This window comes from Adelges cooleyi, unplaced genomic scaffold (genome assembly GCF_023614345.1).
Source record: "Adelges cooleyi isolate 19-005CV unplaced genomic scaffold, UGA_ACOO_1.1 ACOO_flye_CR_arks_rails_tigmint_CR_PRNA_574, whole genome shotgun sequence".
In the NCBI taxonomy this organism is placed as follows: Eukaryota; Metazoa; Arthropoda; class Insecta; order Hemiptera; family Adelgidae; genus Adelges; species Adelges cooleyi.
The window spans coordinates 8,577,930-8,706,255 of record NW_026096268.1 but is presented as its reverse complement, the minus strand read 5'-3'; the positions used below and the strand labels follow the sequence as shown (position 1 = coordinate 8,706,255).

Sequence of the window (128,326 nt, the reverse complement as noted above, 5' to 3'; positions counted from 1 at the left end):
ATTTAAGTATCGTATTCCAGACACTTTTAAGTGACTGTAGGTGTTATGTTCGTAATAACGCAATAAAATGGTTGATTTCATTTCAAGTCTATTTATTTTCTAAAATAACATTATTATGATGTAGTGTGAGGTATTACAATGACTTCTTTATCTATTGTAGATCCTTTACCGAAAAACACTACATATCCTTTCTCATCAGTTAATTCTTCAGACATCGTTGGATTATCAGAAGCAAACACGATTACTGCTTCTTCATACTGATAATATCTTACAAACGGAAGACGTCTACAGTTTAATTTGTCCAAATAAATCTGATTATCTTTCCTTTTTGGCACGTTCGCGAGTCCAGGGGGCCAGCTGTTTTCATCCAATTTGTTAACAAGTTCATCCACAAATTCAGGTGGCCAATTAACCAATCCACCCCGTACGGAATTCTTTAAAATATGAAAACAACGGTTTAGTTTTCATTGTTTTGATTAATACAATTTATGTTAAAATTACCTGATACTTAAGAATAGTTACGTCAAGCTGGGATAGCATTCCACCCCAGAACACAACTGTTGCTGGTTTCAGGGTCTTTGCCAAATCTGATAGATCTGTCATTTTAGACACATCTGTTCCCGATGTATCTATTTCCAACCCGTCTAATTCCGGTGAATTTGTTTCTTGGACGGCCTAAAAATAATGATAGGCTAATTAATTTGAAAAACGATTACAATATAAGTAAGTACTAAATAAGCAAACGGAAAAAAAATACTAGGCAACCTGCCTGTTTTTTGAACGCTAATAACCTAGATACATATAGAAGATATAATCTGGACAGTTTTTCCTTGAAATGTTATAATAACTTATACAAAATACACTTTTTAATCACTATAACATAAAAACTTCGTACAATTAATCCTCCAAACTCGAAAACCATGATAAATGCTGGAACAGCAGTCATATCTTCAGGTATCAGCTTTTCATTTTCTGATGCCAACACGATTACTAACTGTCTTGATTGTATTTTTCGCGGAATAAGTCTACACCTATAATTGTCTATATGTTCCTTATTAATGTCTCGTAATTCCTTCGTTGATATACCTTTAGGCCAGTTACTTTCACTGGAGTGTTCAACTAGCTCATTCTTAATTTCAAGTGTCATTTCCGGATAAGTAATTGCCAATGATGCCTTTATAGAATTCTTTAAATGAAAAAAAACGGTTAATTTTTATATTTTTGACTAGCGATTTATGCAAAAATTACCTTATAGTATTCGGGATGTACAGTTACCAACAGACTCGAATCCAAAATTCTTGCTGGTTTTAAGGTCTCTGACCATTTTTTAAGTTTTTTTATTTCCTATGGATAATGATACATTAATAAATTAACCTAACCAAGGAAGTCAGAGAGGGGCACTTGCCCCCCCCCCTTATTTTAGTTTGGTGGGTGGTCGGTTAGGTCAGGAAAATTAGTATAATCTATTTATTTTTAAGAGAGGACATCAGCTTTTTCATTTTTACAACAATGATAATATCTTTGTATGAGCACAATTTAAAAAAAAAAATGTTGACATTTTTTTCCATAAAATCACATTGCATTGATTTCGCAAATAGTAACCGGTTAGTTAAATAGTTATACTTTTAACTAATATTTAAAAATGACTTAACTTTAATAATATAAAAAATAATTATAACGATTTAGAACTGATCGTAGGTCATTGTCGAACAAATTATAATTACCCCAGCATCCATAGAATTGACTGTTGTAATGTAAAACACAAAAAACAATAAAATTAAATGTTTGGTATAGTTCATTTTGTATTTGTGCGGTATCGCAGCAATAACGATTTACAACGCTTAAGACTTTTGTCGAAATGAAATCTACCACAAAAGTATTTTTTATGCTCAATGTTAGCCAGGTGTTTTAGTAAATCGTTTGAGAATAATATTTATTTTCCCATTTCATTTTGCCAAATAAATAGTCGTTGTATTTTACTGCACAAACTAAGGCATGTTTGTAAAAGAAATGTGCCATTTGTTTATTATGATATTATACGGTATTCATTTTGATAAAAACAATTTTTTGCTGAAAATTTGGTCCAACGTTTTATCATAGCATATTACTAGGATTATACACAATGTACTACACTTTTTATTTATGTAAACATTGGGAACTACATAGCACACTATACAGAAAACCATACTTTTTAACATTTGAAAACAAAAAAAACAGGTTTCAAAAATACACGTGTCCCCTCATGTCAATATAAAGTAAAACAAATCTGCTTTACTATGGTTTATTATTTTGCAATTGTATTAATTCAAAAATGTAATGATTGAAAAACTGATTGACCTGTTTGTTTTAATATTTCACTGAAAGCCGATTTAAATTCACATTCTGTAAAATAATTTCAAAACCCATCAGCTATTTTTTGTCTACTTACATTCACCTCATTTTTTTTTCTAATCTACTTTGGGCGCATTATATTTCAAGTTGGTTTAAATTGAGTTTGTTTAAGACATTTTCAAAATATTAGTGGTCTCATCCCACGGATTGCGTATACAGGGTGCTTCACAAACAATAAGACAATGCAAACATGTATATGAGTTATTTGAATTGTTAGAAAGTGAGTTTTTCTGTGGGATTTCGTGCATCGACGCATGTGTTTTAATATGTGAGTTCAAAAGTAAACAAAACTATGATTTTTTGTTTAACTGTTGTTTAACGAATTCTTGCCTCACCGGAACCACTACTTATTTTTTTACCTTAAAAAAACACTTGTGTGTTTGTTGATGTGCGTTTCCATTTGCACCGTTTACATAAATGAAAATATAGTAGTCGCTTATGTAAATGTTTTTTACACGTTCAAAAGACTGTAAACGTTTAGAATTTCATGGCCACCTGACTTGTTATCGATTTTGTGAATAATTTTGGGTTTTTATCATACAATGATATTTAAGGTCATTGTAATTTTTTCTCTCTTCGGTAAAAGGATTTAGGGAGTAGTGATTTTGGAACCCCTGTATATTATATTTAGATATACATGCTAAGCTATTTTTTTTTAAGCTAGTTTTTTAAGCTAACTAGTTTTAAACATTGTTATTATATATTTCATTTTTTTTTTCTATTGAAATAAGTTACCCTTACCATACCTCTTCCAGTTCATCTTGACGCTTCGTGACGTCACACGCCTGAACAGATTAGTGGTTCGAAACTTATGGTCGGACGTCAGTGTTACCAGTATAAGGGAAATAAGAAGCCACGGTCCATTGTTTAGTGACTCTGACTAACATTCGGCATTGTTACGAGTTAATCAAATATCAATAGCATTTGTTTTAATTTTTTTTATAAACATTGCGCTACTCAATTGTTAATACAACTTCTAAAATAAATGTGTTGGCAGCACTAGTATAGTATCATCATCCAGACACTTTTAAGTGACTGTAGGTGTTATGTCCATAACAATGCAAAAATTAAAATAAAACTTTTGTTTTTTTAAATTAAACTTTTTAAAATGGATGATTACTTTCCAGTCTGTTTATTTTCTGAGATAACATTATTCGTAAAAATTGAAAAAGTAGAGACAATTGATTACATATTATATTATATGAAAGCTGGCAGTAGAAGGGCGAGGTATTACAATAACTTCTTTATCTACTGTAGATCCTTTAGAGAAAAACATTACAAATGCTTTCTTATCAATAAATTCTTCAGACATCGTTGGATTATCAGAAGCGAACACGATTACTGCTTCTTCATACTGATAATATCTTACAAACGGAAGACGTCTACAGTTTAATTTGTCCAAATAAATCTGATTATCTTTCCTTGTTAGCCCGTCCGCGAGTCCAGGAGGCCAGCTTTTTTCATCCAATTTTTTAACAAGTTCATCCACAAATTCAGGTGGCCAATTAACCAATCCACCCCGTACGGAATTCTTTAAAATATGAAAACAACGGTTTAGTTTTCATTGTTTTGATTAATACAATTTAAGCGAAAATTACTTGATATTCAACAAGAGGCCCGTACAGCGGAGATCGCACTCCACCCCAAAACACAACTGTTGCTGGTTTCAGGGTCTTCGCCAGATCTGACAGATCTGTCATTTGAGACACATCTGTTCCCGATGTATCTATTTCCAACCCGTCTAATGCCGGTGAATATGTTTCTTGGACGGCCTAAAAATAGTGATAGGCTAATTAATTTTGAAAAACAAATACTAAGCAAGTACTACTTATAGAACAACTTATATATATATATAATACACTTTTTAGTCATTGTAACATAAAAACTTCGTACAATTAATCCTCCAAACTCGAACACCATGATAAATGCTGGAACAGCAGTCATATCTTCAGGTATCAGCTTTTCATTTTCTGATGCCAACACGATTACTAACTGTCTTGATTGTATTTTTCGCGGACTAAGTCTACACTTATACTTGTCCATATGTTCCTTATTAATGTCTCGTAATTCCTTCGTCGATATACCATTAGGCCAGTTACTTTCATTGGCGTGTTTAACAAGGTGATTCGTAATTTCATCTGACAATTTCGGGTTACTAACTTCCAATAATTCCTTTATATAAATCTTTAAATTAAAACAACGGTTAATGTTTATATTTTTGATTATTGCGATTTATACAAAAATTACCTTATAGGATTCGGGAGGTATTGGTACCAATAGACTCGAATTCAATATTCTTGCTGATTTGAGGGTCTGTGTCCATTTTTTAAGTTCATTTATATCCTTTGGACATTGATAAGTTAATTCATTTGAAAAACAATGATAATATTTTTGTATGAGCACATTTTTTTAAAATAAATATTAACATTTTTTCAATAAAATCACATTGCATTGATTTCGCAAATAGTAACCGGTTAGTTAAATAGTTAAACTATTAACTAATATTTAAAAATTACTGAACTCTAATAATATAAAAAATAATTATAATGATTTAGAACTAATCGTAAGTTATTGTTGCAAAAAATATAATTACCCCAGCATCCATAGAATAGACTGCTGCAATGTTATACATAAAAAACAATAAAATAACATTTTTTGTACTATTCATTTGTGCGGTTTCGTTAAAGGTTAACATCGCTTAAAGACTTTTGACGAAATGAAATCACCTAATGATTCTAATGCTCAATGCTAGCCAGGTTTTTTAGAAAATCGTTTCGAAATAATATTCGTTTTGTCTAAGAAATAGACGTTGTATTTTACTGCACAAACAAAGACGTATTAAAAAAAAAAAAAAAACTGCGCTACCACACTTTGTATTTATGTAAACATTGGAAACTACATAGCACATTATTCAGAAAACCATACTTTTTAACATTACTACTTATATTCACCTCATTTATTTTAAAATCTACTTTTGGCACATTATATTTTAGTAGCAACCGAGAATTTGTCCTTTACAAGCCTAGGACATTTCTTGCTGTACAAAATGGTGGCAAACGCAATTTAGGTTAAATCAGGTTAGGTGTGTATTGAACTCCCACGTTTAACACTTAAATTATTGTAAAATTCGGATGTATTGCAATAATAATAATAATAATAATAATACATTTTACAATTTCAATTATGCAAAGAGATTTAAGTTTTGGTTTATTCTACGTATGCAAGGCAAACCAAGTGTAACGTTTAAATTTGATTTTGTGACCCAAAAAAATATGTTATTGGAAAAGTTGTGTTTGTTCGAAAGTTGTGCTGTCCATTAGGACTTGTGTGTGTGCTCGTGTCTAAAAAGCTGACACGTAGCGCCGAGTATAAAGTATTAAAAAAAGTATAAAGTGTTTATTATTGTATGAAACGGCGATTGTCAGGAATTACAACATTATTATTACTGTAAGTGGTGGGACCTTGACACGAAAAGATAAAATACATATTTTGCGATAGGTGCAAAAAATATATTGAAAATTCACTTAAATAAAAAATCATCATCGACGAAAATTGTATGACAATATGTATCTATATACTAACAGCTTACTCTTTACATAAACAGTATACCTACTTTTACAACAAGAAAGTACGTCAACATTATTTTCCAACAATTATATAAATCTTATTCGATTTAATCGATTCGGTATTTAGGTCGGAAATTAATTACTTTTACTAAAAATTAAAATGGAATTGAAACATTTAATGTACTAATAGAAAAAAAGAGAAGCATCAGATGTGACTATGAAGAAGCTAAGGTAAAGCACTATATAGATCAACGATTGTAGGGTAGTCAGAGGTTTTTTATTTGATCAAAATTGGACTTAAAGAGTTACACTTGTGGAATAAAAAAAAACCATTCACAAAATTATTCAATTCGAGTCTCTTTGTGGATAAGGTGTTTATTTAATTGTGTGTACAAAAGTACCTATGCATAGAAGTAAATCTACAATACTCGCTCATAAAAAATAAAAAGATCCCGAAGCTCTAAATTGCATTCACAGTTACTACTCAAAAGAAGAATGTAGAAAGTTTCAAAACATATTTTATACCTTTGGGATCAGCTCCGTAAACAAAGAAAGGAAAATTTGATATCATGGAAATTAATAATAAACATATATATATTTTTAAAAAATTATTACAACTTTTCAATTACAAATCTAGCGGATTAATATTGTTTTCGAAACAAAATGAATAATATAAATTTACTTTTGCATAATATTTAATAATCGTGTAGTATTATTTATTTTTAAAGTTATATCACAATTATCTTAATATGTATATAATCTGACTAATTTAAATCGACACAACAAGGAAATTCTTCTAAAGAATAGTATTGATGTGTCAAGTTATTTTCATAAACTTTTACCAGTCTCAAACCGGGCGGGTCAGGGTTTTCTCCGAGCGGATTACCAATGGCATTAGTAGTGATCATGTCCATGCCTTTATAGGACGTTTCGTGGTTTCTATGAATGTGTCCATAAAATATATGAGTGACGCCTGAAAACAAAAAAAAAATCACATGTTTGCAAAAAAACACAGTTGAACAGTTATCGATTTGAACATTCACACACGTTTATGACTTTCTAGCAAAGTTACAAAAAATTGTTTTAAAAATAAAACCCCTCTTTACCTACCAGCTTTGGCGAATTTTTCGAGCATCTCCATTCTTAATTGTTTACCAAGATTATAATCTGTCTCGTCTTCGTCGATTTTCAGTGCGAACCACGCTATATGTTGGAATACAACAATTCGTTGTCCTTTGTGTTTGGCCAGCTGTCCTTCCAGCCATTGTTGTTGTTCCTTTGCCTTTTCCTGTACTGTGTTCTTTTTGTAATACTGAGTGTTCAGCACTAAAAACCGTACACCACCACACCAATACGAAAAATAATCTTGGCCAAATTCGTCACGATACCTATACCCGAACAGTAAAACATATTGGGTTTTTTTTCTTCAAATATATGTCGTTTTGTTTGATAATAAATACTTGCATATCAATAGATTGTTCGTCTGCTTCATTGCCTACATCGTGATTGCCGCAAACGCACACAAGAGATATAGACCGGTGTAACTTATCGTACACCTTTTTAAAATCTTGCACTTGTAATTTATTCGTTTTTTCGTCTTTACCTGTATAATAATATGTATCAACAACAATATGGATTTAGGTAGTTTTAATAAATATTTGTCCTATTCTGTTTTATCTATCCTACTATTGTGGCTATGGTAGTTTTAAATGTGTTGCAAACACTAGGACTAAAGTCAGTGTGCCAACATAGAAGAAAATAATTATCGTTCAATGTATCGTGGTGATAAGATAATATCAATGATAACAGTGTTTCGAAAAAAATTTTGTTTTTTAAATTCGATAAAATATATATTAAATGTATTATTATTAATTTGTACAATATAAGTTTTAGCTATTAATTTGTATTAGTTAACGACAATGCCCAGTTGTTTTATTTGTTCGACAATAAAGCATTTTTTTCCCTCCATGTGGTCATACTGGTTACTGGTCCTACTTTTTACTTGGCTCTTGCATACAAGCTAGTATACTATTATTATGTTTGTTCATCTCTTTATATTATTACAACATATTGTTGTATTCATAAAAAATATAGAGTAACACTCACTGGGCATGGCGTGCACCAGATCACCGCAAATCACTACAAACTGAGGCCTGGGCCTTAAAGCGTTGATTTTCTCCACAGCCTTCATGGATCTATTCATTTCTTGGTGCCAGCACGTGGGAGGCCGAGGTTTGCAGTCGGTGCAATAACCAAACTGAGGATCAGAGCCGACCACAAAACAATAACTGCTCGACCAGTTTTGGTTGTCTCTTACTAGAAAAAAAAAAAAAAAAGGATAAATAATTTACGATACAGGTACACTAGCATTTGACGCTGATCCCTTAATTGCAAATTTTAAACTCCAACACCGCCACAATCTACTAGAAAAAAATGGTTTACCAAGTGGAAAATAAAATTTAATACACAAGCAAATCAAATATCACATCACCTCTTCTCTTCGGCCAGACAACTGTCAAACTCCACAACACTGTACTCTCCCAAACTAACCGAGTAAAATACTTAGGCCTCATTTTTGACAAACGCCTAACTTGGAAAGATCATATAACTGAAAAATAAGAAAACAATTAAACACCAGACTTAATCTACTTCGTCCTCTCTCTTACGTTCCAAACTTAATCAATATTAAAAAAGAAATGGCGTAGAGACCTCCTATAAATTAAAACAATTATTAGATAAACTAACGCAAAATTCAAAGTAGGTGAGCCCATCAGGTGCCCCCCTACTGCATGTTATTCAAGATATATTATTATTATTTTTTTTTTTACTGTTTACCCATTTACTGTTGTGCATAATGTATTTTGTATAGATGCAAATATACATTATAATAAAGACATTTTTCTAGGGGGAAAAAAGTGGAAAACATTACAGACGGCCACTGAATTTCTAATTTTTTTTTGCTATTGAAATCTCTTATCTCATACTACTACTTTTATTGTTCGTCACACACCAGGGGGGCAATATTGTTGGGATTTTATAAATCCACATTTCCGGTCGTCTTTCAGAGTTTCTATGAAAAATCGCGGTCCCTTAGTTCAAAAAAAAAAAAACGGTTATACTTAAACCGAAAAATGAAGCTATACTTACATTTGCCGTAGCCAATACTTTCCGAAATAGTATGCGTTTTCCACGGTTGAACTTTGTTGTCTGTCATTTTATCCGCTAAATACACACCGAAAATTAGAAGACATTAAAATTACAAACGGTCTGTGTAAATTCGATAGTAGGTATGTACATTTAATTGTAAAAACCGCCTAGTAAAATATAGACTTTACAGAGTACAGCGAGAATATAGTTTCATAGCTATATATTTTATAAATCTAAAAATGTACCTGATTTGGCACGTGGACTGTTTTTAAGAAGACTTCTATAGGTAGGGGCAATATTTAAGAACAAAAAAAAGAGGTGGATCCAAAAGCGTGGATCGACTTACAAATAGACACTGACTATTCGAAGGTCTTTGTAAAAATGTTGTACTTGTTGGTAAAAATAATTCCATACAATATTCTTGTGTTCAGCGACGGTTCGATTGCTGCGAGTTGTACTCAATAATATACAGTAGGTATTACAATTATTTTAGATAAGATAATAACTAGTTGACAAGTGACCATCGTCGGTTTTATTACCCAGTATTATGCTATTTCTTTGCCCTATAATGGTCTGTAAATACCTCTTGTGACAGTGTACGGTATTTACTATGGTGCCCATATTCCTTGTTTATTTTAGTACAGGCGTTTCAGATCTTACTTGACATTAACACCGGTAAATTAACATGGCATGGTCGAAATGCGGATCAAAACCGCAATATTGCCTATACCAAACTCCTTAAAAACAGACAGCACGCAGCAATCCTCTCTGAATATTAGATAATATTTTTATTACAATACAATAGCTGTAAAACTGAAAAATGTGTGGAAATATTTTCTTAAGATATAAATTTTAACAATAAAAACATATGCTCATTACTTACAATTCTTATTCAAAGTAGTGGTTTCTGTCCTCGAGTAAAAAAAAAAAAAAACAATCTGTTAAAATAATTTATATTGGATTATAAAAATATTTAATAAAATTTAAATAAACAAATGTCGCCCTTAAACCTAAGCGTTGTATTTAATAGTAAATAATTACAAAAATCGTTTGCAATTGGTTTTTCTTTGTTGTCGTCGTTCCAAGTCAAAGTAATACTCACATGTAGAAAATAGTAAAAAAATGTTAGTATAATTAAAAAAAAATTAATAAATTGACATAATATTCACTGTTGTTTACAATATAAACTAAAAACTTACTACTGCAGTACATTCCCCATAGGAGAGTACTGCAAAAAAAAACATATGGTTACAACGGTAAACTCGATAACGTTTACACGACTTTAAGATTTTATATTATTATTTATAAATAATAAATTTAAATTTAAACACAAATAAAAAGTAAAAAAAGTAAAACATTAAGTAAGTGTAAACAGTAAATAAAATAAACAATACTGTCGGTGGTTTTATTTTTTAGTATACTTATGAATCTTTCCGCCGTATCTAACTATAAAAGCGTTGATATCGAATTTCCTCTTACACCCTTCGTAGTTCATGTATCTAATCTTGCCGAAGATCTCTCGTTCCTTCCAGCCTTGATCGTGAATGCCGCACACGGACCACATGCAGCCGACGAAACCGCTCGGATCCCGGCCGTCCATGCTGTACTTGTCGTTCAGGTAAATCGAGTCCGCCAACGCCCTTTCCGGAGTGTCGGTCCACTCCAGTATTTTTTTCGCCCAGTACATACGCAGGAAACCGTGCATTTTGCCTTGGTTCACCAATTGTAGCTGAGCGGAATTCCACAAGTCGTCGTGAGTGCGAGACTTTTCGAGTTCTTCTCGGGTGTAAACGTATTTACGTTTGTCTTTCCTGGATAAAAAAAAAAAAAAAAGACATAATAATAGTTGGACTTATCAGTTATGATCAATACACAGCAGCGATAAGACTTTACTTGTGATCGTTAAGAGTAGTTCGGGCCCAATTCGGCGCGCCCTCGATAGAATCGTATTTCGGATTGTAAAAACAAAAGTTGTCCGACAGTTCGCGTCTCACGATCGCTTCCTCCCTGTAAGCCGCAACGCTGTCTTTGTATTTGCCGGAAAACTTGCTTACTTCCAAAATACACCTTTGAGCCGATATCTGACCTGAAAAAATATTAGAAATTTGTTAATATATCACAGCATAATATAATTGATAAAACAAAATCGGTTTTAGCCATTCACCGAAATGCAGCCACGGCGAAAGCTTGCTAAGACCGTCTTTTACAGGATTGTTACGAGCGGTCGCATAATTCGGTAGCCTTTTTTTCAAAAACATTTCCAACTCGTTCATTCCCGCTTTGTAACCGGCTTTCAGCCCGGCGACGGGTCCGACTGAACGGTCGACTTCGAGCGTTTTGTCGGCTTCATTCCAGTCGGTTGGCTAACACGAGACAATTACAAGTATAATTTATCATTACGTAAGTTTGTTTATTTCGAAAACCACAGTACTTTTGCCTTGAGTTTACCGCCGTACGGATGCTTTATTACGGGCGGGAATTCCGTTAGAAATTCCGACAGCTTGCTGTTGATCTTATTGCGTATCGTCCTCGCGGCGTATTCCTGTTTGTCGGACGCCACCCAACAGGGTACAATGTTGTGAGCGTCGACTTGCACGACCGGCACTTCTGATCCGAGACGTTGTGCCAGTTGTTTCGTCCACAACATGTGTTCTCTGACGGGCATGAAATCGACTACAACAGCTCCCAACTTGTGTTTCCTGACAAAGTCTGGCAGTACGTCGGCCGCACAACCGATTAAGAAATGAAACTGTACGTTCAACGAATTGCATTCAGTCTCCAATTCCTCTAAGCCTGTTAAAGTGCAAAACATTAGCTAACGGAATATTTTATACTTTTTTTAATTTATATTAATTTCATACCTTCAAAGATATGTTTGTAATGCCGAAGACTACAGTCTAAAAACTTTTGTAATCTACAAAATGTGATGTGCAACGATACTTTATTTTTCAAAGCTAATTTTTGTGCGTACAGGAATGCCCAGTTATCTGAAAAAAAAAAAAAAATTTCAACACTGTACACTTCAACAATGTATAAAAAATGTAATTTACGGTATTAACACAATGTTAACACATTAAGAATACAATTGCATTAATATGATGTTTTATTTGAATTACTCTGCACACACCATCATAAAATTGAAAAAAAAAATTAATCATTACCATGGATTCGTTCGTCTCGGAAAGTCCAATAAATTATTCCATCAGCCCATTCAGGTACTTCTTTTACGTCGGACAAAACTCGTACACGTTTTTTATTGAAATTGAATTCCATTACCGAAGGAGCCGTCTAAACACACGTCCGTTTTAGTTGTACACTTGGGTTTACATTAATAAGAAAGAAAAAAACCAAATCTAACTTACTTTTTTCCTTTGAGCAGACACAGTACTTAAAAAATTGCTCTGTGCTGACGAACCGGCATCTGAAGTAGATAATTTCGATTTTTTGATTGGTGGTGATTCGTCAGCCATGTCTTGAACTAAACAGAATACATTTTTAATCAAGTTCGATATCCACACAATTCAAAATGGAAATAGTTTGCTCCCGACGTACACGAAATGGACTTATTTAGAATTGTTTGAGTTAAAATTAAACTGTGAGATAATTACGTCGATAGCTTACGAGCGATTGGTTGTGTTCGAGTAATTAATACGGAAGTTATGCATTGATAAAAAAAAAAAAAGGGCCAAAAATAATAATAATATAAGAAAATACGCAATTCAGCAAAACATTATGTTGAATGTCTATTGAGTTTAAGAAATTCAAAAAAAAAATTTCAAAGTATTTGAATATAATATATCGACTAAAATGTGGTCTCCTGAACAGTTGAATGGATAAAGGTGAACTTTTATCCATTCGATTTTTTAATAAAAACTACATCAATCATTTTTATCCAATGGTATGGCATTGAAACATTATTTATGTTTTTATTGTATTGTCTGTCGATTCTCAGCTGGGGTTTCCAATAATTTAAAATATTAGAATACCGGATTCCGGTAATCATCTATTAATGGGGAAAAAAAATCTATAAACAGTTTACTTACAATCGAGTCAAGGCGTAGGATAAATGATAATTATGTCTTTCAAGGTAAAACTATTTATAATAAAAAACCCACAACAATATAGCACTCTTTTTTTTTTTTTTTAGTTAAAGAATTGTAATTACTTGTATTGACTTTTTAAAGAACGCTGAAACGACTGAACCGGGTAACGGACGTTGTCTGCCAATTTTCAGATAACACAATCACAATAACGAGAAGCTGACAGGTACCTATATCCAAACACACAGGGAATCTTCACTATGCGAACTGCGGACCGTAAGGTGTACCAACAGACAAACAGAGTAATGTGTGTAATTCGTTGTGAAACCGCAGAATAAAAAATATATATTATTTAATTTGCTCGTTTAGATTGATTTTTTTTTTAAATATAAAGTATATATTATATTAGTTTTTTTTAAACGGTATTCTCGCTTCAATAATTTAAGAACCCTTTGAACGTTTCCATAATACCATAATATTATTCAGGCAGTGCACCGCCGTCGCAGCGACCGCGGTGTATGCACCGCACGCACCGCTCTACCTGCTCTGTAGCCGATCTGTCATAATCGCCCCCACTTAAGCGGCCGTGTGGAATGTGAACCTGCATCCTGCCAGTGTATTGGACAGGCTGCCACAACAACCCACAAAGGATCCTGGACCATACACCACCCTCGCGCAAGCCTTACGAACGCCATTTTGTGTTCGCCTCATTGTAAGGCTTGGTTATTGCTCGATACTTGGAAATCTCGGTTGTCGCGCTTTATCAAGGAATGTGCCGCACTTGAAAACTTTCCACCAGCAATAATCGTTTTGTGATCGGTTCGCCGCCGCCGTTGCAGCAATTTCGGTGAGTTACAACAATATTTTTAACATTTTTTTTTATTAGGACTTGTTTTCAACATTAAATGCAATATTAAAATATTGTGCAAGTTTTTAACAATAATTGTTCATTCGCTTCGTTGTCAAACGTTACAGGTCATTGATCGAATCGACACTGTCGACCATGAGCTATCAGTCTCGAGGAAGTATGTTTAACACCGGATTTTGATATATTTATTTCAATACACATACTTACTTGAGTTTTAACGTTTAATCGTATTACTCGTTACTTTTATTCACAGTGGCAGCAAACATGGTGAATTCCATTAACGAGCCTCTGGATATTAAGGATCCGTCCTTAGTATGGCAACAAGGAAGCCAGTATTTGCCCGATTCCGGCATACAGTCCGGAGGTAGCACTCAAACGCATTCCATCACCACCAAAGAAGACGATATGGAGAGAGACCGACTTCTGTTTGATCTCGATCAAGGATTTCCACAGACGTTTCCGCACGAGCAAGTCGACGGTAATAATACACGATTACACTATTTTAATTTTTTTATATAATACTATCGATGCGTTTTACTAGTGTAACTTATATTGTAAAACGTCGCTTAGGTATGAACCAACATTTAAATCAAAACTGTAATGACAATTTGGAGGACGATGTTGAAATGCCAGCTCAGTTCAATGTAAACAGTGCGGCTAATGTGCAAAACATGACGGGCCCGAGTCAAATGTTGAAATACGCCGTTGTGAATCTAATCAATTATCAAGATAACGCTGAACTAGCTACATGGGCCATTCCAGAATTAATAAAATTGCTTAACGACGAAGATCAAGTTGTGGTTTCCCAAGCGGCCGTCATGGTTTATCAACTGTCCAACAGAGAAGCCGCCTTACACGCTATCATTAATAGTCCACAGGTAAATGAAATTTTAATTTTAATATCCATTTCTAATTGGTAGTCGTCGAGTTCAACTATTTGAGAAATTAAAAAATGTTCTTCCGTAGATGATCGCTACGTTAGTTAAATCCGTCGCCAATAGCAGTGATTTAGAAACAACGATCGGTGCAGTTGGAACGTTGCGCAACTTATCGAATCATCGACAAGGTTTGTTGGCCATATTCAAAAGCGGAGGAATCCCAGCGCTAGTTAAACTAATGAGGTAATTTTTTATTAGTGTACTTAGAGGAATGACAATTAATGTTGTTTTTTTTCTTATTCATTTAGTTCACCTGTTGTATCAATTCTACGAGATGCCGTAATAACTCTTCATAATTTGTTACTACACCAAGACGGTTCGAAAATGGCTGTGCGCGTTGCCGGCGGATTACAGAAGATGGTGTCTCTCTTGACTTTCAAATCGAACAGTCACTCAATCACTGTAAAATTTTTGACCATCATTACCGACTGTCTGCATATATTGGCATGCGGAAATCAAGAAAGTAAACTGATAATATTGGCGGCTCAGGGACATGTCGAACTTGTGCGTATAATGCGCTCTTATAACTATGAGAAACTGTTATGGCTGACTTGCAGAGTACTGAAGGGTATACGACTAAACAATTATTAACGATAACAAAAATTAATGTGAATTGGTTTGTTATTTACTTATGTACTCACTATTTTTAGTTTTGTCAGTTTGTTCACGAAACAAACCGGCCATCGTAGAAGCCGGTGGAATGCAAGCATTGGCCATGCATCTTCAGCATGACAGCCAACAGTTAGTGTATAATGTTTTATGGACTTTGAGAAACTTATCCGATGCGGGAACTAAAGTAAGTCGACTAATCGATTATGTTTAGTGTATTTAAAATTTTAATCTAATTACTTTTTGTAAATTTTAGATTGACGGACTCGAACAACTGTTACAATCTTTAGTTGCGGCGCTAGGTCATTCGAACATGAACATTGTAACGTGTGCCGCCGGAATATTATCAAACTTAACATGTAATAATCAAAGAAATAAATTGACTGTATGTCAATTCGGTGGTGTCGATGCTCTAGTCCGTGCCATCATGAGTGCCGGAGACAACGAGGAAATAACAAAACCCGCTGTAAGTTATATAAAATAAATTAAAATGTCTTCATAGTTTTTTTTGTTTAATTGGCGATATTTATAAATATTCAAGGTTTGTGCTTTACGACACATTACGTCCGGTCATGCCGAAGTCGAAAACGCACACAACGCTTTTTGCCGAGCTGGCGGCGTTCAGATAGTGGCCAAATTATTACAGCCTGCGTCTCATTGGCCTCTCATCAAAGCGGTAATCGGATTGATAAAGAACGTCGCCCAATGCAAAGCGTCACACGGACTACTTTGTGAACACAACGCCATGCATAATTTAGTCGGACTTTTAATGCGCGCTTTCCAAGATTTCCAAAATGTAATGTGATTTATTTACGACTAAAAATGTAAATTCTCGTTTCGACTTCTTCGCATACCTAACTGTTGTTGTCTATAGCATTCGAATACTAGCGTCAAACAAGACGGAGTTCGAATGGAGGAAGTGATCGAGTGTGTTGCCGGAACGTTGCAAATCCTAGCCAAGGAACCGCAAAGCCGATCGATCATACGTTCTCAACAAGGGTTTATGTCTGTGTTGATACAGCTGTTGTTCAATAACTTTGAAAACATACAACGTTTGGCGGCAGACACGCTCAACGAATTGGCTGCGGACAAAGAAGGTGCCGATATGATTGAAGCCGAAGGCGGAACCGCTTCGTTGACTGATCTGTTGCACTGTGGAAATGAAGCACTGGGTAAGTATTGTCAATCAAACATTGTCGACATAATACTACCGTGATATCATTATGTTATAAACATGTGTGCGCTGTCGTTTTTTAGCTACATGTGCTGCGGCCGTCCTGTCCAGGGTCTCGGAACATAAGTTGCAAAAATGCCTTTCCATGGAACTGACAAATTCTCTGTTTAGCGAAGAACAAAACTTATGGCCTTCCAGTGACCTCGGTATAGCTCCCGATCTCCAGGTATGCGTTTGTGTGAACTTAATTTTTAAAGAACAAATTTAGTAATTTTATATATATAAAAAAAAAATATATATATATATATACGTACATATTATTTCGAGTAATATCTTCTAAATGGTAAGTAGAGTAAAATGATACAATTGAAATTTGTGTGCTGCATTATTTTTTTTTACATATTTAGATTTAGATTTGTTTTCACTTTGTAATGTACGTACGTAGAGTATTAGAAATCGTTATGTACAATAGATATTATGTATATCATCACTCTATACTTAGAATGGTTAGTTTTAAAAAAATTGGAACATTTCTCACCTTTGTATGTTTGATTTGTTTCCCGTTTGTCCACACTACTTACACAGTTACGTTCTTTCTGAAATTATGTACCCGTCGAGAAATTTTTTTCTACAACGATTGATTTGAGTAAAATTTCCTCGATTTGTGCGTTTTCTGATTCGAATCGATGTCTAAGACGAGTAAAATTCCATGTTCTGTCCTATTCGGTAAAAAAAAAAAAACGCAAAGCGGTTTGTCGATTCCGTACACAATCCGTTCAGGCTTCTCTACATGATATTTAGTTTTAATTAGCGCTTTACTTTGTATGGTTATTTACAAATTATTTTATTTTTCATTACACACCCTGGTAGTTGTAATTTATTTAGTTTTTTAATGAATATGAACTTAGATAATATTTTGTTTTACCTGTAAATTGATGTTTGAGCTTTTGTGTGTTTCCACAACAGGACATGATAGGGGCGAACGAGTATGATATTTATGGTCAAGGATTAAGCACTGTCTACAGTGGTGTAGGGTCGCCCAAACACAGTGCTTCAGGTACACAAATAAAAAATAAAGTATACATTTGCTTGAATTTAGTGGGTTTTTTTTTAATTGGATTAGCTTTTGCTTTAACTTGCTAACTCACAGCTACGCTAGTCGCTATATTAGGTAAGTCTACTAATCGGTGATAACGGTAATACTATATAACATTATTATTATTATTAGATCAAAATATTATTGGCTAAAAACAGTAAAATAACCATATATCGCAGTTTCATAATGTACTATATTGAAATAGTGACATATACACAAGTACATATTAACAAATTTTTATTACCATAAACCGATTTTTTGTAACCCCCCTTTGATACTGTTTGGCCGACAATATACTGTATCGTCTACTTTAACAACATTGACTAACATATAAAATAGTTATTTATTTACATTGTTAACATTAATAATTTTGTGATTGTTGAAAAAAAATTATAAAAACCATTTCTAAACTAAAAATTAACAAGTAAAATATAATTTTTGTAAGTCGATATATTTAGTTATTGCATTTCAAAATTTAGAATAATCGGTTTCGGATTATATTGTTATAATGAATTTTGTTTTTTGGTTATGAATAAAGCCTTTTTCTAACAATAAAACGCCTCTTAACTTAATTAGCATTCAATCGCTGTACTTTAACTACGATAATAATTATTTTATTATTGTTAATCTAAAAAATTAATTTGATTTTTTAAAAAAATTTTATGTTATGATAATTTAAATTCTTAAATTCACAGTTAAATATTTTTATGTGATAGAGACATTTGAAATAGTAATTTTATCAGTCTTAATTTAGTAATTTAATGATAATTAATTTCTTTACTAAATTTATGAATGTTTGTACGCAAATTGTTAATTACAAGAACAGTCATGTGCTACTATTGTCTAATAATACAACAATACACTTATAGTTAAATCAAGTTAAATATACTCTAAAATATAGATAACAATATAATAAATAGTTTGTTGTATAATTTTTTTTTTTTTTATGAATAATAAATAATTTTATAACTATTCAAACAAAGAACGAATAGCAAATAGTTTTATCATAATGTAATAAGAATTCATTAAAAGCTAAAAAAAATGTTTATTGCTTCATCTGTATAGATAAAAAAATTATTCGAATACTAAAAAAGATATTATCCATTCAATGTACTCTATCTATTTAATATTTCTATATTTTATTGTATATATTTTAATCTATGGTTGTACTAACATTAAATGTCGTGTACAATTTTCTAATAACTTTTTATTTTTTCATTGAATGTACAGGGTATGGCGCGTTACCCTTAGATTCAATGGAAGGGTTGGAAATATGTCCACCGCAAGATTCCAGCTACGGATCGATGGACGTAGATTTTGGTCTACAAAGTGATCTGACATCCATGCCACTCTGATCATGAGACGAACCTCGTTGGTGTGAACTAATTTCGGAAATTATAATATTTTAACGTTGTTAAGTGATTATTTCGATGAACAATAATAATTTTATATTATGAAAATGTAATTAACATTTTGCATTACTTGTTGTATGCCATAAATCGAAAACATTAAGGTGTGTTTGTTTTCATACCATAAAATATATAACAATTTACCCCTATGGCTGTTAATTGTTATTTTAACTTTTTTTTTTTAAGTTCAAATCAACAATACTTTTTGACTGCTTAAACTATAATATTATACATTGATATTCTAGCAATATTAAGATAAAATTAAGTTAACAAGATATACACGTGTGTGTGTGCGTGTATCTTGAAATTAGTGTTTTATTTATCAATTGAGACTTATTTAAAATAATTTTTTTTTTATTAATTTTTTGTCCTGTGTATTAGTAACTAAATATTATTATTATTATTATTGTAATTTTTACTATAATTTTGATCGATTAAGATGAATATAATTGCTTTGATAGTTGTAATCTTATACTGTTTTATTCTTATTATTTACTATTTTATTTTACCTACTGTTATCTAAAAATATATTGCTACTTATTGGATGCAAGTCATTGGGTAAAGTGTGTACATAATATGAACATATTACCAGTACATGAGTTCTTTACCTGTTGACATCTTCATCGAACAAATTTAGTTACTTGAAAACTTGTACATTTTTGAAAATATGGTAAAAACCATTTAATACACTAGCATGCTATTATATTTTTTAAGCTTGGTCCACCCTTTCTCCTGCTATGTTATTCAAAGTCGGTGCTTTTGTAACTTCTACGTTAATGTTTTCCCAACGGTAGTTAGCAACTCGACAAATCACTCGAATGTGATACTGAAAATTCACCGACACGGGTCTCTTTCCAGAGATCAATATAATTTATTTTTATTGATTCAATCTCGGATGATTTTTTCAGGTGCATTCACCAAAATATGTGTAAATCAGACCCGACATATCCGTCTATCATCTTGTTTTTTGGGTAAAATTAAAAGTTAATATCGTACAAGTGGCTACACTGTAAGCGACTACGGCCGAAAATCACGTATCGACCGTAGTGTTCTTGTACGTTCACCCCGTTGTCGCCCCCACCACACACACCTACCAATAATTCCATAACTCATTGTTGTGACATATTTTCCCATTTCAGACATATTTGAGCTGCTCCTTGGCGTTGCACAGGGAATGGCCGCCTCGTAATCTTGATAGTGCACTCCGAACGGTAGCTGCTGTTTGTAATCTTATTGATAATTAAATATTGTTTGTGTTTGTGTTGATTTGTTTTTCTTCCACTTCCGTTTACGAATTATCGGATAGTTTGACAGCGTTCTTGAACAGGTAATTGTTTTATTTAATAAATAATATCGAATCGTTACCGTAATAACAACAACATTGGATCTTGGCAATTAATTACACCAATAAACAACGCAACAATCGTTTCCAGACCAATTAGTAAATACTTAAACTGATTAGAAAATCAATCTGTAAATACCTAATTGGTAAATTAGTCTTAACTCTTTTACATTTTAAAATCAGTATTGTAAAAACAGGCACCTATATGCAAAGAAACTAGGTGTATGATAATGAGTCATAAATTCTTGTAAATGATGTAATTGAGTCATTATTTCCTCTTTCAATAAATGTTATTGTTTTTTTTTTTTTTTAGAATCCAACATGTATCAAACCAGAGTGTGTAAGTATTATCATATACATTTTTTTAAAAATATCCAAATCTTAATATTGTACCTAATTTGCTTTGCTTATTTTACCTAATCTAGTGCCTAGCAACACGGGTTATTCTAAGGACTCGGCAATGATGTGGCAACAAGGTGGACAATACCTACCGGAGTCCGGAATCCATTCCGGGGGTACTACCCAGGCACATTCCATTACCGATAAAGAAGACGATTTGGAAAGAGATCAATTAATCTATGAACTCAATCAAGGGTTTTCGCACGGTTTCACTCAAGATCAAGTCGATGGTAAATGTTTTCAATATTTTGTTTTGGCATTTTAGTGATTTAAACATTTAATGTTTTTATCGATTAACATTATTTATTATTAAATTAGATATGAACCAACAACTTAGTCAATCTCGAACGCAACGAGTGCGAGCTGCAATGTTTCCGGAAACGCTGGAAGAAGGTATTGAAATACCATCCACACAATTTAATCAAGGACAACTGACAGCTGTCCAACGATTAGCCGAACCAAGTCAAATGCTTAAGCACGCTGTGGTTAACCTAATTAATTATCAGGTAACAATGTCTATTAAATTCATAGCCAATCAATATATATCTAAATATAAACAATATGTTAGGACGATGCCGATTTAGCTACTAGAGCTATTCCAGAATTAATAAAATTATTAAACGACGAAGACCAAGTTGTTGTATCGCAAGCTGCTATGATGGTTCATCAATTATCAAAAAAAGAAGCGTCACGGCATGCGATAATGAACAGCCCTCAGGTAATTAAAAATTGTTTTTCCTAATAGTATATGTATTGAAAAATTATTTATACTATGGATTTATATTCTTAGATGGTTGCTGCGTTAGTGAAAGCCTTAACAAACAGTAATGATTTGGAAATGACAAAAGGGGCTGTCGGTACTTTACATAATTTATCGCATCATCGTCAAGGACTTTTAGCCATATTTAAAAGTGGCGGAATTCCAGCTCTTGTTAAATTACTCAGGTAAACATTTTTGATGGTGTGCTAACCTTCGATACCACATCATCATTAGTAGGGACTTATATTATATTTTATAACATTTTTTTTTCAATTAGTTCCCCCGTCGAATCGATTTTGTACTATGCGATAACGACTTTGCACAACCTTCTGCTTCATCAAGAGGGGTCAAAAATGGCTGTACGTCTCGCCGGAGGCTTACAGAAAATGGTTGCCCTTTTGCAGCGTAACAATGTTAAATTTTTAACAATCATAACTGACTGCCTACAAATATTGGCCTACGGAAATCAAGAGAGCAAATTAATCATTCTAGCGTCTCAAGGGCCTATCGAACTTGTTCGTATTATGCGTTCTTATGACTACGAGAAGCTCTTATGGACGACGTCTAGAGTTCTGAAAGGTTTGAAAGCATAATTTACATCTATTTTTACATTTTCTATTGCCTTAATAGTCATTTCTTGAAAAAATTAACTGCAATATATCTCGTTGTCTTGTTCTTAATTTTAATTTGTTTTTTACAGTATTATCCGTATGTTCAAGTAACAAACCTGCTATCGTCGAAGCTGGTGGTATGCAAGCTTTAGCAATGCACTTACAACACGGTAGTCAGCGGCTGGTACAAAACGCTTTGTGGACGTTGCGTAATTTATCCGATGCTGGAACTAAGGTAGTTAAATACAATTGAAGAAACAAGTACACGTCCAATATTGTTATCTACTTTGTTTGTAAATTTGGACCGTTATATATTCTATATTAGGTTGATGGTTTGGAACAACTATTGCAATCATTGGTAATCGCTTTGAATCATTCTGATGTCAACGTAGTCACTTGTGCCGCCGGAATATTGTCAAACCTGACTTGTAACAACCAGCGAAATAAAGTCACTGTCGTTCAAGTGGGCGGTGTTGAAGCGTTAGTTCAAACGATAATGAATGCTGGAGATCGTGAAGAAATTACCGAGCCAGCAGTTAGTATTAATTTTAAACAGTTAATTTATGTTTAAAAATTATAAACTTCTTTATTTTATGAAGGTTTGCGCTCTAAGACACTTGACGTCCAGACACGTTGAATCGGACAGTGCTCAAAATGCTATTCGCCATATCGGTGGCATTCAGGTCATAGTAAAACTATTGCAACAACCCCCGTCTCGTTGGCCACTCGTCAAAGCAGCTATAGGGCTCATTAGGAACATAGCTCAGTGTCAGGGTAACCATGTGCCACTCAGAGACCATGGAGCCATTCATCACCTAATTCGCTTGTTAATGAGAGCATTCCAAGACATCCAAAGAGTATGTATCTCAACACACAAGTTGCATGAATGAGATGAGTATTTTAGAAAAATGTTTGTTTAGACATCTACGACAAGCAGTGTCGCCGGATCAGGTCGATCTCAGTCCGGTGGTGTATACGCCGACGGTGTCCGCATGGAAGAAATTGTCGAAGGTACTACGGGAGCACTACATATTCTCGCACGAGAGTCGCACAACAGAGTACTAATGCGCTCTCAACAAGGGCTAATCGCTGTACTCGTACAATTGCTCTTCAACGACATTGAAAACGTCCAAAGAGTTGCCGCGGGAGCTTTATGCGAGTTAGCTATAGATAAAGAAGGTGCTGACATGATAGAAGCCGAAGGCGCCACTGCACCGTTAACAGAATTATTACATTCCCGTAATGAAGGAGTTGGTAAGTAAATTAATTTTGATTTTTTTTTTTTTTGAAACGTGTCCAAAAACGTCTAAATGTAACAAGTGCATTTTTAATTATATAGCGACGTATGCAGCAGCAGTTCTGTTTAGAATGTCTGAAGATAAACCCAATGATTATAAAAAAAGGTTATCGGCCGAATTAAGTAATTCTCTGTGCCGAGAAGATCAAAATACGTGGCCACCCAACGACCTTGGTATGGGACCCGATCTTCAGGTAATTAAAAACCATTAAGAAAAGTAACTAATAGTTTTCAGGAAAAATGACCGCCCTTTGAGGTATGTTTTAGTGGAATGTTTACTTAGTTAATATTTTTGTGCATGGTGTTTAGCACACCTATTCGAGTATTAGCATGATGTTTTGTTACGATACGACATTTTAAATTAATTTTATACACAGTTTGCAGCACCCGGGTTGGGTAAGCCCAATAAATCCTTAATGGTTTGGGCTTTTTTTTTGCCAACTCTGGTTTTATTTTGTATTATACTTTATTTTCCACTCCATTTTTTTTTTTTGTTTCAATTTAGAATTGAGACTTATTTGTGTTCAGTAGTTAGACTGTTTTGTGTTTAAAATAGGATGCATATGACTTATACGGTCATGGACTTGGTAGCATACATAATGGAGTTGGACCTACAAGACATAACAACTACCATCAACAGTCAGGTACGCTTATATTTTACGTATTGATACGCTTGATTTTTTTAAATTCTATTAACCCAGTGTTTGTTTTGCATGCAAAAACTACTAACAGTAAGTACTTAAATACATTTTTATCACACTATCTTTTACCCAAGTGTATAATTAATCAACAAACCTGAAACCTGTTTATGTAATAGACTTTGTTAAGTATGGCTAAGCAGTATCCTAATTATTAGGGAACGATAAAATTAAATACAGTAAAATAGTCTTTACTAATTCTCAACTTTTAGCCCTGATTTACATCTGTCCGTGGCATATAAAAAACTTGTGTACTATACGCGTCCGGTGTAGAACGATCTTTAAACTCTTTAAAGCATAAAGGTTAATAACTTCTTTACATGTATATAGTACTGTAAATGCCACAATTTTTATATTATCCTGCTTAGGTGTATAACCTGAAACTGGAAATGTTAGTATAATATCACTAACAATTAATAACACACTCTAGGCTATTTCTCATCTAAACGTACAAGAAAAAATCTGAATTGGAGTAAAAGAGAACACAATTATAGTACAACGTTTTATGTTTTGTACTGAAATATTCATATTTTGTTTTGTTCAGGGTATGACACGTTACCAATAGACTCTATGCAAGGCTTAGAAATATGTTCCCAACAAGAATCCAACTGCAGTCCAATGGATGTTGGAAATCCTAACGATATCGATTTTGGACGTTTGGGCGATTTACCCGAACCTCCTCACGACAACAACCAAGTGGCAGCTTGGTACGACACCGACCTATAATTTTTCTCTTAAGTTATCATATTCTTTTAATTTAATAATGTGAGTATTAAGTGCGAGTTTAATGTGATTGGATATCAAATTTTTATAATCTAAATTTAAACACAACAAAAACATTTTACTCGTACGTAGTATACCAACAACTGTATAGTGAATAGAGATTAGATTAATTAATTGTGACGATTATAGCTTTATAACTATTATTATAGCATTATTTGTAGTTAACGTTTATATTAACTATATTGATAAAAAATGATGTACATACCATAACAGTTTACGTTACAGTAACGACTTGATTTCATTTGAATTCTTTATAAATTATAATAATGCATTATAATACATTTTTGTAATATTCCTAGCTTTATAAATTGTTTCAAAACATTTACAGCAAGTTAAATTTACTGTTTTATTTATTGACTCTAAGTCTCATTATTGTTATTATTGTGAAATAAATTAATAATAATACTCATAATTTCCTTTTCTGAAGATTTTAAAGGTATTCTGAAAAGGTAAATATTATATGGATGTTTTTTAATTGGCTATTTGTAACCAAAAACATTATAACTTACGCAACATGTATTTAATGTACACACGTATTTACTAATACTAATTGTGTCTAGTGTTATAGTAAATTATTCTAATTCATTACGTACCAATATTATTATTATTTATTTAAAATTTCATATTTTTTTTTTATATTATATATTTTATACAATTATTATTATATTTTTATTTTATAAAGCGTGTGCTCTTTAATGACGGGCGTCTAGAAATAATTGAATAATAATAAATATTAACATTAGAATACAAAATTTTAATTACCGGAAGTATTCATGTTTAGTGTGTGACAATTTTTCTCCGGTCCCCACATTTATTGTTATTTATAGATTTACAATTTATTAGCGATGTTTGTATTTGACGATAATATAAAAGTATATTACATAAATTATAACCAATAAAATTGTATATTCAACATTAACATAAAATTATCATTGGCTAGATAAACAAGTCTAAAGTAACAGATTGGTTTAACCTATGTTCTACGATAACCTCTGTCGAACGTTATGTCATTACCACATATTGTAAAATATGTCTAGTAATTCTATGTGCAAGGTAAGAGACTAATTTCACTGTGATGACTCTACAAGTTATTTATACACATCAACTTTTTCTCATATTTCATATTTTTTTTAACATGTTGAGACTAATTGTAATCATGAAACCTAAACAAAAAATGTATTAGTATACAATATTTAGTTATTAATTAATAAACTATAAAAAAAAAAAAATTATCATTACTTTTCTAAAAACACAAATGAAACAAATTATTCTAACAAAATAATTATGATTTTTTTTTCTTTTTAAACTGGTAATTTGAATTTAAGTTCTAAATATTTATTTTCCAAAAAAAAAATCTTCTTGTATTGTCATTAACTTGTTAGTATTTTTAGATGACCAAAATTTTAAATGTTTGTATGAAAAAAATTTAAATACGCAAAACATATTTTAGAATTTGGATTCTTTAATATGTAATTCATATATTTTTTAACTTGCCTAGCTATTTTTCAAACCATTCGGTAAAAATATGCAATATTGTAAATCACAATGATTAATAATTGTGTTTATAGTAGTATTCAATAAAATATGTTACATCTTATCTAGGGGCAGTATTATTTTCAATTGGGGATCTAAATTAATTTTTAATACAGAAAAACTTTCTCGAGCTATATGTATAATGTTAAGTTTTTTTTTTTAATTAAACTATACACCATTTTCCAAAATCATCACGCTACCGGGCTACAGATATTTTATGATATAACACAACAGCTCATCGTTTATTCCGTTATTTGTCAGATAATACTGTAGAAAAACCACAAATTGTCGATAGGCATAAGAAACGTTAATCAGTGGCCTGCAACTAGGTACATTTTTTTTTCTGTACGGTTTGTGGCTTGCAAACAAAGTTGTTTGTGGTTTGTTTGTCAATTATTAATACATTGTACATCGAAGGTATCTGTTACAAATGTAACTGATGTGTCAAACAAAATATATATATATATCAATAGTTGTAAAAGAAAGAAATGCAGGTAAATATAATACTTACAAGACCCGAGTTACATTATTATTTGATGTTCGAACGTTAAACCGCCGTTTTACTAAAGCGGAAAACAAACGTTTAAATCGTTGACTTAGGATATGAAGTACTTATGTAATTTTTTTTAAATTTAATAATGCTATAAGAAAAAAATCTTATAGTTTAAAAAATTTCAAAAGTCTCATCAGACCTAAAATAATTGTAAATTCTCAATGAGCATTGAGCCTATAGGTAACGTTACCAGAATACTGGTTACCGGTAAGCGGTAACCTATTTACCTATATATTATTATTATTAACATATATTTGGACAATACCAGTGTTCGCAATTCGCATAAATACTGCATCTTTTAAGTGTTTACTAAAGTCTAAATACAAATCTAATGGGTTGTAGTCAGAACTACAACCTCAGGTATTTTAATTGAATGCGTCTTAATACCTTAATACTTATTTTTTAGCTTCGTTGCAATGCTAAGAATAGGTATAAATTATTTTACTATAAGAAATCTGTATCGAGTGATTTATGTTTTATGAAACAAACGTTTTTTATGGTTTGTATTAATTGGGGTTTTTTTTATTCACTAATTGCTTTATGTTTCACTCAAAACATCTGTTAAGACTCTGTTCTTGAAAGTGGTATAATATGAACAACATCTCATGTTTCAATACATCAAATAAATAGTTTTGAACATCATTTTAGTATAAAAATTAACTGAATAAATATCATGTACAAAAATCGAATATTAGTTAAATTATTTTGTTGTATTTATTTTCCACAGTTTACTCGTACAAATTCCTATTTAATGTAAACAGTACATTATGATTTATAATATTGTCATCAGCACATTTTCTGCGTTTTTGGTTGAAGCCCAATAAACTATATTTTACAGTTATCGCGTGTTCGTTCGTGAATTTTAAATTGCGTTCAAAACGAGAATAAATAATAATAAAATCTCAAAAAATAATAATAATAATGATGCCGACGACAGCTGAAGTCTCATCTATCCAATATTCTTATTTTAAAGATGAATTCGAAGATTTAAATACTTAAAGAGTGTTACGGTTAGGTTCTTTGTTAAACGGTAATATTTTATTCTAATTACTGTTTTAAAAAATGATAAATTCGAGGTACAAAAAATTTGTGATATTTTGAGCTTAAGCTAGAAATGTAAAAGCATGTTAGTGTTTTTAGGATTTTATAAGGGAGGGGGATCAGTAAACAAATCTAGTAAGCCAGTAAATTAGTAATAGAAATGTTTTATAGTGAGAAACGTGGACTAAATATTAATTAGGCCGATCGATCTCATCAATTTCAAGTACCTATATTATAATATTAAATATAACATAATAATAGGTAGGTACTTTATTTAAAATAAATATTTTCAACGAAAAAAAAACGCAATACATGTTTAAATTACAATGAAAGAAAACTAATATATGCATTTATGGATATTATAGAGACCATAACAAAAAAATATACAGCCTACAAAATATGTCTAATATCTGTTTTCAAATAAAATCGGTTATTCAGGTATTTTTTTTTTTTTTATATGTGCCACTATTTAGTTTTTAATAGAGGATATTATTGTATGAATACATTAAAATTAATAACACTGACTTTACCTGTCTTGGTGACATGAAATCTTATACAATTTTAAGTTATGTAAAAGAGAGTAGGTATATAATAACAAAGTAGAGTTGTAAATTTTTAACCGCATAAAAATAATGAACAATTTTCTCGGGCTTCATAAAAATATGCACCTTTGTACAAGTATACCCATATAGGATATATTATATGTCTTGTATTATGTGTACACACTAATATAATTTTTATTATAATATTTAGAGTCCAACGTTTCTTTTATCTCTTTTCGTTTGAATTTTTAAGTTTACGACTCACGTACCAAATTTAAAAATTAAATGTTGACCTGCATATTTTTTCAACCACTCAAACAAGAATCCGGATTTTATTAAACTTAAACATATCTATTGAAATTCCAGGTCGTTGAAAAAATTATTAGGTATATTGATAGTATTTAAATCGAATCGGTAATTTTACACTTTAATTTCCATACATTTCCATTTTATTTTATCTTTCATTGGACTGTAATTATAAGTAACATACAAATTACATGTCAATGGATTTATGGAATATTCAAATTAGTCACCCACCTTGTTGGGTACCTACCTAGTACCTATACTTGTAATTTAAAATAAATCACTGTAAATCTTTATAAAAATATATAATTGGTATGTAAACTGCCATTTTTTTTTTGTAAAATATATGCTATCGCCTTACCAACTAGTCACTAGTGTCTTTTTTCCTAAAAAAAAAAAAAGGGAATTATACATAAATAATAATTAATTAATTTTATTGGGGATTCTGATAAGTTACCGCTCATGATTAGGAATTAAATTTGACTGTACAATTTGTACACACATTCCTGATTGTCTACATTAAGATAACATTACATAAACATTGTATCATTCGGTCTAAAAAAAATGTCTTTCGGATAATTGCCGTTATACCACGCAATTAGGTTTGGTTTTGTAAATATCGTTTTTGTTTACAAAACGTTGTTTATAAATAATTAATTTTTTTATAGTTTAGCGGACATTATAATATAATATATTACCTCTGTGCGTTTAACGCTAATCTATATAATACATTTCTTATAAACACTTAAAAAAATCGGATGTGACTTTGCTGGATTTTTTTTCTAACACATAAATAATGCAATTCCAAGACAAGTTATTTTGATTAATGGATTTCTAAAAATGCATATCCTTGTAATTCAGTGGCGGACTAGAAAGAAAAAAAAAACGGGAACGGAGGAACTGTTGTTGGAGAAAGTGATCTCCGCGACCACTCTTAACACAAACGGACACCGAGCCTGCTGCAAACAGACACACTTCTAGTACATGTGCAGACCGTCTATCCACTAAGACGTTTAATAAAAAAAACTTCCAGGTACACGTTAAACAATAAACTCAATAAACTGGATTAAAATTAAAAATTCAGTTCCGATATTATGTGATTTTTCTTTCTCGAATTATCTACTATTTTTGTTGTTGTTTATTACTTTGATAAAAGTGTCGATCGGTAGTGTTTTGGTAGTTAACCTATGTAGTCTCTTAAAGACTTTGAAATGCACTGATACCCGCGAATGAACAACAAAGATGAATGTATGGTTGGTGAAAAATACAAAACACCCCAATTAATATGACCGGAAAAAATCCTTGGGACACTAAGGTGAGTAAAAGAACAAACCTAGATATATATATGGCATATTATTGTTTTGCCGGTGTAAGTTTTCGAAACTTGTAGGCTATACTTACTGTATTTACTTTTAAACTAGAAGGTAGTATACTGTATATTTCAAAATGTATAGTCACACTTTTAAATTTGGTTGACTTTTTCCCAACTGTCATATCACATATACCTAGTTTACAATAATATTATTATTGGGATGAATTTCTTTGATTGAAAATTCTCATTTTTCCCACTTTTAAAATGGCGTTCCTAAAAACCACTAACGTGATAATTAATTTAAAATATGTATACACGTAGAAAAACCGAAAATTCCCAATCGAAACTTAAACTTGTTGCGTTTGAGAAATCTACCCAAACCACTATGACACTATTAACTGCAATTCCTCTAAAAAATAGCTATGATTTTCAATACAACTTAAGACTATCAGAAATTTATGGAAAATAATTACAAAAAAATAAATAAGGTCTTATTGATAAATAGTTTATCGTATGACCAAAATAGTGAAATTTAAAAAAAAAAACCCTTTATAACGTTTTTTATTTTTGGTTCTCATCAATACAATTATTATAAATTATAAAAGGATAATAATATCAAAATAAAATTAAAAAAAAAAAAAAATGTACAAAGACAAATGAAGTGAGTTATTGGAGTGAGTTCAAGAAAGTGAGATAGGTTTGGGAACAAAACCATTACCATCGTCTCATTGAGGTTTTTTTTACTTTATCTGATTTACTTCTGAAATTATACAACTTTAGACTTCATTTACTTAGTATGCAACAAAAAAAAAGAAGATATAGTTTTACATCCCATTTGTTACCATTTTAATATGCAACCCGCCTGACCCTTCACGTATTAATTTGGGTTAGGTCTTCAAAATGTATACCTATTATAACTTTGTTAAAACGATATAACTACTACATTTTCTTCATGATACTAAAAAAGCATTGATTTTATAACAGTCTATTATAAAGTTAGTAAAACTCACGGTGAAGTCAGAAGCCGAATAACATTTGTATTTTCAAGTTATTGGACAAAATCTCCATTTTCATTAAACTTTGACAAGGGCAATGATTGCATTCATTTACTTTTTCTTATTCATTTTTTTTAACTTGCTTGTTTTCTTATTCGAAAGTTTTTGGTGAAATTCGAATTCACATCTTCGAGGCTTTTTATCGAATCAAGTCAAGCAGATTTTGGCGCGTACAACCCGCTTATATATAAGTGTTTCATTTTGGTTTTATGCAAATTTTTTTTCAAAACGCGTTTCAAAGAGCTCGGCCTGTTACTTGGCATTTAATGATTCTAAACGGGAAATTTAATTATGGTGAAACAACAAACCAATTCCAAGTCATATCAATATTAATACATAAATATTATGATTAAATCATACTAATTAATTAAGTAGTTTAGCATATTACATTTATACAAACATTAAACGTGCATAATATTATATTATCGCAATTTAGAAAATGCAACAAAACGACCTGGTTTTAAACCACATCTCATTAATATTTATGTACCGATTTTATATATATATATATACTAGAGTACGAGAGAAGCTTGCTGTGAATCACTTGCACAACAATACAGTCAATTAACCGAACGTTTTACTTTATTCATAAAAACAGTTTACTTCTTACCTAGCCGGAATGCTAATTAAAAAGAAATTTTGTAATTTAAACAAAACGCACGTGTACCCGCCATCGTCTTAAACGCGTTCATTATTCCATTTATGGCGTTGATCAAATAAACGTTAATAAACTATTTTTTTTTATAAAGATTTTTGTCGTTGACATTAATAATTGTCGTGCCAAACAAACAAACAACAAGTCCACTACAAACTTTCGGTTTAAGACCGGTAATGTGATTGTACACGTCGTCATGCTTGGCTACGGTTTGTCTGCCTAGAAAAATCAAATCGCCAAGTTTATTAGTCATAAATTGCTACGGCTAGTAGTTAACGGTAAATTGAAAAAAAAAGAAAAAAATTAAAAACCGCGGTCACTCATAACGAATTGTATACTTACCTATTTGGCAAACGCACATATCAACCTGTAACACATACATTATTATAGGTAATATAATAATTACCGTTTGTTTCTATCTGCTTGATTTTTTTTTTTTACCAAAAAACTGACATGTTAGCCGAGAAGGTATTTTGCTTTTACAACGATGTGTTTTTATTATATATATATATATATATATTTATTTTCTATCTTGTCCCACGATAACAATATCTCTTAAACCGCCGAACCGATTTCTTCGTGTACCAAAAGTCTACCATTTACATCAGACCTCGTACTTAACCGGTACTTTACAGTGCCAACTGTTTGTAAGCCCTTTAGAAATGTGCATATTTTTCATTAACTGTTTTTTAAAATAGTCAAACTATTTCCAAATAAGTGAAACCTCAGCCTAAAAACATTAGCCTTTTCTGCAGAAACATTCCTATGATTTTAGTATTTCAATGGAATGAGATCTGAAAATTAGACTAAAGGTAGATCTGATGTGACCGCAAAACGTATGAAATGTTCTCAAAAATCAAATACTTAAAGTTTGGACCTTATAAAAACTCTGAATGCTCCCTCAGAACGTAGTGAGAATGTTCAACCTTACTCGGAGGTCGTGCCCGATTGGTTGCTGTCATTTGGACTTGCCCAGTCTCCCCTCTAGTTAAACCAACGCAGTAACAAGTATCAGACAAATAATATTTTCATTACTTATGTCGTTTTGTAATAGGACAGACAGACGACCAACCCTAATCGTATACCCCATGATACTTGAAAAAAATTCAGTTTTAACCGCATTTTGCCAGATTCGCGCCAAAGCGTTTTAGCCGATAGCGATTTTATCATTTCCTACTCTCGTCCGCTTTCGCTTTGATCTAAGAGTTTGAACTCGGGTCAGCTGCTGCCGGTCAGTCACTTTTTCAACCATGACCTACACCGCGGACATTTTTCTCTGTGGACTTTCCATCGCCAATCGTAGTGTGTGATTGGCGCCAGAACCTAAGGACATAAACAGCTGTCGACTGTTGAACATATAGATATTATTTCATTATTATGACACAAGTTTAGTGCAATTAATTACTAGCATATTATAATAATATAGTAATCGTTGAAATAAGAATCGAATGCAACGTCGCAATCAAAGTGGTCGTTATAACTTATTATATTATTATAAATTATAAAAACAAAAATACATTCACTCGTTTACAATTATTATTATTATTGTTAATAATAGTCCTTTCGAGTCAATTGGACGATTACCGGTGTCAAGTTACACACCATTGTTGTTTCCATTCGAAAATTATGATTCGTTAAAGTCTCCAAACATTACACTGCACAACATTGCGGTTTTATTTTCTTTCGCTCACCTTTGTCAGCGTTTACACCGTCTACGCTGGTAATATAATAATATTATACAGGTGAGGTATGTGTTTTTTCGGAGATAATCGCCATTAAACAACCGCTCGTAAAATACCATTTCTTTATATTGAAACTTTTATGTAACTCTGTCGTTCCTATATACACATATATTATATACATTGGGGATACTCGGAGAAAACAATAAAATCGTGACCATATTTTTTATAATAATAAAAAACCGTTTGGTGGTCCTGGCCGGCGCGGCGACCTGTTTTGCAGCTAGTGTGTTGTGTGTGCGCGCGCTTGCCCTTCAAGAAAATTTCACAAGTCCATTCCAGAGTTTAATATTATATTTTTTTATTATTTATTTTCTTACATTATGACCATTTGTTTACGATTCGGTGTGAAAGCAACGGCGGCGTCGCTTCCCAAGAGAGAAACCACATTCAACTTGGGCCGTACACACACAATATATATCATCTATACTATCTATACATACACTTGTGTATAGATATATATATATTATAGACGTGTCCGTGTGCTCAAACACTATATATATATTTTTTTTCTGTCATCTGGACACGAATATTTCTGGCAAAATAATATAGAATTAAAAATCCTCTCCGTACGTGTAAACGATATGGCCGCGCGCGGAGGGCGTTCACTCGGCAAAGCCCGAAAAACGTACAAATGTCAAAAAACCTACGACGACGGCCGCGTGATGTTTTCGTACGTGTGCGCACGACGCGACGTCATCGCGGTCACGCGACAGATAAAGAAAATAACACATTATCATGTCCGCGCGACGGCATTGTCCGTGCGCCGCGACGCCATGTGTGACCGCGCGGACGACGGTAAAAAAAACGTATTCCGTCGACAACGAGACCGGGATTCGTCAAGTGCGCCTATACGTTATCAATGGGTACATAGGTACCTAATATAATAATATAGTAAACGGTACGCCATGTGCGTTACTATATACATATATATAATCGACGGAACAGCGCGGTGCGTTATGGGTTATTTTTCATTTTCGCCGCAGTTCGGACACGGAACAAGAGTGTGGGTTATAAATGGCTCGCGGAACTGGGTCAACGGCGACTACTACTACTACTGATCCCCGGGTACACACGTGTGGACGCCCCAGAAACGTACCTATGCCCAACGTGCGATTGTTTTTCAGTACCTACGTATATATATACAGGGTGCTCCATCTGATGTAAGACATTAATTTTATCGGAAAACGTGAATATTTTGTAAATTAGGGTTTTCCAATGCTTGAAGGTGTATACATATTTTACTATTGTTTTCAAACATTTTTATCATCTTCATCCCTTGTATACAAGTGAACAAGTATGGACTTGGTGTTTCAAAATATTCATATTTTCCAAAAAAAAAAAAACGAGCGTCTTACATCAGATGGATCACCCTGTAAATACACATAGAGGCGGTAATGGATATGAATAATATTTTTTATATTTAAAAGAAAAAAAAACCTTTCGGTTCATCTACGGCGGCTCTTGTTATTATCCGTGTAAATGATATTATAGCGGTGTAGGTATATATTAAAATAAAATATGTATATTATATACTACACGGTAATATGCGTGAAGGTGATGAATAAACACTACTGTGTTAAAAAAATCCAAAAAAAAATCTGTACTCGCCACGCTTGTATATACATTACACGTGCATGTGATACTTGATAGGATACGGTTAAATTATACAATTTTTGCTCGTGGTCCATATTATTATAGCCATTATATTTTATATACACATTTTACCCGGCTTGGTCCGTGCTCGGTAGCGGAAAATAATAATAATCATTAACCGGTGCGGTGTATAAAATAATAATAATATATTATTTTGTACTAATACCTACCTTATATAGTTGTACGACCATTAACTGGTATTAGTTGGTATAATATGTCTGCATTTAGTGCGATATTACCAATTTTACTGACTTGAGTCAGTGTAAGTCAGTGAAGTTGAGTCAGTAAGTGTACACTCTTTTTATAGTTTTCTCCAAAGCGCCATCCACTCTTGAAACTTAAATAGAATCATATTATATACTTTGGCTTTTTTAAAATAAGAATAATTTGCCAAAAACGTTGACTGTTGATAGCGCTCTGGAAAATACAAAAAAAAAAATATTTGGTGATTTTATAGTGTTGTACAATATTTTTAGTAAACATTTTTTTCAAAATATAACATTTATAAAATAGTAACTGTTTTCCCAAGAAATGAGTGTCCTACCGTTGACTAACCGACGAAGTTAGTTAATTTTTCTGCACAGCCAGTAATTGCTAAGATTTCTGTAGTTTTCCACGGCATAAAATAACGTACGGACGTATTCTTTATTATTTAGGGGAAAACAAAAAGTAAATAGTTAATGATGAGAAAACATATATTTTACAGCAGTTAAATACGGACGAAACTGTTAATTAATGGACTTTCTTTGTAGCAAAGCGGCAATAAACAAATTCGCTGAAAATAAAATGCACGTCAAAGCATTTTGCTACTTTCGCTGTATAAATAAATAAATAACCTGTGAACTAGTGTTGTAAAAAGTTTTACTTTTCATTTTGTATTATTATCATTGTATCCGCCACCACTATTTGGCCGGCGTATTCCCATTAAAAAAATTACCCAAGATACCTAACTAGTTTAACGGCCAAGACAATGAGATATTTTTCTAAAAAAAAATTTTCTGACCCGTTTCGACGAGCAAATAGCAACTGGTGTAGAAATCAAATGAGAACGACAGTAATTTTCGTTGTAGGAGTTCCAACGACAGTAGCCATTTGAATACACACAAAAGATGCGAAAAACGATATTTTAACGATTGCCAACAATGGACGGGACGTCGTAAACGGTTTCCCGTTGACATTAGAATTACATTCACTTTTTTTTTCGATACAAATTGAATAATATACCGTCAAAATTGAACCGTTTAGTAACATCGATCATTTCACATCAAAATCTACATCTGTATAACATTATATTGTTATCAGCCGCATCTAATAGTTCCTGTCTGTATGCGCCCGTTGAACGTTAACAAAAACAATACATTTAAATCACCGTATATAGAACGCATTCGGTACAATAATATTATGCAAATTTTGTAAGGTTTTCACCTATTGCTGGTGGAAACGTAGAAGCACGATAGTGTTTTATGGGATTTATTAAAAATAAATAAGTCTACTTAGGTTAGGTTAGGTTAGGTTTCGAGTAAACGAAACTTGGTTAGCAGTTTAAAATATTATAACTTACATTATAAAATTACTTCAACGTTTAATTATTATAACGTTGAATTAGGAAACATAAATTAATTGAGCTTAATCGCTACTCGCTTATTATTATCATCAATATATAAATTATTAATTAAGCAACATAGGATAGTGTTTAATCATTAAATTGTGCACGGTCATTATTATTTTACAATGTAACATTTTAGCTACTCCCATCTCTGTATTTTATTTTTTCTACGGTTATTAATAATACAAATAATAAATGTATTTTATTTTACATACTCAAATTTAATATTAATAAACAGGTTAATACATTTTTTTTATGCAAAACTATTGCAGTGTCTGTTAAATGATCTCACACGACATTCCAATAAATCCTTTACCTGCTGTAAAGGTCTTGAAATTAGTCAGTAATAATAATTATCACAGTCAAGACATAATAGAATACCGATAAATGTGTAAAATTATTTTATTTTAGTCATGCTGGAGATCGGAGAAATTTCAGACGTTGAGAAATAGCAATTAGCAAATTAAAAGATTCCATAACTTATAAATGTTTTTAGAAAAATGCGCGTCTCACCTCGGAGAAATTTCGTTATTAAATATTTAATCGTTCAATTATATTATGGAAGCAGTTGACCCATTAAACCTACAAAAATGTGTTTTTCAGTAAAAAAAAACATCCACATTTTCATACACGTGTTCTCCTAATTTTCAAAAAATCACTTTGCGGTCGTTTTACTCATTTTTGTGATTTTTTTGTTTAAATACTTAAAATCAACGTATTAAATAGCATTTTTTATTTTTCTAATGAGTGTTCATTTTTTGGTTTTAGTTATTTTTCAATAAATGTATACTCGAATTGTATTTTAGCATTACATAATTTATTATTAATTATGATTTTAGATCAAAATATCAACAAATATCTTTTCTACGATAATCCTGTTTGCTGGCGGTTTACACCTAACCTTTTTTTTTTTACTTATACTATTCAAAAATTAGGGTTTGTCATTTGTCTTTAGATTTTCATCGAAGCGTTTCTCATTAACCGTCATTGTATTATTATTTATTCAGTTATTGTTCACTCATCACTGCCTCGTTGGTTGCATAATTATTATTATTATTACATCTTTTCCCTATACAATTTTGTTTATATCGTTATCGGTTATTATTAATAATTATATTTTACCAACGAATTGATATTAGAGAAAAACAATTATTATGATCCGAAACAGGTGCTTTGTTTTCTCACGGATAGATAAGCATGTAAACCGTGCTACACATTATTATTATTATTATAGCCATGTTATTATTGTCTACAGTTTAAACCGTGTACACGGATAGGACAGGTTAGTGTGTATTTTCACCGCGGTTGTAATTGGGCCATCTTGATGACTATATTTTTACTATTATAATATTATGATCGTGGTACGTGCACGTGGAAAAAGCGTCACACGACATTTGCTATATAAATAAATCTAAGAAATTTTATATTCTGTTACGATTCTGAAATATTTATGGTAGTCGAGAAAATAGATAATGAGATATGATCTCAACCTAGAATTAATGTAGAGGTAAGATATTGTTCTTAGGCTTTGTAAAATAAACTGAGTAAGAAAACAGTGAACAAATCTAGCAATTTATTTATTTCTGGCTCAATTAGAGTAACAAAATACAAATAATTCTAAAAATTAATAATTCCAAGCAAAAAAAAAAAATGTATTAATACTTTTGAAATTAAAGAACAGATACCTATAACGTAAGCTAATGATAAAATTAGCTTAACTTAAATTTAACCGTTTCAAAGTTGGCTGACTATTCATACTGAAGAAATCTAGGTAACAACAACACAAACCCCTCTCCTCGATATTTCAAAAAAAAAAAGTATATTTCTTAAAGACCTCAACCTTGATTTTACAAGGGAAGCATTTTTTTTTTGAAAAAGTCTACCTTAGCTGAAAAACTATACTCGGTGTTTACACGACCTTGTAAATATTTAATTTCACATACAAATCTGCGCAAAATCGAATACAGATTTTAAAAAATTAATTTAAAAAAATGTTTTTTTGTCCGTCTTGGGTTTCAAGGCGATAAGATAAATGTGAAATATCTAAAAACAAATTTATAATTATCAAACTTGAAAGGCGTCGAGAAGATGTCAACGACAGACTGGACGAGTAGCACTTAATTTAAAAGAGAAGTTCTAAAATAAAATACATAGTAGGAATGGAACAGTATAAATGTCTCTAATTCTAACTTATCCATTAGTTCCTGGACATCTTTGCATTTTTACGTTGTTGACATTTCTAACAGAGCAGGTACTAACTGTATTTTCAAATCTGCTTTAAAAAAAAAAAACTATACAAGGATTAATTCGCTTTTAAAACCACCAACCTGAAGTTAATGATGTATTTTAGGTTAAATTGCCGTTGTTTCATAACTGAGGAGGTTTTGAGAGGGGGTTAACCTGTTAAATTAAGTATATTATTTTAGTCATGGTTTATGTGTTATAAATTCAATCCATACACATGTATATGGACCATTTTGTATTAAATTTTCATTGTATATTTGATTTCAGGTATCAGTCGGGAGCGGAGCGGCCAGTTCGTATGCTTCGACAACCGACAGTGAACTTAAGTTCACTAGAAAATTTAGCCAAAGATATCGGTGGAAGTGTTGTATCATTGAAACGCTATTGTTGTTCTTGTTGATTTCGTCGATATCTCTGTATGCCGGATGTGAGTACATGAAAATAATAATATCAAAAATCAACTCTAAATAATTAAATACCATACGGACGTCTAAGTTATTAAAATATTGAATGTTAAGCGGTCTAAACAAACTACTATTTCTATTTGGTAAATGTTAAATGCATGTATGATGATAATCATTTTTGGCTTATTATAATATCTGAACGCAAATATTGTTGTCGGTAAAACGATCAGTAGCAATCATTTCATTAGAGGTTGTATTTATATAGAATATTATTTAATCCTTCTTGGGAATAATAGTGTTTTTTTTTTTTTAACGGAATCCTTGTTTTATTTTGTAATCGTGCGATTACTGTACATAATACCGATTACTGTTTAGTAAAAAATTAATTAAATTGTTTTTTCTAATCTATTTATAGTGGCAATCTTTAGTGTTTTAACGGCTAACGGTTCAGCGGGTTTTTTTTTCTCAAGACAGATTGGCAATTTCTCAAACACCGTAAAAAAAACACTATGTGATGCGCTGATAAATAATTTCATGGGAGATTTTCGTTTTGCTTAATTCCGATTACGTTCATTCGGTTCAGCGATTATATACCGTCACTACGGAGGTCTCTTTTATATACAGTAATATAGGTACCTAATTACAATAATTGTTCTTAAGTAGAAAAATATAAACGGTGGAATTTTAAACTATCATTATTTAATAGGAATGTTTATAGGCATCGGATTGATTAGTTGTACCTATTTTTAATTTTAACGCAACTATGTGCATTTTAATCCAGTAAGTATGATTTTTACCTCTTTCGGGTAGTGGGTTTTCCTTATTGAAAAATAAGAGTCAGACTACAGATTTTTAAGAAAATTGTACACGTTGTAGCCAGCCTCACTCTGCTGGATATACCCTCAGTCATATTACCAGACACTGAGTTCTAAACTTCTTCTTCTTCACTTGGCATAAATACTCTCTAAGTCTTTTACCCGCAATTAGAGTATCACGCCGCTTATCTCTATCCTGTACGGTTTCATTCCAACCGTCAGTGTCAATTTCTTATTAGATCCTCTGCAACCCCATTCATCCATCTCTTCCTGGGTCGACCACTTGATCGTTTACCTCGAGGTTACCGTTTGAAAACTGCTTTTAGTGGTTCGATTTCTTCTCTTTCGACCCTTGTGGAAACTAGACAAGCTTAAATAAAGAAAACATTTTCAACCCTTCTGGAGGAAAGGAAGGGTTTTGATGTATTATGTTTGGTCTCGTCAACTGAGCATGATAAATGGTAATTGAAAAACGTTAAATTTACTTTGTACTTTATTTGTAGCTACTTGGATTTTATGGTTCCCAAGACGTTTTTGGTCGCATATCATTATATGAGCTCTTCGAATGCAACAGAATTGCACACTTCACTCTGTTACCTGATACTGTATGAAGTAGTTGTACGGGTAAACAGAACGAAAGTGTAACAAAACGACGCTTCCTTTCACCCATGATCGGCCATATCCATTGTGTGTATTGTATTTTCATAGTCACACTGTATGTTATAGTAAATCGTTTTTAATTTACCGGGTCGAACGCAGTATGGGCATTTAATGGAGATAAAATAAGAATAAAAAAAAAAAATACAAAGGAAATTGTTTTCCATTTTAAGATAATTAAAATCTAATGATTCGTCGGAAAGTGCTATACATTAGAAAATTGTCAACACTTTGATACTTACACACGAAAACCCACACAGTTTGTGGAAAGGAGAACAGTTATATTGTATAAGGTGTATTTACATATGCGATTCGATACTTCCACTGGATGGAAGAACAAAAAAATGGAGGAGTACTTTAAAACTTAACATTAATCAGTTTCAATACTCTATATGAGCAACGGGTGGTTTAATTTCTAACGTAATCCTAAATAGAGAGACTCTATAGAGATTAAGCCGCCCGAGTTATTGCCAACTCTGACCATGTTACTACCATATTGGTTAAATCTGGAAAGGAATAAATATTGTTTTTTTTTTTAACAAGTTGTAAATAACTTTGTGAAAGCAGTTACTGTAATTTTATTGACATGTTGTACGACCACTCGTTGTTTACAGATGACTATTTACAAAGAACGTACAACGGCGAAGAAAGGGTGTTCAGAGGTGACTTGACGACGGTTGAAAAAGGAGTGGACTTAATTGATTTTGACAACCCGGCCAGCCAAGAATATCAGCGGTTTTCGTCCAACTACACACGGATCATAAAACACATAATAAATAACAGCCCGCTGGAAAACAAACTAATCGACGTCGAAGTCGTCGCCTTAGAACTGTATGCCCAATAATTTTCCATACATTACTGTAATTTCTGATGACTTTTGATTTCAACTATAAACTAATAACAGTATACAAGTTAATTAATCATTACAAAACTGTTGTTAAAAAATTAAACCGCACCTTGGTCGTTAGAAGTTTTGACACTAAAATGTTGACAAATTTGTTTTATAAGAGTTTATTTTAGTGTAAATAACACTTACCTTTAACTTCTTTTGCGCCGACTATACTCACGTGCTTGCCTTAACACGAGCTGATCAATAATAACACTTTATAACGGAATTTGTTTGATCTGACAGTGTAGCCAACCGAGAAAAACAAAATATCCCCATTTTTCCAATGTCACCCGAAATTACGGTATAAATAAATAAACAAAAACGTCGTTTAAAATATTACTATGTTTTCAGAGTCGAGGAGAGCAACTTAAAAGTACACTTCTGGCTGAGATTCGATCCAGCGAGATGGACTTCGTCCGTAACTGTAGAAGATATACTGTCGGCTTTCCGTCGCCTCTACTCTACGACAAACATCATACCTGGCAGCTTGCACATTAAGCAGATAACTAATAACGCTCTGCTATCCGTCAAACCTTCGACCGTGTCGCCTGAAACGACAGTCACGGACTTCTATCCGTCAACGCCACTGCCAAGAAAGTGCACTGCCGTCAAGCTGAACCTGTGCAAATCGGTCTTGGAGTACAACACGACCAGTTACCCCAACCATTTCGGGCACAACAGTTTGGACGAGATACACGATGATCTAATTGCGTTCAGGTATGCCGGACTATTAAATCCACGCAGGGATCGCATCAAGTCTAATACTATAAAGTTGGCGAAAAAGCGAGCTACAGTGTGACCAGAATGACGAAATTTCTTTGGTAGATACTTATTTTCAGTTTGAATCACTACTGCGACCATGTGATACAAAACATATGACTCATAATAACATTATCGTATGAAATTCGAATTTATCTATTGATCTGTATAGTCGATAAAGACTAAACGGCGCAATGTTTAACAACCTATCAAAAAAAAGTATTTATTTGTATTTAAAGCGCGGTCACGCAGTCTTTCGCCTTCTTGAACAACAACTTCGTTGCTGAGTACATAGAGCGTTATATGATTTTATAAGACAAACCAAATAGGTATTATCACGTCGAACCAATTGTTGATTAACTGGCGCAGAAGGGTGGGAGACTTCCGCCAAAACTACGGTCAAAATACCAAAGACCAATGAGAAGATGCGGAACTCTCCCACCACTTTCTCAGGTTAATCGTGGGTCGCGTTTATCACAAAGTTGTGATCATACCTGTTTACTTTGTCGTGTATTTTTACACTATGATTCAATGAATATTTTCAACGTTACTACTCATAATGACGGTTTAGAGATCTGGTCGACGCGGAATGCTACCAGAGGACGTTGGATCTTGTGTGTCAACTCCTTCAGCCGGCTTGCAGGTCCAACGACAAGACCATGCAAGACGAAATGCTGTTGCCGTGCAAACACAGCTGTCGGTTGTTCACCAACGGCTGCGGGCACAGGATACCTGCAAAGTTGCTGGACGGCTTTGACTGTTCTAAATTTCCAGAATACAGCAACATCGATTCGGCGTGTGCCTCGAAACCCGGGTGCGACTACAAGCTGCGAACCACAGGACTGGCCAATCGCCTTTGCGACGGCGTACTAGATTGTGCTGACATGTCCGACGAAATGACTTGCGGCTATTGTCCAGCCGGGTACCTTCATTGTGTCACCACCAGGACTTGTATCCCCGTGTCGGCTCGATGCGACGGTGTGCTGGATTGTCCCGGCGAAACGGACGAACGCAATTGTTGTGAGTGTGTGAATGTAGTCTTCTTCCTCTGGCATGTCTACTCTCTAAGAGTTTTTGTCGGCATTACTACACTTCTCCACCAATCTCTCTATCTTGGACTGCCTCTCTCCAATGTTCAACTCCAAGGGTTTTTAGATCTTCTTCCACCACGTCAATCCATCTTTTCCTAGATCTTTTCCCTTGTGGTTTCCATTAAAATGCTACTCTAACTGTTTCGTTCTCTCCTCATTTCATTATGTGACGGAACCATTGTTTCCTTTGTCCCTTAATAAAGCTTGTTACTGGTGCTAGTTCCAACATATCGTACAGCTCTTTGTTGTATCTCCTCCGACAGTACCCGTTGTTTCAACGATGATAGGTCCACATATTTTCTTCCATACTCTGTTCTCGAAAGTCCTCAGGTTTCACTTTTTTCAGTAAAACTAAGCCCTGCTTGTTTCGCTTGTTATTTCTGTCAGTGTCCACCCTACACTGTATAGGCAAGCTGTTTGAACAATCCGTCTTGCGTTGTGCAAACGATGACCCTTCATTCCTATGGAGATCATATTGTTGATTGTCGGTGTTAACAAATGGCTTTAGTTTCTTCTTTTTTTTCTTTTATGTAGTAATTATTTCACCAAACGCCAGATCCGTCGACCAGATTTTACCGTTGGCCACGGTCGATATGTATCATCCCGAGGGCTATGTGTTTTTCATCGAGAGAGGAATGACCGGCAAACTGTGCGCCGGTAACTTTCAAACGGATATACCAAACGAAAAAATGGATATAGCCCTTCACACGATAGCCACGTCTCTTTGCCGTACTCTCAACTATCAGTAAGTGTAACGAGTGTGCTGTGTACTCGGGTTTGCGTTACATAATGTTACTTTTGTACTTTAGGAACCTTTCAAACATTGAAATAGTCGACGACGAGGATCCGTCTTCTGCGACTCCACCGAGATACGTGCATGTCGTCGACCCGTTTGCCAGTGAAATCACATTCAACCTGGGGTCTTGTCCTAGTAAACAAGTGCTGCACGTCGCATGCAGTGATGCCGGTAAAAGTTTGCCCGTTTAAAATTATTATTATTATTATTGCGACGGTACGTTCCTGCGCTATACATGTAAAAGTATTGTTCTGATAACAGTGTGCGGCATCCAGACGAATAAAAAACCGAAATACGGTGTCGAAGGATTGAGCAAAATGGCGTCTCACGGAGACTGGCCTTGGCACGCTATACTTTTCAAAAGCGGAACTCACGTGTGCGATGCTAGTCTCATTTCTACCGAATGGTTGTTGACCAGTGCTTCGTGTTTTCAAGGGTAAATACATATGACCTCTTCTTAACGAGTGCTTCTCGATTCTTCTTAGCCTTACACTTCCAACTACATGGGGTCAACCTGTAGTCCTACACCTATCCTCGTATCACTCTCAATTCTAACAATTCCCGCTGTCTCGTCTCAACTCATAACAGTTGTTTGAAATCGTTCAGACAGAGCAAAGCAGAATGGGTAGCCCGACTAGGAGCTGTCCGGTTGAACGCCATGTCGCCGTGGCAGCAGGAAAGACACATTGTCGGTATGGTAAAATCGCCTGTCGAAGGAAGCACCCTGGTGTTGGTCAAGCTACATTCCCCGGTAACAGTTTCGGATCACATTCGACCGGTGTGCCTGACCGATGATCAAGGAGACGGGTCGTTCACGCATTGTCAGACATTGGGGTGGGCCAAAAATCGTAAGTACAAGCAACAAATGGCTATGATTGCGGTCAACCCGGGAATCGGCAATCCCTGTCCCCCCAGCCCGGTGACTTTTATTTTTCGCATGCTGAAGAAGTGTTGTTTGTTTGCTTTACAGGCGATACGCTTCAACGGATAGAAGTCAGAGAAACGTCCATGGACAGCTGTGCGAACATAAGCATCACCAGTGTGAACGGACTGTGCTTCGATTCGATTTACGACCATAACGATTGTACGGAAGAGGAATTCGCCGGAAGTCCAATGATGTGTTTGTCTTCGAGCAAAAAGAATTGGGTTCTTATTGGCGTGACGAATTGGCGTATAGCCTGTTCAGCCGACGGCATGATGCGTCCAAGACTCTACGACAAAGTCAAGTCGAATCTGAAATGGATAAACGCTGTTCTGAAGGAAGTTTAAACTTGTACAACTATTATTGGTGTACGATTATAATTTAAAAAAAAAATGTACACCAAGAATTTGTCATTGAAACTGACTGAACTGTCAGTGCTGTGTACTGTACAATGTGATTCGTTTTAATTTATTAACGTTATATTATATTATGAATACTATTTATACCTACATACCTGCAATAAGTAAATATATACTATACTATATTAATACAGTATACATATACTGCACTATACTATACTATAAAATGTTTTATAGTTGATTATTATTTTGTATTAAAAAAAAAAAAGTATATATCTCATTTGTATTCCATGAAACTTGTTTTTTTTTTTTAATACTTTACTATTGTTTTACATTTTAAACATACTATAATATTTTTTTATAATACATTTTTATGGAAAAGAAAGGTCAATTTATCCAAGTTTCGCGGATATATTTTTTATGGTATTTATATATTATATATATTTTTTAGTTTGTCTAGTTAGGATATTTATTTTTTATTGTTTTTCCAACAAAATACAACTGAATTATTTATAAATACCGTTTTTTATATTGTTATTTTTGTAAATTGTTAAAGCGATATTTATAACACCCACGAGTAGATTAATTGTACTACAAATCGGTAATGATTTTTTTTTTGTGCAATTAGTACTAGTTAGTCGTCACATAGAACATTCTATAAGACGTTAATTAGTAATTTGTGCCCATTGTTGTTTTTTAGGGCAACAGTCGCCTGAAATCCTCAGACCTAACCGTCTTGTCTTTATATAATGTGCGTTGATAACATATTTAAATTATTCAAGACTATGTGAAATATACTTGAAAACTGAACTTTCGATATTGCCTTAAAACTTCGAAAATTATACACTAATTATAAGTGCAAGATAAGTAGTTTGATAAATACAAAATATGTGTACACGTTAAATACCTATTATAAAGTAAAAATATATTATTATCATGTAGGTACCGAAAACATGTTAACATTGATCAAGGTGTAATTTAACTATGATTATATAATATTTTTTATGTGCACCAATAATTATAATTGAACTTTATACCGTCATAGTGGAAACTTGACTCGACAGAATTTGTTTTTATTATTCGCTTATTACCTAAACAGTGTATTAGGTATAGGTATAATCTACTTTTACTCAGGTATTTTACTGATATAAATTATTTTGCATTGCTGCCATGTAAATGATTACCCACAAGCCAAAACCTTATGTTTTTTAAATTCAGACATTGCTGCCATACATATTCAGACGGATTCAGATGTTTTTTTTTTAGTGGAAAGGTAGAAATAAGATTCGAAAATGTATTATAATAAATTAGTAAAAAGCAATTGCACTTCAACTGAAACGTGTTGACAAAATATTACAAGTACAGCACAATTATAGTTTACACATTTATGGAATTCGGTTAATTGCATAAAATAAAATATTAAGTGTACATTTATAATGAAATAAAGCGCATTATTAAAAACAAAACTTGTACAAAAGTACAATGCCCAAATCCGACATGGCGTACACCTAAATCTTTTTTTTTTGATAACTAAATATTAGTTTTAATCTGTAGAAAACGATTTAATCAAAATTTCCCACAATTTTTTACCGAGTTTACATACAAACGAACTTGTTACCTATACTAAATACATTGTATACAAATAGTGTAGTAATTAGGTAAAAAAAACAATATGGGAAACTGGAAAAAAAAGTTTAAGATAGTTTACTTATTAGCTGAGCCTTCAGTGAAAAGAGATTCCCAGTGGAAGACCTTTGACAGAGTTAATATCTAATATTAAAAAAAAAAAAAAAAATTTGCTTCCTTTTTTAATTTTCCAGTATAAGATTTACTATGTACTGAATATAATATAGGTAGGTACTATTAATATTGTTTTTTTTTTTCAAATAAATACATATTTGACGCGCTAAAAAAATGTACTTTACAAACACAGATTTTTAACGTGTATTTAGAAATACTCATAATTTAAAAATTGTTTTTACAATAATATATTTTCCATCTTTTGTGTAAACATTGTTCCATATTCACGTGGGAAACTTTTGATCTGATAACCTTAAATAAATTATTTACCTTAATTAAATTAGGTGTGATAAATAACAAACACAATGGCGATGGGAACGGTTGGGATGTATTAAGCAATTAAAAAATTTAAATGGGTACAATTTTTCAAGGAAATACGCTTTCCCATCAATTAAATGTGTCGAACAATGCAAAGCCGTTTTCGACTGTTCCCTCAGTCGCTTTGCATTAGGTTCTTAGTGTTTTTTTGATTGTCGAAAAGCCACATTTTTCTACAGATTTATCAGCCGAGTTCTTAAATCTGTAATTTTGTTTACTTCTTTTAAAAAAAATAAAAGTCATTGATAATTTAACGTTACCTATTTAATAGACAAATCACAACGTGATTCGTGCCTCTCCGCAATTGGTGAAATATGATAAAATATATCATAATCATGTTATTATTTTTGTTCATCATAATATTATATTTTCTTATTGATTTCTTATTGTTTTTACATTATTATCCGTTTTAAACACCATCACAATACCGTGCTACGCCTACACTGTAATTTAATTTCATTATCAAAGCGATCAAACGATAAGCCGACCGCCGATAACAACAGTTTTTCTTATCTAAACCCCAAAGTTTACAATTTATCAACAATATTATAAGAACTCTAAAAAATCAGCGGCGTTTGATTACTAAACGAAAACACCTATCCGTACCTACCTCAGTTTACGTTTCATCAAATGTTTCAATATGTTATTGTAATGTTTATACGAAAGACGTGCTAAATGAAATAATAATTAATGTAACTAAAAAAAAAAAAACAAATACAACACACACACAATTATGTATAATATATTCAAACTTTTGTTTTCAATTTTGTTGTTTATTGCACATTTTTTGTACGCTTTTTATTTGTGGCTTGTGAATCAAACAATATACTTTAAACAACTCGATGATCCTTGGCTGAATCGTTCGACCGCCGAAGATTACAAGTACAGTTTAAGAAAAACTCCCAGCCACTTGGTGGTGTCCGTTTGCCAAGAAGAAGTGTCTTACGACGACTTGTCTAAGCTCATAGCTTGGTCGTTGTTTCTAGAAATACCCATCATTAGTTTCTACCACAACAATAATGGTAAGAAAAAAAAAACAATTATTTTACATAATATATTATGCTGTGTTAGTTTTAAGACAACGTTAAGAAATGACTTGACGCACAAAACTATTCAACGTTTCGGGAGACAGATAAGATAGTATCGTAAGAAAAAAAAAATTGATATAAACGTCAATTTTACACGCGATCGATTTTTATCCACCAAGACGGTTTCTTCATATAGCCAGTCTATAAATTAGAAACTTACTACAAACTTTATTTATAATATTGACCTTTTTAAAAACTAATTATTTATTTATAAAAAATGAATCATTTGGTAAAAAACACTATTTCCAACCAAGAGTTTTTGGTTTAGACATTTTTTAGTATAATTTGTAATTTGATTTTTAATGTTTGCTCTATTAGTTGAGTTATATCCAATTTATACAGATGGTAGATATTAATAATATTATTCCTTTAATTCCTTAACTCACATTTGTTGTGTATTTCAGGTATAATACCTGAAAAAGTATTTCATGTGTTTAAGAAGAAATACCAAAATCTTCTTCCAAAATTAAAGTGGGGAATAGAATTCAACGACGACATTAAATTTGAGTCTAAAAACTCAATTAATGGTGAGTATTTTAACATTTTATTTAACTCTAAGTTTTGAGTCGATATTGAATAAACGTTTTTAGTTTCATTTTATGATCGTTTGTCCGACCATCTTTGTAATTATGGATTATTGGACAGTTCCATTTTAATATTAATATCTACGTTTATGTATAGAATTAAAAAAATATATAAATTCAATGATAAACTTTGTTCAGAGCTTACCAACAATATTTTAAGACTCATTTACAAACTCAAAAAAATAATTATCTACTTACAATTGGTGTTTCGTAAACTAGCTTTCAATAGAAATGCTAGTGTTTGTATGGAACAACTATAATCTATTAAACAATTGCCACGACAGGATTTTCGTAACTGAATAGTTGTTTTTATAACTATAATAATATGCGTACTACACTTTCAGGCTATAAATGGGAGCCAAGAATTGAAGTAAACGTACTAACGTCCAAACATTCCAAATTACAATTAGTAAATGTTTTACAAAATGTTTGCCATTCAAAAGAAGAATTTTCAGATAAACTGGTAGAATCCGTCATCGGAAATATATATCCCCTGATCGAACCAGATTTAGTAGTAATTTGTGGCGATTCATGTACGACGTTTGGCCTATTACCATGGCACACTCGCGTTACAGAATTTTTGTAAGTTATAATAATTTTTGTTAGATTACATTGTTTACAACGCATCAATTTTTAATTATGTGACAATTAAAAGAAGACGGTTTATTGTTGTTGTAGGATACTAAAAACTCACTATAACGTGAAATTTTGTAAATTTTTCAAATTGATGGAAACATTTAGCAGACATGAGCAAAGATATGGAAAGTGAACCATTTTTAGATTTTTTTAATTACAATATGTAAATATATGTAATTACTTTATATATTTTTGGAATCCTTGTTATGAAATGTTTTCTATGTTAATAAATTATTTATTTAACAGTCATTAAATGTATATATCGACTGAATGGATCTGAACACATGTTGTTGTGGCACATAACAGTCGACAACACTTCACAGGTAATAAACCGTACAACTATAAGAATAATGCAATTATATATTTTAACTTTTTTTAAATTTTATTAATACTGTAAATTTAATACCTTATTGGTTACATTAATAATACTGATTATAGTAAAATGCATACACACACTTTTAAGGTATTTGATCATAGATTCAATTTTTATGCATAAATTGTATGTATTTAAACTCAACTAATTAATTAAATTATATTTAATTAACAAAACTACTACTAACTCGAATCATTTTTATTTTATTACAAATGAAAATAACTATAGAAAATAATAAATCAAATACATTTTGTTTATTAGGAATTTTTTTTAAATAAGTTATTTAAAAAATAAAAATATATTTTTAATAAAATGTTTAAAGTTTCAAGCGATAAATTATTTCGAATAATGTATTATTCAAAAATAGTAATCAGTGATTTATTTCAATTAAAAAGTTATTCGAAATGCTCAAAACATAAATTTGTTTAAAATAATTTGCATTATTTAAAAATTGTAATTCTTAGTTTATATAAAGAATAGCGGACTTAAAAGTATGGCTTGGTGTTTTAAACCAAGTAAATTGTTAACATTACCTACTTAAGTATCACGGAAGCATGGAATTTATTATATTTTTGTTTAAGCGTGTCCACTATTTTTTTTTTGTGAAATTGCGCTTGTACTACATTTATCTTCAAAGAGGAAGAAAAAATATCAAAAGAAAAACTAAATGACTATTTTGTTCAAACTATTTAATGCTTGTTTAATCAGTCAATTATAAAATATAACAGTACAAGCCGATACATATTGAAATATTATTCTAGTTAAAGGTTTGTAATTATTTAACTATTTTACGATCAATTACAACACCCCCTCTAATGTTGTAGTTGTAGATAAATTTTAATAAAATTGAATTTGTTTTTAATTCTGTCATTAAAAAAAAAAAAAAATCAGCTAGTTATACATATAGAAATAAATTATTATTTTTAAAAAATCTTAATTTATAAAATACAAATGGATTGTTTAACAAAATCTTATCGCCTATACCGATGTCTAGTACTTCTTGATCCACTAGACGAGGATGAACTGTCGCGTTTACCTCTACGTTTTCTAGAGCTCCCATGCTTGGACACCGGTGTACGACTTCGCTTTGATCTATAACTACTTGTGGACTTTCTATCGTTGCGTCTCGACCGCGAGCTACTCCTCCGTCTTGAACGCGACCTACTACGCTTTGACCTTGTGTAAGACCTACTTCTAGAACGCGATCTCTTCCTAACAACCGCTTTACTTTTTGTATTTGAGGATCTCGATCTATATTTATCACTTTTCCTACTATATTTACTATCGGTGTCCTCACTTTCGCTACTTTCACTATTACTACTAGAATCACTCGAACTCGATTTTTTCGATTTCTTTTTTCTATTTCCATTTTTAACGCTTGTTTCACCTGACCATTCCGGTTTTGATTTGTCATTTCCTTTGTTGTTGACTTTCGGGTTCAACACTTCGCTATCGGAGCGTCCTGAAAAATGTATTTAAACAAGTTACAATGATGATGTTAACATAGTGATAATCCCTCTTCCATTTAAACCAAAATTGAAATCGGGAACAATTGTTGAAAAGTTCAAAAGAGCGGATGATAAAATATTGAGTTTATTTTTAAAGAAAAACTACCATTCTACGAGCCAAGATCCCTAATTTCATGGTTTAGAGTAAAAACCAACACTGGAAGTCTCGAGTTTATAGTTATATGTAAAAACTATGAATAAATAATTCTATAAATATATTATATTTACGGTTGAAAACCAATTAAAACTAAACATATTTTTTATTTTTGGATAAAATCATAAAATTTTAATTCTATAATATTAAAACTTAATCTACAAACTTGTTTTAAACAGACAACAAAAATATTCATTAATATATAAATGAATCATAATTTTACCTTTTGTCTGAACGTTTTCCACTACCTGACTACCAGTATCATTTACTTCTCCACTTAGTTTAACACTGCTATCAAATTTAGACCTGACTAGCTTTTCCCGGTCTTCAAGTTTGTCCAACTCCATAAGTATCCTCGCTTCAATATTACTAAATTCACGTTGGCGCTTCAACAGTCTTTCCTGAAAATTTACATTATTGTTTATTACAATTTGAAAAACGAGGAACTGAATAGGTATATTAAATCATACTTGAATAGCTTCATCTGAATCTTGTCTGTTTGATGGTTTACGACTTGATATAGTGTTTTCGTCGTCGCTTTCGCCAGAAGACTCCGAAGCCGATCCATAAACTCCAAGACCTAGAATGAAATAAGAGTATTAACAATGCGTGTATTGTTAAGGCGGTATATCTATATAGAAATAGCTACATAAAGAAATAAACACTGTAGCCGTAGTACTGTATAGAAAGTACATAATATGATTCCAATTGATTGGATCAAATAAGACACAAAACGATAGAGAATAATACTATGACCATCACAAACATAATTAATGATCATATTTAATAAATTTATGAAATAAATATATTAATACAATAATATAAATATTTATGAATAAATCTAATAATCTGAGGCTTTAGATGTATTTATCGAGATACATACAATATAAATGACTAATATTTGAGAAAACTTAATTAGAAATTAACTCACCCAGCTTACCAGCTAACGAGGTTTGATTTTGATTCCCGTGTGTATCTGTTACATTGGCATATGGTAAAATTGACAATAGAGTTAAGTTGAAAAAAAAAATCAAAAAATTATATACATTTGTTTTACCACTCGAAGTAATCAATTTCATATTTACTTACGATTAACTTTTTTAGGGCCAAATTTTAAAATACTATTTACTTTACCTGTATGAAGAGTAGTTTTTAACATTTCCTTTGCAGCGTTTAACATCATGTCATTAGTGACATCCATCAATAATTTTGTCAGGATTTGACGAAGACTCAGCATCTAAAAGAAATAATATTAACTAGAAACATTCGATTGAGAACAATACAAGAACATGGCAGCATAAATAACAATTCTGAAACTTTCAAAAAAATTAAATGTATAGTACAAATTAATATGAATTAATTTTATTACCGTATCTTCCCAAATCTGAGCTTTACTCTTACGTGGGATTAAAGATGGAGATTCACTTTTAATAAAATCGGTTTTCCGAAATTCTTCATCAGCGTTGACTTCTAAAGGATCTGGTTCAATTTCTTCATCGGCCATAACGGTCTCACTGTTATATTGATTGGATATCTAAAAAAAAAAAAAAAAACATATTATTTGCATGTTTCAAACCTCTAAAACTCATAACAAAAAATACATTGTGTAGTTCGATCGATGTGTTTTCATCGTGATAACTTTGAAATTCTGATTCGCTATTAGATTGCTCTTGTTCTATTTTCCTACGTTTTTCTCTTTCCATTTTCTCAAGGCCTTCCCGAATCCAAGCTGGAAGTTGTTTACGTTTGGCTGCATCTATAATTAAAATTAAAAATGTATATTTGAATAATAAATTATTACCTACATAACATTTAATAGCGCTACACTTTTTTTTTACCAAAAAAATGTACAAAAACTAGTTAAAAAAAATAAAAAATACTAACCAATATAAGAGGAATCTTGATTTTTATCATCTAAAGTCGTGACCAAACTTGGTTTATTCCATTGCTCCGATTCTGTTGAAGGAGGGACCCTAGTATTACTAGATCCAGCCCAATAACTCTAAAGTAAAATTTAAGTTTTACAATGTATTCATTTAATGTATATTTTTTACAAGAAATCTAAGTATAACTTTACGGAAAAAAACAGGCAATATACAACATCATAATGTAATCCCAATTGTTTTTATAATGAACTGAATTGTCTTCAATAATAACCGCATACACCAAAACTCGAGTTTCTAGTTACTCGATTAACGTCCCACCCTTATTACTTATTTATATATTATAGGCTTCATCAACACTAACGAGCCCAATACCAAACTTCAACTCCACCGTGTTACAGTTAAATGTTGCAGCAACATTCACATCAAACGTTTGTCAAAATACTGACATTAGGATCAATGTGCTTGTAGTTTGGATCTGGTTCGCTAGTGTGGACAACGCTTCAGTAAAACTTATTTTCCTAAGTTTAATGACTAACGTTTGTGTTGAAATTTCTGGTTGAATTATTGACAGCATAAGTTTCTGGTTTCGGCAGCACCGGGGGTGCAACATATGGAGGTCTGACTGAAGTCACTGTCTCCATAATAGGAGGTTTAAGTGGGAGCGGTGTTGTATTGGGATTCCAATTCCAATTCCATTGCTGCTGCTGTTGCCAAGTCAATGTATTCCAGGCACTCGGTTTTTCAATGTTATTCCCTTCACATCACAGACAATAAATAAATATTTGTATCGATGTTCGACTTGTGCTATAGACTACTAACCAGCAACAGAATTAACAGTTGTATTGCGATTGCTAATTGTTTTACTAGGACCTGAAGCATTCAAAGTGTTTTGAATATCTGTCGGTGGACGAGGTGCTTCTGTATTAGTTTCACATACTATAGGCCTCACATGTTGTCCCGGTTGAAGCGTGTGTGATGTTTCTTTCATCTTAATCCATTGTTGGGCTAAACTCGCCCAGTCCACTTGAAAATTAAATACAATTATAAGTTAGTTATCACGACAATAACAAACTGATTTATAGCCCTAAAGTATAAGTATAAGGTTATTTATTGCAAGTTTTTATAATAACCTTGTTCGTTGTTCATATGTTGATACAAAGCAGGATTCATCCACTGATTTCCAAAAGCCATATTTAATGATGGGTCTGACCACATTATGCAGCACAAAGTTTAAAAATAATCACACATTTATATACATTTAAACTTATTATCAATAAATTAAGTAAAAAGTGATTTCAGTTGCTACAATATAGTTTTAACATGTAACGCCTACCACATAATATTTTCTGCATAGTACTATACACAAACAACGATCGATTTCATTATATAAAATTAAAGCAACTTTTATTTTAATGAATATATATTAAATGATGATATATTAAAATAAGACACAATATTTTTGGTAACATAAATTGAAATAAAAAAAATCCAAGCTTTAAAATACTTAAATTGAAATTAAATAACACATTTTTTTCTCTACTGTATTATCATTCAAAATTTGTCGTTTTAATATATTTATAAAAGAAACTGTGTTTGACACAAAAACACTGTGATTAAAATACGTAAACTAGTTCCCAACGCTAAGTTTAATACACACTTTCCGACTTATCAATTATAATATGTAATGGTATACTTGAAACATGCGAAGCCTGAATTTAGATTTTAGGCACTACTGTCTTGTCACTATGGTTGTCGAAAATATATCGATAGTATAGTATGCGGTATCGATAGTAAAAAAAAAAAACGATAAACCAATATATTTTTTATAACAATTAAATTTTTGTAAAGAACAGAAAAATTATAGACTCATAAAATGTAAGATATTTTATTTTATATATATTTTAGATAGATACTATTGTTAGTTGTTAATTACAAAAAACAACAGCGTGTTCGATGTTTATAACGCTATGCAAATTGCACCATGTCGATATTTTTAATCTATATTTATATCGATATATTTAATGCCTCTTTCCATACAAATATACATCACTATCGAATTAACAATAAAGTAAACATCGATGTTCTTACAATTTTTGCATCCGTATGTTATGCGCAATCAATCAATAATAATGCAATGCGTTTGACAACAATATTATTAAGATGTATCAATTGTGCACAATCGATACAATGTATTGGTATGTGTACTGAGTTTTATCCATTCTTACATATTTTTTTATAAAATACCAGACAAATGTTACCACTTGGAACCGCGTGGTTAAGAAATACACGTCACAGTATTATTATTAATGTTGAATTTTATTATATGTGTAAAGTCGAAAGCGTATAAAATCTGTATTAAGGCTCTCGAATAACATTGTCATTTGTACTTTGTTTCCAGAACATTTGCGAAATTACTTTTCATACAGATAATAACACATTTTCGGCTTTGAATCAGTTAAAAACATAAAATTTTCGGTTTTTTTTTTTGTTTGCCTATTCTCACATGTTATTGGTTCCAGAGTCTATAAATTGCTAATACTTTTCTATAAACAGCTCAGTCGTTAAATAAATAACATCTGGTTATTTGATGTGAATATCAGCTAGAAGAAAGCCGTGAGCTCCAACCGTAGTGTTAAACATACACACGTAGACCACGACATTAACTTTTTGGCAAGCCAATTTTGGACGCAAACCATCCGTTGCGTCCATTTCGTTATCATAACGGTTGCCGTGGACTTTCCATGTAGAGATATATATTTTAATCTGTGGTTCAAACTTAAAACAAATTACACCTTGCTCTGAACTTAAAATGTCTAAACAAAAACACTTTTAGCACAGAACTGGACCGTAAATTCTTCCTGGAAAAATATTAGCTCTTAGGAATGGACCACCTTTTCAAAAGGCTGATGATGCAAATACAACAGAAAAAATGATGTGTAGATCCACACAAAATAAAATGTCCTACTGCGTTCCTACTAGTTTTAGGAATCCCTTCCTTTTAACATTTCAATATAAAAAATAATTTTTTTTTTTTACATCAGACAAGTAAAAAATCACCAATGCGCGACGCACAGTCCATTGATTATTTGTTCACTATCCATGTCACATTGCACCCAATAATAAACATAGGTTGAGTTGCTATGACAGCCCGAAAAAATGGGTTCTATGGTTATATTTTCCCTTATTGATAATAAGTGTACAGCGCAAAGTCATTTTTCGTGTATTGTTCAAATAGGCCAAATACTATAGACAACGGGCATTTATTAAAAGTTGAAACTGCCCATATTATTAAAATTTTAAATATAATAATTATTGGAAAACATTCGCAATGGAAATTGTGGATTTAAAAAGTAGAAATTTAAGTTCAATACCAGAATCGATTTTTCAAGACATTGGATACGGTGTTCGTGTAAGTTAAACTTGGATTGTACAAAAAAAAAATGCTTGAATAATTATTCATTAATTATTTCACTCTTAAAGACAATAATTTACTCTAACTGGATGCCGGGCTAAACAAGCCAGCACAAAATATTTGTTTTGTTTTTTAAGCTAACTGTTTGTGATGAAACTTTATTTGCATATATTTATATTTAAAAAAAGTTTCAATCAGTTGGTTTTTTGGGTAAAACCGAGCAAATGTATAGTATATTTTAACAAAAAATAAAGGGTTTTATTAAGTTTGCGCATAACAATACTTAACTGGGTTTCGTTGCATTAACAAAATACATGGTAAAAAAGTTAACAGTAAAAGCATTGAGCATTAATATTAACTTATTATTTCTCTAATAAAATACACTTTATATGTAGCTTTATTTCCAAAACTTTCTTCCATCGGATTTGATGGGAATTAATTTCCTAAGGTATGATTATGTATATGTTTATTTCCAAAATGTATTATATGCAGTAATAAACATATTATTTGTTAAATTAAAACTTAGTGTCTCCTTATTCAAATAACGGGTTTCAAATGAGTACTAATGGGTGATAAATCATTTTAATTTCATTAATGAAAATACTTAACTATTATTGTTATACTGAAAATGTAAGTTATAAATGTTTGTTACAAATAAAATAGCAATGATTTTTTTTCTCCAGAAATAACCAACTTTAATCCAAAACTAATAATTTACACATTTGAGTGGCTAAACTCAAGCTATTTTTCTTAAATATTTTTACTTTGCTTAAAGTTTTTGATTTTAAGTATAGAAGAATAATTTAAAATATGGAGCAACTATAAAAATGCATGTTATACATTGTGATCCCAGTTGGGACACTAATAATTGTTTTAGAAATTTCAAACAGTTATTATATAGTTTTGGAAATAGGCTACTCTTATAACTTATGAATTATTAACATAGCCAACCGTTACAATTAATAGTTTTTATATTTGAATAACAACAATATACGGACATTGCCAGACAAACTGTTCACCGGTCTTCCTAATCTTACATGGTTAGACTTACGGTGTAACAGGGTTCGTCGAATACCCGACAGCGTCGAAGGCCATCCCAATTTGCAAGTGTTTTTACTGGGAAAAAACAACTTAAAGGAATTACCTACAGTGCTTGGTGAGTATACGAGTTATGGTACAAAACTTTTTAGACTTAAACGTGCACAGAGCCTAAATAATACCCCTCCCCCTTCAAGAAAAACATCTACATAAAACCTTGGACTTGTTCATTAGGGAGCTATGCCAATTTGGTTGCTGACTTAGAAATCTTAAGGCATCCGGTGCGATTTTTTACGGTCACCGTAGAGTAGTTGGATTTTAATATACATTTTTTTTTTGTGGAAGATGAACACACACCTTGTACATTGTCCATTGGATTTAGTAGGTAGTAGTAGTAGGTAGGCCATTTATATGAGCCACGTCTTCGGCTCTTTTGCCAACGTCTATAAAGTGTGTAGAACTTTGCAAGTTGAATTTTTATAATGCACTTGACAATATTCGTTGTGTACAGTGTATAATATATATTATGATATCTAGGGTCAATACGCAAACTTCGGGAATTACAATTCGGCGGAAATCCTCTAGAGTTTCCAAGTAGAGACGTGTTAAGAAAAGGTTCGAAATACTTAATTAAATATCTACAACGTCAATGGCTTTGCGAAACGGATCAATCCGAAAACGACGAGAACCTTAAAAGAACAAAACCAGCGGCTGATTCGGTTTCTTCTATGCCCGTTGAAAAAAAACTACCTGTAAGTTCAATGTATTGTGTTTAAGTAATTAACCAGGCATTAGCGTTTAACAATGATTTTGAAAAATACAAATAAGTTTTTCCGTTACACCAGTCTCCGAGAAAATGAGTTTTAACTTTTGTAAACATATCATTTGAAGAGTAAAGAGTTGACTTGCTGCGGATCCAGAGCCAGATGTCGTTTAATAGGCCTCTACACTAGAATTTATTAAGGCGCATTGAATAGGCAATTTTTCACTAAAACTTAACATTAAGCTACAAGTTTTAAACGTACATAATACCTTAAGAAAGAAGGATGTATTTTAATATTTCATTTTGGTATTAATTGTTTATTAGAAAGTAGAGGTCATGCCATTCAGATTCATATAATATCAATATTTTTCATCAATACAATTCATTTCTGTTTAAAGATCTTTTCAAAAAAAAACTAGGTATGTATTTTAGATGAAAGACTTCACCTCGTTGTACAGGCGGACATTTGAATTGGGTTGGAGTGTTTACATTGGAGTCAACATTTTTCTTTTTTTATTAAGAAACACGTGGGGGGGAGGGGGGCAACATAGAAATTAAGAAATAACAATTGTCAATAATGTGTAGGTATACTGATGTTTTATGAATTTAGGACAGTACGTCGTCAAAAAGGAATCGACTGATGGAAAGATACAGTTGGCCAATGATATTCCTGACTAATTGGCAAGTGCTTTGATAAAACATTAAATAGCATAGGTATTAGTATGGGGCTGTATCAATCGGAAGACGATGTATTGATACAAACTCGGCTATTTATCCTAAATAATTTTGATTAATATTTAATATACACTTTTTGTTTGTTTGTACATTTTAGGAGCAGCGATCGTTTAGTAACCGATCGGGATATTAGGATGAAAGAACTAGAGCGACTTTATTTGGAAAAACAAAAGGCAATACTTGAAAAACAAGAAAGGAATCTCCAGTTATACAAGTAATTGCCTAGACATAGTATACCTATATAGGCTATAATATGGGGAGGGGAAAAAGAGGGGATAATGTAGCGCAATATTATCATTAGGAATCGGGGGAAAACCCAATTCCACATGAGCTGTAAATAAACACAAAATTAAAATGGTCAATCTGTACAATTTTTAACATGTATAGTATATTTAACTTTATTAAGTAGTTTGTGCACTGCGAAATTTAATTTATGTACCGAGTATACGTATATAAACTAATTTTATTTGGGGGGTCTTTCCCTTTATATACAATGCATTCGGTTATACTTTCCAAGTTTCTATTAAGAGGGTTCGATACAATTTTTTTATTTGCGTGTAAAACATGTCTTGCTGGGTGATGCAGTTTTCAGACGAATTGAGCAGTTTTAACTTGAAAATAAATATGTACAATAGTTCAAAACTTTTATCAGGTATTGAGGTGACCGATGGGCGATTTCTGATAGAACAATTATGGCCAAAGTCAGTAAACTTAAAAAAGTGAAAATTTCTACGTCTTATAACATTGTCAAAAACAGCCCATGTAGTAATCTAAAAAATGTCTCAAACTCTATTTTCTTAATAATGTACTTTTACCCTAAGAATCTGTTTACCTATTTATGTATATATTTATTTATATCGTCATTTAAAAGGTGGCAAATGGAAATATTATAATTATTAAAATAATTACCATGATCTGCGACTGTGGTTATTCCAGTATACAGAGTTGTCAATTTAACGTAAGACGCTCGTTTTTTCTTAAAATAATATCAATTTTGTAGTTATTCTTTTTGGAGACAAAGTTAAGTTTATGTTATTACTTATTTTAAAATAAAACAAATGTTTTCAAAAAGATAAATTACAAAATTAAGATTATTTCTCTAGAAAATGATTATCTTACATTCAATTTATCACCCTGTAAAAAATGTCTGTTTAAAAAACAATTAAATATTTCAAAAAAATTGTTTAGGAATAAAGAAACATTAAGAGCGTGGAGAAATAAAGCAAAACAGTTACAACGTATTGAAAGTACTTACAAATGTAATAACTGTAAGCACATTAATATTTAATCATTTTATTATTGAACAGTACAATGTAGTTTTTAAAATTATTATACTTGCTTATTTTACAGATAAAGGACTTGAAATGCCTTTTGGAATCGATAAAGATTTTTTCAAAATGGTATCTAGGCAAACCTATAATAAAGTAATTTTTTTTTTATTGGGATTAATACAGCTAAATTATATATGCATACATTTCTGTTTAACTTATACACTGGACAAGAAGCGCAGCTGTTTATGTTTGAAATGTAGTTTACATAACTGTCATAACATAATTTTTTTTTTCTTTAGAGTATCGAGCAAGTGTTGTTAACCCTTGGCATTGTATTTTTAGAAATACATACATTTTATACTCCACTTTCCATGACTATTATTTTAATTATTTTTGACATTTAAAAATTAGCACTTGCCAAGTAAAGGGTTAATCATCTGTCCAACTTTAATAATATTAATTTCTAAAGAAAACTGATTTTTCATCTAACAAACTTACAGTTTAATAGAAGTTGGTAATGTTATATATTATTTAACTTTAAACATCATTCCGCTGCACTTGTTTATTTTATACTCATACTTACCTTCTAACTAATTAATAATAATTAGTGTGTTGTAATTTATCGAAAATATTTATCCGCTTACATTTATGGATGTATTTTTTATGGCAGGAAATTAGTGAAAGTCTGAAACCTAAACGAACAACTATTACTATGTCTAAACCGTAAGTATCATTTATCGTAATGTAGACCGTACACTAACTATCATTTTTCAACTAACCCGATTTTATCGTAATAACATATTTTAGTGTCAGTATTCTATACTTGTTAAAATTTGCTTTTAGGTTTGACTTTGATTTAGAAATGTCAAATATTTATCAAATGCTTATTGATATATCATCAAAAGAGCCGGGCGAAGAACATATAGATGAGAAAAATGAGAGCTCTCAAACAACTACTAACGTCGAAAAAGAAATGCAAAAGGTTTTATTAATTAATTTTATACCGTAATTTTTTTTTTTTAGTCTACTTATGTAAAAGTATTATTGTATTGACAGACTTATATCATTTTTTCAGCTACACGCCATACAAAAACGCATCATTAATTTGAAAAGTCATATCACCAAAAAATGACATTTTTACAATCAACTATTGTAAATATTAGCGACATTGATTCCAATATTTTAACTCAAGTAAATTATTTATTGTTTTCGTATTCAAATTGAAATTATTATTTTTAAGTCAAATACATAATTAAACATGTTTATTAGGTATGCAAATTCGTATAAATACGTACACGCTACAAAATATATATATATATAAAAAAAAAAACCCAGAGCGGGCGATACAAATAATAATATACATATTGCAACATGAAATTATCAAATTAGAAATACCTATTAAGTGTATACATCAATATACATTATGAAATTATTGGAATACATTTCATTCTCCTTCTGTGTTTGAAGTTGTAATTTATTTTAAAGTATATAATATTTAAGTGTCCGATTTTTTAAATTAATTTTATTAATTATTAATGAATTGTAGTTACTATATAAAACATACATAAAAAAAGAAAGAAAAAAAGTGACCTGTGATGATTTATTTATTTTTGTAAATTATCCATAGATATATAAATAAAAAATAATAAATAAATATAATTGTATTTATTTTTAAGAGACCGGTAAATCTAGCGATTTAATTTGAACAAAAAATAGTCTTTACATGAAAAATGAAAAAAAAAAGCGTTCAAGAGATCGATTTCTTTTATTTGAATATATTTTAATAACTATTAGGTCGGTCCAGAATGTAGCTCTGGTATATCTAATGGTACACTTTTTGTTTCAGCTCTCATTTTGCTTTAGCCAATCTACAAACTCGTCCAACATAACAGGCCCTGCAAAACAATAGTAATTAAACCAACACAATAAAGATATGTCGTACACAACAGTATACATGTATTAAATTATGCTAAGCTTACACGCTCCGTCAATGTCGTAATTGGATAAATCTGCATTAATAGATCTGGAAAACTCTAATATATTGCACCATTGATCTTTATTGATAACTCTGTACTTGGATTGGTCTATAAATCTAGAAAACAACGGATAAAGTTTCCACTGTTTTCCAAGTAATAAATTTAACATCAGTTTGGCAGTTTCTATATCCATACTTCGTTGATCTTTATCCTAAAACGATGCAAGCGATATATTAATTAATACATTTTTTAAATTTTTATTATATATGCTTTAGGGATAATATATCGACATAAAATCAGTATTTTACAAGCAAATCTACATATTCAACATAGTTGAGCATTATTCGAATAGTATTATATTTAAATAAAGCAATATTCAAAAAAATTACCTATTATTTAATTATTCATTAAAATAATTCAGTATATTTATTTCTTATTTTTATTTAAATATATTTGTAATTATAAATTAAGTTTTAAATTATTTAAGATATAAAATAAAATGTGAAAGGGATTAAATTTGGTTAATGTTGTAACCTCCAAGGTCGAGGTTTCTAAACAAATTTATTAGCTATACAAAAAACATTAATTTTTAAAAGAAGTAGGAATAGCAAAAATTGTTAAATAACGATAGTCTTCTATACACGTTTTATCTGTTAATTAAATGATAAAAAAAAGTTCTACTAATTAAACGTCATAATGTTACTTTGATAATAATTGTACTTACTCTAGCAAAGTCATATGCATATCTATAAATACTTTTGAACATTAATGGATCGTTAAAGCATAATCGCAATGAATCTAGCTTGCTCTGTAATTTTTTTATGGAATCACACCTAGAAACAAAATAAATAAATAAATTAAAAATGTATTTTTAAATAACTGTATTCATAAAATATAATATTCAATAAATGAAAAAAAATTCTATTTGATTTTTTTAATAATCAGTTATAAAATATGTAAATTGAAAATAGCCAAGACCAAAACCATCGATTGCTATTTTATACATCATAATAATAGTCAAGGTATTTGATGTGTAGATAATTTTTCAAAAATATTAAATAAGCTATATTATATTTTAATTTGCTTACTGTAATTCTGTTAGTCCTTTTAACCATTCTGTACTCGTAAAATAGCCCATAGATTTGGCATTCATTTTCCATGCCAATACAAGCATAACTAAATCTTCTGGTTCCACTCCAATATCCAAGCAAAATTTTTCCATACCTTCAGGTCCTGTTCGAAACATTATGACATCAATTAAAAAAATATACATATAAAAAAATAACATTTTTACAATGATATTTACCTAAGGTATCACTCGAATCGTTGGTGTATTTGTGAAACCAACTTAAACATTTTTTATGATTAAAAGCCATCATTTCTTCAAGTCTACTTTGCGTTCTTTGTGCACTAAAATTAGTAAAATGATAAATCAATATTAAAATCAATGAATTGGTGATATTATTGTTACAAACATATGTTGTACTTATAACTTTTGACTATTTGAAAAAAAGAGAGAGAACTATCATATTTAATTTATAATACAATGGTATTGAGATACAGGAATTTTTAATGAAATTGATAGAAGACAGTTAAGTGGATAAGGTAGGAATGATTGTACATATAGTTATCACCCAGATATACCTCCATGGATGTAGTTTGTTTGGTTAACGCTAGATTGGAATCTAGCTATAATCAACACCCATAGGGTCAAAATTTCACTGGGTAAAAAAAAACGTTGACAAGAATGACAAACAAACATCATATAATTATCATAGAAAAAAAAATTATTATGCAATAATTTACTTGCATAAAAATTATTTTGAAACATATATCATAGAAAATAATTTTCTTTACAAACCTTGTAAAACGACGTTTGGGAACTGATGCATTTTCTGCTGTATTTATTTCTGTAGTGCTACGACGTTTTCTTGCCATCTTTAAATTACTTAAATAGAAAAAAACTATAAAACAAAACGAACAAGATTTCAATAATCACCAATTACAATAATGGTTAATGACTAGCGAACTAGTTTGAAAATTGTATTTTGTCAAGACACTTTGATAGAAAAAGTTTATTGATATTGTTGATGTGCAGTAACAAAATAGGTAAATTTGGATTTATAAAATATTGAAAAAAAAAAAAAATGATTACCTATTATATTGAAATAAACTTACAAAATAGAAAACCAGTTATCTGTACTGTTGTTGTTAATTAATATGTAAGGTAGGTAATCGAAGTATTCTATGTTGTACTTAAAGCTGCAGTTGTAGTCAGAAGACAGGAACTCTGATGGTTTAATTAAATATAATATTAAGTAATAAAAGGTGTTTGTTTTGCATTCACAGACTAGGTAGTAGTTATTATTGGTTAATATAATAATATTGTTTTCATTTTATTTTTTTTTTCTTAAGCTATTGACTATTGTTAAATGTTTTGATAATATGAAATTGGAATTTAGCTCGAAAGTTAAAATATGATTGTCCGATTAGTGATTATACCTTGGTGACAGCCGCAGTTGTCCGTGACCAAACTATTACCACACACCAAGGACGTTGTACAAAAACAATTCGATGGCCGATCCCCCCCTCACTGTAGCCTTGTTATCATTCAGTTCGGTACCACGGTTCAGGTATCGACCGTACCACCGGTGTCAAACCATTGTTGTTATCAAACCATTTCGGGGCTGTGAGGGAGCTCGGAGCACTAGTGGAAATATTTGTAATCTTGAAATTGCAGTATTTGGTGGCGTGAAAGCGTACAGCAGCTTGTATCAACCATTCTGATCAACGTTGTGATATATCCGATGTTTTTGAATCAAAAAGTCTGTTATTATTTGTCGTTTAATTTATTCAAATTTTATTCGTAGTGTTTAGTTAATTTAATTATTCAATAGTGACAGTGTTTGTTCGTCAATCAAGTATAAAAAAAATAATTGAAAATGTCCCAAATATTAAAGGTAAACGACCACTATAATAATATTCTGCATACGTTTGAAAATTAAAAAAGTTATTGAAATTGATTATTTTTCCTAAGCGTCCAATTTAAATAACTTATCTGTTTTAGTCGAAGTGTTAATGATGATTATTGTCTTCATATTGAAATACTTATTGCGTTTATTTAGTGTAAAATAGATAGGCTTACATACCTAATAGGTACTTTTTAAAGACTAGGTACCTCCTTAGATAACCTTGTACAAATATCACACCATATTAATTATTTATGTTCCGTTGAATAATATGTTTTATATAAAAACTAGTTTTTTTAAATTTTGTAGGTAATTGAAAAATAATTTTTGTACAAGTAATTTACAAATTTCAAAAATACAATTTTAAATCGATACCTATCATGTTATTATAATATTAATGTGTATTCTTATTTATTAAAATTGGTTTATGTTAATTTCTAAATTCATTTGTGACAATGGTATGAATTTTAAAAAATGTACCAAATTTTAATTAAAATTTTTCAATATTTGACTAGGAAAAGACTGTAGTACGTTTTGAAGAGAAATGGGTTAATATGCGACCAGTTGTACTTAAACTTTTACAACAAGAACCTGTTACACAAAATGAATGGCAAGACTTATTTTACGCTGTTCATTTGGTATGTTTATGGGACGAACAAGGACCTTTTAAGATGAGGCAAGCTTTGAAAACTGATATCATGGAGTTTATTAAAAAAGCTCAGCAAGTAAGTTCAACTGGTGATGTATAAAAATCAACAACTCAATTTCGTATAAATTTAATTTTAATGTTATTTATTTTATTATGATTGTTGGTTTTTTTTTATTCGAAGCGAGTGATGGCTCATCAAGAAGATCAAGCCTTACTAAAAGCATATATAACGGAATGGAGAAAATTTTTTACTCAATGCAACTATCTGCCAACACCTTTTAGGCAATTAGAAAACGCGCTGACTGGAAAACCTAATAGTAGTAAAAAATCAAATAATGATAATGACACTGTTGTTCGTAAGGTAAAGTAAAAGTATCATGACGTATTATATAACTTCAATTTCAATTTCACAAAATACCTATCTTACATAATTACTTTGCATTCGTTTTATATGTTTAGAAATATTTTAGATATCCAAGGCTTATACCAAAAATTTAATACAAATTTTTCTGTGTTTTATGATAAAATAATGTAATTATTATTATACAATGCAAAAGTATTGTTAAATAAGTATTAATAAATAATATTTTAATGTTTATAATTATTATTAAATTATATTTCATTACAATGTTTTTTTAACAGCTAATGTTGGATAGTTGGAATCAAAGTATATTCAATGATATTAAACAAAGACTTCAAGATTCTGCTATGAAACTTGTTTATTTAGAACGAAACGGAGAAGCTTTTGATTCTCAATTAGTCATCGGCGTAAGAGAATCGTATGGTAAGTTTTAATGAATTTTGCATTGCCAAGTTGAGTGGATAAAAAAAAATCAATTGCTTTCAGTTAACCTTTGCTCAAATCCCGAAGATAAACTTCAAATTTACCGTCAATATTTCGAGAAAGCGTATATTGATACAACAGAATCATTTTACAAAGCCAAAGCGCCTGAATATTTAGAACTTCACGGTGTTCAGAATTATATGAAATATGCCGATATAAAACTTCGTGAAGAAGAAGTCCGAGCTCAAAAGTATTTAGAGCCGAGCAGTGGATCAGTTCAAATGGTTTGTTAAACGCTTTACATATTTATAGTAGTTTTATAAAAGGGTCGAATATTAATAATAATAAAAATGTTTGTGTTTAGTTGACAGACTGTTGTGTTTCCGTTTTGGTTTCAAACTTCCGACATACTATTTTGGCTGAATGTACAGATATGATCAAGAAAAACGATACCAAAAGTATAGTATAAACGATTGTGAAAATACTGTTTTTCTGTATTAACCGAGTATTAATACATTATTTTAGAGTTGCAGCTTTTATTCAAACTTATGGATCGTGTACCTGATGGTATTTTAATAATGTTAAAAGATTTGGAAGAATATATTGTCAGTGCAGGTCTTGCTGATATGATGGCATCAGCAGACATAATAACACAGGTAATTTATAATTAAATAAAGTCAAGTTTATGTTGTTGGAATAAGAGCATATTAATTAAAAAGAAAAAAAGTCAAGTTACTTTTGAAATGTAATGAAATTACCTAACTCGTTACTGTACTGTTGTACATTGTTTGTCCAAAACAAATTTTTTTTTGATTATTAAACAAACATGATAAATTAAATGTATGCCCTTCCAAATACTCTCCATTTTTTGTAAAATTGGTCCAATCATTTTGTTAGAGTACAGTAGCTTTTCTCTGTGTTTAGACACTTCTCGAAAGTTACAATTTTTTCAACATTTTGCTTATGAAAATTTAGTTGGGAGGACAATTTTTGGAATTAAACCATACAAATTTTTTAGCAGGCTTTTTTTATTACATTTTGTAAGTTTTTAAGTTTTTCTTATACTGTTCTTTTTTTGTCTATACTGCTGTAATATTATATATTGTAAATGAAATTAATTCCGTAAATAAATAAATAAATTATCATTTTACAGGATTCTGAAAAATATGTCGAACAACTGCTCTTGCTCTTCCATAAATTCAGTAATTTAGTACAAGAAGCGTTCAACGACGATCCCAGGTTTTTAACCGCAAGAGATAAAGCGTACAAACAAGTAGTTAACGACACTACAGTTTTTCGATTAGAGCTACCCACAAAGCAGGTAAGTTGTTTTGTCGGACTGTAATATTTAGTTTTTTTTTCTCTCTTATTTTTTGTTCTAGTTAATTTGTATTTTTTACCTTTAAAATTAATTAATCTTTTATTTTCGTTTCACTAAACACTGAAAAAATCAAATTTTTATAATATTTTTTGAAATAATTAACTATTATAATATATAAAATTTGTATTTTTTTCGCAATAAATAATTTTTTAAGGATTTATAATGTGTACAAATGAGAAAGAAAAAAATATCTAATCTATTTTTTTTGTCTTGCCAATAAGTGATTAAACCCTTTTTTTTACAATTGTAATTTTAGAATTCGGCTGTTAAATCCCAGCCGGAATCAAAGTGTCCGGAATTATTGGCCAACTATTGTGACATGTTACTGCGAAAAACACCTCTGAGTAAACGATTGACTGCCGATGAAATTGAAAGTAAATTAAAAGACGTGGTATGTACAAAATAATACGACTCAATATGATAATTCAAATACATATTTATAAATGAAAAATATATCTTTTTTCTTCGGTTTCTAGCTACTTGTATTGAAATATGTACAAAACAAAGATGTATTTATGAGATTCCACAAAGCGCATTTAACCAGAAGATTAATATTAGACACCTCGGCCGATTCAGAAAAAGAAGAGAATATGGTCGAATGGTAATGCTGTATATTAGATAATTACAACTATTAAGAGTGTTATATTTATTTGCAAAAGTGATGTTGTTTAGGCTAAGGGAAGTCGGAATGCCGGCTGATTATGTAAACAAGTTAGCAAGAATGTTTCAAGACATAAAAGTCAGTGAAGACTTAAACCAAATGTTTAAAGAAACATATAGAAATCTCAAAGGGAGTATCGCAGGTATGCATCGAGTGTGTTGTTTTAATTGTAAAACAAAAGTTTAACGATTAAGAGCCGAAATTGACGCATAATTGCGCTTTACAACTTTTTGGGGATGCTTAAGGGAAAACAAATATTTACAATATTCATGCCAAATGATAAAGAACCGTTATATTTTTATTTTTACATAATAACTATATTAAACTTATATTTTTTTAATAAAGGCTATTTAAAAAAAAAAAAACTATATTTAACTTACAAAATTACAGTGTATATTATATTTTAGATTCCATAAATATAAAAATATTAAACGCTGGAGCGTGGTCCAGAGGAAGCGAACGCGTAACAGTTTCACTGCCGATGGAGCTGGAAGATTATATACCGGAAGTAGAAGACTTTTATCGAAAGAAACATAGTGGACGTAAACTCCAATGGTATCATCATATGTCCAACGGAACGGTGAGAACTGAATTTTGTCATGACGACAAAAATTTGCTATTTGCTTTGGAGTTTAAAAATTAACTAATTCATTTTGAATATTATTAGATAACGTTTACCAATGATGTCGGCCGATTCGATGTCGACGTCACAACGTTTCAAATGGCAGTGTTGTTTGCGTGGAATCAAAGACCAAAAGACAAAATAACTTACGAGAATCTCAGACTAGCCACGGAACTACCTGACCCAGAACTACGAAGGACGTTATGGGTATGACATTGTGTGTAATCCGTTTATAAACTTTAAAATTTAATTTATTTAATTTTATTTGTTTTAGTCTTTAGTAGCTTTTCCAAAGTTAAAAAAACAAGTCGTATTAGTATCACCCGAAGTGCCGTCTCCAAAAGAATTTAATGAAAATACTACCTTTTGGATAAACGAACAGTTTTCTATTGTGTGAGTAAAAAAAAAAGTCACTTTTGAATGAATGCTTTGATGCGAAACCAATTCACTAATATAAATCATTTTATAGACGATAAATGTGTTGATAATTATATTAGTAAAGATTTTGGTTTATTTTTTTTAACTTACTAAGTTTACTCCTCCAAAGAGGGATGAGAAGGTCAGTGATATTTTCTTAGCTTTTCACTGTACATTAGTAGTAACTATGTTTAAAAAATATCTCCTTAAGTTTTGAAGTAATTCCGACTATTATTTAATAAGTTATAGTGTAACATAATTTTAAGTTGAATAATTATGTACACATAATTAGGGTGATAAATTTGAAGGAAAAGGGGGTAAGGACCTTTTTTCCAATTTTGGTCTTATAAAGTACCTGTTGGTCCGATGTATAGACTTGCTACATGTAAAAATCGGTCAAGACATTTAAACGATTGTAGGTCTAGATACGAAAATAGAAAACAACATTGTAAAGACATTACCTTCTCCGCTTCGCATTGCAGGCTAAAACTAACCAAATTATATTATTTGTTTTTTTTATAAATTTTGAGCTATGATTTTACCATTTCTTATTTTATTAGAAAAAATGGTAAACTGCAAAAAAGAGGAAAAATCAATTTGATCGGTAGACTACAATTGTCGACCGAGCGCAGTAAAGATGAAGACAACGAGTGTATTGTTCAACTCAGGATATTAAGAGTACAAGTACGGGAGTTATTGACGATAAATTAAAAAATTTAGCAAAAAAACATTTTTTTTTTTTAAATTTAATTATTATATTTTTATTTACGCAGGAAGCAATAATTAAAATATTGAAAATGCGCAAAAAGATATCGAATTGGAAGCTTCAAACCGAATTAGTCGATATACTGAAAAATATGTTTTTACCGAGTAAAAAAATGATCAAAGAACAAATCGAATGGTTAATTGAACATAAATACATGAAACGCGATGAAGACGATATAAATAATTTTGTGTACATTGCATAACCGCCAATCAGTGTTTCATTCAGTACCATATTTTCTGTGATACTACATTAGGCTTTTGTGTAATTTTACATAATTGTTACGTGTTTATTTTCAGTATTTATTTATTATTTTTATTTTTACCTTAAAAGAACTTAAACCTGTGTCTAAATATTTTTTTTTTGGATGTATGTATGTATATATATTTTTTTTTTAATGTATAAGAGAGTCAACGCATAAGTTGCAGATGTAATTATTATTATAAAATACGATCAACTGATTTATTTATTTATCACAATGATTATTATAATAATTTTTGTTGATATAACGATAATAAAACGGACTCGTGCCATGATGTTCATGGAAATTGAAGTATATTATTGGTTATTATTTTTTTTAACTTAGTTTGTATTTTTAATATTAAAAACCTCGTACAAATAACATGAATATTTATTTATTAATAATGCTTGAAATAATTAAACGAATTTTGATTAATAATTAATTAATTTTATTATTTGAATTTCAAATTCAGTGTAAAATAAATACAATAATAGGTAAAAAAAAAAAGAATAGTGTTAATAGATTTTTCCATTTTTTTTTCTTTTTAAATTTATACTAAAGATTTGGTTTTTTTTTAACACTGCTAATTTTTTACACCCTGGTTATTCTGATTTATTCATCTCCTTGACTAATTTATATATTATTTTAAACATGTGTAAAACCAAACGTATTATTATTATTAAAATATCTAAAAATAACGTAAAACAATAGAATTAATCATTTCTAAAAAAAAAAATATATATATAACTAATTAACACTAAAATTTTAGCATTAAAATATGTATACACAATAGTTCTTTTATTTATAAGAGTTCATGATGACATATAATTTAGCAATTTCAGCTTATTACATAAGTAAGTATATTTATTGACAGTCTTAAAGAAGTAAGCACTAAGGTTGAAAAGAAATATTAGAATTTTAGTAGGAAAAAAAAGAGTAAGAACACAAACTTTTGTATAATTAATATTCACACTAACGTGGATAATATTAAATAAATTCTTGGTAATAATAATAATGATAAATGATACAACGTTAAATATAGAACAAACATTAAAATACTCGTGAAAAAAAATAATATAATAAAATTAATAGTACTTAATACATAGATTGAAATAACATTGACTAATTAATGTATATTTTCATTTGTCCGGTAGTCTAGTTGGAGGAATTTTAACTGATGATTTAGTACTTTCATATCCGTCTGCTACGTGTAAAACAATGGCTGGCAATGAGTCGGTAGATGCATGAATTTCATGAGGTTGGCCTGTAATTAATTAAATTTAAAAAGCATTATTTGATTTGGTGTTAATATATGTTGGCGAGTCGTCAGAAAGCCTACCTTTAGGTAAAAACATATATTTTACAAAAAAAAAAAATAGTTTTGGTCATAAATAAGTAAAAAAGAGTATAACTTTTTTTGATATATTTAATAGTTAAAGTAAGCAAATCTTGGTGTTTTTTATGTAACTTAATGTATGTGTATTATTTAAATAATTTTAGCTTCGATTCGATAGCTGAGAATTTTTATTTCCAAATTTAATTAAAATAATAAATGATTTAGACAATACTGGTAAAGTATTTAAATTAATTATTTTATTAAAGGCTCGGTCCAACAAACGTGCACGATAGCACGTTGCAGCATTGACAACTTTTCGGTTTTCGTTGTTTGTGCCGTGAACCGATCTACGCCAATTTTGTTGAGGGGGGCAATTTTTTATACTTAATATCAGTCATCAAATTTATAAACTTAACACGTCATATTTATTACAATTATTTTTATGGAGCTTTGATTATTATCAAGACATTGGATTTCAAGTGACGTATCAAAATAAGTAGTTTTCGAAGAAGTTTTGTAGTGCAACAATGTTACATTTTTAACAAAAATATGTACATCTAATATAATCCGTTTTACAGCTTAAATTTTAATAATTATAATTCTTTGTAAAATGTAATTAATATAAAAAGAATTATAATTTTGACATACCAGGAGTAAGACTGGCGATGGCCGCTATTAAATCGTAATTTATAAGCGGTTCTCCTTCTGCTCTTGGTACCCAACCTTCCGGGGGAGACGGCGGAGGAGAAATCAAAAACTGTTTGACCGGAGCTGGCAATTGCAAGTGTTGGTCGGCGGCGTCAATCGGTGTTACAGGCTACCATAAAAATAAAAAATGTAACATAATATAATATCATACATTGTGTATATTATGTATATATATTTTATACCTGTGCAAAATAACAGTTGATTGTTGTATCATAGAAACGTATTTGATGCATTTGAATTCTTGCGTTGGCTGCCGACGCTGGTGTACCATAGTTAACTCTTAGACGTTTGAAGCTTCGGAAATACTGAATGGAGATGACTTCACCAAATCGGCTAAATAGCACTTCTATTTCTTTCTATAAAAACAAAAAGGATTACTTACTCCAACTTTGAATAATATACCATGTTGACACGTGTGACTTGAACTGATTTAGTGTAAACTGAATTACTTAACTTAAGCCATACACGTAAACATAGTAGTAAATGGAAATGTATAAAACCTTAAGATCGTCATCCTTGAAAATAGCGGGATCCACATTAGTAACAATTAACGAAGTGGGCAGGTCTTCATCGTTTAAGTCTTCTAGTGACGACTGCTCTGAAGCCAAGGCTTTGTACAGGTCAAGTTTTTCATCATGTAAGCTGGGCAGACCGTCAATTTCATTAACAATGATTTCTTGATCTTGGATCTCTTTTGGTTCTTCTACCATTTTTTAAAAATTTTTTTTTTTAATATAAATTCTGAAATACAAGTTTCCGATAAATTGTCAAATTCGTTTAAACCGTTGTAAAAACACTCACAACAAAACGTGTTGGATTGCGTTAAATTCTTCTTCTCTTAAAAATATTTCATATTTTTCGTGTAACTCAAACAAATGTGATTATTAAACCGTTTCGAACTGACTGTAAACATTCAGTTTTCAGTCGGACAAACAAGTTGGGTACACTAAATAAGTACACTGTACACACAAGCAGCTTTCCACTTGGTCGAGATTTAAGAATAATTGTAGTCTGTGGAGAACTAACAAGACAAGACACAAGAATGTTCTTCCCTGATAAACACAACAAAAGTCCGCTGATAACAAAAAGAAAACAACCAGCTGATTATAGTCTCTTTTAAATCAGAATTTGGTCCATTGCCCACCATGTTTAAAAAAAAAAAAAATCCTCAAGACGATATTTTACAAAAATAATATGGTCAAGTGTAAACAAAAATTTACAATACTTGAAAGGAGTTTTGTGAGTTGTTGTAATTTTTGTAAACCAAACTACCGAGTACCGAAAAACATATTATTATTATTAATTGTAAAAACCATTTGACTATTGTAATGGTGAAAATTAATTTAAACGTTTACACACCCAAGACCACATTTCTCATTGGTAAATATGGTAAAATTATAGGCATTGATTAAATACAAATTTAGTATTATTTAATTTAAATGTTTCAATCACATAATAGACTAAATTATAGTTAATTTAATAATAGTTTTTTTTTTTACAGTTATATTATTTATAGTTATTTTAATTATTATTTAGTCTATTCTGTAGTTCAATATTCCTTTGGAAAAACGGTTCATCAATTTTTCACACGTTAAAAATAATGCAAATAAAATTATAATTTATATCCCACCGTGCTGGCTGTATGTACAAAAATACCTAATTTTTATCTGTAGGAAAAGTAGACATTGGTAATTTATTCAATTTGGGAAAAGTGGTAGCAACCCAACAATAGCAACTGGCTGTGATAGTGATTATGTTTACAGAACCGTGCCCGTTTATTTTATCATGTCTTATGATGATTGATGTACTTACAAGTTACTTGTTACTTACTTACTAAAAAAAATTTGTCAAATTTAAGTCAATAAATTATTTGTATTAATTTTCAAGTTGCAATACGCTTGTAAACATTAAATAGGTTTCGGAAAGAAATTAATCTAAAATGACTGAATATCAAAAGGTTCGAGTGTCAAAATTAATTTTGAAAAACGAAAAAGTAAAGTAAGTCGTTTTGGATTTAAAAAATATATTTTATTTATTACTCAGCTTAAGTAGATATAACGGTAGTTTGTCTTTAAAAATGTCATATCGTAATAGTAATTAACGTGTTACTAATTAAATTAATTTATGGAAAAAAAACAAATGTGTATCTGTTACAATCCAACACAGTTATATCGTGGATAAAAATATATACATTATTACAGGAAAAAGAAAAAGAAAGACAAGTCCAAAAAAATAGACCAAAAAGTCAATATGGAAGAAAATCAAGATAAAATTAACCACGGTGAGTACAAAAACATCGTAAAACTCGTAAGCTATCGTAATAATAATATAAAAGTTGTATTTCTAAATTAATTCTTTATTTATATGGTATTTTTCAATGGTAGGTAATTGGGCGGAAGCTAAATTAGTAAGTGAAATTTCTGGACCCGTAGCTCTTGAGTTTGGCTGTCAAACATATGTAACGGCAATGGATAACGGTTTATTTACGCTCGGTCCACCTCATAATGAAGGTGAGTCTTAGCAATCAATGTCAATAAATTGTACCTCCACATTTAGTTTTTTTTTTATAGTCATTATATAAAATAATTTAAACAATTATTTTTTCCATAAATACAAAGGTATGTTAACTGAATCTAATTCCAATATTAATAATTTTTAAGGAGACGGACCACTCCCTGAAGAAATATTGACTGCTATTTCTATAAGCGAAACCAAAATAGCTTTTAAATCTGGTTACGGAAAATATTTGGGAGTCGATAAGGACGGCACTATAGTCGGCAGATCCGACGCTATTGGACCATTAGAACAGTTTGAACCCATTTTCGAAGTAAGCTTATCTATAATAATTTCTTCTCTTTATTCGATGACTTCTGTTGAAGTTGATTTGCTTTTTGCTTTCTTCTCGTTGGTTAACTGATTTTGACTAATTGGTTATCCCCGTTATTGTCGTAGGCCTAATTCGTTGTTGTCCCGTATTTCGAGTTGTGAAAATATTGAAATTCAGGCCAACGATATCCATTTTATTCGAGTATCTACCAAACAATATAATTGTATCCTTCCTGTTTTAGGATAACAAATTGGCTATATTGGCTTCGACCGGATGTTTTATTAGAATCAGAGACGAAGATGACTCATTAGTTGCAATGAGTCGCACTGCTGGTACAAGCGAAATTGTCAAAGTTCGATTAAATGCTCCGGAGAGTGCCGAAGTTGAGGTTGATAAGTTGGATGAGAAAAAAGGCAACATTAAAGATATAGAAAAAAATTACGTGTAAGATTGATTGTAAACATTAAACATATTTACATTAAATTTTAATTCGCCAAGGACAATATTAATTTATTTTAATTTAAAAACATACGTTTATATAGACACATATTATTTTTTTATTTAGAAAAATGTTTCAAAAGTTTCAAGACAAAAAAATGCGCATGATTGAAGGTAAACAGAGTCAATTGAAAAAAGCACAAAAAGAAGGAAAATTACACGAATCGCTGTTAGATCGAAGAGCCAAAACTAAAGCTGACAGATATTGTAAATAACCAAATTTGTTAACTAAAAATACGACAACAGTGTTCAAGAAAATGTTCAAGAACATTTTTTTTTCGATTGTTTTTATACATTTAGTATGTAAATGAATGTTTTTTTCTTGTTTGTTGACAACTTGAATGACGTTTATAAAATTTGTATTTTTAAATTAATAGCAAATGTCGCATATTCAACTTTTTTTTTTTTTGAACATCGAGTAAAAATAGTTTATAGGAAGTGCTCGTACTTATGATTACTGTGAAAATTATAATTTTGATAAAAATCCCGAAAATGTTTGTTGTGTTGCATTTTAAAGACATTTTCTGGTCATCCTTTCATGTCCGATGTGTTGTTTGTCATCTGCAGTTTATATGAAAACAACTGGATATTGCACATTCTCGATAAGTATGACATAGCGGTTAGTTTTTCAAGGGAATTATCTACTAAAAAATTTCTTACATTTTAATGCAGTTATAAGAAGAAAAAAAAAAGGTATAAGTAATTGTTGTTAAATATTTAAAAATTGAATATCGAATAATGTCTCTTTATGGATGGTTTTGCTCTAAGTCAGCAAGTGATACTGTTGGAACTGCAATAAATGGTAACATATTTTAATGTTCTTTAACCTTGTTTTTCTTTTTTTCCAATTTCTTGTCTCAAAAAAGTGTTAATATATTTTTATAAGTTACACATACGATAGCTTTATTTTAAGACTTAAGGCTAGCTACTGTCTTCAAGTAACGTAACGTTTAACGATCCACTGTATTTTTTAAATCGCTGAACCGAATTCTGCGTGTAGTAAGTTTATATAAAAGTTTAAAATCGTACCTGACGGGTACTTTATTGAGTGAAATATTTTAGATGTTTACCCCTTGCCCTTTAAAATTGAAAAAAACTAACATATTTTTCAACTTACAATTATAGCGTGCTACAAGAAGCCTAATGGTAGATCTAGATTGGGACTATGACATAAACGCTTTTCTTAATAATCTTTCAAACTTTTTTCTTATAAAGGAAAAAACTGCACTTTGGACGTTGTAAATTTCTAAGTTGCTGTGTGCGAATAATGTACAGGGAATTTTTTGCAAAATTTTAATTTAAAGGTTAAACTGTGATGCGTAATAATTAAAAATATCAATAATATCAACCCAACACTGACAATTAATAATTTTATTCTAACATTCTTTTACTCTTTTAAGTGCTTGTATATAAGGTAAAATTTAAGTTTTCTAAAAAAACCCGACAAGAGTACCTAGCTAAATGTCTTGTCTTTTTAACGGTATCAAAATTTGTTTTCTACCATCACTGCGCATTGACCTACACACACTTTTCCATAAACACGTTTAAACGATTATTTTCGTTTAAAGCATTCTCTTAAGCACATTATAGCTTTTACAGATTTTTCCAGCATTGCTTCGCATCTAAGCGTTTTTTTTTTTTATTCAGTTAGAATAATTTTTTATGACCCGTAAGCCCCGCCGGGCTTAAATCCAACGAAATTTGCATTAAACGTTACATGTTTACATAGTGGCAACAGGCAGATAGCTGTTCGTCGGAGCAGAAGTTATTACTTTATAAAGTCTACAACTCATTTATCCGCTGTGTATATAGGAACGCATCGCTTATACGCATGAAGGCGCAGCACATAATATAATAAAAGTGCTGCTTGTATTTGGCAGTTTATAAGTATATTGAATAAATTATACGCCGGCTTTCAACGAAAATTCGATATTTTTTTTATTGTCGGACCACGTGAATCTCAGACTTCCTCTGCCACCGTGTAAGTAGGTATACATCTCAGGCGGGGTATTGCAACGGTCGTTGTGTACAAGGGTTTTACGGTTAAATATTTGATCGGAGATGAATGGTTATTATGTTGTAATAAATGTGCGTTACGGATCTGTCTGGAAAAGCAATAAAAACCAACAATGGGGATGCGCCGAGTCGATAAAAGTCTTGGCAAAGGTCCGCGAGGTCGCGCTCTCCACTATATGTTCTCTGCCGAGGGTGAAAACCCCAAAGAGGGAAAAATTATAGGGGTCGAACACCCTGTCTGTGCGCCAGTCGTGATACGGCGTTCGCGTGGGCTGTTATTTTAACTAGAAAATGTATATATATTTTTTTGTTGAAAACTTATAGTGCAATAGACACCGCGGTCGTTTTGTTATTGTTCATTATTGTTTTGTTTTTTTGATGATTATTGTTAAACAATTTAGTTCCATTAGACTACATTCGTACCTACCATGCAAAAATTAATTAGCCTGTTTTTTGTTTTCACTTTAAACCTTTATTCTAAATAAGCGTATTATTACACAACAATATATTACACTCGATATGAATCTAACGGCGACCGAAAACATCATCATTATATTCTGAGGTAACAACACTATAAATTATTATTATTTATATTTTATTATAATAAAGACCCTTATGGGGTTTTTAATACATTAGTAAAAGCAAACGCATAATACCACGATATAAAATGTAATGTTCTAAAAGTATAATTCGCACGCGTAGATCTCATATTATAATATCGTATGTATAAAATCGACACATCAATAAATGTTTTTCGTCTCGAGCTTTGGTGAACATTTTTAATATAATATAATAATACAATTTTTCCGAAGTTTTATGAAAGATTGTAATCATAGTATGGAAATATTTTTGAAACGTTTGTGTTATTTATTAATATTTGATGTCTTGCAAAAAACACGATATAAAAATTCCTTACAATATTATATTAAATATCGGTGTCAATTATAATTGTTCAATAAAATATATTATATTATACATATTTGCTATGTGGATTAACTTTTACATAAGTATCCGTTCTGATACAATAAATGTATTCTGGTATACTAGGAATCTAATATGCTATTTAATTTGATCTCATCTATTTTGTTTTCAATATTAATAGGTTGTACTTGACACTCAAAAACGATGAACGGATACCGTCCCGACAGAATACTCTTCAATCAGTATTTTGTCATATTGATATTGTTGGTCGGTAAGTATTTTTTATTTTTTTGTACCGATTTCAAATGCTTAGTATTATCTTGTTTTGTATAGTAAACTATACAAAACATTATGTTATGTTGTGTTTTCGGTGTTTAGTCGAAAGAGATAAGATAAGTCAAATACATAAACTTTTCAGGAAGAACATTTAAATGTTCATACATTTATTGTAAATCTATTTCTACAATATTTTTTTCGATTTTGCTATATTATTTTTTTCATCTAGAATATTAAAAAAACAATTTTATTTAAATTAACTGTCTTAAACTAGTTAAGAAAAGTAACTTTGTACAGTTTAAGCAGTGGATGTAATGGCTCTGCTTTGCCTGAATTTTTTGTGCTAGTATGGGTTTCAATTTGTATACTTAGGTACTAACTGGTGGAGGCAGACACTTGAATTTTAGCTTGCCACCCTTGTTTGATAAGTGGATACGGTACCAATTTATTTATTATTACAAACTATGTACACACCGTGTTATTATAAATTCTTTTGTTAATAGGGCTTATGTTTTAACAGAAAAAAAAATATATATTTGTAGAAAACTCGACTACTTTCTGTAAACAAAGGTACTTATGATGAATGAATAGGCACTTATTTCTTTCACAAAACTGTGTACACGAACAGAATGTATGCGATAAAAAACAAATGTCAGGAGATGTGTACTATAGGTACGTTTTCTTGGGGGTTTTTCTAGTTGCACATATGAATGTTATATATTATGCATAATATTATGCTATGCAATATTTATGAGAAGTATAATATATGTTATGAGATCCATTGAACGCAAGACAGTCAATGTCTCTAAAATAATTGCATTTTTTAGTTTTTCTTTTATACTTATGTTATTTTACAATATTATAAAAAACTACTAAATAATTTATTTTTTAGAATTTTCCAGAGCTCTATCAAATTTTTGGATATTGGTACATATTTAATTACATTTTTTTAATCTAGAATAATTTGTTGAAAATTTTGACTGGTTAACTTATATAAGTTATTATTTATTAAAGTCTAAAATTTAAGACAGGGGTGGAGTGTGGTCGGTATGCGCGTAGATAAATGTAATACTTCACTCCACCCTTCCCCTATCCTAAATTTTAAACTTTAATAACTAAATAATCATTAAAACTTGGATACCGATCAGTTAAAATGTCTTAGTAAATTATTAGGAATTAAAAAAATGAATAAAATGTATACGTTACCGTTTAAGTTTCAACAGTTGATAAAATTCAAGAATTTTCTAAAATAAGATATAAAATTTGAACATTGTAAAATGACATTGACTAAAATGTCTCCAAAAATAAAAACTACAAAACTGTAATTATTTATGTATAAGTTTAGTCGGTAAATGGTACATAGGTGTGTAGGTACATGTTTAATAGTTCATTCATCTCTAACCCGAGGGTATATAAGATACGATCAATATATTTATGTGTGTTCGTGTGACCTTAGTGGATTTGAGAAAAACTTGCAAAGGTGTTTAAACACGCGACGCCGTTATTACAGTAATCTAATGGACGAATATAATGTGCTTAATAATAAATAACAAAGTACCCTTCCCTAATTTTTTATTCGTAGGAGAAATACAAAATGTGGGGGCTTCTTAAAAACGATTATGTGCGTTTTTATTAGACTAATCAAATACGTATTTACTATATTATAGTTAAATATAGGAAATAACCAGCGGGTACACCGCACCAACCTCCAAAACCATTGCTTTCCATCTATCCCTTAAGTGTTAGGAGTAAATTTACAAAAGCTTATAACTTTTGTCAAAACATTTTTTTTAATCGAAAATCACCCGTGTCAAAATTTAGATAAAGGTTTGATAATTTAATTTTTTTATGTATGTACTTTTACGCTAAAATTGCTTAGTTTTTCCGAAAAGTGCATCTTGTGAGACATTTTTTACGTACAAAACATATGTTGTTTCACTAAGCTAAGTACAAAGTAACCAATTTTTAAAAAAAATTCAATAGTTACATACTTTTACCATAGTAGTGTAATTTTGTTACTTGGTAATTGATTGAAAATAAATTGAACCCTATTGTAATACCTATTGGGACTTTGGAGATAATATCATAAAATCAGGAACTACATTAACTATTGTCCACCAACATAATATCATTCTTACCGAATACAGTTTTAAGTTATTACATTGTAAAAAACAATTTTAACTTACCCGACAAGAATATATTGGTAAAAATAATTATCCTTAATATTTAGCATGTATTTTTAAACACACGAACGGCCAACGGGTGCAAATAGTTCGCCCTTGTGAAATATAATACTTATATTCAATATTATCTGTATATATACTTACTATAACTTACCAGACATAGTCACGTAACCTCTTATAGAATATATGATATTTTCTTATTTACTGTTATACCTATATGTTACCTAAGGCATTATGTAATGAATTATTTTGTGGCTTCATTTAGTCAATTTATAAATGTATATTTTATAATAATTATTAATTATAATATGCAGAACTTAATAAATACAGTCATTTTTTCTATGAATGTATAATTATTTTACAAGTTTCAGATAAAATTTGTATTATTTTTAATTATAAGTTTAAAATTTTAAGGGTAGTTTCATAGGGTAACATCCAAAATTCAAAGAGTGGCCTACATATTTTATTTATTTATTAAATACAGAATAGAAAATAATAATTAGTTTGATAACCATTTTTTAATAAAATTAAATGTTTTTTGGGTTGTAGAAAAGAGTACATTGTGCGTGGATGAAAATATAAATATTATACGCAATTTCTTCCTACTATTTTTATCTTCAAATAACTAAAAAAAAGTATTTATTCAAAATTGGTTATTCAATAGTCATTATTTTCATTATAATATTTTAGTTTTAATAAACAAATCAACTATGTAAATAACTATTTTCTTTTAAAGGTTGCCCTTTAAATCTACCCTTAAAACCCTTTTTTTTTTACCTGTTCTGCCCTGTCATAATAAAACATTTTGATAATATTGTTCCTGTAATTGATTATTTGATGCACTTGCAATCTACATGCGGTTTCGTCGGTTTTAGCGAGGTCGGTGACTCAAGATCAATGGCTAAACGTGACGTCGGATTACACTGCACTGAAAAGCGACCTGAGCATAGAGCTGATGGAACCAGGTTCTGTCGTACAGCTATACGAAGTGAAAAACGACAACAATTACACGTTGATGGGAACGATACCAGTCGACGAAAATTGGCCTTCCAACGTTACCATACACTGTGGCGTCATCACCAAAGGTGGACGCTACGCCCTTCAGTTGATATCCAACGGCTCGGCGACGGATGTCTCGAACACGGAGGAAGATTTGAACGAGGTAAGAATTACACTGAACAATATAATATTATGTCAAAGAATGTCTCGAGAGAACTGAGAGTAGTGTGCACGACGGTCATCTCAATTGGGGTTCGGCATTTCGACTCATTTCTGAAGCAGAAGAGTTTCTCGGCGCACTCTTTTCCATGCGCTCTGGTGTGGTGCAGTTGTCACTACTCTCAGTTCTTTTGGGATTAAATTAACATGTTTTGTTTAACGTTGTGTATTGTAAAACAGGACAATACCGTCGAACTCGATGTTCGGTGGCCGTCGGCTAGTCTGTCGTTTGAACCGAAACGCATTACAACGTATCCCGAACCCTGGCAACAAGTCGTGGTCGTGGTGAGGTTCGAAGAGCCACAATGTGAACCAGCCGTCGGTTCAGCAGTGCCCGTGCTGTGGTTGGACGTGATGTACTGTGGTTTGACGGCGGTTGCTTGCAATAACGTCTCTAGAGTCGCGTCTCCTCGCGATTCCGTCGAGCACTTGGTAAGTTCATAGTGCTATACGGCCTTTAGACCAAGGGCGTCCCTAGATCAATTCTAAGGTGGCAGGTGAAATGGTTTCAATGATGTTGGGAAAATTCTTGAAATCCTTTCTACTTTGCCTCTCCCCTTTGATGAATTTAGTAAACCTATTTTAGCGACGATGAATTTAAAGGTGGGCTTAAAAGGTGTTTTGATGATGTACATCTTATTGTTCTTGGATTCATTTTTGAACCTCTCGAGGGCACTCAATTTCGCGGCTCATTGGCGCAATTAGACTTAAATCTTGAAAAGGGAAAGGGTATTATTTCACTACATTTGGTGCAATTATAGGCCGATAAATGCCTATTGATTCGTTTAAGATTGAACTAACATTCACACAACCCATTCGAAAAGTAAATATGTTTTCGGCAAGTGACAACATTTTGAAGTCATATTTGTCGCCCTACTGTTGGTCCAGATCTGAATATAAATTTCTTTGAGTATACCGCTTTATCCGTGGTTAACTCACCGCTGGTGCTTGTAGATGGCGTCAATTGCGCCGTTTTAACATACTTTATTTTGTTGGCTTGCAGATAGTCCACTCAGAGCAAATTCGCGGATATTCTAAGTTCAGGAAAGTGTTGATAAATTGCGACTCTTTCGGTATCGCTGGTTTCTATTCGGCTGTACTTAGGCCGCCCGAGCGTCAAGCGGTCGCCGTGGCTTCCGCAGCCGCTCACGAACAATTGGAGGTAGTGTATAAATATTATACCATGCGGTCTCTAATATATTATTGAAGTTGTTCTGCTGCGTTGTTTTACCTACTGTATACTGTATGCTTATGTATAGGTGGTGGCAAACAATAAATTCACGCTGAACGTGCACGGTAAATCGATTTTCCCCTGCGACAACTACGGCGGAGGCGTCCCCATAGACTTCCACTATCCGTCGTGTATCTTACCCTCGGCCGACAAAGTAATTAATTTTACCTGACCCGAGACCTGACTCGTGTGTGCAGGTTGGAGAATGTTGTTGTTTTGAATGGGCCGAATCGTTTTTTCTTCGCAGGTGAGACTGTTCGGACGATTGCGGGATAACGTTTCCACCCTGTTGCCGCCTACCAAGTTGCACTACATTTCCGAACACCGAATAGACAAAGGCCGGCACAATGTGTACTTTGATTGCGAGCTGTTCTCCGAAAAGTACATAGAATACTGTTTCGTGTACGTAAACCAAGCGATAAACAAGGCGTATACAAACATAAAGACGCAATGCGTTCCCACGTTACCGATTACAGGTAAGACGGTATCCGCAAGCTGCGGTCTTGTAAACCACCGGGGCGGTAAACGAGACGGGAATAACATGATTCTACCTCGGGCTTAAGCAACACATTTGAAATCCAGGTTTACTGACAAAGCCCTCTAAATTGGCACGGTAGGAATCCCATTACGGGAGGAGATTACAGGACTTCAAAGCTTTATGCTTTTGTCCCAATTTGAACCCTCTTGGTAGCGTGCATTTGAATTGAAAAAGTAGTTTCATTAGACTTCATTTATAGTTATTTATAGCTGCATCCTTGGAGTTTGCGGGCTACTAGGATAGGTTAGGACTTAGGAATGGCAAAATCCAAAGGATCCAAATCGGGAGCTCCTCGGAATGTTTAATTAGGAAAACAAAGTTGAATTGAAATGTATCACGAAAACGTGTCATCAGGGTCTTGTAACCATCCGATGCGGGCTTTCAAAATGAGTGGATCCGTTGGTAAGCTGAGACTTCATGTATGACTAATTAAGTTAAAGGTTACAATTAATAATTTAAAAACTAGCCTAACTGTTGTGCTTCAACATATATTAATTATATTAGGTATAAATGTGGAAAAAATAAAACAACATCCTTTTTTCAGAATAAATTATATGCGTTGTAATTATTTCAGGGTAGGAAAGTGGGTGCTATTCAAAGCATTGTAATGCTTTCTCTACATCCCTAGTAAAGCTTTAGCGCTGGATCGCATAAAACTTTATTGGTTCCATAAACTCTTTATTATAGAGCATTGTGTTTGGTCCAAACACGGTTTATGGTACCAATTAAGTTTTGTGCATCTCAGCATTATATATATGTTATTATCTACTGGGTCTAAAAGGCCAGTACTCCAGACTTGCCAATTGCTAAGATTACATTTAGAGCCCTAAGACCTAAATACTATTCATTCTTAACGACTGAAATTCTTTAAAATATATCATGCGAATTTTGTCCTATGTTAGACAGCGATTCTGGACAATGGAGTAAATGGAGCGAATGGTCACCGTGTTCGACCACATGTTACGGCGGGACGAGAAATCGGTACAGGACTTGTGATTCGCCGCCACCGAAATATGGAGCTAAATTTTGTCAGGTACATTTGATTTACACAATAAAGTTTATAAACAGAAATTAGAAAAAAATGTCTGTGTGTTTGACAATTTGGTGCTTGAAAGTTGAAAGACCTGAATATTTGTTTAGGGTCCGTCTTTAGAAACGGAAAAATGCGGTGAAAAAGAATTGTATGGTAAAGAATGCGAAAAGGTCGAACAACAAATTACACCTTCTGGAAATCAGTCGGACACAGTCATTATGTATGGTGAAATTGGGAATGAAGATCTTCCTGAAGAATGCCGATGTGGTTGTGTAATTCATATGTCGAAAGAAATCCGAACGTTGCGGGCTTCAACGAAAACTTGTCCTGGGCGCTCACTGTGGTTGATAAAGGTTTGATTTGTTGTTTTTTTTTAACGTATCGTGCGCATTGTGCAGTATAATATGTGAATAAAATATTTTCCAGACTTATGACGATACAATTATTCGAATTAATTTCGCAAGACTATTTTTGTCATGTCCGGAACAATGGGTAAAACTTCGAGACGGTGACTCTACAGCTTCTGATCTTTTAGCCCATTACGAGGGCGCTTCGAGTTTGCTTAGATCAATCAGATCGACGAGTACAAATATGCTTTTGGAATTTTTTTCAAAGCCTGCTTTATCATCGAGTGATGAATGTTCAGGTGGATTTTTGGCCGTAATAAGCCGAACAGGTTAAAAAAAAAAAAATTACAAATGTAAAAATGTATTTTTAAATATCTATAAGTAATGTTTCTTTTTTTCATTTCAGAGGCGAATCATTTGAATTTGACGGATTTCAGTCACGTTCATTTCAAAGACAAAGTTCTAATCATAATATCACATATTGATACATTTCTAGCCACCATCTCGGCAGTTATATTGTTTTTGGTCTTTACTTGTGTGTGCTTCACTTTACAGTTTGCCGAACGCAAACATAAGTACCACAAAGCGACAACGGTGGACAAGCAATCGAGTAAGTAGCCACACGTTTTTATGACGAATTGCCAAACATGAAATGTTATTCGAGTTGTATGCATTTTCCAGTTGGTTCGGCGCAGAGCATGTTGATTGAAAACGATCACATGACATCCACGACATCGATACAGTCACAAGCACTGTCGAGGAATGAAGCTGTGAGCTTGAACAACAATCAAGACGAGATAGAAAGAGATAACGATTCCGTAGCCAAGTGTGTACCCGTACAACAAGCGTTTAGTTTCTTATACCTGTACCGTGCTGTCTTTGTTTAGGAGTGAAACGGAAAACATACCAGATCATTCGGTCACCCGTTCACCGGCCAAACGTTCTTGTGCACTTTTCGAGTCACAATCGTCGCTGTCGTCCCGTCAAACCGTTAGTATTTTTCAATAATTATTAACGTTAACCTAGTGGCGAAACACTGACGAAATCATCCGTTTGTGTGTCCGTTTATAGGACTTACTACTTTTGTTTTTTTTTTATTACCCGCAGATGGTGCAATCGACTTCGAGTTTGAACCGCAGACAAAGAGGTCGGAGGCTGCACAATCCGTTGAACAGCAGCACGGATTCGAGTATCCACGGCCATGACGTGTCCGACTTGGAAATGGACTACTACGATTACAACGTGCACAACACCAGCAGCGTGCCGGGATCTTACATAGGGATGGATCCGGCTTATTGTCTTTGGATACCGCCGTTGTCGGACCGGAGTCCCGGCGCGGAGCACCGCGAGACCATTGAGATGTCCGTGTTGGACAGTAGTAAAAGCGACAAGTGCAAAAGGAACTGCGAGATCAGCGGCAAGTCCGACAACAGGTTGTCGGCGGACAGCGAGTCCACGTTGGTCGGCGAAGACTGCGTATCGTTGAACACGCTCGAAGCGTCGCCGAACAGGGCCGGACCGTTTGGCAAAGAGAAACACAAGTCTGAGTATGCCAACGATTCGACTATTAGATTTGTCGACGAAGACGACGGTGTGGAAATTAAGGATACGGTTTCCGTTTATGTCGACAACAAAATTGTCTACAACAAAAGCTAAATAATTACATATATTACCTATATGTATTATTGCAGTAGTTGAACTTTGTTTTGAAAAATACCTAACGCTCGTTCTTGTTGTAACTATTTTCTTTTACATAAATCCTTCAAATGTCGATATTTTCCTAAGGGTACTGTTTTTAAACTCTACCTACCTCGAAAGCAGTACCTACTTACCTAACTATGGTTGTCAAGAGATGTTGCTTTCTATTTCGTAGAAATTACTGTGAACTAGACGATTAATAAACAAAAATCTTTGTGTTTTACTTTTGTTTTTAATTATTTTAGCTCTCTTTAGCAAAACAAGTGTGATCACAAACCTACCTCAAAGTTACAAAAAGTGAAATTGGCTTTTTCAGACCCAAAGTGTATAAATACTGTTTGGATCGAAATACCATTGACGTTTATCCGATAAAAAACGTTATTTTGGATTATGTAATTCCACGGGACGTTAATATTTTAAAATGGGTTTCCGAAATGCAATATAAATGTTCATTCACCAGAGACCAAAACGGATAGAATATTGTGATTAATTTAATTCAAACCGAGCTTTTTGGGGATTTATCAGCATCTAAGGGACCTATTTGATGACAAGTCGCCTTAACAAGATTTACTTTTGAGATATTTGCAATACGGCAAGTCTGTTAGACTTACGTATAGGACATATTACATTTTACTTTCTATAACGGTGTCATCCCAATTACATAAAGCCGCCATATAAAATGTTAAATGGATTGGCATAAGGAATCTTATAGAATTGAAAAATAATACAATGATGAAACTTGAAAGCAAAATATATCCAACTTACAAATTTAGCTATTAATTCGGCAAAAAATAAATTATTAAATCGTAAAGAAACGCCTAGTCAAAAAAAAATATACATATATAAGAAATTGCGTAGATAGGAATTAAATTTAAGTGACAAATCAAATTTTGTGTTTTTATTAAAAATGTATTTTTTCAAAAATAGATACTTTACATTAAAAAAAAAAAAAATTACATATTATGTTAATACTATTATTAGTATAAAAAAAAATTAAATTAGTAACTCGAATCAGTGAGAAAACATATAACATCAAAAAGATTAAGCATCGTCATCGTTGTCGGGTGCGCGACCACCAGGGGCTCTTGGGCCTCCCGCTCGCTTAGCCATAATAATTTGATCGACTTTCAATATTGTACAAGCCGCTTGCGTTGCATACTTTAAACCCCAATACTTTACGAAGTACGAGTCAACTATTCCAGCTTTGACTACATCCAACAAAGATGATCCGCTAGCCTTCATATTTAAAAAAAAAAAAGGAAAATACAGTAACGTGAGACTAAGTCATTAAAAAAAAAATTTTTATTCACCTCGATGTTGAAACCTGCATTTTTGTTGAGCTTACTATGTTGGGAATACAGTTCAGCTAATGTTTCATTCGATTTTACACCAGTGTTGTCGGCTAAAATTTGTACAAAACCTTCTAAAGCGATTGCGAAACGATTAGCTGCATACTGTTCCAACCCTGGTAATGTGTCGGCAAACTGACTAATCTGATAAGCGAGTTCCATTTCAGTGGCACCAGCTCCTGGTAACAATCTTCCGTCCTGTAAACAATAGGTTTTAAAGCCGATCGACAAATACAAATCAACCGAGTACCTATTATTAATATTTCAACCATTGCGTACTCTAGTAACTCCTTTAAATGTGTTGACACCGTCGTCAATAGCTCTTTCGATGTCGTCCATAAAGTTGTCAGTGGCTCCACGTACAACGATCGTGGCCATTCGCGAATCTTTACCGTCTAAACGAAAAACCACTAAAGACGTATCGCCTAGTTCATCGACATAAACACAGTCTGCAAATCCAAGTTCTTCTTTGTTTGGCGGTGTCTAAGCAAACATAAGAAAAAACAAATTTACCAATATAACTCATTGACATGTAAGTTTACGCAAACTTACAAGTCTGGGCAGCGCTGTTGCCGATACAGCTTTACATAGCCGTCTCAAATCAAACTTGCTCATTAGACGAACGCCCATAATTTTGTATTTATTCAAATAGTGTAACGCCATGTCGCCAAATTTCCCTCCGGCAACGATAACCGTGACACCAGCATCGGCTATGGCTTTTATTTGTTCTTCGAGTACCATTTCTTCGCCACGGCTGAAGTTTTGTAACTCGTCCGCCGATTTAATAAGAACAGTACCCTAAAACAAAAAAAAAACAAAATTTCCAAATAAGAATACTTTAGTTTTTTTTTACCCAACAGTAGTAAAAAATTGAATACTTTTGTTTCCGTAGTAGTTATGTCGATTGGACACGTATATACAGCAATTTTAGCGTTTGTTTGTTTTGTAATGTCTCCTTCGTTTGTACGTTTAAATACCATACCATTGACAACGGTTGAATTGTATAAGTTCGAACCCTGTTACAAGAGAAAATTATTTACAGAATAAACAATTATTTTAATATGTAATTTACCAAAATTTTGCACACTCTGATGTTGTCTACATTAAATGTGGTTTTCTCGGGCAAGATTGACGCTGAAAGAAAAAAGCTGTACCTTATATTAAAATATACTCGTGAGCAAGTTTAATGTTATTATTTAAACATAAAGTTTAACTTGAATTTTTGCTTTTAAAATTTTCAAAAAAGTTTCAAACTTATCTAATACCTGTTTTTTTATACAGTAATATAATGTAGGACACATATTACATATTTATCAAGAATTTAAAAGTCAAAAGTTTAATTTTATCTAAGACACTTTTTAAGACAAATTCACTCATATTCATATATGGGTGTTGGAATGGAACTAGATATTTTTACTCTAAATGGTCAACCTCTTTTAATATAATATTATAAATTAACTTAACTTGTTATTATTTAAAGAATAATTAATGAATAAAAAATTTGTTTTTAGATTAAATTATTGTTGTTTTTATTGCCATAGTATTAAATAAAAAAAACAACCACAATGCGGAATGGACCGTTGTGCAAAATATGGCCACTCTAAGCGTCTGTAACTTAATAACTGCTTTCGTGCATCTATCTTTTTTCTTAGATTTGAAATTGGCACAAAAGTACTTTTGTTAAAAAAAAATATTTCACAAAAAAAGACACCCAGTAAAATAGTTTTGCCAATTACACTTACAACATGCTTCAAGCACAAGATTAGAGATAAACTCTTCCTGGCCGTATTGTTTACTCATAATCGATGATTTTACAGCTTGTCCTAACGCTTCTTTGCCTGAATTACTTTTGATATCTTTAACCTCATGGCACGTCAACGAGGGCAAAATTTCAATGGCTTTCCCAAGTGCGACCTGATAGCCTTCACATACTTCGACTGGAGTTAAACCCTAAAATGCATTGTATTGTAATTTTATTAGCAAGGATTTGGTAAATTAAAAAAAAAAACAACAACAAACTAACTAACCATTTTTAATAATTTTTCGGCTTGCTCGAGTAGAGCTCCGGCCAATATTATAACAAAGTTTGTGCCATCGCCGACTTCTTGTTCTTGTATTTCAGAGGCCATTACTATGAGTTTAGCAGCTGGATGTTCGACCTGTTAAAACGTATTAAAAGAAATAATTAACACATTTAAGGGTGTGTTCTATACGAAATTACTACGTACATCAAGTTCTTTGACGATGGTGGCCGCATCGTTGGTGATAAACGTTTTGTCAATGTGGTTAATGACAATTTTATTCATGCCGTTCGGACCGTACGCCGTTTTAACCGTTCCCGCAAACTCTTTGCACGCCGCTATGTTACGGTACACGGCTTCTTCAAGACCGGAGAGATGCTACGACCAGACCGGGAAGGTTGGCAAAACGAGATTATTAAAATAATGCGATTGAAATAATTAAAGGTTTCAGATTATTAAAATTGTTGTTGAATACATACCATTGCACCATCTTTTAACATTTGGGCAAAGCCCGGCGCTCTCGGAATGTGTAACGCCATAATAGGTATTTCGATTTTAAACAAATAGTATGATACCAATAAACATAGGTTTAAAAGAAAACGGTTTCAATAATAGAATAAATATTATTTTGAAGGGTTTTGAGCGTTTACGACGAATTTTTAATATTTACCTAACTCCACTAGACTGAAGACTCAATTATCTAGATTCTATAACATAAATATAGATAAATTAAATCGTTTTAGGTTTATATTTTGAGGTTATCGTTTTCAACCGCTATCTTCATACCGGCTTGTGTTCATTAGTGATAAGAATTATGAGTGTTGCTCGCGCTTCGACTTCAATAGGTATTATACCGGTAGGCGGTAAACAATAAAAAAAATAACCAGAATAAAGAGTTTGTAAATAATATGGTGTTTATATACATAATATATTGTTTGTATAATATAAATTAATGTAATATGAAAAAATAATAATTATTATAAATTGTTATTATATTGTAAGTAATGAGTAATGTCAAAAATATTTTTTAAAAGTAAAAGATCTATAGTGCATGTTATACTAATATAGATCTATATTAGTGGGAAAATAAACTACCGTCAATATTTTTTTATTGAAGAGCGGTAGAAATGTTTACATTTCAAATAAAATACAAGCATTTTGATAGAGACCGCATGAATCAGAGTTCTTGAAAATTGTAATTAAAAATAAACTTATTTTTTCAATTCATTCTTTTCTAGTTTTCCGTCGCTTTTCCTTACTGCCAATCAATTTAATATCATTATTGCATTTTTTCAATTCGCTTTAATATAATATACAGCTGTCATCACTTCGTTTATACTTTCTTGGCAAACAGGTAGATGTCCTATTACCTATAAAATTATTCCAATGCAATTCCCTTAACTATTTGATTTTTTTATTGTCTTTGCGTTATGTCATTTAAATTTTTAATCAGACGTTTGCATTTACACAAATTTTATTTATACATTTCGATGCTGAACCGAGGATAAATTGGCTAAAAAAACATACTTTGATATTAAGTCTGTTCTATGATATTGGTTTTACAACAAGAAGTATGTATGATCACTATTCACTTGGATTATGATGACAGTTTGTAAATAGAAGTTAAAACTTATAAAAGAAAACAAATTATCAATAATTCCTCATAGTATACATTGTTTGCATGATTAAATTAGTTTTGCATGTGGTTTGATGTAAGACTACACACCTGGCATGCGAATCATTTTGATCATAATGAGTAAAATATTATAAATTCAGAAAGTCAGCTCTTTCTAATGTTAATGAAAACTCATCAGATACATTTACAAATGCATGCATTGTTAATAGAAAATTGTTATTATAGGTGACGGTTCTATGTTGTACCGTTATGTAATATTATTGATTTATTTCACTATACACACAAAAATCACAGCAGATGGCGTAAATTAAATAAGAATGCATAACAATTTGGGTAAGTATGTTGGAATAAAATAGTATCTAAATAATTATCAAGATAAAATATTTGTATTGGAAAATAACTCCTTTTGCGTTAAAATCGAGAAAAACACTTTAACTCATTTTTTTTTTTTGCTTTACACGCCTTAACTCAATTAATACTTGGTTATTTTTATTGTGATAACAAAAAAAAAAAAAATCAAATCAAATAGTTAGTTAATAAGCACAGTATTGCTTTTATACTTTATAGTGAGGTCGGTATGAAATCACAAGACGGTAGGAATTAAAAGTGAAATAAATAAAAAGTATTCCACCATTTATAAGGGTATATGGGTTTCTGCAATTTTTTTCTTTGGTTTGTCAATGTATATCGAAGAATATGTACATTATTTAGCGTTTTTCTCGATTTTGTAGGGCGAAGGGTAAACATTTAAGTTTTTGAACCGACCTTTTGGTTGCGATTCCTGATCTAATGTAATCTTCCTACACAAAGAAATCGATTCAGCGGTTTTGAAAATATTGTGGGTCCAGAAACAAAAATAATGTATATCATTGTAAAAATAATACTTTCTAAGGTTTGCGTCGAATAAATGATTTTGAACTGTTGGAAAATCATGTAATATAAGGGCGACCGCTTCTGTAGTATGATGAATGTGTTCGTTTTAATTGTAGATATAATACTTTAAACCGCAACTTTTTGGTATTAAAAATAGACACGAAGTTTTAGAACATAATTTTTCCAAAATATATAATATATTGATGTTTGAGATAATTGGGAAACCGTAGGCGAGCGAGTGGTAACGCAGCAACGCTTCTATGCGTTGCTAGCCATTCAAAACTAGGTCATTGATGGCTTCTTATACACATGCGGGCGAACGTTAAGAGAAAGAAAATAATATAGTCTTGCTCCGACGCGGGAAATCACAATAATCTTTTCTTATTTGCAGTGCCAAGGGAAAAAAACCTTAGAAAAATATACAACATTTAGCTTGGTATAATAAGACAGAAAATCGAATAACATCGTCAAATCGGTGGAAGACTTTCAATTTTAAGTAGAGCAACAAATAAATTTCGTGAATCGACTAAACTATATTATTACATTTCATATTGATAAACTAAATTATACTCCAGATTTTGTTTTTTTGAAAATGAATAATTGTTATTAATAACAGACAAAGTATGTTCAAAAGACATATTATGGTTAGTTTCTTATGTTCAAGTTCACCAAAAGAATATTTTCTGGCATTGTTCTGCGTGGAGATTAAAAGTTCTTAGTACACTTCAATTGCATGCCTTCTGTCCAAAGCAATTTACATCACATCAGCTCGTCAATGTAATTGGCAAGATAGATTCGTTTTTTTTTATTAGCTGAAAAAAACAAAAAGTCCGTTTCCGACATAACTTAGTTGAGTAGCCAAAAAAACTCATATCTACCGTTATTTTTCTTTTACTTGCTCTTCGGGGTCATTTTTTTTTTGTATCTATATATATTATGTTACTATCAGTGTAATATGATAAACCTACATCGTCCTCGAGATTCTATAGTGTATAATATAATGAAAAAGGCTTGCTTGAGGGTCTATACATTATATGTACTTAACTCCGGCTGCAGTATTCGACCGAGCAAAATTAAAAGCACAATACAAACAGCAGCCACAAGATATATATATATATATATATATATATATATATATATATATGTATGTATGTATAAAAAGAACCTTATAAAAAATGGTAGAAAGAGATAAAAATATTATTCGCAGCTGTCGCTACTGTATTACCACTGATGTTAGTTTTTGTTATAAGGTTTGCACGATTTCTTGCTTGCTTTATACAAACACTTTCCCATGATTTGTATAAAAGACACTCAACACTTGAAAAGGGCACATGTTGTTTGGATTTTATAATAACATTAATGAATATAATAATACTAATTCGGAATGAAAATATGTTTCAATATATTTCAGTTTAGTCAAAAGTAGAAAATATAACTACAGTCTATGTAACATATTAATACACAAGCTTTACAAAACACCTCTAACTCTATATTCAATTAAATTTTTTACTTTCTATGGTAATTGAAATGAAAAAAAAACTTGATTTTGATAACTTTAAGAGCTTGTTGTGAATAGGAATAAACACAAATTGCTACACACCAACAGTGAGAAGATAGACGTTTGTCTTAGCTTTAATATAAGATAATTATACAGGCTTGTTACATCTTATAAACGGATAATTTTCAAATTTCTCATAAACTATAAGCGATAAAAAGTTGATTTGATTCTAAGCTCATTTTTTTAAATTGATATTTTTGTTTTAATCGGGTCAGGCCAAAACATTCGCAAACTTCAAAGTGCAATGGCTTAGGCATTTTTTTGTTTGCTACAAAGATGTATCAGGTCAAAAAAACCAATCTAGATTCGAAAAATAGTTCTAACTCAGTTAGTTTTGGAAAATGCCGACTAGAGGTTCCTTTTCGGTTTTACGTTTTATGTGACTTTTGAACTTGTTACAAAACACAGCCTTGTGAAAACAATACAATGTACTTTCGTTGGTCGAGCCAAGAACTACTTCCGGTATCTGTAGAACTACCTAATGGATGTTTTCGGCGGTTTTGGTAGGTAACTGACAAAACGTGTTGCCTCGATAATAAATTAGCCAAGTTTGATGACGCGCACACGCCACACACAAACACACACAGCTTGCATTATTGACTGGATTCTAGAGCAGACATTATCAATTATTCGAGTTGCGGTTAGACTGTCTTAATGGCAGAGACCGTTTGCACAAGTTGTAACGTAAATTCGCACCCTTGTCATACTTGAAATACTCAATGGCCGTGTGCAGCTATGCAATTGCTCTTATAGCTTTTATTCTTAAACATATTCATCCGCTTTGCTTGCTTGTTAATGTGCACGCAAAGCTCTCGAAGGTTGTCAACTCTGGAGATTTAAATTATTGGTCCAATGTACTTACCCATTGAATACCCGTAGTTAATACTGACCCGCAGTTTTGTATGCACCGCAGATTGGGTAATATTATAAATTCAGTTTAATACCTTCAGACATCAATAATCCGATTATCAAGCTGGTAAAACGCGTAAAAAAAATAAATCAACGAACGGCTACCTTCTGAAAGCGCAATCAGCATTTTCGTTTAGGAAAAAAACTGAATTGCTTTTACCGAGACATAATGTGGCTTCTTCGAAATCAAGTTTTCCAATTTAAGTTTCTTAACTTTTTATTAAGGAGATTTATGCATATATATATTTTTTTTACGTTATAAAAATATAAGTTTATTAAAAATTAGTTTCATTACAAATAATTAATTTAGCTCCCGTTGTTTTTGAATATTAAAAAAAAAAAATGTTGTAACGGCTTGTAAATTGTACTCGACTTAATAAACTACAGGTAGTATAATTATTTTTAAAACGGTTTAATAGGGTTGCTTTGTAGACTATTTCTTTAATGAATAAACAAAAATTACCAACTCATTATTTTCATCGTACGATTTCTATTAGTTTTTAAATTTATTTTGTAGGTTTCTGATACAAGTAATCTCTAAAATATTCAATAAATTTGTACTACATATCCACCCTTCCTAAGTTTCGTACATGTTTTCTTTTCAAAATGACAACCTATAAGTTTAACTATTTTATTAATAGATCAATTAATTCTAACGCATACAATGACCGGTCGATAACCAAAATTTTCCAAAAGATAAAATAAGTTATGCTTCTATTAGTTAGTTAGTGTACATATATATATATATATTATACATGTATGTTGACTGTTTTTAACGCTACTATTCATTATTTTCTATTTTCCTTTTGATGTTTGTATGTATATTTTGAATTCAGATGTTATTTTTGCACTAAAAACGATGCTGTTTGGTTCTTGTAATTTGTCACGGACGTCTGGCCTACTTGCAAGATTTATGTACGAGCGGTCATCAGTTTAATACGCGCGTCTTAACGAAATGGCTTTACCGTGTGCAATAGACATAAAGAATGATAACACTTTTGTCCCCTATAACTACAATAGGTTACATTGCACGATTTATCGCAATGTGAAATTTACAATAAAATACAATTTTTTATAGCTCGGCTTCATTTTAATAAGAAACGTCTTGATATATTTTAGCGAGCAAGAGGGCAAAATGTTCAGGCTACAATGGTGTAGTTAAAAACAATATTATATTACATTCGTTTTCTTCTGTTTTCAAAACGCGTTGGAAACTTTCTGCAAAATAAATAATTAAAATAATCCAATCTTATCTTATCTCTATTCTCTATATTATATTGTGGTTATTTCAGTTTCGTATGCTCGGTTTAATTGAATCGTATCTTGCCGACAAAGACGTATTAAGGGTTTGCATAAATATAATTAAACGTTAAAATCCCGCGTTTTGTTGGGTTATGCGGTTTTATATGACTCGAGTCCAAATTTTAATCTGCCTTATACTTAAACTTTTTTGTACTAAGCTAGGGTGGGTGGGGGGATTAGCGGAAACGCGATAATGTACAAATGACCCTTCTAGACGTCTGCGGAGTTCTCAAAGTGATTAAAAAACAATAATTCCCTCTGTTAACAGTCCGCGCATGAACAATAAAAAAATGGGTGTTCAGAACGCAGAACAAAGCTAAAAAAGTTTAACTGTTCACCTGTGAAAAAACGAAAAAAACGTGCTAATAATTAACATATTTCACCATACTAGGAATTCTAGTTACACTATGCCGGGTTTGTTTTTGTTCTATAATAATAGTAATAGCAACTACTGTTCGTTTCGCCACAAATATTTAGTACTTTATTTTGACAACATAAAAAATATCTATAATTTAGTGGATAAACGGTTAATAGCCGGCTAGTAACGTTTTACACTGAACTGTTTGGTGTACACTTTGATATGCGCTTTAACGAGCTAATAAATAATTCAACGTCACGGTCAATTGAGTTGGAGGTATAATTGAAAAATGTGCATTGACGCTTTTATTTATTGCTGCAGTGACTGAAGCGTAAACTTATACAGTTATAATACAATTCGGGCTTGTATTGTCCGAAAAGTAATCAGTACACCGGCGAAGGGTTCGAAGATTAATGAACTAGCAATGTTTTAAATAAAGTTGAGTACAATATATTGTTGTTATTGGGGCATTAGACTTGGAACAAGATTGTCGATTGGTGATTTTTTACATTAGGGTTTCAATACAAAGCCCAAGTAAACAACAATTGTAGCCAAGTGTCACGTAGGTCAGACTGCATGCCTTGCCAAGTACAAGTAAACAAGTTGTTCGTTTATGGATCTAGAATTTTTTATTGGTTTCCTTTTTTTTAATTTACAACCGGCAATGTAAGTTTAAAATGATTAAATACATCATATTTTCACGACGTCTACTACAGCCACCTTTTACTTAAAACCTATTCAATGACGTTATATCTTCTTTACAGCGGTTAGTAGTATGTATTCATTTATCATAATAATATTGTATTTTATTCACCCTTATGGCAATTGTGTCATTTATTATGATTATTATTTGACGTTACTATCTGCCTGCGTCGTTAATTCACTATTCACATTTGCAATAACAAATTAAACGTCGAGGTCAGGGCTTAAAATGCAAATTGAAAATTATTATACATATAACTTTGAAAAACGCTTCTTCGGAATGTGTTAAAATAATTAAAATATTCTTAGGGAACAAAGATGTACGGCGTTTTTTACATACAATTTTTTTAAGCTGTACACATTTTTGGCTACTTGTCTTATTGACGCTAATTTTTGTTTTTGAGAGTGAAAATAGTTATAGAGATTTACAGGACAGACTCCTCTCTTTTTTTCCAACATTTCTTTTTTATAAAGATATTATAAAATGCCTTACAACCACCATATCGTAATGCCATCATTTAATATTCTATCATTTTTATATTATACCGCAATTTCATGACGGAAACCTCAACAAAATCATAATAAAATACATTAAAAATGTCTTGACACGTGATTTATCACCATAAAAGATGTTTTTAAATTTTAACAATAGTATTTTACAAGAAAATTCAAAAAGGATTTTTTAAAAAAAAGCTGTATATATATATTAACCCAAATAGAAACGCAAGTCAATAATATTGTCACAGTAGAACAATAGTAAGACAAGCCATCGCTAGAGGTGGTTAATATGACGGTTGGAATGCAAAAGAGAAAGAAAGCACCAGGAGAAGATTTTTAAAAAAATCAAGTAAGTATGGTAATTAAAATGAAAAAAAACTTGATTTTGATAACTTTAAGAGCTTGTTATGAATTTATTCTAGATTAAATATTAGATACAGGCATGGTACATCTTATAAACGGTTAAGTTCTATCGAAAATAAAACTCATTTAAAAAAAAAACAAGACTATGTTATAACCTTATGTTGTATTGTTGTTAGTTTTTTTTATAGGCAAGTGTTTTTTTTCTATACGTATAACATAGTCAACTACTAAAACAAATATCTCTCAACTGTATTCGTTACGATCCCTTTTTTTACAAACTACAGTCTTTTGTACAGCATACAAGTGGAAAACCTAAATTGTCGTTCTTCGAATAAAACATTACTTAAAAAAAAATATATTTTTAAATTCTGTATACAGTTTAGCCTAAATAAAATGGCTGGTAAAGTGTTAATCCGGATTCTATATTTTTTTATAATATTCTATAACAGTGAACGAACTTTTGCGTCATACGAGGTCAAATCAATTCTGTCTGACGTACTACACTCACTTTTGTGCCATTCGCAATGGGCTCGGATCACAGATGTAAAAGCCAAACAACCATATTTGGCAAATGAATATCACTTTTCTGGGACCGATTTAGTTATTTACAGAGGTTTGTACTCCCGCAATATGAACTTTGGAAATGCTCATGTCAATGTCGATAACGTGTACGAAAAACTGTACATGGTGACAAATTTGTTAGCATGTTCATACGCGCACGTGACGGATACATTTATAACGTTGATTAAAAACATTTTATCTGTACATTTTAATGAAAAACGTCTTTGTAAGTGCAGAGCAACCATGAAATTAAAACGACACGGAACCAAGAAAACCAATCGGCAAAAAATGGATGCTGACCTAATGTCACGTAAGCGATCGAGAACTGAAGTACAATATGATTATCAATCACTTGACGAAAATAGTGGCAATTCGGAAGACAAGGTGCATACATCGGATGACGAAAAAGAATACGACTACTACTACGACTATGACTACGAGTACGAACTTTCGTGGACAATTTTTAACTTTACTTGTCAACAATTGTTGAATAGTCAGCAAATGTTTGAATACATGTATGACGCATTAAGTTATTTATTCGGAATTATTCCTCCTGACGTATATTATTTACATAGTTACCTAGAACACGCACAACAAAATATAGTTCGGTTAGTGAAGTGGTTTAAAGATGTATTGAAAAATTTAGATCTCAGTTTCCCAACTGATAACGGTGTGCTTGATGTTAAGTATAAGTCATTTGGTCCTATATTTATCACAACATTGTTGAGGTCTATTAATAGTATGCATCAATATTGGTTAAGACCGTTCGTAAAGAAAAATTGCAAACTACCAGTTAAGCAAAACCAGCATATCAATAAAATGACAATTAAATTTCTAAAGGAGTTTCCGGGTAAAAAAAAAACGGATATCATATATCTATTTGGAGATCAAATTAATGAGCTCGTGGAAAAAGTAATCAAGAATCTTTATTTAGATTTAGGTTTTGTGTTATCCTAATAATTCGCGATTGACTAATATCCGTGTTTACCTAATCAATTTTTATGAATTATAATTATAAACATATATTAATATATTGAAATACATGTTATAATATTATTATATAAAATAATTCTTACTATTTTCAAACCCATTAATTCACCTTTGATTTTTTTTATCGTGGGCCACTTAATATATCACTTGGTTTAATCAACAGTTGAATTTTTTTTCATTGTGTTTTTATATAATTATATCTCAATTTTCCACAAGGTTTTATTGTTCTAACACCTTTTTAAATTTGTTTTTTACTTAACTGTCTCACATGGTTGAATATAGCTGGAGTTCCATGATATATTACTAGATCATTTTTATATAGTACACAGCTTAGCTGATGGCTATAAACAAACTCACTTTTTTGTTACTTAATGTTGTGGCAAAAGTTTAGTATAAAAAAAGAACGTCAAAAATGAAGTCGACAGAAAATATTATTATAAACCGATATATTTCAACAAAAATATAAAATAATAATTTTTAATATGTTTATACTGTGTATTATTTTATTATGTATTATATGTAAGTGATTAGAAGTAGTAGTAATGGTGGTGAGTAAGTAAGGGAGGTCCAGAGTTCATAGATAAAAGCACAAAATATTGATAAAAGCATTGAATATTACTAAAATAATGATATGGAAACTTTGTAGGGATAACTAACTTCATTCGGATCTATAACATTATGTTGAACGCCTATATCAGCTGGATATAATTAGCGTGGCACATTGTGTGAAAACCAGAAGAAAAGTTAATTACGATTTTCCATTTATGATTTAAGTGGTTAATTCCCGGTTGTACTTAAATTTTTTATTACTTAATTTTCCTACTCTAACCATTCAAAAGACCCGCATCAAAATTTAAATTAATTTAAAAAAAAACTTTATAACTTTGAATTGTATGGTTGTTATTTTTTGTATAAACAAGTGTTTCTTTTACTATATGTATAAAATAGTCGACTACTTAAACAAATATCTCTCCATTTTATTCGTTACGATCCGTTTTTTTTTACATACTACAATCTTTTGTACAGCATACAAGTGGAAAACCTAAATTGCTGTTCGTCGAATAAAACATAACTTAAAAAAAAAAGTTTTGGCCTAAATAAAATGGCTGGTAAAGTGTTTATCCGGATTCTATATTTTTTTATAATATTCTATAACAGCGAACGAACTTTTGCGTCATACGAGGTCAAATCAATTCTGTCTGACGTACTACACTCACTTTTGTGCCATTCGCAATGGGCTCGGATCACAGATGTAAAAGCCAAACAACCATATTTGGCAAATGAGTATCACTTTTCTGGGACCGATTTAGTTATTTACAGAGGTTTGTACTCCCGCAATATGAACTTTGGAAATGCTCATGTCAATGTCGATAACGTGTACGAAAAATTGTACATCGTGACAAATTTGGTAGCATGTTCATACGCGCACGTGACGGATACATTTATAACGTTGATTAAGAACATCTTATCTGTACATTTTTATGATAAACGTTTATGTCAAAATAAAGCATACAATAAATTAAAACATAACAGATTAAAGAAAATCTGTCAGGAAAAAATGAATCGTGAACAAAAAATTGATATAAAAAAAATGTCAGGTAAGCGAAAGAGAACTGAAGTACTACATGAATCACTTGACAAAAATAGTGGCAATTCGGAAGATAAGGTACACATATCGGATGACAAAAAAAATTACTGTGACTTAGAATATGACTATGACCTATCATGGCAAATTTTCAGTTATACGTATCAACAATTGTTGAATAGTCAGCAAATGTTTGAATACATGTATGACGCATTAAGTTATTTATTCAGATTATTTCCACCTGACGTATATTATTTACATAGTTACCTAGAACACGCACAACAAAATATAGTTCGGTTAGTGAAGTGGTTTAAAGATGTATTGAAAAATTTAGATCTCAGTTTCCCAACTGATAACGGTGTGCTTGATGTTAAGTATAAGTCATTTGGTCCTATATTTATCACAACATTGTTGAGGTCTATTAATAGTATGCATCAATATTGGTTAAGACCGTTCGTAAAGAAAAATTGCAAACTACCAGTTAAGCAAAACCAGCATATCAATAAAATGACAATTAAATTTCTAAAGGAGTTTCCGGGTAAAAAAAAAACGGATATCATATATCTATTTGGAGATCAAATTAATGAGCTCGTGGAAAAAGTAATCAAGAATCTTTATTTAGATTTAGGTTTTGTGTTATCCTAATAATTCGCGTTTGACTAATATCCGTGTTTACCTAATCAATTTTTTTGAATTATAATTATAAACATATATTAATATATTGAAATACATGTTATAATATTATTATATAAAATAATTCTTACTATTTTCAAACCCATTAATTCACCTTTGATTTTTTTTATCGTGGGCCACTTAATATATCACTTGGTTTAATCAACAGTTGATTTTTTTTTCATCGTGTTTTTATATAATTATATCTCAATTTTCCACAAGGTTTTATTGTTCTATCACCTTTTCAAATTTTTTTTTTACTTAACTGTCTCACATGGTTGAATATAGCTGGAGTTCCATGATATATTACTAGATCATTTTTATATAGTACACAAGCTGTGTACTATAAACTATAGTATAGCTGATGGCTATAAACAAACTCACTTTTTTGTATAAACAAGTGTTTCTTTTACTATATGTATAAAATAGTCGACTACTTAAACAAATATCTCTCCATTTTATTCGTTACGATCCGTTTTTTTTTACATACTACAATCTTTTGTACAGCATACAAGTGGAAAACCTAAATTGCTGTTCGTCGAATAAAACATTACTTAAAAAAAAATATATTTTAAATTTCTGTATACAGTTTTGGCCTAAATAAAATGGCTGGTAAAGTGTTAATCTGGATTCTATATTGTTTTATAATATTTATTAACAGTGAACGAACTTTTGCGTCATACGAGGTCAAATCAAATCTATCTGACGTATTAAACGCTCTTTTGTGTCATTCGCAATGGGCTCGAATCACAGATGTAAAAGCCAAACAACCAGATTTGCCAAATGAATATAACTTTTCTGGGACCGATTTAGTTATTTACAGAGGTTTGTACTCCCGCAATGTGAACTTTGGAAATGCTCATGTCAATGTCGATAACGTGTACGAAAAACTGTACATGGTGACAAATTTGTTAGCATGTTCATACGCGCACGTGACGGATACATTTACAACGTTGATTAAAAACATTTTATCTGTACACTTTAATGAAAGACGTCTATGTAAGAGTAGAGCATACATGAAATTTAAACGATCTGGATTCAAGAAAATCATTCAGGAAAAAATGGATGGTGACCTAATGTCACGTAAACGATCGAGAACTGAAGTACAATATGATTATCAATCACTTGACGAAAATAGTGACAATTCGGAAGACAAGGTGCATACATCGGATGACGAGAAAGAATACGAGTACTACTATGACTATGACTATGAGTATGAACTTTCGTTGAAAATTATTAACCTTACGTATCAGCAGTTATTGAACAGTCAGCAGATGTTTGAACACATGTATGACGCATTAAGTTACTTATTCGGAATTATTCCGCCCGAGGCATATTTTCTACATCCTAGCATAGAACAAATACAAAAAAATATATTACCATTAGTAGGGTGGTACAAAGATAAATCGAAAAATTTTAAACTCGGTTTCCCAACTAAGAACGGTGAGCTTGATGTTGATTACAAGTCAGAAGGTCCTATATTTATCACAGCATTGTTAAGGTCTATGAATAAAAAGAATCAGTGTTGTTTAAGACCGTTCGTAAAGAAAAATTGCAAACTACCAGTTAAAAAAAACCAGAATGTCAGAAAAATGACGAATTTATTTCAAAAGAAGTTTCCATCTCTAAATAAAACGGATATCATATTTCAATTTGGAAATCAAATTAATGAGCTCGTGAAAAAAGTAATCAAGGATCTTTATTTAGATTTAGGTTTCGTGTACTCATAATAATTCGCGTTTGACATCATTTCCTTGTTATTTTAATAATCTTGAATGAATTGTAATCATAAAAATATATTAAAATATTGAAATATAATATTATGTTGTAATTATATTATAGAAAATAATTCTTATTTTTTTTAAACTTATTACTTCACTCATGACTCACTTTTTGAGGTGCTATTACAATAAATAACAAATAATTATTGATTAGTTTTTAAGTGTTCAATATGATAAGGGGTCCAACTATACTATAAGTATAATGCCAACAACTATACTATTTGTTTATCGCAATTGCCGAAAATAAACATGTGATACGTTTTTGTAAAAAATGTGTTAAGCGAAACAAAATATATCATAAGCAGCAAACCATTTCGGATAACCATGATCCAATATAATATAGTTTTTCTAATTGAAAACAATTTTATCTAGGTTATTGTAGAATATTGTAAAAATATAAAAATTTAAGGTATCATTGTTTTCCACAGTGTTGAAACTTTTGAAACTTGGAAACGAACATTTATTAAAGGAACTAAACTTTTAAAAATAATAATAATAATTTTTTGAAAATGTTGACAAGTCGATAACCGGTTTATAATACATATTTTTAACGTTATTATAAAGTTATAAATTTAAAATCATCCCAATTCTTCACTCATAAAAATAGAGTCCACCTTCATTAAAAATGATTGCACATTTTTCCTCTTTCAGTTTTATCTACCATACATTCATGAAAATGCCTCTTTTCTTCTTTTTTCGCATATATTTAAAATATACGGTTTATACAATTTTACTACAAAATTAGATATGATGACACAAGTGATTTATAGACGATGAAAAAATGAAAAAGAGATGCCGCCCACTGACGACACTCTATTAACCGAAATATCATCCGACTACTTCCCCAAAAGAATTGGGTTACAATTTAGTTTTTTAAGCGTGTTTTTTGGGATTTATGGGCAAAAATTTGGATTAAAAATAGGTCTAATATATTATACCGCATACTATGAAATTAAATACAAATATGTTTATGGATTTTTCCCCTATCAAAGACCATCAAGTTGTTAGACGTTGCGAACTTGAGAATAATGTACTTAAAATTTTGACTCGTCGATAACCAGTTTCAGATAACTATTTTTAAAGTTAAGATGGGAGGAAAAGTGTGGTTGGGATATGCGCGCAGATAAAAATAATACTACACTCCACCTTTTCTCCTGTCCTAAACTCGTTACCATTTAAGTTTCAAAAGTTGCTATCAAAAACACTTAGTAGGGAGGGGATAAAAACGTATTTAAGTGCTCTATATGATACGGCATCAAACTATACTGTCCCGTGGTAAGATGTAGCTTTTTGACATATTACTAGATTTTTATAATATACACAGCCTACTCTTGATATAAACGAATTTACTATTTTGTTACAAAAGGCAAATTTCACCAAAAGTACAATTTTTGTTAATCAATTAATATTAATTTACACTTTTGTGCCATCCGCAATGGGCACAGATTACCGATTAGGAAGCTAAATCACAACCAGATATTTCAAACGAATATTTTTCGTTTTCAAGCGAAGATTTATTTATTTACAGAGGTTTGTAATCTTGCACTAGGAATGTTTGAAATTCTTAACATATGAATTAACATTCACCGGGTATCTGAAAATACTTGGATAAAATAAAAAATTTAAACGCTATTTTTTTTTTTAAATTAATATTTGACCACAAATTTATGGAATTAAGGACATACGTAGCCAAATGAAAAATAACTAATACAATATACTACATTAATATAACTGAACGCTGGTAGTATTAAAGGTCAGAAATTAACCTTATATTCAATTCTTTAGCGCTAAATATTTAAATTTAATTCAAACTGTATTATGCTCTTTCCTATAAAAACTAAAACAAAGCATCGAAACCGAGCCCCTTTAAAAAAATACATTACTTAAGCCGGGTCCACACTAGGAAACATTGTGCGCACACGTGTTGGCGCACACTGTGTTTGGCAACAATGTTCGTTGCGTGTGGACGTGTTTGCTCGTTGTACGCGCACACTGTTTCGATGTTCGCTCTAGAGGCGGTATTTGAGCGAACACTCAAAGGGATTGTTGGACAACACTATTTTAGTGTGGACGTGTTCGGCAACAACTTAAGCAACAAAATTACATACCCTATTAAAATAAAGTATTTATTTAAAATAATTATGGTAAAAAAAAAAAATGGTCTATTCTGATGCTCATTTTAATTGTAGAGATAATTGGAGATATGGAAATATGATATAATTACTAGTAATTATTGTTAGTCTTGTATACTATATAAACTGAAATATGCCAAGGGAGGTAATCACTACAGCGCCTCCTCGGAAATACTTCACTGGCTACATCACTGTAGTATAGTATAATGAAATATAATGTTACCAAACGTCAATGTTCTATAAATTATCATAATATTGTTAGAAATAATATTATGATGTGATGTTATAATTTACATATCAATTAACACAAATCTGTTTGACTACTTATTTATAATAAAATCGTACATGTTAATTCCCGCTTAAATCTACCTAAGTCTAATTTTTAGACCTTAAGCTATAAAAACTTTGCTCAATGTGGAGAAATGAAGCAAAAATGTCTACACTTTTTAGGTTAAAGGGCTTATGATATTTATATTGTTTTTCAAGGTTTATCGATAGTACTTAATAAGTAATATTGAAGAAATATTCCATACAAATTTTAATCTAATTAACTATGTTTAAAAATGTTGTAGTCAGCCGTAATATCTGATAGCTGTTTCATTCACAACTTATAGGAACCTAAATCATTTTTTTTTTAGTTTTCATTAGTAAAAACAAATGTTGACGACAGATTTTTATGAAAAATCCTTTAAAATATTATGTCGAGGTCGTATTACCTAAAAACATACCAACCAACGCGAAAACAATTTTTTGTTTTCAGAAAAAAACCAATAAAATATAGAGTAGGTACACTACACAGTTATGCTCATGATAATGTTTAAAAATCCCAATATTTGAAGTGACATTTATTTTTATATTGTTACACAATTGTGTATAAAAACATAGTAAGTCACTCCCATTGTACCGCGGTCTACTATTAAAAATTGCTCTTTGCCACAACAGGCGCTTTTTAGTTTTAGATTTTTGTTTTTTAAGGCTAATTTAGTACAAAGAAACGCCGCACTAGCTACAATAACATCTTCGTCACTCATATTTAAAAGGAAAAAAACTTATAACTAACATTACTGTATAGTTGTTATTTTTTTTATAAACAAGTGTTTTTTAACTATACAACAAAGACACGTTGTTACTTTGTACGTAAACAATAGTCATCTACTTAAACATATATTTCTCAGTTGTACCGATTCGTTTTATTTTACATACTATAGTATTTTTGTACAGTGAAAAACCTAAATTGCCGTTCGCCGTTTATAACTTAACATTAAAATATATATATTTTTATATTTCAGTACACAGTTTTGGACTAAATAGAATGTCGGGCGAAATGTTATTCCGGTTTCTGTATTCTATTATATTATACTATAACAGTCAACGAACGTTTGCATCTTACACAGTCGAACAAAATTTGTCTGATGTTCTAAATGGACTTTTGGGCCATCAGCAATGGGCACAAATTACCGATGTACATGCCAAACAACCAGATTTTCCAAACAAGTTCGTTTCGTTTACAGGAAAAGATTTATTCATTTACCGAGGTTTGTTCTCTCACATAAAAAACATTACTAATTCTCATGTTAGTGTCGAAAACGTGTATAGAAAGCACTACATGGTCACTAATTTGTTAGCATGTTTATACGCGAACGTGATGGATATATTTACAACGTTAATTAAAAACATTTTATCTGTATATTTTAATGAGAAACGTCTAATTCAAAATAAAGCATACCAGCAATTTAAACGATGCAGATTAAAGAAAAGTAGGCGATCGGGAACTGAAGTACAATATGATCATCAATCTGAAGACAAAAATAGTGACAATTCGGAAAAGAGTACACATAAATCGGATGACGAAAAAGAATACTACGACCTAGACAATGAATGTGAACAAAAAATAGATAGTAAAAAAATGTCAGGTAAGCGAAAGAGAACTAAATTACTACATGATCATCAATCACTTGACGAAAATAGTGTAAATTCTGAAGACACTAATATCAATATTCAGTATCGGAAGATACTGTTTCTATCGGATGGCAAAAATGAATACTTCGACTTCGACTATGACTATGAAATTTCGTCGAAAATTTTTAATTTTACGTATCAACAATTGTTGAGTAGTCAGCAGATGTTTGAATACATGTATGACTCATTGAGTTATTTGTTCCGACTAATTCCGCCCAACGCATATTATTTACATCGTAACATAGTACACGTACGACAAAATATATTACCATTAGTGAAGTGGTATAAAGATATATCGAGAAATTTAGAACTCAGTTTCCCAACTTATAACAGTGATCTTGATTTCAAGTCAAAATGTCCTACTTTTATCAAAACATTATTAATGTCTATTTGTAGAAAAAATCAGCATTGGTTAAGACCGTTCGTATGCAATTATTGCAAACTACCAGTTAAGCAAAACAAGAACATTAAAATAATGATAAATAAATTTAATAAGGAGTTTCCGTATCTACATAAAACAGATATCATATTTCAATATGGAAATCAAATTAATGAATTCGTGAAAGAAGTGATCAATAATCATTATATAAATTTAGGTTTTATGTACACCGAAAAACTCGAGTTTGACCTTCTTTCGTTGTTATCTCAACAAATATGAATAAAATATAATCATTATAATATATTAAAATATTGAATTCATTAATTGACTCATAACCCTCTGGTTTGACATGTTAATACAACATATTGTTAATAATTATTAATAAGTAGTTCATTTCAATATGTTGTAAAAGTAAACGGTTCCATTGTTAGATATTCGAAGATACCTACGAATTTACTATTATGTTACTGACAATTAAGTTTGTGGTGATAAATTAATACGTTCTTTATTTCACGCAAATAGATTACGTTTTATTTCCTGAAAAAACCTAATATTATTTATTATTTGGTGCAGGCAATATAAACCTATATAGCTATAAACGAATTTACTATTTTGTTACAAAAAGCAAATTTCACCAAAAATTAAATTTTTGTTAACCAATTAATATTAATTTACTAAATACACTTTTGTGCTACCCGCGATGGGCACAGATTACCGACGTGGAAGCTAAATCACAACCAGATATTTCAAACGAATGTTTTTCGATTTCAAGCAAAGATTTTTTTATTTACACAGGTTTGTACTCCTGCAATAAGAACGTTTGAAATTCTCATGTTAGTGTCAGGAACAAAGTATCATATGTAAGTGAGTAGTAGTAGTAGTAATAATAGTAATATTAAGTGTGTAAGTCTTTAATACTTATTTTAGATCTTAAAATTAAACCGAAGGTAGATCTAAAATAGAAGTATAACATAACAATTTTCTCAAAAATCTGTAGTCAAACTGAAAAATCCCAAAAAAGGGTATATTTACACATTGACAGTAGTTAATTTCCAGGTTGCTATATGTTTATGAATTGACATTCACCGGGTATCTGAAAATACTTGGATAAAACTAAAAATTTAAACGCTAATTTTTTTTTTAAATTAATATTTGACCACAAAATTTTTGGAATTAAGGACATACGTAGCCAAATGAAAAATAACTAATACAATATACTACATTAATATAACTGAACGCTGGTAGTATTAAAGGTCAGAAATAAACCTTATATTCAATTCTTTAGCGCTAAATATTTAAATTTATTTCAGACTGTATTATGCTCTTTCCTATAAAAACTAAAACAAAGCATCGAAACCGAGCCCCTTTAAAAAAATACATTACTTACATTACTGTATAGTTGTTATTTTTTTTTATAAACAAGTGTTATATAACTATACAACAAAGACACGTTGTTACTTTGTACGTAAACAATAGTCATCTACTTAAACATATATTTCTCAGTTGTACCGAATCGTTTTATTTTACATAATTTAGTATTTTTGTACAGTGAAAAACCTAAATTGCCGTTCGCCGTTTATAACTTAACATTAAAATATATATATTTTTATACTTCAGTACACAGTTTTGGACTAAATAGAATGTCGGGCGAAATGTTAATTCGGTTTCTATATTCTATTATATTATACTATAACAGTCAACGAACGTTTGCATCTTACACATTCAAACAAAATTGGTCTGATGTTCTAAATGGACTTTTGAGCCATCAGCAATGGGCACAAATAATCGATGTGAAGGCCAAACATCCAGATTTTCCAAACAAGTTCGTTTCGTTTTCAGGAAAAGATTTATACATTTACCGAGGTTTGTTCTCTCACATAAAAAACATTACTAATTCTCATGTTAGTGTCGAAAACGTGTATAGAAAGCACTACATGGTCACTAATTTGTTAGCATGTTTATACGCGAACGTGATGGATATATTTACAACGTTGATTAAAAACATTTTATCTGTATATTTTAATGAGAAACGTCTTATTCAAAATAAAGCATACCAGAAATTTAAACGATACAGATTAAACAAAATTCACGAGGAAAAAATGGATCGTAAACAAATGCTAAGTAGGCATTCGAGAACTGAAGTACAATATGATCATCGATCTGATGACAAAAATAGTGACAATTCGGAAATGAGTTCACATAAATCGGATGACGAAAACGAATACTACGACTTAGACAATGAATGTGAACAAAAAATGGATATTAAAAAAATTACAGATAAGCGAAAGAGAACTAAATTACTACATGATAATCAATCACTTGACGAAAATAGTGACAATTCGAAAGACAAGGTGTATGTATCGGATGACAAAAATGAATACTTCGACTTCGACTATGACTATGAAATTTCGTCGAAAATTTTTAATTTTACGTATCAACAATTGTTGAGTAGTCAGCAGATGTTTGAATACATGTATGACTCATTGAGTTATTTATTCGGATTAATTCCGCCCAACGCATATTATTTACATCGTAACATAGCACACGTACGACAAAATATATTACCATTAGTGAAGTGGTATAAAGATATATCGAGAAATTTAGAACTCAGTTTCCCAACTTATAACAGTGATCTTGATTTCAAGTCAAAATGTCCTACATTTATCAAAACATTATTAAGGTCTATTAGTAGAAAGAATCAGTATTCGTTAAGACCGTTCGTATGCAATTATTGCAAACTACCAGTTAAGCAAAACCAGAACATCAAAATAATGATAATTAAATTTAAAAAGGAGTTTCCGCTTTTAAATAAAACGGATATCATAATTAAATTTGGAAATCAAATTAATGTATTCGTGAAAGAAGTAATCAATAATCATTATATAAATTTAGGTTTCATGTATACCGAAAAACTCGAGTTTGACCTTTTTTCCTTATTATCTCAACAAATATGAATAAAATATAATATAATATATTAAAATATTGAAATACATGTTGTATTATTTTACAAATTATTAATAATATTCAAATTCATTAATTGACTCATAACCCTCTGGTTTGACGTGTTAATACAACATATTATTAATAAGTAATAATAAGTAGTTCATTTCAATATATATAATGGTGTAAAAGTAAACGGTTCCATTGTTAGATATTCGATGTTACCTACGAATTTACTATTATTTTACAGAAAATTAAGTTTGTGATAATATATTAATACATTCTTTATTTCTGGAAAATAGATTACGCTCTGTTTTCTGAATTAACTTCCAGTTAAGCAAAACCAGCAAATCATTAAAATGATAGACGAATTTCTAAAGGAGTTTCCGGGTAAAAAAAGCGGATATCATATTTATAATAGGAAAAAAAAAATTAATGAGCTCGTGGAAAAAGTAATCAAGAATCTTTATTTAGATTTAGGTTTAGTGTACATCGAAAAACTTGCGTTTAGCACCTTTTCCTTGTTATCTCAATAAATTTGAATTAACTATAATAATCATTAAAATACTGAAATACAAAATAAATAAAACTATATTAAAATTCATTAATGTAATATTAGTTTGATATTTTTTCCTTGTTAACAAATTGAATGAATTATAATCATTATCATATTGAAATACAAGGTTTCTTATTATACAAATTAATTGTTACTATATTCAAAACCGTAAAATCACTCATGACTGTATTGACGTGTTATTACAATATAAAATGAATAATTAGTAATTATCATTTAAGTGTTCATTATAATACAGCCAAAGTTTCATGACATATTACTAGATCCTTATCACGCTAGATGATGATTATAAACAAATTCACAATTCTGTTACCCAAAAGTAAATTTTTGCCAATCTATTAATTCTGAATTTCTTGCTAATATCCTATGCTTTTTTGCAAACAACACAATACAGCTTTCGCCTAAAAATAATGCTCGGTGATCAGCTTCATGGAATTCATGCCAGTTTTGTTAACAAGACAAGACTCAACTGTAATTACATTATATTACATGTGTTATTTTTTTTTTTTTAAGCAAGTGTTTTTTTACAATACGTATGGCATAGTATTATTCTAATACAAATATCTCTAAATTTTATTCGACACAATTGGTTTTTTGTTTTACATACTACAGTATTTTTGTACAGCACACAAGTGGAAAACCTTAATTTCCGTTTGCCGTATAAAATATTGATAAAAAAATATATATATTTTAAATTTCAATATACAGTTTAGACCTAAATAGAATGCCGGGCGTAGTGTTAATCCGGTTTCTGTACTTTATTATATTATACCATAACAGTCAACGAACGTTTGCATCTTACACATTCGAACAAAATTTGTCTGATGTTCTAAATGGACTTTTGGGCCATCAGCAATGGGCACAAATTACCGATGTACATGCCAAACATCCAGATTTTCCAAACGAGTTCGTTTCGTTTACAGGAAAAGATTTATTCATTTACCGAGGTTTGTTCTCTCACATAAAAAACATTCCTAATTCTTATGTTAGTGTCGAAAACGTGTATAAAAAGCACTACATGGTCACTAATTTGTTAGCATGTTTATACGCGAACGTGATGGATACATTTACAACGTTAATTAAAAACATTTTATCTGTACAAATTTATGAAAGAGATGTATCTAGAAGAAAAGCATACATGAAATTAAGACGAACCAGATTAAAGAAAATCCATCAGAAAAAAATGAATTATCAACAAATTTCACGTAAGCGATCGAGAAATGAAGAACAATATGGCAATCCATCTCTTGACAAAAATAGTGACAATTCTGGTGACAAGGCGCATAAATTGGATGATGAGAATGAATACGACCACAATGAATATAACTATGACTATGACCTTTCATGGCAAATTTTTAATTTTACGTATCATCAATTGTTGAATAGTCGGCAGATGTTTAAATGTATGTATGACGCATTGAGTTATTTATTCAGATTAATTCCGCTCGAGTCATATGATTTACATCCTAACTTAAAACACGTAAAACAAACTATATTACTGATAGTAGAATGGTTTAAGGATATATCGAAAAATTTAGTTCAACTTTTCCCAACTTATATCGGTGAGCTTGATGTTGAGTACAAGTCAAAAGTTCATACGTTTATCACAACACTATTGAGGTCTATTAATAGTATGAATCGGTATAGGTTAGGACCGTTCGTAGCCAAATATTGCAAACTACGAGATAAGCAAAATCAGGACATCAAAATATTAATAGATATTTTTCATGCTGAGTTTCCGTTGGATAAAAACACGGATGTGATATATACATTTGGAATTCAAATTAAAGAGCTCGTCAAAGATGTAATCAAGAATCTTTATTTAGATTTAGGTTTCGTATATATCGAAAAACACACGTTTGACATAATTTCCTTGTTATCTCAATAAATTTGAATGAATTATAACCATTAACATATTGAAATACATGTTTTGTTTTTATACTAATTAATTATTACTATATTCAAATTTATTAATTCATTATTGATTGAAGATTTATCTATTAACTGAGGTTCGAACTTCCGCACAAAGTACTAAGAAAATTATCATGTTATTTTTAAATATGTGTATAACAATTGTACATGGTCACTAATTTGTTAGGATGTGTCTACGCAAACGAGGCTGATACTTTGGGTTTAAACCAGTACAGTCCAAACTGACTTCTTACTCAGTAGTATTGGTAGTAGTAGTAAGTGAAAAGTTAAGAGAGGTGGTACTTAATGACATTAAATCTATGAACCATATCTTTGTAAAGGTAACGTTTAGTCGGATCTAAAATCATACGGTCAACTTCTACATTGGCAAGTTATAATATTAATGTAAATACCAGAAGGATAGTAAATTACGATTTTAACAAAACTAATTTTGAATTAATCGAAACTAAAACTAATTTTAAAATAACAACACTTTGTTTTAACCTTAAACTGTAATGGTTTTTTTTATAAGCAAGTGTTTTTTAGTCAACAACTTATACAAATATCCCTCGATTTTATTTGTTACGATTTGTTGTTTTTTTTTTACATACTACAGTGTTTTTGTACAGCACACAAGTGGAAAACCTAAATTTCCGTTCGCCGTATAAAATACCAATAAATAAAAATATATTTTATATTTCAGTATACAGTTTAGACTTAAATAGAATGCCGGGCGTAGTGTTAATCCGGTTTCTGTACTTTATTATATTATATTATAACAGTCAACGAACGTTTGCATCTTACACAGTCGAACAAAATTTGTCTGATGTTCTAAAAGCACTTTTAAGCCATCAACAATGGGCTCAAGTCACTGATGTGCAGGCCAAACATCCAGATTTTCTAAACGAGTTCGTATCGTTTTCCGGAAAAGATTTATTCATTAACCGAGGTTTGTTCTCTCACATAAAAAACATTCTTAATTCCCATGTTAATGTCCAAAACGTGTATAAAAAGCACTACATGGTCACTAATTTGTTAGCATGTTTATACGCGAACGTGATGGATATATTTACAACGTTGATTAAAAACATTTTATCTGTACATTTTTATGATAAACGTCTATGTCAATGTAGAGCATACCAGACATTTAAACGAACTAGACCAAAGAAAAAAATGAACCATCAACAAATTTCACGTAAGCGATCGAGAACTGAAATACAATATGGCGATCCATCTCTTGACAAAAATAGTGACAATTCTGGAGATAAGGCGCATAAATTGGATGACGAGAATGAAGACTGTGATTATGACTATGTCTATGACTATGCCTATGAGTATGACTATGACTATGACCTTTCATGGACAATTTTTAATTTTACATATCAAGAATTATTGAATAGTCGGCAGATGTTTGAATATATGTATGACGCATTGAGTTATTTATTCAGATTAATTCCGCTCGAGTCATATGATTTACATCGTAACTTAAAACACGTAAAACATACTATATTACTGTTAGTGGAATGGTATAAGGATATATCGAACAATTTTATTCAACTTTTCCCTACTTATATCGGTCAGCTTGATGTTGAGTACAAGTCAAAAGTTCATATATTTATCACGAAATTGTTAAAATCTATTAATTATAAGAATCGGTATTCGTTAAGACCGTTCGTAGCCAAGTATTGCAAACTACCAGTTAAGCAAAACCAGAACATCAAAAGGTTGATGAAGATTTTTCAAACTGAGTTTCCGTTTGAAAAAAAAACGGACGTCATATATAAATTTGGAATTAAAATTAAAGAGCTCATTAAAAAAGTAATCAAGAATCTTTATTTAGATTTAGGTTTCGTATATATCGAAAAACACACGTTTGACATAATTTCCTTGTTATCTCAATAAATTTGAATGAATTATAACCATTAACATATTTTAATACTTGGTTTATTATTTTACAAATTAATTATTACTATATTCAAATATATTAATTCATTATTGATGAACTAATTTGTTAGGATGTGTCTACGCAATTGAGGCTGATACTTTGGGTTCAAACCAGTACAGTCCAACTGACTTCTTACTCAGTAGTAGTAGTAGGTAGTGAAAAGTTAAGAGAGGTCGAGTGTTCACAGATAAAAATACATATATCGACAAAAGCATTGCACCTAATGAAATTAAATTTATGAACCATATCTTTGCAAAGGTTTAGTCGGATCTAAAATCATACGGTAAACTTCTACATCGGCAAGATATAATTAGTGCGCCAACTAGTGTAAATGCCAGAAGGATGATAAATTACGATTTTAACTAAAACTAGTTTTGAATTAATCGAAACTAAAACTAATTTTAAAATAACAACACTTTGTTTTAACCTTAAACTGTAATGGTTTTTTAGTCAGCAACTTATACAAATATCCATCAATTTTATTCGATACGATTTGTTTTTTTTTTACACACTACAGTGTTTTTGTACATCACACAAGTGGACAACCTAAATTTCCGTTCGCCGTATAAAATATTAATAAAAAAAAAATATATATTTTAAATTTCAGTATACAGTTTACACCTAAATAGAATGCCGGGCGTAGTATTAATCCGGTTTCTGTACTTTATTATATTATACTATAACAGTCAACGAACGTTTGCATCTTACACATTCGAACAAAATTTGTCTGATGTTCTAAATGGACTTTTAGGCCACCGGCAATGGTCTCAGATTATTGGAGTAAAAGCCAAACAAACAGATTTGGCAAATGACTATTCCTTTTCTGGGACCGATATATTTATTTACAGAGATTTGTACTCCAGCACTAGGAACATTGGAAATGCTCATGTTAATGTCAATAATGTGTACAACAAATTGTACATGGTCACTCATTTTTAACAACAATTATTGAACAGTTAACATATGTTTGAATACATGTATGACGCATTAAGGTATTTATTCAGATATAATCCGCTTAAAGCATATGTACTATATCCTAGCATAGAAAACGTACAACAAACTACATTACCGTTAGTGAAATGGTATAAAGATATATTGATAAATTTAAAAATTTATTTCCCAACTTATAACGGTGTATTTGATTTCGAGTCCAAGTCAAAAGTTCATACATTTATTACAAATTTGTTGAGGTCTATTAATGGTATGAATCGGATTTGGTCGACACCGTTCGTAGACAATCATTGCATACTACCAGTTAAGCAAAACCCGCACATCAAAAGCATGATGACAACATTTCAAGAGGAGTTTCCGGGTAATAAAAAAACAGATATCATTTACCTATTTGGAAATCAAATTAGTGAGCTCGTGGAAAAAGTAATCAAGAATCTTTATTTAGATTTAGGTTTCGTATATATTGAAAAACTTACGTTTGACATAATTTCCTTGTTATCTTAATAATTTTTAATACGTTGTAATTTTAAAATATATTAAAATATTGATATACTTGTTGTATGATTATACTAAATAATTATAAGTTTGACGTGTTATTATAACGTATAATTAATAATTATTAAATATAACTTAACTGTTCAATATAATACGTGGTTAAACTAAACTGTGTCATGGTGAGGTACCTGCTAAAGTTTCATGACATATTACTAGATCCTTATCACCCTAGAAGATGACTATATACACATTTACCAATTTGTTATTTAAAGCATAGTTTAAGGGATTTAGATCTGAAAATTAGACCGAAGTTAGCTCTAGAATGGTATTATACAAGATAACATATGGAATTTTCTCAAAAATCTGTGATCAAACTGGAAAATTTTCAAATAAGGGAAATTACACATTGGCCGTAGTTAATTTCCCGGTTTCTATGTGTGAGTGAGTTATCAGTCAACGGGTATCTGAGGAATATTTGTACTATAATGTTATTAAATACGACATAAGGGTAACCATGGCAATAGATTTTTTTAGACAGACAATCAAGCCTATTGTACTTCTTCAGTTATGCCGCAACGTCTACCGTTGGGGAAGGCATGTTTTTGATTTGAAACAGCAGCGAGAGTAGGTTGCAAAAATGCAGCTGGTGTCCCCGTTGCCATGGCGAGACCTGAGCGCTTCTCGTGACGTCATTCCAACTGAAATTCCGACTGAAACGCGCTAAGCGGTCGGCCACAACGTTAAACGTTAGTTTCTATAGATGAACTTTATTCGTCCATGTGTACCTTAACGCGACACTAATGATTTTACTCGGGTTCGCAGCCGGTAAGTTTGCATAAACTTTGAACCCGACCGTGCCCTGACCGTTTGGTTGGATTAATAACACCTTTAAACTTGTACTCAAGCAACAATACTTGATTCCACTCCGTTTAAAAGGAAAAAAAATGGATACATTTATAAATTGCTGCCAAGCGCAAGCAGAGACAATAAATTAAGGTTGCGTTGGAGTACTCTAAAAATCACTTTCATTCGTTTATTTCATTATTTAGGAATTTGAAAAAAACAACATTTATTTGTATACTGAATGTATAATATTAACATAATAATTCATATCTATACGTTTGGTATATTTTTTTAAACGATAAAACAGTTATAGGAATAATAATTGAGGTAAATTATTTAACAGGTAATCGTTCGTAGGCTAACAATCAGCTAAAAAAACGATTAAAAATAAGTTCAACGATTTCAAGACCGGATTATACAGAAACAAAATTAAGTCATTCTTCTTGGGCAAATGAGGTAACTGTAAGGCGTAAGCAAATGTAAATGCAACACAGTGTGCTCAGTTTAACGTAAGTCAGTTATTCGAAGACATTGCCTTTTATTTTCAACTTAAACGAAAAACGGTATACAATATTGTCCCTACATTAAAAACTCTATCGCGCAGTCACTTAGCTGCTAAGAAAAAACGAAAATCCCAAATGCTTTTATAGGATTAAACAAAGTGCCGGGATTCGGTATAAACCGTGTAACGCGGCTAACGGCAAACTCGTTTACAAGACGAACCAAGTTTGAGGAGCACTAACGTTAATTACTTTCGGAAGCCTTTCGTCGACATCAAAGTTTTCGGTTTCCACGAACGTTCGAAAGTTCTTCACTCGGCAAACTTTTCGATCTTGGAAATCCGTTAATTTCCTTCTTGACTTCCGACCAGATGGCAGAGCCGGATTCTAATGATTGGTAGGGTCTTTCGGAAGAAATCTTCAAATTTCAAGTAAACAGAGCGGAGTGGGTAAATACGAAGCGACCGTGCGAAAAGAGTAAAACAAAATTAGAAGTGTTTAAAAAAATAAAAAACAAGTTTTCATAAACAGTGCTGTCAACACGATGGCTTTTCCGTGAAAAGGTTTTCGCCATGCTTGACGCTTGTTCAATAAATATTCTACGCTAATAGCAGTGGTTTAATGTACATACGGCCGTAGGATATTGGCACCGAGTGTGTTTGGTTGACTGTGCGTTAAGTATTCGTTTTAAAAACACCAATACAATGGCCAAGGTAAGAGTTGTAACATTATTCAAGAAAATAAAAACGAAGTTTAGCGAAATGTCTTTTACTAAGTCATCAAACTTATTACGTTCGCTGATGTTAGATTAAAAAGTGTAAACACTGTAACAATATAAATATTAATATAACATTCAAATGAACCCTTAACCCCTACTCGAATACGTTTAATACTTTCTTACTGTGCTTGTTTGGAGTGTACTGGTTTGAACCTTAAGTATCAGCCTCGTTCGGGCTTACACACTGTAAGAAACTAGTACCATGTAGTATTTCTGCACGTTTTTGATACTAAAATGATAATTTCCAACGTTCTTAGTCGTGAAGTATATATATATTATAAAGTAAAGTGTTAAAGGGCTAACGGGAATTTAGGTTTTACATTTGCATGCTGTACAAATATCTATTGTGTGTGATACAAACGTTGCGTACCGATTAAAAATGTATTGAGAGATATTTGTATTAGGAGACGACTATGTGTTATCAGCTATACACGTAAGTTAACAAAAACACTAGTTTATAAAATAATAACAACAATACAATAAAAGGTAATAACATATTATTATTATTTCAAAATGAGCACACCATCATAACTAGAATAGGAGTTCTATTGCATTTAAAGCATACAAATCGTAAAAAAAATGTAATACTTAGATATAGCAAATTATATTTTTTTTAAAGTTAATGAAATAGTTCTACGTTTTTCTATATTTAAAAACATACCATTATCTTTACACCATGCTTTAACGGAATTTAGATCATTCAAGAAGTTAAGTGTCATTGTAACAATGTCTCATTTTAATTCTGTAAATCGATTAAAATTCATTGTATTCTTTTTAAAACTAAGATGATGTTAGTATCTTATGGATGGTTTAAGCTCAATCCTTAAACTGAAATAAATGTTAATTGTTCAGTATATGCTAAAACTACCTATTAATGTAGATTTGTTAGTTATAACATAAGAAGGTGAATTCATACAATTTTGATTCACACAAATGCTTTAGGAGTAGTAAAAACTTTACACGTTAGTCGGGGTTCAGTATCTATTACACTTATTATTTTATATTTTTTGTAATGTGCACATAAATATATCAATTGATATAATCTATAAAATAATATATTCTATAGAATTTAATTTTCACGTTTTTTTCTGGACTAAACATATAACAAATCATTCAGTAACAAAATAGTGAATTTGTTTATAACCATCAGCTAGACTGTGTATATAATAAGGATCTAATAATATGTCATGGAACTCCAGCTGTATTAAACGTTGTTGGCCAATTTGGTTTGACTTCGTATTTATATTAAACACGTAAATACTAATTAATAATTGTTAATAATTTATTGTAATAACACGACCAATAGAGTAAGACATAATTGAACGAGTAATAATTATTTCGTTTAATAATATAACATGTGTTTCAATATTTTAATGTTTATATTTCATTTAAATTTATTAAGAAAACATTGAAAGAATATCAAACGTGAATTTTTCGATGTACACAAAACCTAAATCTGAATAAAGATTCTTGATCACATTTTTCACGAGCTCACTAATTTGATTTCTAAATAGATATATGATATCTGTTTTTTTTTTACCCGGAAACTTCTTTTGAAATGTTTTCACCACTTTTCTGATGTGCTGGTTTTGCTTAACTGGTAGTGCACAAAATTTGTTTACGAACGGTCTCAAAAAATACTGATTTTTACCATTAATACACTTCAACAATTGTGAGATAAAGGAATTACCTTTTGACTTGTACTCAACGTCAACTTTACCGACATAAGTTGGGAAATAGTATTGTAAATTTATAGATATATCTTTATACCACTTCACTAATGGTATTATATATTGTCGTACGTGTACCATGTTACGATGTAAATAATATGCGTCGAGTGGAATTAATCTGAATAGATAACTTATTGCGTCATACATGTATTCAAACATCTTCTGACTATTCAATAATTGTTGGTATGTAAAAGTAAAAATTTTCCAAGATAGATCATAGTCATAGTATTCTTTCTCGTTATCAGTAATATTTGTCTTGTCATTATTTTTGTCAAGTGATTGGTGATCCAGTTGTACTCCACCAGTTCTCGGTCGCTTACCTGGCATTTGTTCACGATCCGTTTTTTCCTTATGGTTATTTCTTAATTTGGATCGTCTTTTTTTTTGGTATATTCTATCTTGAGATAGACTTCTGTCATATGTATTTAGAGCTAAAATGTTTTTAATCAGCGTCGTAAATGTATCCGTGACGTTGGCGTATACACATGCTAAACAATTTGTAACCATGTACAATTTTACAGACACGTTATCGACATTAACATGAGCATTTCCAATCTTCTTAGTGTGGGAATACAAACCTCTGTAAATAAATATGTCAGTCCCAGTAAAGTCATTTGCCAAATCCGGTTGTTTGGCTTTTACATGTGTGATCTGAGCCCATTGCCTATGGCCTAAAAGTGCGTTTAGTACGTCGGGCAGATTTTTTTTTACCGCGTAAGATGCAAACGTTCGTCTACTGTTATAATATATTATAAAAAAATACAAAAACTGGATTAACACTTTACCTGGCATTTTATTTAATAAAATATTAAAATTAAAAATATATACGGCAATTTAGGTGCTCCACCTTTATGCTATAAAAAAATACTATAGTATGTAAAAAAAAAAGAATCATAATGAATAAATTTGAGAGATGTTTGTATTAGTATTCAACTATGTAAACGTATAGTAAAAAAAAACACTTGTTTACAAACATTTAATAACAGTAAAATATGAGTTTAAAACATTTTTATATGAGTTTTATTTTCGAAGGCAAGCTTAGAAGCTATTGTGGTTATAATAATGTGTTTTTTGTTTTGTGTCTGTGCTGTCGTATTGGCACTTTTGTAGACGAAATGGTATAAATACACACACTCTGTAAATAAAATTACTGAATACCTTTTACCTGAAAACTAAGGTGCCTTTAATAAGTGGTGCGGAAAGGGGGCAGAGCGCTAGTCGCCTATTCCGGATTGATTCTTTCTCGGGTGCTTTTCATCCAACGTCAGGCCCCCGATTATAAAGAGTAATGCCTCGGGGCAATTATATTGCCTAGCATTCAACTATTATAAACGGGTAAATAGCCTGAACGCAAGTACTGACCATGTAGTACCTCATACATTTAACTGAACGTTGGCAGTATTGAAGTTTATCTGAATTTAACTTAATATCCCACTCTTTAGCTCTACATTTTATAATTTTATTCAAAATCGTATCATGCTGTTTGCTATAAGTTTTCTTGTTAATGTTTTCTGTTATGTTTAAAATTAAAATGTGCAATTAACAATATGGTTAGGTTTTCGTGTACATATATTTTGTAAATAATAAAATCGTTCATCTCAACAACCACGTGCTTATTGCTATTCTTTAGGAGTCAATAATACTGTCTTTCCCTTGTTTACTTTTGTAAACATCAACTTTGTTGTTTCAACTGGCTGTCTGTGGAGTTTGCTGTTGTAGAAGCCGCAATAACGAGGTCGCATCTGGAAATAATATTAAGTTAATTTTAAGTTGTAGCCTGAATGTTTAGTTTTTAAGATGTTTTATTATGGCCGTTGCACCAAACTGAACCAGCCATAAGAACCCCCGTGTTGTTATCATCCAACTTTCCTACCACTGTGCCATTTGAGCAGCTAACCATGATAGTGTGCGCTAAGTTGCCGACCCAAAATTGATTAAGCGTAAATATTTAATATCGGCTTCGGTTATCTCTCGTGCCGAAAGATTTCGGATGATTTTATCTGTACATTTTTATGATAGACGTCTATGTCAATGTAGAGCATACCAGACATTTAAACGATCTAGATTAAGGAAAGTCCATCAGGCAAAAATGGATCATGAACAAATGTCACGTAAGCGACGGAGAACTGAAGTACAATATGAACTTCCATTACTTGACAAAAATAGTGACAATTCGGAAGACAAAGAGCATATATCGGATGATAAAATAAAATTCTATGACTTAGACTATGACTATGACGTAATGTACCTATAGACATATACATAATAATTATAATACGTTTGTTTAATTAACATCTTGCAAGCGAAAAAAATATGGTTTATGAAAGATATTTTTTGCTAATGTATAAGATAACAGATGATCAACTTATTGATAGTTTTATTACAAAGATAAAAGTCATTAACTGTGAATATGGTGAATTAGAAGTATTCGTTTTTTAAATTAAGTATTAACAGTGCAATCATTACAAGATAGATTAATTGGAATACCCGATCTTGAATTGAATGAGAAAGATTAGATTATTTAACAAGTAGATGATAACAAGGAACATGTTCGCTTATTTTTGTAGTTGAGGTTGACAATGTGGTACAAATGTGGATTGAAAAAAAATCGAAATAGAGAATAAAATGAATTCAAGTTGAAATATAGATCACAAGTAAACCTGTCCCATTAACATTGTGTTAAGCTATTAAAATTGTTTGTATTGTTTTTAAAACTAAAATAAAGTTAAAGTCTTCCCGATATGGTAGAGGGCTGACACTTGGCACTGACACTCATATCGGATGATAAAACAGTATCCTGTAAATATATTAGGATTCGGACATCCAGGTCACCTTACACAGGGTCATATGTGGAGGACATTTCACTAAAATTTCATGTTTTCTCAAATCTTCTAAAACGAATTTAGTAATCTATTCACCAACTAATAAATACCTTTAATAAGACTAAAAATTAAAAAAACAAAATTTTTAAAAAACATGCTTTTTTAAAAAAACTATAAAAAATAATTTACAACTATAAGAACAATTTATTAATCAATTGCAGCACATTTTATTTAAATTATCAATTACTTTAAAAACAACCGACAATTAACTACAATTTTGTAGTACAATAATGTTAAACATCTTAAATTTTTGACTGAAAAAAAAAGCGTGGGTCCTATTCAACGAAGTCCCTCATAAATTTATCGGATAATGTTTTATATTGTAAGTTTTTTTGTAATTTAAATTTGGATCAATATAAGTGTGTGACACATATATTTCATAATATTTAACTCCATGAATTTGGACTTTATTAGATAAGTCTGACACTTTTCTCTTTAGTAAAAAATTAAAAATTTTATCCCACTCTTTAGCTCTACATATTATAATTTGATCAAAATCGTACCATGTTATCAGACTATGTTATAATCATATATTATTTTATTGTTGTAACTTTTGTGAACAAGTAGTTTTTTTAACTATACACAACAACATGTTATTACTGTGTACGTACAACATAGTCGGCACAATTGGTTTTTCGTTTTACATACTGTAGTACTATTGTACAATATACAAGTGGAAAACGTAAATTGCCGTTCATAAATGTATTTTAATTCAGTACACAGTTTTGGCCTAAATAAAATATCCGGCGAAATGTTAATCCGGTTTCTATATTTTATTATATTACACTATAATATTGAACGGACGTTTGCATCTTACACGGTCGAACAAAATTTGTCTGATGTTCTAAACGCACTTTTGGGCCATCAGCAATGGGCTCAAATCATCGACGTAAAAGCCAAAAAAACAGATTTGACAAATGAATACTCGTTTACTGGGACCGACATATTTATTTACAAAGGTTTGTACACCCATACTAAGAAGATTAGAAATACTCATGTTAAAGTCGATAACGTGTCTGTAAAATTGTACATGATCATAAATTTGTTAGCATGTGAATACGCGAACGTGACGAATACATTTATAACGCTGATTAAAAATATTTTATATGTACATTTTTATGAGAAACGTTTATGTCAAAATAAAGTATACAATAAATTGAAACGATACAGATTAAAGAAAATCCGTCAGAAAAAAATGAATCGTGAACAAAAAATTGATATAAAAAAAATGTCAGATAAGCGAAAGAGAACTGAAGTACTACATGATTCTCAATCACTTGACAAAAACAGTGACAATGAGCATACATCGGATGACAAAAAAGAACACAATGACTTAGAATATGACTATGACCTATCATGGCAAATTTTCAATTATACGTATCAACAATTGTTGAATAGTCGGCAGATGTTTGAATATATGCATGACGCATTGAGTTATTTATGCAGATTAATTCCGTTCGAGTCATATGATTTACAACCTAGCATAAAAAAAGTACAACAAACTATATTACCGTTAGTGCAATGGTTCAAAGATATATCGAAAAATGTAGAATTCAGTTTCCCAACTTATATCGGTGAGCTTGATGTTGAGTACAAGTCAAAAGGTCACATATTTATCACGAAATTGATGAGGTCTATTAGTAATATGAATCAGGTTTGGTTGAGACGGTTCGCAGACTATTATTGCATACTACCAGTTAAGCAAAACCAGAACATCAAAAGGTTGATGAAGATTTTTCAAACTGAGTTTCCGTTAGAAAAAAAAACGGACGTCATATATAAATTTGGAATTAAAATTAAAGAGCTCATTAAAAAAGTAATCAAGAATCTTTATTTAGATTTAGGTTTCGTATATATCGAAAAACTCACGTTTGACATAATTTCATTGTTATCTCAATAAATTTGAATGAATTATACCATTAACATATTGAAATACATGTTTTATTTTTATACAAATTAATTATTACTATTATTATACAAATTAATTATTACAAAACCAAAAATTCACTTATGACTGTATTGACGTGTTATTACTATATAAAATGAATCATTTAAGTGTTTCAAATCATTATCATTAAAAACGATAATAAACACATTAGCTTGGTATAGGAACATCCTGATCCTCATTGTCATGCGATCGCGGCCGTGTACGACATCTGTATTTGACTTGTAATTTGTATAATACATACAACCTGGATTAATCATTGTATTCGATACTCAGTTTGCTACAT

At 31.2% G+C, this 128,326-nt stretch overlaps 16 protein-coding genes across 24 annotated transcripts; 8 read left to right on the top strand and 8 right to left on the bottom strand.

Moving 5' to 3' along the window:
- Positions 1–113: 113 nt before the first annotated feature.
- On the bottom strand, positions 114–1,827 carry LOC126843134 (uncharacterized). The gene is made up of 5 exons (XM_050580486.1): positions 1,725–1,827; positions 1,249–1,344; positions 896–1,186; positions 502–675; positions 114–434 (listed from the first exon to the last, which is right to left on the bottom strand). Exons 1-5 carry the CDS (start codon positions 1,797–1,799, stop codon positions 114–116), a joined length of 957 nt encoding a protein of 318 aa, XP_050436443.1. The 5' UTR covers positions 1,800–1,827.
- Positions 1,828–3,572: 1,745 nt separating this feature from the next.
- LOC126843820 (uncharacterized) lies at positions 3,573–5,196 on the bottom strand. The gene is made up of 5 exons (XM_050581625.1): positions 4,985–5,196; positions 4,639–4,734; positions 4,285–4,575; positions 3,990–4,163; positions 3,573–3,922 (listed from the first exon to the last, which is right to left on the bottom strand). The coding sequence occupies exons 1-5, from the start codon at positions 5,084–5,086 to the stop codon at positions 3,584–3,586; spliced, it is 1,002 nt and encodes a 333-aa protein (XP_050437582.1). The 5' UTR covers positions 5,087–5,196; the 3' UTR covers positions 3,573–3,583.
- Positions 5,197–6,644: 1,448 nt separating this feature from the next.
- LOC126843821 (serine/threonine-protein phosphatase CPPED1-like) lies at positions 6,645–9,872 on the bottom strand. Of its 3 annotated transcripts, none has more exons than XM_050581626.1 (6): positions 9,765–9,872; positions 9,105–9,179; positions 8,064–8,273; positions 7,422–7,560; positions 7,068–7,345; positions 6,645–6,930 (listed from the first exon to the last, which is right to left on the bottom strand). In XM_050581626.1, exons 1-6 carry the CDS (start codon positions 9,769–9,771, stop codon positions 6,722–6,724), a joined length of 918 nt encoding a protein of 305 aa, XP_050437583.1. In that variant the 5' UTR covers positions 9,772–9,872; the 3' UTR covers positions 6,645–6,721. The 3 variants fall into 3 exon arrangements, with proteins under 3 accessions (XP_050437583.1, XP_050437585.1, XP_050437584.1); XM_050581628.1 differs by lacking the exon at positions 9,765–9,872 and adding an exon at positions 9,351–9,748 and having other exon boundaries at positions 9,105–9,177; XM_050581627.1 differs by lacking the exon at positions 9,765–9,872 and adding an exon at positions 8,449–8,565 and having other exon boundaries at positions 9,105–9,181.
- Positions 9,873–10,093: 221 nt separating this feature from the next.
- Positions 10,094–13,437, bottom strand: LOC126843819 (deoxyribodipyrimidine photo-lyase). 2 transcript variants are annotated; one of them, XM_050581624.1, is made up of 8 exons: positions 13,270–13,437; positions 12,467–12,582; positions 12,266–12,392; positions 11,966–12,091; positions 11,536–11,897; positions 11,269–11,467; positions 10,998–11,190; positions 10,094–10,915 (listed from the first exon to the last, which is right to left on the bottom strand). In XM_050581624.1, exons 2-8 carry the CDS (start codon positions 12,572–12,574, stop codon positions 10,510–10,512), a joined length of 1,521 nt encoding a protein of 506 aa, XP_050437581.1. In that variant the 5' UTR covers positions 12,575–12,582; positions 13,270–13,437; the 3' UTR covers positions 10,094–10,509. The 2 variants fall into 2 exon arrangements, with proteins under 2 accessions (XP_050437581.1, XP_050437580.1); XM_050581623.1 differs by having other exon boundaries at positions 13,148–13,435.
- A 265-nt stretch (positions 13,438–13,702) lies between these two features.
- LOC126843818 (armadillo segment polarity protein-like) lies at positions 13,703–19,647 on the top strand. Its single transcript, XM_050581622.1, has 13 exons — positions 13,703–13,991; positions 14,120–14,169; positions 14,266–14,490; positions 14,583–14,890; positions 14,979–15,133; positions 15,199–15,518; positions 15,601–15,746; positions 15,816–16,025; positions 16,101–16,355; positions 16,434–16,731; positions 16,817–16,959; positions 17,700–17,790; positions 19,060–19,647. The coding sequence occupies exons 2-13, from the start codon at positions 14,148–14,150 to the stop codon at positions 19,182–19,184; spliced, it is 2,298 nt and encodes a 765-aa protein (XP_050437579.1). The 5' UTR covers positions 13,703–13,991; positions 14,120–14,147; the 3' UTR covers positions 19,185–19,647.
- A 693-nt stretch (positions 19,648–20,340) lies between these two features.
- On the top strand, positions 20,341–25,452 carry LOC126843054 (armadillo segment polarity protein). Of its 2 annotated transcripts, XM_050580359.1 has the most exons (14): positions 20,342–20,565; positions 20,894–20,920; positions 21,006–21,209; positions 21,298–21,485; positions 21,548–21,697; positions 21,770–21,924; positions 22,017–22,318; positions 22,440–22,585; positions 22,676–22,885; positions 22,950–23,207; positions 23,271–23,604; positions 23,690–23,841; positions 24,204–24,291; positions 24,890–25,452. In XM_050580359.1, the coding sequence occupies exons 2-14, from the start codon at positions 20,902–20,904 to the stop codon at positions 25,069–25,071; spliced, it is 2,388 nt and encodes a 795-aa protein (XP_050436316.1). In that variant the 5' UTR covers positions 20,342–20,565; positions 20,894–20,901; the 3' UTR covers positions 25,072–25,452. The 2 variants fall into 2 exon arrangements, with proteins under 2 accessions (XP_050436317.1, XP_050436316.1); XM_050580360.1 differs by lacking the exon at positions 24,204–24,291 and having other exon boundaries at positions 20,341–20,565; positions 24,890–25,030.
- Positions 25,453–30,057: 4,605 nt separating this feature from the next.
- On the top strand, positions 30,058–46,876 carry LOC126843239 (atrial natriuretic peptide-converting enzyme). Its single transcript, XM_050580626.1, has 10 exons — positions 30,058–30,415; positions 39,635–39,794; positions 41,858–42,074; positions 42,484–42,849; positions 43,463–43,911; positions 44,517–44,727; positions 44,792–44,949; positions 45,040–45,214; positions 45,385–45,626; positions 45,749–46,876. Exons 1-10 carry the CDS (start codon positions 30,386–30,388, stop codon positions 46,045–46,047), a joined length of 2,307 nt encoding a protein of 768 aa, XP_050436583.1. The 5' UTR covers positions 30,058–30,385; the 3' UTR covers positions 46,048–46,876.
- Positions 46,877–48,316: 1,440 nt separating this feature from the next.
- LOC126842877 (dehydrodolichyl diphosphate synthase complex subunit nus1) lies at positions 48,317–50,756 on the top strand. Its single transcript, XM_050580086.1, has 4 exons — positions 48,317–49,199; positions 49,670–49,792; positions 50,194–50,431; positions 50,528–50,756. Exons 1-4 carry the CDS (start codon positions 48,911–48,913, stop codon positions 50,616–50,618), a joined length of 741 nt encoding a protein of 246 aa, XP_050436043.1. The 5' UTR covers positions 48,317–48,910; the 3' UTR covers positions 50,619–50,756.
- On the top strand, positions 50,528–62,817 carry LOC126842876 (leucine-rich repeat-containing protein 57-like). 4 transcript variants are annotated; one of them, XM_050580085.1, is made up of 11 exons: positions 50,528–50,648; positions 50,732–50,808; positions 58,785–58,974; positions 59,394–59,608; positions 60,230–60,300; positions 60,452–60,568; positions 61,543–61,622; positions 61,705–61,778; positions 62,296–62,348; positions 62,469–62,607; positions 62,701–62,805. In XM_050580085.1, the coding sequence occupies exons 2-11, from the start codon at positions 50,770–50,772 to the stop codon at positions 62,755–62,757; spliced, it is 1,035 nt and encodes a 344-aa protein (XP_050436042.1). In that variant the 5' UTR covers positions 50,528–50,648; positions 50,732–50,769; the 3' UTR covers positions 62,758–62,805. The 4 variants fall into 4 exon arrangements, with proteins under 4 accessions (XP_050436042.1, XP_050436041.1, XP_050436038.1 ...); XM_050580084.1 differs by having other exon boundaries at positions 50,559–50,658; XM_050580081.1 differs by lacking the exons at positions 50,528–50,648; positions 50,732–50,808 and adding an exon at positions 56,920–57,815 and having other exon boundaries at positions 62,701–62,817.
- LOC126842875 (arginine/serine-rich protein PNISR-like) lies at positions 51,732–56,144 on the bottom strand. Of its 2 annotated transcripts, XM_050580079.1 has the most exons (12): positions 55,740–56,144; positions 55,537–55,611; positions 55,226–55,429; positions 54,943–55,160; positions 54,405–54,522; positions 54,122–54,276; positions 53,890–54,054; positions 53,655–53,757; positions 53,452–53,496; positions 52,991–53,100; positions 52,744–52,921; positions 51,732–52,320 (listed from the first exon to the last, which is right to left on the bottom strand). In XM_050580079.1, the coding sequence occupies exons 1-12, from the start codon at positions 55,756–55,758 to the stop codon at positions 51,830–51,832; spliced, it is 1,881 nt and encodes a 626-aa protein (XP_050436036.1). In that variant the 5' UTR covers positions 55,759–56,144; the 3' UTR covers positions 51,732–51,829. The 2 variants fall into 2 exon arrangements, with proteins under 2 accessions (XP_050436036.1, XP_050436037.1); XM_050580080.1 differs by having other exon boundaries at positions 55,537–56,144.
- Positions 62,818–63,115: 298 nt separating the features above from the next.
- LOC126842943 (DCN1-like protein 4) lies at positions 63,116–66,051 on the bottom strand. Its single transcript, XM_050580187.1, has 7 exons — positions 65,780–66,051; positions 65,463–65,565; positions 64,908–65,011; positions 64,690–64,834; positions 64,326–64,434; positions 63,605–63,812; positions 63,116–63,520 (listed from the first exon to the last, which is right to left on the bottom strand). Exons 2-7 carry the CDS (start codon positions 65,537–65,539, stop codon positions 63,468–63,470), a joined length of 696 nt encoding a protein of 231 aa, XP_050436144.1. The 5' UTR covers positions 65,540–65,565; positions 65,780–66,051; the 3' UTR covers positions 63,116–63,467.
- A 259-nt stretch (positions 66,052–66,310) lies between these two features.
- On the top strand, positions 66,311–72,374 carry LOC126842742 (cullin-5). The gene is made up of 16 exons (XM_050579866.1): positions 66,311–66,561; positions 67,086–67,295; positions 67,401–67,580; positions 67,862–68,003; positions 68,067–68,287; positions 68,368–68,461; positions 68,529–68,659; positions 69,157–69,324; positions 69,641–69,775; positions 69,861–69,985; positions 70,057–70,187; positions 70,453–70,625; positions 70,713–70,874; positions 70,942–71,060; positions 71,645–71,768; positions 71,858–72,374. The coding sequence occupies exons 1-16, from the start codon at positions 66,544–66,546 to the stop codon at positions 72,050–72,052; spliced, it is 2,328 nt and encodes a 775-aa protein (XP_050435823.1). The 5' UTR covers positions 66,311–66,543; the 3' UTR covers positions 72,053–72,374.
- Positions 72,375–72,907: 533 nt separating this feature from the next.
- Positions 72,908–75,180, bottom strand: LOC126842998 (protein sarah). Its single transcript, XM_050580286.1, has 5 exons — positions 74,934–75,180; positions 74,633–74,873; positions 74,315–74,488; positions 74,073–74,241; positions 72,908–73,352 (listed from the first exon to the last, which is right to left on the bottom strand). Exons 2-5 carry the CDS (start codon positions 74,840–74,842, stop codon positions 73,228–73,230), a joined length of 678 nt encoding a protein of 225 aa, XP_050436243.1. The 5' UTR covers positions 74,843–74,873; positions 74,934–75,180; the 3' UTR covers positions 72,908–73,227.
- Positions 75,181–75,914: 734 nt separating this feature from the next.
- On the top strand, positions 75,915–78,278 carry LOC126843053 (protein FRG1 homolog). The gene is made up of 6 exons (XM_050580358.1): positions 75,915–76,130; positions 76,334–76,413; positions 76,517–76,642; positions 76,793–76,959; positions 77,201–77,403; positions 77,525–78,278. Exons 1-6 carry the CDS (start codon positions 76,072–76,074, stop codon positions 77,670–77,672), a joined length of 783 nt encoding a protein of 260 aa, XP_050436315.1. The 5' UTR covers positions 75,915–76,071; the 3' UTR covers positions 77,673–78,278.
- A 1,454-nt stretch (positions 78,279–79,732) lies between these two features.
- On the top strand, positions 79,733–89,141 carry LOC126842901 (uncharacterized). The gene is made up of 14 exons (XM_050580119.1): positions 79,733–80,035; positions 80,576–80,665; positions 83,729–84,015; positions 84,252–84,503; positions 85,075–85,233; positions 85,331–85,456; positions 85,550–85,778; positions 86,743–86,873; positions 86,981–87,226; positions 87,300–87,549; positions 87,627–87,830; positions 87,902–88,046; positions 88,108–88,210; positions 88,328–89,141. The coding sequence occupies exons 2-14, from the start codon at positions 80,599–80,601 to the stop codon at positions 88,874–88,876; spliced, it is 2,748 nt and encodes a 915-aa protein (XP_050436076.1). The 5' UTR covers positions 79,733–80,035; positions 80,576–80,598; the 3' UTR covers positions 88,877–89,141.
- A 726-nt stretch (positions 89,142–89,867) lies between these two features.
- LOC126842913 (T-complex protein 1 subunit theta-like) lies at positions 89,868–93,006 on the bottom strand. Its single transcript, XM_050580136.1, has 10 exons — positions 92,768–93,006; positions 92,496–92,666; positions 92,295–92,426; positions 92,010–92,217; positions 91,340–91,401; positions 91,146–91,283; positions 90,820–91,065; positions 90,547–90,750; positions 90,229–90,465; positions 89,868–90,154 (listed from the first exon to the last, which is right to left on the bottom strand). The coding sequence occupies exons 1-10, from the start codon at positions 92,825–92,827 to the stop codon at positions 89,960–89,962; spliced, it is 1,653 nt and encodes a 550-aa protein (XP_050436093.1). The 5' UTR covers positions 92,828–93,006; the 3' UTR covers positions 89,868–89,959.
- Positions 93,007–128,326: the final 35,320 nt, after the last annotated feature.

Bases quoted from the DNA above. Each gene is read 5' to 3' on its own strand.
- LOC126842876 (XM_050580081.1), top strand. From the start codon at position 57,735: ATGGAAATTGTGGATTTAAAAAGTAGAAATTTAAGTTCAATACCAGAA. The intron at 57,816-58,784 runs GTAAGTTAAACT...TACAATTAATAG, and splicing joins ACATTGGATACGGTGTTCGT to TTTTTATATTTGAATAACAA. The intron at 58,975-59,393 runs GTGAGTATACGA...TATGATATCTAG, and splicing joins GGAATTACCTACAGTGCTTG to GGTCAATACGCAAACTTCGG.
- LOC126842913 (XM_050580136.1), bottom strand. From the start codon at position 92,827: ATGGCGTTACACATTCCGAGAGCGCCGGGCTTTGCCCAAATGTTAAAA. The intron at 91,284-91,339 runs GTAAATTACATA...CTCTTGTAACAG, and splicing joins TCAGAGTGTGCAAAATTTTG to GGTTCGAACTTATACAATTC. The intron at 90,466-90,546 runs GTACGCAATGGT...TATTGTTTACAG, and splicing joins CATTTAAAGGAGTTACTAGA to GACGGAAGATTGTTACCAGG.
- LOC126843821 (XM_050581626.1), bottom strand. The intron at 7,346-7,421 runs GCAAGTATTTAT...GTTCGGGTATAG, and splicing joins GACGAACAATCTATTGATAT to GTATCGTGACGAATTTGGCC. The intron at 6,931-7,067 runs GTAGGTAAAGAG...TTTTGTTTTCAG, and splicing joins CGAAAAATTCGCCAAAGCTG to GCGTCACTCATATATTTTAT.
- LOC126843134 (XM_050580486.1), bottom strand. From the start codon at position 1,799: ATGAACTATACCAAACATTTAATTTTATTGTTTTTTGTGTTTTACATT. The intron at 1,187-1,248 runs GTAATTTTTGCA...TTTCATTTAAAG, and splicing joins TACATCCCGAATACTATAAG to AATTCTATAAAGGCATCATT. The intron at 435-501 runs GTAATTTTAACA...CATATTTTAAAG, and splicing joins TAACTATTCTTAAGTATCAG to AATTCCGTACGGGGTGGATT.
- LOC126843819 (XM_050581624.1), bottom strand. From the start codon at position 12,574: ATGGCTGACGAATCACCACCAATCAAAAAATCGAAATTATCTACTTCA. The intron at 11,468-11,535 runs GTACTGTGGTTT...GTCTCGTGTTAG, and splicing joins GCGGTAAACTCAAGGCAAAA to CCAACCGACTGGAATGAAGC. The intron at 11,191-11,268 runs GTGAATGGCTAA...ATATTTTTTCAG, and splicing joins TTCGCCGTGGCTGCATTTCG to GTCAGATATCGGCTCAAAGG.
- LOC126843239 (XM_050580626.1), top strand. From the start codon at position 30,386: ATGACCGGAAAAAATCCTTGGGACACTAAG. The intron at 39,795-41,857 runs GTGAGTACATGA...CGTTGTTTACAG, and splicing joins GATATCTCTGTATGCCGGAT to ATGACTATTTACAAAGAACG. The intron at 42,075-42,483 runs GTATGCCCAATA...CTATGTTTTCAG, and splicing joins GAAGTCGTCGCCTTAGAACT to AGTCGAGGAGAGCAACTTAA.
- LOC126842943 (XM_050580187.1), bottom strand. From the start codon at position 65,539: ATGGCAAGAAAACGTCGTAGCACTACAGAAATAAATACAGCAGAAAAT. The intron at 64,835-64,907 runs GTAAATATCATT...TGTTTCGAACAG, and splicing joins CGATTCGAGTGATACCTTAG to GACCTGAAGGTATGGAAAAA. The intron at 64,435-64,689 runs GTAAGCAAATTA...TTTTGTTTCTAG, and splicing joins AAAGGACTAACAGAATTACA to GTGTGATTCCATAAAAAAAT.
- LOC126842877 (XM_050580086.1), top strand. From the start codon at position 48,911: ATGTATAATATATTCAAACTTTTGTTTTCAATTTTGTTGTTTATTGCA. The intron at 49,793-50,193 runs GTGAGTATTTTA...CTACACTTTCAG, and splicing joins GTCTAAAAACTCAATTAATG to GCTATAAATGGGAGCCAAGA. The intron at 50,432-50,527 runs GTAAGTTATAAT...TTGTTGTTGTAG, and splicing joins ACTCGCGTTACAGAATTTTT to GATACTAAAAACTCACTATA.
- LOC126842901 (XM_050580119.1), top strand. From the start codon at position 80,599: ATGAACGGATACCGTCCCGACAGAATACTCTTCAATCAGTATTTTGTC. The intron at 84,016-84,251 runs GTAAGAATTACA...ATTGTAAAACAG, and splicing joins CGGAGGAAGATTTGAACGAG to GACAATACCGTCGAACTCGA. The intron at 87,227-87,299 runs GTTTGATTTGTT...AATATTTTCCAG, and splicing joins GCTCACTGTGGTTGATAAAG to ACTTATGACGATACAATTAT.
- LOC126842998 (XM_050580286.1), bottom strand. From the start codon at position 74,842: ATGGTAGAAGAACCAAAAGAGATCCAAGATCAAGAAATCATTGTTAAT. The intron at 74,489-74,632 runs GTTTTATACATT...TTGTTTTTATAG, and splicing joins TCAAGGATGACGATCTTAAG to AAAGAAATAGAAGTGCTATT. The intron at 74,242-74,314 runs GTATAAAATATA...TTTTTATGGTAG, and splicing joins TCAACTGTTATTTTGCACAG to CCTGTAACACCGATTGACGC.
- LOC126843818 (XM_050581622.1), top strand. From the start codon at position 14,148: ATGAGCTATCAGTCTCGAGGAA. The intron at 14,491-14,582 runs GTAATAATACAC...AACGTCGCTTAG, and splicing joins TCCGCACGAGCAAGTCGACG to GTATGAACCAACATTTAAAT. The intron at 15,519-15,600 runs GTATACGACTAA...CACTATTTTTAG, and splicing joins GACTTGCAGAGTACTGAAGG to TTTTGTCAGTTTGTTCACGA.
- LOC126842875 (XM_050580079.1), bottom strand. The intron at 55,430-55,536 runs GTTATTATAAAA...TTAATTTTCAAG, and splicing joins ACATATGAACAACGAACAAG to TGGACTGGGCGAGTTTAGCC. The intron at 54,523-54,942 runs GTTAGTCATTAA...ATTTTACTTTAG, and splicing joins CCAGAAATTTCAACACAAAC to AGTTATTGGGCTGGATCTAG.
- LOC126843054 (XM_050580359.1), top strand. The intron at 21,486-21,547 runs GTAACAATGTCT...ACAATATGTTAG, and splicing joins TTAACCTAATTAATTATCAG to GACGATGCCGATTTAGCTAC. The intron at 22,586-22,675 runs GTAGTTAAATAC...ATTCTATATTAG, and splicing joins TATCCGATGCTGGAACTAAG to GTTGATGGTTTGGAACAACT.
- LOC126843820 (XM_050581625.1), bottom strand. From the start codon at position 5,086: ATGTTAACCTTTAACGAAACCGCACAAATGAATAGTACAAAAAATGTT. The intron at 4,735-4,984 runs GTAATTATATTT...CAATGTCCAAAG, and splicing joins TCTATTCTATGGATGCTGGG to GATATAAATGAACTTAAAAA. The intron at 3,923-3,989 runs GTAATTTTCGCT...CATATTTTAAAG, and splicing joins GGCCTCTTGTTGAATATCAA to AATTCCGTACGGGGTGGATT.
- LOC126842742 (XM_050579866.1), top strand. The intron at 69,776-69,860 runs GTATGTACAAAA...TTCGGTTTCTAG, and splicing joins AAAGTAAATTAAAAGACGTG to CTACTTGTATTGAAATATGT. The intron at 70,626-70,712 runs GTGAGAACTGAA...GAATATTATTAG, and splicing joins ATCATATGTCCAACGGAACG to ATAACGTTTACCAATGATGT.
- LOC126843053 (XM_050580358.1), top strand. From the start codon at position 76,072: ATGACTGAATATCAAAAGGTTCGAGTGTCAAAATTAATTTTGAAAAAC. The intron at 76,131-76,333 runs GTAAGTCGTTTT...ACATTATTACAG, and splicing joins TTGAAAAACGAAAAAGTAAA to GAAAAAGAAAAAGAAAGACA. The intron at 76,960-77,200 runs GTAAGCTTATCT...TTCCTGTTTTAG, and splicing joins AGTTTGAACCCATTTTCGAA to GATAACAAATTGGCTATATT.